The sequence below is a fragment of the Tursiops truncatus genome, chromosome 3 (assembly GCF_011762595.2).
Source record: "Tursiops truncatus isolate mTurTru1 chromosome 3, mTurTru1.mat.Y, whole genome shotgun sequence".
Classification (NCBI taxonomy): Eukaryota; Metazoa; Chordata; class Mammalia; order Artiodactyla; family Delphinidae; genus Tursiops; species Tursiops truncatus.
Window position 1 is genome coordinate 36480731 of NC_047036.1, and position 144179 is coordinate 36624909.

The 144179-nt window shown below is 36.3% G+C and overlaps 1 protein-coding gene across 2 annotated transcripts; it reads right to left on the reverse strand.

Annotated features, from left to right (window-relative positions):
- Window positions 1-26870: 26870 nt before the first annotated feature.
- Window positions 26871-109091, reverse strand: FGF10 (fibroblast growth factor 10). Of its 2 annotated transcripts, XM_073802094.1 has the most exons (4): window positions 108963-109091; window positions 108176-108871; window positions 34004-34107; window positions 26871-29791 (listed from the first exon to the last, which is right to left on the reverse strand). In XM_073802094.1, the coding sequence occupies exons 2-4, from the start codon at window positions 108495-108497 to the stop codon at window positions 29594-29596; spliced, it is 624 nt and encodes a 207-aa protein (XP_073658195.1). In that variant the 5' UTR covers window positions 108498-108871; window positions 108963-109091; the 3' UTR covers window positions 26871-29593. The 2 variants fall into 2 exon arrangements, with proteins under 2 accessions (XP_073658195.1, XP_033708743.1); XM_033852852.2 differs by having other exon boundaries at window positions 108176-109081.
- Window positions 109092-144179: the final 35088 nt, after the last annotated feature.

A 144179-nucleotide genomic window follows, 5' to 3' on the forward strand; every position in this document is an offset into this window, starting at 1 on the left:
ATCTTCAACAAAATACTAGCAAAGAGAATCTGACAGCACATTAAAAGGATCATACACCATGATCAAGTGGGTTTATCCCAGGAATGCAAGGATTCTTCAGTATACGCAAATCAATCAATGTGATACACCATATTAACAAATTGAAGGATAAAAACCATATGATCATCTCAATAGATGCAGAAAAACTTTCGACAAAGTTCAACACTCATTTATGAAAAAAGCCCTCCAGAAAGTAGGCATAGAGGGAACTTACCTCAACATAATAAAGGCCATATATGACAAACCCACGGCCAACAGCATCCTCAATGGTGAAAAACTGAAACCATGTCCACTAAGATCAGGAACAAGACAAGGTTGTCCACTCTCACCACTATTATTCAACATAGTTTTGGAAGTTTTGGAAGCAATCAGAGAAGAAAAAGAAATAAAAGGAATATAAACTGGAAAAGAAGAAGTAAAGCTGTCACTGTTTGCAGATGACATGAAACTATACCTAGAGAATCCTAAAGACTCTACCAGAAAATTACTAGAGCTAATTAATGAATTTGGTAAAGTAGCAGGATACAAAATTAATGAACAGAAATCTCTTGCATTCCTATGCATTAAAAATGAAAAATCTGAAAGAGAAATTAAGGAAATACTCCCATTTGCCATTGCAACAAAAAGAATAAAATACCTAGGAATAAACCTATCTAAGGAGACAAAAGACCTGTATAAAGAAAATTATAAGACACTGATGAAAGAAAGTAAATATGATACAAACAGGTGGAGAGATATACCATGTTCTTGGATTGGAAGAATCAACTTTGTGAAAATGACTCTACTACCCAAAGCAATCTACAAATTCAGTGCAATTCCTATCAAACTAGCAATGCAATTTTTCACAGAACCAGAACAAAAAATTTCACAATTTATATGGAAACACAAAAGACCCCGAACAGCCAAAGCAATCTGGAGAAAGAAAAACAGAGCTGGAGGAATCAGGCTCCCAGAATTCAGACTATACTACAAAGCTACACTAACCAAGACAATATGGTACTGTCACAAAAACAGAAGTATAGATCAGTGGAACAGGATAGAAAGCCCAGAGATAAACCCACGCACATATGGTCACCTTATTTTTGATAAAGGAGGCAAAATATACAATGGAGAAAAGACAGCCTCTTCAATAAGTGGTGTTGGGAAAACAGGACATCTACATGTGAAAAAATGAAATTAGAACACTCCCTAACACCGTACACAAAAATAAATTCAAAATGGATTAAAGACCTAAATGTAAGACCAGGCACTATCAAACTCTTAAAGGAAAACATAGGCAGAACACTCTATGACATAAATCACAGCCAGATCCTTTTGACCCACCTCTTAGAGAAATGGAAATAAACCCAAAAATAAACAAATGGGACCTAATGAAACTTAAAAGCTTTTAAACAGCAAAGGAGACCATAAACAAGACGAAAAGACAATCCTCAGAATGGGAGAAAATATTTGCAAATGAAGCAACTGACAAAGGATTAATCTCCAAAATTTACAAGCAGCTCATGCAGCTCAATATCAAAAAAAATCAAATAATCCAAAAATGGACAGAAGACCTAAATAGACATTTCTCCAAAGAAGATATACAGATTTGCAACAAACACATGAAAGAATGCTCAACATCACTAATCATTAGAGAAATGCAAATCAAAACTACAGTGAGGTATCACCTCATATCAGTCAGAATGGCCATCATCAAAAAATCTACAAACAATAAATGCTGGAGAGGGTGTGGAGGAAAGGGAACCCTCTTCCACTGTTGATGGGAATGTAAATTGGTACAGCCACTATGGAGAACAGTATGGAGGTTCTTTAAGAAACTAAAAATAGAACTGTCATATGACCCAGCAGTCCCACTATGGGCATATACCCTGAGAAAACCGTAATTCAAAAAGAGTCATGGGGGCTTCCCTGGTGGCACAGTGGTTGAGATTCCGCCTGCCGATGCAGGGGACACGGGTTCGTGCCCCGGTCTGGGAAGATACCACATGCCATGGAGCAGGTAGGCCCGTGAGCCATGGCTGCAGAGCCTGCGTATCCGGAGCCTGTGCTCCGCAATGGGAGAGGCCACAACAGTGAGTAGGCCCGCGTACCGCAAAGAGAAAAAAAAAAAGAGTCATGTACCACAATGTTCATTGCAGCTCTGTTTACAATAGCCAGGACATGGAAGCATCCTAAGTGTCCATGGACAGGTGAATGGATAAAGAAGATGTGGCACATATATACAGTAGAATATTACTCAGCCATAAAAATAAATGAAATTGAGTTATGTGTAGTGAGGTGGATGGACCTAGAGTGTGTCATATAGAGTGAAGTAAGTTAGAAAGAGAAAAATACTGTATGCTAACACATATATATGGAATTTAAAAAGAAAACAAAGTGGTTCTGAAGAACCTAGGGGCAGGGCAGGAATAAAGACGCAGATGTAGAGAATGGACTTAAGGACATGGGGAATGGGCAGTGTAAGCTGGGGTGAAGTGAGAGAGTGGCATGGACTTATATGTACTACCAAATGTAAAAGAGATAGCTAGTGGGAAGCAGCCGCATAGCACAGGGAGATCAGCTCGGTGCTTTGTGACCACCTAGGTGGGTGGGATAGGGATGGTGGGAGGGAGACGCAAGAGCGAGGAGATATGGGGATATATGTATATGTATAGCTGATTCACTTTGTTATAAAGCGGAAACTAACACCATTGTAAAGCAATTATACTCCAATAAAGATGTTAAAAAATTTTTTTAATTTTATACTATTGTGTATAAAATAAATAAAATAAGCTACAAGAATGTACTGTAGAACACATGGAATATAACCAATATTTTATAATAATTATAAATGGAATATAACCTTTACAAATTGTGAATCACTATTTTATACACCTGTAACTTACATAATAGTGTGTATCAAATATACCTCAAAAAAACTAATGTGTGTGTATATTTGTGTGACTATATATTACGTTCTTAAATTAATATGAATATATAATATAAAAAATATTATCCTTCAGTAGTGAGGGAAAAATGAAAGCCCCTTCAGTGTCTCAAATTCACAGCCAAGTTTGAGAACAAGTGGTTTACGTAAAATTTGCTTAGATGGCAAGAATATATGGAAGGATTCTTATAAAAAGCCTTAGTCAACAATGTTTAACTTAAATTTGTCCACAGTCCTCTTTACTGCTGACAACTAAAGAAGATTCTGGCCTTGTGAACTCAGTTTTTTCCCTTCCCCTCCCTTTTAGGAGCTACCTACATAGCAGAAAGAGAAAGAGAAGGTAGAAAAGAAGGCTGATCAAGACTTAGAGAATTTCTCTTTACTTTTTTCTTTCTCTCACATTTGCTTCCTTCCTTCCTTCCTTCCTTCCTTCCTCTTCCCTCCCTCCTTCCCTCTCTACCTCCTTCTTTCTTTCCTCCTTTTGTTCTTTCTTTCTTTCCTTCCTTCCTTCCTTACTTCTTTCTTTCTTTCTTTCTTTCTTTCTTTCTTTCTTTCTTTTTCTTTCTTTCTTTCTTTTTCTTTCTTTCTTTCTTTTTCTTTCTCTCTTTCTCTCTCTCTCTCTCTCCCTCTCTCCCTCCCTCCCTCCCTCCCACCCTGCCTCCCTCCCTTCCTTCCTTCCTTCCTCCCTCCTTTTCTTCCTTCCTTCCTTCCTTCCTTCCTTCCTTCCTTCCTTCCTTCCTTCCTTCCTTCCTTCCTTCCTTCCTTCCTTTCTTTCTTAGAAGCTAGCATGAAAGTAGTAGCTGTATATGAGGAAAACTTATGGGCAAGAACAGGAGTTTTCAAATAAGTGTTGCTGTGAAGTACAGTAAGTCCCCTACATACGAACCTTCAAGTTGCAAACTTTCAAAGGTGTTAACATGTGTTCATGTGTCCAGTCACATAAGTTAGTTCTGTTTTAGGAGGCGCTGTTAGTTTTTGAGGCACAAGACCCGAATATAGAATGGTACACGAAGGTTGGAGCAGCACGTGTTCAGAATGCAATCCAGTGCTACCATGTCATCTACGATGAGAAAAAAAGAGCTACTACCCAGACATCACTGGATCATTTTTTCAAGAGGGTAGATAGAATTGAATACAATAAAGAACCAGAACCTGTGCCATCAACGTCAGGAAGGAGTGAAATTGCAGCTTGCCCTCTGTCTCCTATTGCTGATGATCCTTCAGCTCTACCATCTCCCACCTCCTCTCCCTCCTCCAGTCAGTAACTCTTCTTGCCTGTTCACTCGATGCCACCCTCTGTATGCCAGCTGTTGTACTGTACTACCGTACTTTTCACAGTAGTGTACTGTAAGATTAAAAACATTTTCTTTATTTTTGTGTTTGTTTTTTATGTATTATTTGTGTGAAAAGTATTATAAACCTATTACAGTGCAGTACTATATAGGTGATTGTGTTTGTTGGGTACGTAGGCTAACTTTGTTGGGCTTACGAACAAATTGGACTTATGAACATGCTCTTGGAATGGAACGCATTTATATGAAGGGGACTTACTGTGTATCCACTTAATGGTGTTCAAATGATTTAAGACATAAGTTGAGTTACCTTTTACTTATTGCTCTGTGTTCTATCTCTGCTGTAACACTGGACCAGTGGGTTATGGCTCAGTAATTTTATAGTAAAGATATATCTCACAGTAATTCTCACGAGATTTTTCCTAGTTTGTTGAAACCACCACATGCTCATGAAGATTGCCATAATCATGCAGTTGATATGGATGAAAGTTTTGAGTGTGAATTGTGATAGATTCAGGGCTGTCTCTCCTTGGTTTGGCAAGGCCATGGCAAAAACATCTCTTGGAAGGGGCTGCTTCACACCACTTAACATATCATCTGCATCATATTTATTGCCATAATAATTTGACCACAAGAATGTCAATAGATTGCTCAAAGTACTTCTAGAAAATTGAACAGTTTTGAAAAAATATTTATCTCATAAGATGGATTATATTGTCATTTTATCTGCATCCAGTTGTTGTACAAGTTTATCTAAAAGCTAAAAATGTGCCTTGAACTTCAAAGGGTCAAAAATAGAAGAATTTCAGCAACTAGTCATGCATTGTTTCTTTTCTTTCCCTCATTTGTTTGTTTTGATTTTACTTATTTAATGGATAGCTTGTAGTATTATGGAATGCATTGGCCTTGTTTACCCTCAGAGTTTTAAACTTATGTGGTTTTCTCTTTGCTTCTCTTTTGTGGGAGGGGTTGGAGAGACAAAAAGACTGAGCTCATTCCTGGTGATTAAGCTTCTTTTTTGACTTTTTCATTGCTTTAACCATAGAAACAGAAGCCCTAAACAGGAAGCCAAAGCTTTAAGCTAGAGCAGGCTGAGGAGTTGGGTCTCTTAGCAGGAGTGATATACAGTGCTGGAGTGAATCATATTGTCGTCATTGAGCCCTTAATCCAGATGGAAATCCTTTTTCTCATCACTCAGTGTAAGGGGTTGGAGGAATCTGGGAAATTTGGTCATTTGCTCATTTCCTCTGTATAGGATTAAATCATGTTATTGAGATAACAAGTAAACCTTCTAAAAGTGCATAGACACACATACATACATAACCTTATTTAATCTTTAAAATTATATATTTGATATAAACCAAAGAATATATATGTTAAGTAGGTTAATTATGTAGCATAATAAAAAGTACTCAGGTATGAAATCAAAATCAATGAAGGCTCATGTATTCCTCTCCTATCACAATCCCTTACTCTTCCTACAACCACTATCCTGAATATTATCACTACCTTGCTATAAAAAGTAGTTTTTCTACCCTGGATGAATCCCTAAGCCAGCTGAGTTTTATAAAAAACAGTGTTATATATTGTCTTCTAGGGCTTGTTTATTCTATCAATATTGTATTTCTACAATTTATTTGTGGCTTTGTGTGTAGCTATAAAGTCATTCTATATTCTACCGAGTGAGTATAGCATAATTTATTCATTTACCTGTGGATGCTGAAGGGCATTTCAGTTTCTGTTGTTTTGCAATTATAAATAATATTGCTTCCCTGAAGATTCCTGTACATATTTTCTGGAATATATATATGTATTCTGGTGCTCATGTGCAAACATTTCTCTGGGAGTGAAATCACTGTTTTAAGACATAAAAAGTTCCACTTTACAAGGTAGTGCCTAATTATTTTCCCAAAATGCCATAACAAATTTGCTTTCCCATGGATAGTATGTATGAGTTCCTATTGATCCATCCTCATTGCACTCTAGTACTGGATGATATTCGACTTCTTAGGTCTCGCCAATGTAGTGGATATAAAATGGTGTCTCATAGTCTTATTTTAAATTTATGTGATTATTACTGAGAATGTACATTTTCTTTTTTTGTATATTTACATTTATATTCACTATTGTGGGGAATGTCTGTTTTATTTTTGATGATTTTCTTATTGGCCATTTTATCTTATCATTTTATAGTCTTTTATATATTATGGCTGTACTGTTTCTTTGTTAGTTTTGTGGTGCAAGTAACATGTCTCAATTTTACCTGTATCTTTTTTTTACTTTATGTCTTTTGACTAACAGAAATTCTTAATTTCAATGTTATCTTATTAATCGACCTACTTTCTTTGTTAGAATTTTTTTCTTTGTATCTAATTTAATGCATTCTTTCCTACTCAAGGTCATGGGTATTCTACTATGGTTTCTTTAAATTTTAAAGTTTTCCTTTCATATTAGTTTTTAACCCATTAGAAATTAATTTTTATAAATAGCACAAGTAAGAAATAAATTTTGGTTTTCCCATATGGTCTTATCATCAGTGGTCATAGAACTTATATTTTTAAGGGTTCAACATTTCCTCAGGGAGTTATAATCCATTTCTGTCATTTGTCTCATATTCCCATATCCTTATATTTAGGAGTTTGTTTCTCTCCTCTCTATTTATGCTAGTCAATTTGTCTATCCTATGCCAATACCACACTGACTTAATTATTACAGTTTTGCAATAAACATTGATATTTCATGGGGTACAACATATATTTTTATCCTTCTTTAGCAATGCTTTGATTATTCTTTTTTTGTGCACATAAACTTAGAATCAACTTGTCAAATTCCTTGTAAAGTCCTATTACAATTCAGACAAACAACTCCAAAGGTCAGTTTAAGAAATGACATCTTTAAAACATTGAGGATTCTTACCCCAAAAGCTGGTTGTCACATAGCATTTCTGATACAGATGGTATTGGTTTACATGAAATTGTTGACTTCAAATTATGTTTAGTGGAGTGGAATTGATTTAGATATTAAAAGCCTATACCAAGGCTTCCCTGGTGGCGCAGTGGTTGAGAGTCCGCCTGCCGATGCAGGGGACATGGGTTTGTACCCCAGTCAGGGAAGATCCCACATGCCGCGGAGCGGCTAGGCCCGTGAGCCATGGCCGCTGAACCTGCGTGTCCGGAACCTGTGCTCCGCAACGGGAAAGCCCACAAAAGTGAGAGGCCCGCATACCGCAAAACAAACAAACAAACAAACAAAAAACCTATACCAAACATTCAAGGAAGAAATAATGTCAATTCTACACAAGCTCTTCCAGAACACAGAAGAGGAGTGTGAACACTTCTTGATTCATTTTTATGAAGTCAGAATTACCTTTTCAACAAAACCAAAGACCCTATAAGAAAAGAAGACCATAGACTGATATTTCTCATGAACATAGATGCAAAAATCCTCAACAACATATCAAATTAAATTCAACAACTTAAAAAAATATTATGACACCAAGATTGAGTGGGATTTATCCTGGGAATGCAAGGTTAGTTCAACATTCAAAATCATTGTTATCAATATATCAGTTTATTAAAGAAGAAAATCCATATAATTGTGTTTATACAGAAGAAGTATTTGACAAAATTTAACATCCATTTGTGTTAAAACCCTTGATAAAATAGGAATAATTTATTGTTTTCAACCCAGTAGAGAATCAACCAAGAAAATAGGGCTAACATAATACTAATTGCGAAGGACTGAATTCTTTCCCTTTAAGATTGGGAAAGAGGAAAGTATGCTTACTCTCACCATCACTCTAAGGTTGAAATTCACATTTTGTTCTCTGTTTCACATGTATAAATCTTGTTTCCATTCATTCTCTCCCCAATAAGACTAATAGTTCCATGAAACTAGAAAATGGTCATATACTTCTTCCATAGCATTAATACTTGCTAGGAACATGTGTAAAAGCAGAACAAAAATGAAAATTAGTAGCTGGGATAACACAGTAGGTTCTAAATTTGCTGTTCTCAGTCCCATCACTCTATCTTTGTGTCACCTGGATAGATCAAGTTCAGGAAATAGAAAAGGGTTATTTAGGCATATTCTTAAATAGGAGTGGTTGGAGAAACTCTTAAGAGAGAAATGGTTAAAAACCAGACAAAATTAATTAGTGTCAAGTCCACAGTAGGTGTTCAATTGATAGTTCTCCCACAATAGTGGGTTGTCTTAATTATTGGTCATAGGTGGACTGTATTCACCTCATATCACAATGTGAGAGAGGTTACAAGAAAGGTGGCATTTTAAAATTCTGACTAGTGAATGGAATTGATCCAGTGAAATTCCAAAACCTAAAGTGTCCTAATTATTCTACAAGCTACAAGCTATTGAATTTAGCTATATAGCTAAATTCTTTTTTCTCTGGGATCCATAGGTCCAAGTTATGATGGAGTGACTCACAGCTGAGAGATTTTCAAATTCATTTTACAGGCTACTCATCTATGGTAAGAATGTTATCCAATACAAAAACAAAACCAAAAACACAAAATTATTTGCTAATCACCAAAGTTACTTGGTAACTTGAAATAATAAAATTCATGAAATTCTTGACAGAATTAAAACACGGAAGCATAATTTTAAAAATCTTAAAAATCCAAGAAATATTTAAAAGTAATTAAGTTACTTCAATGGAAATTATAATATTATATAACACACAGAAGATTAGGTTTTGTTCAACCAATAAGATTTGCTTCCTTATGTGTATATGTGTGTGTAAATTGTGTGTAAATTGCTATAATTTACACATACAAGGAATATCAAATGAAGTAATGAAACACTTTCTATAACAAGATGTATTGATATAATATGTAAAAGTACAAAGAATATTGTTCCTTCTTCAATAACTATCCCTATTTTCAGATATGAAATAAAATCAATAACTAATTCCATATCTAGCTTTAACTGGTAATGTTCAATAATTTTGGTTGAAATAAAAAATATTCAAAATTTTGAAAAAAAGGCATTTCTTATAGGATGCTAGAATCAGACTAAAAAGATTGCTTCACTAGATTAAATATAATGAAGATATTAAATGGGTTAGTATTTTGAAAAGAGTATATAAGGATAGTCAGTTTGAAGAAACACATCAGCACCTCACATTAAGTACTCAGGGCAAGAGAGAGCTGTATCTTTTGTCTCTGTTTCCTTTCAATGCCCCTTTACTCATGGGATAATACACTGTTTCCAAAATAAGTTATTCACCATGGAAGAAACTCTAGAGGTTAAGGGTGAACCTTGGTGTTCCTGGAACAGGATTGAAACCCTAGTTTTGACTCTTGAATAGAATGGCTAGTGTCTGCAAGGCAACCCCAATAATTACTCGAAGTAACAGGAAACGTCCTCTCCAAGAGTAGGCAGGTGATGAAGTACCAAGAAGTTTCCCATCCCACCTCATGGTCTAGGGGAAGAATTTGAATTTGGGGAGTAGGAGGATGGAAGTGAAACACATTTCTGCCTCCGGTGTACAGAAACGATGCTTCCTTTATGTCTAGAAAAATGTTTAGAGAATAAGGTTGAAATAGTATATACAAACAACACTTTCAAATTGCATATTTCTAACATTAAATTCTATAGATGCAGATGTGTATTAGTGCCTAACTGTATTTTGAGGGGGAAGCAAATGAAAACCAAAACAAATGGCTCACCAAGTAAATTGCTTTGGTTTCATAAGGGCAGTCTTATTTGTATATAAGGAATGATATGGTCATATCTGGATAAGTAAAAATATTTAAACTGGTGCTAGCATTTCTACTGACTCAATTCTTTTATTTTTTTTTCTGGAAATTGCTATTTATTTTCACTACTTTCATTGAAATGGTGAATTAAACACATTTTCTTCTTTATTTAAACCATGTATATTAAATATGGTGAAAAAAACAAATGGGATTTATTCAAATAGTGAATATATATTTATGAAAACAGTCTTCTAGACTATATATATAAAATTTGTAGTGGTAAGAATATAACTGTTCCCAAATGTTAACGTTGTAAAGAACAAACAAAAGATTCTGATGACTACACCATTAATTTTATTTTAAAATATGTCTTTAATAATAAAAATATCTACTGGCTTCTTGGACCCTGTGGATGTTAAAACATCTGAAGATTATTTTTAAAATATAAATTCAAAATAACAGCATCCTACATAATTTTTATGTGATTGAGGAGTAGTGAGGAAAGGTGATAAACTAGAATATGACTGCATGAAAAAGCGAAGGAAGTGATTGCAAGGATCTACCACAGTGGTTTAATGTCAATATTTTAAAAATATTTTTTTTGTTATGTAGAGTCTAAATGGACCCAGAACCTGAAAGATGGGTTGGGGTGGAGGAATTAATAACAGAAAGTACTGCATATTTAAAGACCTGGAGGTGACAAAGTTCATGGCACCTTCAGAAACCTGAAATAAGTTCACTATGGCTAGAACCTATGTTGGATTTAACAGAACATCAGGGGTGATTCCATGTGGATATAGAGCAGGATATTATGACTGATCTATATTCATGATTTATAAACATGTTATCTGTAACTACATATTTCTTAAATAATTAGTAAATCTAATCTTACATTGCCTATCAAAGTTTAAGAAATTTAAGGGCAAGGTAATGTTGTCTGGGCATTTCTATAGTTAGAAGCAAATATTCTTATAGAGCCAGTATAAATGATAAGGAAAAATCAGAGTTAAATAAGAAACATACCGTTCTACTTTGTTTCTACTGAATCAGCTACAACCCTAAAAGATACACAGCAACATTCTCCAAACATTAGTTTGGTTTTCAAAATTCTTGGCTCCCTAGGAAAAATAGATCTTGCTATAACACTACTCACGATTTGATAGAATTCACATAACGCTGTTTGATTCTTCATTTATTCACTAATTTAAGAAATAGTTGTTGAGGACAGACCTTATGCCAAGTATGACCTACAGACATATAAAGTGCTCATCTTTATTAATAATCATGGAAATTATTTTCCATGATTATTAATAAATGGTAACAATGAGATACCATGTCACAGGACCAGGTTACTAAAAATATTTTTTAAAGTTCTCAAAGTTCAAAGTGTTGGTGAGAATGTGTTGTGATGGGAACACTGTGGGAGTATAACTATTACCATACTGTGAAAAACCACTTAAATAGTAAATGTTCATACCCCAGCAGTTCTGCTTTTAGGTGTGTGTATACTAGAAGGTGTGTTTACAGGAGCAAAAGACAGAAACAAGCAAACAAGCAAAACCAAATCCTTTACTACTGGAATAAATAAATAGTGGTACCTTCATAAAACTATGCAACAATGGATATGAATTAACTGCAGCCAACTTATCAACATAGATGAGTTTCAAACCCCAGTTTGGGAAAAAAAGTAACAAAGTACATACAGTTTGGTTCCTTTCACAGAGAGTTCAAAAGTAAGCTTAACTAAACAATAAGTTGCTTGGGCATACATCCATATGTGGTAAAACTATTGTGAAAAATGAGGCCTTGATTATCCCAACATTCCCTTCCCTTAGTATCTTGCTCCTCCTTCCTTTGATGGCACTATTTATTCATTTTGCCTCTCCTCTTTCTTCTCCTCTAATATTCACCTGTTCAAATCTTACCTGTTTGTAATATTCTTTCACCACGATCCTCTTCCAGAATTTACCCAGTCTTTTCTGTAATATGTCTTTATTAAATTATTTGTCACATGATACCTTTTATAAGTTTATCTTCTTGTCTATGATTTCTTTTTTATATTGCTACCATCTCAAAGACAAAGGTCATAAGGCCTTAATTTTTACAGCCTCACAGCCTTTAGCAAAGAATTGAGAATAAATACAAATTCTCACACATGTTTTACTGAATTATATTTTGACTAAAAGTCACTTTATTATAAAACCCTTAAAGAAAGCCTCATAAAGAACTCTTTGATGTGTGTCTTCAAATTTTAAAATATAAAGAGGAGGATTGTTTAGAGGCAAAGGTATGAAAATTAAAATAGTGAAAATGGAATTTAGGAAAAGGATTCACAGTGTGTGTGTGTCTATGCACACGGGCACAACTTGTTAGAGTTAAGCACAGAAATTTGAAATTTTATAAGTAATAAATATATATGTTTCAACATAAAATCATGTGACAATAGAAATATCTCCACGCCTCTATTTTCAAATTATTCTTACCACATAAGAAATATATTTACTTAAAAAGCTTTACTTTTCAAGCTCATTGATAAAACCTTACTTTGAAGAGATTTTTTTTTTAATTTTTTCAGAAACTACATGCTAGTTTACCATGTCAGATTGGATTGCACTGTCATTGTTTTTAACCTTGTAAGGAAACTAAAGCTTGTTCCAGAGAAGTGCAAGTTCTATTTTCTAGTTGTTTGTGATTCTATTAGTAAAGTTATCTTTATTCTGAAATTTTTATAGAAATCTTTTAAAACCATTTGTCCATCTTGTTAGAGTTAGTTTAATTAAAACTAGATAATATAACCTGTAAATCTAATTAATTGGCCACATGCAAATTCCACAGTATGCTAATATTTTAAAAGCAAATACATCACTGTCCACCTTCTTTCTCTGAGGGCACCTCACCTTGTAAGTAAGTGCTCATGACCATTGGACAAAGGGCCTATGGGAAGTCAACAGGGTCTGTGTATGTTAGGTATTAGCAAAGCTTTGTTTCCGTTTTACTTTTTCATTTAAAGATATAATATGCAACACACAGATCATTTTGTGGCTTGTATGCCCACTTTCTAGAGCCTATGAATTAATCTAGTGATTGTCAATGGAGGGTAGGGAGATGAAGAATCGCCAAAGAAACTTTTTCACAATCAACATGTACATACTACTTCTCCACTACCCCTGGTGAGGATCGTGATATTAGATTCTAATGGCCTTTTACCCATATATAAAGAAAAAGAAAGTTCCATAAATGTAAAGACAACTGGCTGTCCAGAATTGAAGGTTATAAACAACAGTAATTCCCCCAGAAGAGTATTCTTTTTGTGTGTTTCTTCAATTCCGTTTTTTTCTTCTCCCACTTCTTAAATCATAGGCTTTCAAAAAAAATTATGTGTAGGCTATAATTCCAATACATGAGAAGAAATATCCATATGAAAAGAGTTGGGAGAAATAATACCAGAAAAGTGAAAGTGCTAGGTCATAGAATTATGAATTTCATTTTTTATGAACTTTTTGTTATTACTTTAAAGCCAGGCTGCCAAGGTCTGATCCCCTCCATCACTTAATTTCTCAGGGCCTCTGTTTCACTATCTCTAAAACAAATGTGTTGAACTAGTTGATCTTTAAAGTATTCCAATGTTAACATTATGTAAGTTGCATGTGTCTGAAAAATTTAGGGGGCAAACTACTTTTTCACTTGAAACAAATACTGGTTAAAAAAAAAACCTTTTAGGTGTTCTTCTCAGAGTTCAAATGATTTTGTGTTTATTGAGCATTTTCCATAATCCAGAATCTGTGCTAGGAGCTTTACATGTATTGTTTCCAATCTTTATAGCAATATTCAAGAAAAAAATTACAATCCCTCTTTTATAATAATTCATAGCTGACACTGAATTCAGCTAATAAGTGACTGAGCTGGGATTTGAATGTACGTATGGCAGACTCTAATGTTTGTATTCTCTCTACTACATTGAGATTGTTGAGGCTAGTTCTTTAATAGACCTGTGAAATAGATTATGAAAACCTATGTATTCTCTTACTTTATCTTGGGTGTGTGTGTTGCGGGGGGGGGGCAATAATGAGAAGAGGCAAAAAATGATAATGATTTTCATCATTGTACAGTATACTCCTATATTACTGAAAGGAATGGAAGATTGTTCTTTCTCAAACTTGGCCACTAAGTTTGGTTTTAGGCTGACCTGCATAACAAGTAACATGAAAAATATTTTCTACAGGTGTTTTTTATTTTCCTGTATCTTTGTAAACTGTTGTGTATGTGTGTGTACACTATCATATATATTTATTCTTGAATGTAATTCCACATAGGTGGCAACAAGTCTGTTGCATATTTCATGCTCATTTAAAAAGAAATCTTACAAGATTTCCATGTATTGTGGAAAGATCGACATCTGTCCCCTATTTAATTAGGTCCATCCTGGTTATGTTAAATGTGTTCTAGCTCCCGTTAAGAAAATTCTCTAAACATACATGAAAAAGAACCTTGTTAAAAATGAATTGTCAGCAAGAAACAGGAGAGATTTAAACAAAGAAATTCCAAGGAAAGCTTAACAGAGAAACATCTCAAACCTGAATGCTTAGACTGAATAAAATTATAGCCCTTCCCCTTCACCTCTCATGACTAATCCACACCAAAATGCAAATGTAACTTGAAACCAATTGTTTTGGAGGCTTCAGAAGTTTGGTTAATTTTTCCTTCCTGTTACTTTTCACTTTGAAACACCTTTTGGCTTCTGGGATCTGACTGGAGCCAGGAGGGGAAATGCCAAAATTCTATGGGGAAGGCTTGTTCTTAGGGTAATTTAGACCTAACTTGAGGAAGTCAACTTTTGCTATAAATTTTATGTTAAAAAACTCTGAAATTTCCAGTGGGTTGAACAAATGCAAAAATTGCAGATAATAAAAGAAAATTTAGATAATAATGCAAAAGTAAGGAATTATCAGACACTTCATGGGGGTGAGGGGTGGTGTTTAAGCTTTAGATCTTGAAGCTTGGACTCTCCCCTTTGTTTTACCATTAATTCAGTTATTGTTTTCAAACTTTTCCTCTAAATGTCCCTACCTTAAATATATGCAGCAGTAAGATCCCTTCATGCCCAATCATTAGGGATATACAAGCCTTCTAAGGGTGTGCAAATACTTTTTTTTCATTCACTCAGCAAATATTTGCTTGCCATCTATGTGCCAGGAGCTAGTCTAAGTTCTGGGTATATAACAGTGGGAAAAAAAGAATCTGACCTGTGTACCTTAAATTCCAGTGGGGATTAAACAAATAAATATATGTTAGATTGTATTAAGTGCCATGCAGAAAAATGAATCTATGTACAAAAATATTTTATATACAGTGGTTGGGAAAGGCCTTTCTGAAAAGTGACCTTTAAGCAGAGACCTGATGGAAATGAGTGAGTGAGCCATGTAGATACCCTAGGGGAAGCGTCCCACAAAGTAGGACTAGAAAGTCTGAAAGTCCTATGTGTTCATGGGTTTGAGAAGCTGTGAAAACAATGTGCTGGGGAGGAGTGAACATGGAGGAGAATGGTAAATGACATGTTCAGGGTATGAGCAGGAAAGAGATACTCAACTTTGAGTCTAGAGTACATGCTTATACAGAAAAGAAACAGTAACCAGCACAGTCACTGAAATTGATGCTGTTCTCCTGTGACTTAGATGCACAATTGAAAGCGCTCTGCTACTTGAGTTTAGAATTTCAGTCTTCCCTTCACCAAATTTGTCAGGACAATTGGCAGGAATGTAATTTAAAAAGAGGAAACCTAAATATACAAGAAGAGGTAGAAAGCTTGTTTAAACAAGAGGAGGAGACAATTGGAAAAAATTAATTCCCCCCTAATTAAGCTATGAATTTTCAACAATTGAATCAAAATCCCAAAATGATGCTTGCAATCCCTCTTTTTCTTCTCTTCCCTTCCCTAACCTCCCTCCCTTGCCCTTCCTCACTTTCTATTTCCTCCCCTTCCAAAAGGTTACATGCTGTATGATTACATTATATAGCATTCTTGAAATAACAGAATTATAGAAATAAAGAACAGATCAGTGGTTGCCAGTTGTTAAGGATGGGGTGTAAGTGAGAAAAAGTGGGCGTGGCTATAAAAGGGCAAGATGAGGGATGTATATGGCAATAAAAATGTTCTCTCATATTGACTCTTTTAATTCCAGTATTCTGGTTGTGATATTTCCTATAGTTTTACAAGATACTACTATTTGGGAAAATTAGGTAAAGGGACACAAGATCTGTGTGTATTATTTTTTTTACAACAGCATGTGAATCTACAAGTATCTGAAAATACAAGTTTACAAATTTAAAATAATGAGCATCGTGATGCTGGAGGACAACCGACACTCTTCCCCTAGCATCTTTCTGTTAAGGCTGTTCTGACACCAAATCTTCTATGGCGTGTTTATCCCTTGGTGCAGTAAAGCAACAGTATCCATAATTTAAATTCACTGGTAATCTCTTAGGCAAGCAAGTTGTGATGTACCCAGCTCAGAGCAGGAAAATCACTCAGAAGAGCCAAAATAGTTTTCAGAGGAGCAAGATAATCTGAAAGTTCATATAGAATAGAAAAGGGCCACAAGGTACCTTGGAACATTTTTGATGAAGAAGAAGTTAAATAGATCTCTGTTTTCCCCTGTTTGCCAAGAGACCAGCAGAACATGAGATTTTTCCATTTCACCAACTCTTCTTCAATACTTAGTGCTATCAGAATTTCAAATTTTTCCTGATTTGATGGGTGTGAAGTGGTCTCTTTTTGTTTTATTTTCTAGAAAATTTTAGGAGTTCTTGATATATTCTGCATACTAATCCTTCTCAATATTATGTGCTGCACATGTTTCTCAATCTGAAAAGTTGAGATTATGTGAAATAGTTTCTATACTATAGATTTTATCTTGTTTAAAATTTTGTTAAAACTTGCCTGAAACTATCTGGCATTATAAACCTTTAATTATTACAACTGTGTGTTGCAGCTGTAGGAATAGACAAAAATTTTAACAGAGAAAACTAATCAAGAAATATTCCCACACATTGAGTTTGATTTATGATTAAAATGGCTGTATGTCCCAGTTTGCATGGGACTATTCCTGGGACTTATGCCTGTTGTCCAAGCATAATTATTAATAATGCACTTTTCAGTTTCAAACACCTTTTGGTTTAGATGGAAAATATATACAGTCATCCTATATATATGAGAGAGGTGGTCCTAGAAGTAAATAGAGAGATCATTGGCTATCCATACTGAAGAGAATAAAATTTTATCCCTATTCAACACTAACAAAAATACATTCCATATGAGTTAAAAATATAAATATGAAAAATCTTCATAACTTTTAGAAATAATTATAAGAGAAAAGCTTTACAACATTAAGATGGGGAAGAATTTCTTTAAAATGACATGAAATTACAAACCACATTAAAAAAAATTATCTTTTGGAAAAACTTTGGAGAGCAACTTGACAATGTGTGCAGAAATTCAAAGATGCTCAAACCCATCTCTAGATACACAATGAAGAGACCTTTTGACCTTGTACACCAAGGGATGTGTATGAGACATTTACTGCGTCAGTGGTCATAAAAATTTAGAAACAACATGTATGTGCAACAGTTTGAGGATGGATAAATTGTGGTATTTTCATAAAATGGAATGCCATGTGGCAATTAAAACAAATGTACCAAGTAAAAATTTGCACAGAATTGTATAGGAGGAGTATCTTTTCCTTTCCTCTCCTAATTGACTCGGTCACTTGTTTTCTACATCTGCATCCCAAGGTTGCTGAAGACAAATGTGCACATCTCATCAAAGATTATTTTTGTGAAAGTGAGAAAAGAGGGACATTGTATACTTTTATATTTTAAGATTTATTAGCAAACTCAGAATTTAAAATAAAGCCTGTGTATAGCATGTTGTATTTTAGCCACCCAATTATATCTTAGATATAACAAAGAACAAGATCTTCAAAAAAATTCAAGGGTGTATATTAGAACTTAAAACACTTCCAAAATTTTTACCCTATCCTATGTTAAACTCATTAAGTAATATAAAAATATAGTAGTTCGTATAATATTTTAGAGCCTCCATAAAAGAAACATTGCACATATAAGGTGATTTAAATATGTACTAAGTTTTCTTGGATCAAACTGTTAGTTGTACCCCATGACTACGTGTAAGACTTGTTTTAATCTAAGTTTATTTTTACATCAAAAGTCTTGTAATCCCTGTATCTATTTCTGACTTTTGGTTATTGAAATATTTCCTCTAATCCATTTAATGAATAAATCCATTAAAATAATATTTACCCTTGTCTCATGGAGGGTTGAGTGTTTCCACTGGGCTTGAGGAGTGTTTCTATTTTTCACCTTTGGTTTCACTACTGGCCACTGTAACTTTACCTCTGTGTTAAAACTGGCTAAAGGAATTTCTGTCCTGAAGCAAATCATTTGCTTCCTGAAATTGGCAATTTGTTGTTGAGGAACCAATCCAAGGAACTCCAAGGTCTGGGTCATAAATAGTATCTAAGGTGAAGGGGAATGGTGGTCTTGTTCTTTGTCAGCTCTAATTTTGCTTCTTCATCTCTGAGCAGAAGATCTGTCTCATATGTCCCCTTATTCCTCCTTTTGCCTCTTTTCATGCCTCACAGATGATAGAGTACTTAATGGCAGGGCGTTGGGGCAGGTATGATGGCAATGAGGTTTTTAGTAGAATACTTAAGGACCTTTTCCCTTCTACTTCATATTTCAGTGAGAATTGGGTTATATTGCTGATACTATGAGTGGTCCTATTTGAGACCTATTTGAATAATTTATTTAAACATGTCTTTCATAGAAATACCATACTTTGCATTTTATTCTGTATTTCTTCAGAGGCATTCAGGGTGTGCTCATCAGAATATAAACTGACAAATACCAACATGCTAAATAACAGTGTGGAGTGCCCTTTGACTTGTGAGAAGCGCTGTACCTCGTTTCTTTGACTGGCTTTTGCTGTGTGGTAATTGTCAGGGAAACATCTGGTTACTGTCACATATTTTAGTATCCGATCTCATTGCATGACATTTTGTTCTGTGACATTTAGTTCCCACTTGGGACTTGGAACTGGAAACCTAAAATTAAGTTTCATTTCCAACATAATAATAGGGAATTGTCCTGGTTAATGATGTTTGAGGTTCCCAGTAATGGAATTTCAACATAGCACATTGGAAAAAATAATAGTAAATTTTTATCCGTGATTTTCTTTACAAAAATACAAATACTTAGACAGGTCCCAGAAACTGTTTGGAGGGGCTACTCTGGAACTTTTCTTAGTCTTGAGAATATTATCCTTTGCTTTTTAGACTCATGATAAATAGAAACAAACTCTCTTAATGTGAAGTTCATATACCTACGTATCTCTCATTTACCCTTTACATGGACATTTTTTATTCCTGTAAGGAAACATTTAGGAATATTCAATTTGAAATGTTTGAGTATACTTTTCTAACTTAGGTTTTCCACAACAGAATTGTGTCTATCAGGCATTCTCTCTGCTGGTTCTTTCATAAAATGGAAAGGAAAGATTTTAGACAAATTTCCATTTTGCCTCTGCTTGATTTTGGCCATTAGCTTAGTGCCCATGTGCCTCTAGTTCATATCCTGGACTAGATGGGAAACCCATTCTTTCCTATGCTGTTGGGTCAAGATAGTCCTAACAACTGCTGCTTCTCTCATCAATTTTTTCCTAGGAAGTGTTGTGTGTCCTTAGGTTTCTCCGTTGGACTTATTAAACTCACATGTTATTTAAGTTAAAACTGATGCAACCATCATTCAGAAGAAGGGGTAGCTGGTTTGCTACAGTATTGTTGAATAGTCTCCACCTTAAAAACAAACAAGCTGCACTTATAGGATGTTTTAGATCTAGTTCCAGAGGAAACAGACTCTGTGGTGGAGATTTGCATGTAGGAAGTTTATTGCAGAGTGCTCTTGGGACATCTTTGAGGGGTGAAGGAAGCAGGGTTAGGCAGAGTAAAAAAAGTTGATCTGGGATGAAGTCTCAACAAATGTTTCAGCTGGTCCCACAGGGCTGACCCCCATTGAATTATTGGTAATTGAGCAAGAGGACAAGGGTTTTATACGTGACAGTGAGCTGTCATTGGATGTGGCTGCCATAGAGGAGGGGCATGCAACTTACTTTCAGCATCTGGGGAATGAGTGCCCAGGTCCTGAGAAGGGTATATGGGCAGTGCACCACCTGATAACTAGGCAGGATTCTAAAAGCTGAATTGTTGTCTTGGAAACAAAGATGATAGGCATATTTCCCCTCATTTCCCAATTTATTTACAAACATATTAAGAATTTAGCAGGAGGTAGGTGGCTGCACAGTGCAGAATACGCAAGATATTTTTATCTGGTTTTTTTTGTGTGTGTGTGCGCTCCCTGTTCCCTGTGTGTTTAATAGCTATCACTTTCACTTTCTATGAAAATGAGGCTTTGTTGGGGGGAAGAAAGCTGAAATATTGCTAAACCATTGCTATATTAAGACATATATAACTTTTCTAGAAACTATCATGCTTATAGTGCGTACCCTTAGTTTCAAGTGAATATTTTAAAACATCAGTCCCTCTTGGTTCTTAAACCAAACTTCCCACAGACAGTGTCATCTCCATAACTGAACTAAGAAAGCTATGTCCGTTTGTAAGTTATCTTGGCCTCCTTTGTTCTGATGCCTCAGAAAGCCCATCTCTCCAGGGGAGAAAATTGAGGTTCAAAATCAAAGTACCTCCTCATGAGCTTGCCTAGGACCCAGTAATCCACAGTGCTGAGAGAAGCATGATTTTAACATACATTGATGGTGTAGTCAATGGTCAGAAAAATGTTTCCTGGGAAGAAAGAAATAATACACAAACTGAGCCTGAAACCTGTGTAATGAAGTAATCTCTTGAGTGAATGTGGAGATTTTCAAAGTCACTTAGACATGATTTTAACACATTAGGAAATGTTTTATAAATATTTACCATCGACCAGCAAGAGGGCAGAAAATCAACATGTACTGAGTACTTACTGCTTGCCGGTCATTATACAAGACTGTTAGCTAATATAGTAACATTCAATCCTTACTACTGTCCCAAGTGTTATGAATTATTATCCAAGCTTTTTGTTCATTCATTGTTATCTTAAAAGAGGTAACTTTTCTATGTTTACACTGCTAGAAAGTGGCAGAGCCAGGTTTAAAAAATAGTCTCTCTGATTGAAAAGTACATGCCATTCCTCCCAAAAGAGTATCTTATAAAGAGAAATGTGTCATTTAAAATAAAACACCTTCATTATCCTTAGAATTACATTTCTGAAAAGAATTGAAAAAAAATTGGGTTGTAAATGGTGTGGATCTGATTTTAAAAATTAATGTTTATTTTTTATTTTGGTAGAGTGCCCATATAATAGAGAGAAGAGTAATTTTGGAATCAGGAGATCTGCATTCATTTCCTGGCAGTGAGCTCTGGGAAAGAAAATGAACTTCAACTTTATCACTTACAAAATTAGGGTGTAAAAGTAGGATGTAAAAGTAGAATTTCAACTAATTTACTGCATTTCATACTGGAGACAAATCTGAACAAATCAGAACTATGTTGTGTCCCAGAACCAATCTGTGATATTTTGAATGTCAGGTACTCCTGTGGTTACATGAAACATTGGTTTAGCATTGGGTTATCCCAGAGTGATTTTATCTCTGTAGCAGACATCTATTTTGTTGAAGGCCTGTTAGCTTTTTGCTTGTTTATTGTACAAAAGAAGATGGAAGTTCAGATGGTAAAGAAAGGAGGATAAAACACTGAACACCGTAGAAATCCTGCATATTATTGGCTTCTCCAGTAAATGATCAGAGAAGGAGAAATAAATGAGGAAAGAAGGGTTGGCAAATGTGACTATAGTTACAAAATGTCCTTGTAGTTTTTTGGTACATAACACAAGCATTCCATTGTTTTATACAACATTGGTTCTGGATGGATTTACTAAAATTTTTGGAGAGGGCACCCGTTTTACCCACCCATCTTGTAGTTGCACACAGTAGGATGACAGGAACCTATTCAATCATGTATTTGGATTCAAAAGTTGACTGCGCAGTTCTCCTGGGAAGATTAAGATTTAAAAAATGGAAGCTAGGGTTACAAATTAGTGTGTGTCCAGGTAACTACCTCTGGTGTAAACAGCTATATATGGGATGAAATGGAAAGTCACTTGGATCAAAACATGCTTGGAAGGAGGTAGGATCTGGGTAAGAGAACAGCTGATTTCTAAGGTAAAGAATATTATTAATAAAAATATAGTCTCCTAATGTTCTACTCTGAAGTGAGCAATATTTATTTTTATATATAAATTTTGATATATTAGCCAATTCTATTTAATAGTCATGTCTCCTTTATAGTCTAATTCCAAATATTTTTGAAATAAATATAATTATTTAGATGTTAACTCATAAAATTGTTATAAATTACCAGGAATTAATGGAGGCTACCATAAATAGGTTTATATTTGTATGTACTAGTTTGATTTTGTTTTTTGTTGTTTCTCTAGTTAACAGAGAAGGTCCACATTTAAAATTATAAGAACTCCCAATAGAATATCTATTCATCACTAAATTTTCTGGCCTACATAGAACTCATCTAAATTGCATATTGAGACTTAAGTCAGATGTATTTATTTGATTTCTGTCATATTTGGGGTCATTGAGAAAACTATAAATTTTTGTAGAAAAGTATGACATGATTCTGGGTATATTACAAAAATCTATGGGTTTATTAAGTAAAGATTTATTAAGCAAAACTGTATATTGGATTTTGTGGTGACATGGCTTAGGAGTTTGTTGAGATTGATTGATATGAAGGTTAGTGTCAAACAATTCTGTTGTATTGACAAGAAAGCCTTATGCTTCCAGATGTGCCAGAGCACCTCCTAAACTTGAGTTCTAAGGGTCTTAAGTTACAGACTCTGTATTAGTTTTCTCGGGCTACCGTAACAAAGTACCACCATCTGGTTGTATTAAGCAACAGAATTTCATTGTCTCACTGTGCTGAACGCTAGAAGTCTGAAATCAAGGTACTGGCAGAGTTGATTCGTTCTGAGCACTATGAGGGAGAATAGCTTCTAGTGACTTGCTGGCAATCATTGGTGTTTCTTGGCTTGTGGACTCATCACCCCAATCTCTGCTTTCATGTTCATATGGTGTTCTCCCTGTGTGCATGACTGTGTTCAAGTTTCCTGTTTTTATTAGGACATTGGTCATATTGGGTTAGATGTTCACCCTAGTCTAGTTGGACCTCATCTCAACTAATCACATCTGCAAGGACCCTATTTCTTAATAAGGCCACATTCTAAGATACTGGGACGTCAAACCTTACTAGGGCCTATGTTTAAATTTTGTTTTAATTTTTTCCCAGTAGTAGGAATGAATAACTTAAATGATTTGGAACCATTAATTTTATCACTAGGGAATATTCATAAGCATGGAGAAAATATAACTTAAAAAAACCCATAGGATTGTGCAACAATAATTTCAGGTACTCAATATTGTCTCCAACAATCTCTACTAATATTACTGTGGAGTCTATACTCATTTGATACAGCTGAAGTAGGTATTAGTTTAAATAAAGCCTATATTTTTCTTGTGACTCTAATAAGGAAATAGATTTGACATAGCTATTTAATGTCACCTGGAGTCAAAAATTAGAAAGAAAGATAAATTCTTGCAGTTGAAATATGGTGATTTGACTATTTCTTAGGAGATCTTGGAGAATGGAATGCAGAACTTTCCTAGGGTAAGATGAGGAGGAAGGATTGCAGATACTGACTTTAAAATACCAGTATTTTTTTTTAAATTTATTTAGTTTATTTATTATTTTTGGCTGCGTTGGGTCTTCGTTGCTTTCTCTGGTTGCGGCAAGCGAGGGCTACTCCTCGCTGCAGTGCGCGGGCCTCTCATTGCGGTAGCCTCTCTTGCTGCAGAACACGGGCTCCAGGCGCGTGGGCTTCAGTAGTTGTGGCTCACGGGCTCTGGAGCTCAGGCTCAGTAGCTGTGGCACACGGGCCTGGTTGCTCCGCGGCATGTGGGATCTTCCCGGACCAGGGCTCAAACCCATGTCCCCTGCACTGGCAGACGGATTCCTAACCACTGCGCCACCAGGGAAGTCCCCAAAATACTAGTATTTTAAAAAAAAATACTACTTAGTTTCATTTGTTTCCTACATGAGGGTAAGCTTGCATTGTAAAATGAATTTTACATCCAATTTTCAATTTATCAGGAAAACAAGTAAGATGTTGTTTGTATCTTTACTTATTTGCAATACCATGTCAGTGTTTCTCTTTCATTTTTCTCAGTTGGAAAGCTCCCTAATAAACAGATATTTTCAATATCATTTTTGTAGATATTGGCTTAAATATTATTGTTTAGCATATTGATAGTGTCATGGAAAAAATGGCAATTGAAAAGTCTGGTGTTTAAGTACCAGACGTTAAAATATTTTTAATGTTGAATTGATAACCCTTAACCCAAATGCCTCCTGTAACCATAAGAAGTAGTCTTTTTTTGATTTATAATACCTCACGAAACACTGATTTTAATTTACTGCTCCTTGAAAGACCTGAGAATATTTGTATTGTCAGCAGCTTAAATTGACCACAGAAATTATCACTAAATAATTTCAAAAATCATGAGATTATTTAGGCATTTAAGATGTGTATAAAGTAATTAAAACCAAACTTTAGGAGGGTTAAGGCCTTACCGTAGTTGGTTATTCTGCAACTGGGGTCACTGCCTAAGTTGTACGAAGGCCTATGCTCAATTTACAGTTGTAATGAGGAACATGGGATGTCTTGATTCTTCATTTGCTGTTCTCATCTTTAGAGGATGCAATTGCCTATATTAAAACATGAACATAGGCTCTTTTGTGGAGGATAATAAAAACATGTAAGGTAATACATGCCACATGCATAGATGGTTGGCATATGGCTTTTCTCTTTGAGTATGGAATTGTTGCCCTTAGCTGCTATCATGGAACAGCCACATGGAAATGTTCATTATTAGTCACTTAGGAATGAGACCAGTTCCTTTGATCTCATTAGTTTGATCATGATTATTCCATTTTAACATGGTGTTTTGTAAAGGTGTTTTCAGTAGATTATTCACTTGCAAGGGCATTTTGTGTTTTATTATTTTCTAATCATCCGAAGAAAAGAGATATTGATGTTATAAAGCTTTTTGTCTCTCATATTGAATATATACAAGACATAGTGAGAGACATAGAGCACATTTTCACTTTTTTATTTTACGATTAAAAAAGAAACAAATGGCATTTGAGTTTCAGATTTTTCTCTTCACGTTGATATATTTGAAACGACTAGTACATACTCTTGGGATAAATGTAAAGAAATACTTATAATGTCATGTTGTGATATAGACTGATATTTAGTATGAGAACCACCTTTTGATTCAGTGCAAACTTGCATTCATCTCAATGACCAGTTTGCAGAATTATAGTGAGCGTGCCTATATTCAGGACCCTATTCTTGGCTTTAATACAAAACAAAATGAATACCATCTCTCCCTTTTAAAAAATGCCTTTAAAAATCTTGATCTCCCTGATTTGAAGAAAAAGATGACGCTTAATTAGAATTAGCAAAAAATGCAAGATTGTCGGTAGTCTCATTTATATAGATGTAGCTAAGAACTGTTGTTGTTTTTACACCTGCCCCGCACCGCCCTTTCCTTGGTACACTGTTATTCACCAGTTCCAGTAGTGTGGGCTGCCAAAATCCCCACGGTGTAGCTCTGGATCATGTAACTGAAGCTTGGCCAACCATAGTGCCCATATGCCTTGTCCTGCTGTTTCCTCTGAAAGTTGGTTTCTTATCCAAACTTGGCCAATAAGAGGCATACCTTGGATATTTCCGTTTTGGAATCTTGAGAAAAGGAGGTATGGGGTTTTGGGCTTTGGAGTTGGAAGAAATGAATTGGAGGCAAGCGGTAGCCAAGCAGATAAAGCCAATCAGAGGTAAGAGTACCGGAGAGGAAGAGGATTTTAGTAGCTTCATGTCTCAGTTCTGGTGGAATTCAGAATTGCCCTTTTCCTTCCAAGATCTTTCCAAAATATGCCTCTTTTTTTCTTACAGCTTAATTTAAGTTTAAAAAGTCCTGTCTGGTGAAATAGACAAGAATCCTTAATCAGCAGAATACTTGTTTGCAGGTGAATGTGTTACTTCTAATGCTCTAGATATCTTCTCTTAAATATTTCATGGCTTCCTACAAATATCTTTATTTAAAGAAAGTTTGGAACAGCTAAAACATTCCCTGATAAGGCAAAGGTAATTTTTATTTTTGCTGAATAATCATAAAACCTGAATTAAGAAACATCCAAATTATTAGAACTGTGCATATTAATAATGATCTATTTAAATAGTGTCCACAACCTTGCTTGGACCCTGGACCCAACTTGCATTATTATGTATTTTTTTCTCTCTACTTTTCAAATCAAACTCATTGGCTTACTCTATCCCCTTGAAATCAGATTTTGCAGCCTCCTGGCTTTCCTCCAAAAGTCTTTCATTGTTTCACAAGCCATCCTTGTTTTTAATTCATCCTTCTTTATCCACTGTGCAAACTAGGTGGACCTGAATACTTAGGAAAAATTGAAAGCATTTGGTTGTTATTAGAGTAGGGATAGCTGACTCACACATGTAAAACATTAAAGAAACCTTACAAATGTTTGAGTGATTTTTTTTTCTGTTGTTGTTGTTTGGGCCTGTGGGGCATTTAACCACATCCTGCCAAGCACACAACACATGAGCTTCTCTCTTTATTACCAGGTATAGTTTTAGGTTAATAAAACAAACAAGGCCAATATTTTCATTTTCTTTTCCCAGCATTTTTATTGATTCATTTAAATGTAACATACTATACACTGTTCAGCCTTTTGGGAGGTAGGAGGAGGGAGGGAATCTATATCTTTATGAGGAGTCTCCTCGAAATCAACACTCAGATGGACAAACATTTGTGGCTGACGCACCTTGACATTGTAGCCAGGGGTCACACTTCCTACAGAGACAGAACTCCCAAAATCATGATTTTCTTTTTAAACATATGACATTTAGGACTGGAGCTGCTTTTCCTTCAGTAGCACAATCCAGCTGCAAAGAGGACCAGAATTCTATCCCAATACCAAGCAAAGATGCCATTTTTGAAAGTGGAGAATCTCATTACTCCTTACCAAATGGTTTCTGTCTTTCTCTCTGTCAATGTGTGTGTTTTGGGGGTGAGTCAGGGGAGAGGTGAAGGAAATGTTTTCTATTTTTGGCTTCTGCAAGCTTTGATACATTTTGCTAGAAGCTGTTTTACTGTTGTGAGTACTATAATGATGACTGTTTACACATAGTCTCTTGGTAATCTAAATGGCTATGTGAAATACGAATCCAGTTTGTGCCCTATTTGCTGTTACCATGGTCATCTAATACTGTATTTGTCTCACCAAACATTTAATTTTGGTTGTGGGTGGTCAATGTTCATGTGTCAGGTGCAATTATTATTTTAAAATAAAACATTAAAGATAATCTAGTTCTCATAGGAATGCATTACATTATAGCTCTCAGACTCAGTTACCAATTAAATTTTAACAGATTCCAACCACAAAATTAAACATTTTTAGAATCCCATTTGTCAAAAAGCAAGTTGAAAGCCAAGTACCATAAAATGCAACTTTAGCCATAAGGCAAAACACTCTGCCTCAAATGCATTTCCTTGGAAATCCCAACTTTTTAAGGAATGAGAAAAATATGACCTTTTATGGGATTACTTTATGGGAAAGTTTCTTAATAAAGCTAATTCTTAAATAACAGATTAACTGGAAGTGCTGGTTAAGCATTGACACAATTAAGTTATTAGAGAGGATCACAAAACACCAGCCTTTCTAGAGGTTAAACTTTAGTAAAAAGACACATTTAGTGAGTCTTTCCTTTGTACCAAAATACTGTGTCCAAACAATAAAAATAAACAGACCTTTTCAAAACAAGAAATATGAAGGTAAAACTGCAGCATCAATATAATCTTATAGTTATCACTTAAAGTATTTAGAGCAAATAGTATTTTTCTACACTTTTAAAAATCACTACAGACACTGCAAATAAGGCTTATGTATTTATTTAGTGGAATACTATGTGATGATGACTGGTACGCTCTTATGTACTGTTTTCTATACCTGCTCTAACAAAATGAATTTCAATAAGGTTACGTTATGGAACCTTCCAAAGCTCTTTAAATTTACAGAAAATAAGTTTTATTGGGTTTTGTAAAGACTAGATCATACAGCTTGAACAGCCTGAACAGGTTGCAGTATATGGTTACACATATACCAGAATATATTTGCTCAGTTTAAGCCCCTTGGCGGGTTGCACTTCATACCAAATTCTTTGATAGTTCCTTTGGGGGAGATTCACTATGTGAGACTTATAGAGTGTTCTTATATATGCAGACAGCCTCTTCATCACTTACCACTGTGATATATGGCCCAAAAATCATTAGTAAATAATGAGGCTAGGCTACTAAAATGTATGTAACAATTAATTTTCCTTCTTTTAATATCTTGGAGACACACTGATGTATTGAAAGAGAAGAATTTGGCCTTCTGGTCTATTTCTTAGGAAAGGAAGCTTTAGGAGTGATGTATGGTTTTAAATGATGGCAAACATCTCTCACTCGAGCCATGCCATAGCACTGTCATATTTATTGTTGATGGTTCTTATGGCAAAAGTGCAGATTAAGTCAACTGATAGCACGTGGGGCACTCACACTCTTTCCCCGATTTTATCTCCTACTCTTGAAGTGTTTGCCAAGTTTTAAAAACACTTTGTCATGAACACGCATGTGGTGTGCTAAAGAAAAAGAACAGGTAAATCAGAGGGCAGCTGATGAGGATACTCTTTAAAACCCCAAAAGATATTTAACATCCTATTAAATAAATAACTTAGAAAGAAATAGAAAGGGGTGAAGGCAGAATGCACAAGCATACCATACTATTTGTTTTGTTAGAACAGTTTTACACTACTGTGTTTATATTTTTTAATCCTATCCAATTCTTCCATGATGCCACGCCCAAAGCTCCTTTGGTTGTGCATATGATATGACCCAAGTGCTTTCCAGTAAATGCTTGCGTGTCTTACTGCTCATTGAATCATTAAGCTTGAATGAGCAATGAAAGTCTTTGATATGAGTTCGTATTCCATAAATAACTTTCCCGAAGATCATTCAACAGACTGTTCCTTGTCCTTTAAGTTCTATCTCAGAGGTTAAAAACAAAAACATAAACAAAAACTTAACCCAAAAACTCAGCCACAATATTGTTCACTTAGGAATAACTTCCATCCCATCTGATCTGCTTATATCTCAATTACAAAGCAGGACACAGAACTAATTAAGAGAACATCATATGTCAGCAGAGAGTACAAAAACCTTCAAAGGCTTCCTTTCTTTCAACCAAGCAGATACTTGCAATGTGTCTTTTCCTTTTGAGCTACTATCTTCACGAAGAACACCAACTTTTACCAACTGGTAAAAGAGCCTTTGGATCCACAAACATTGCCTTCCTCTATGAGTGTACCACCATTGGAAGAAAATGAGCTGAGGTGTTTTTCCTTCGTGTTTTCTGTCCTCTCCTGGGAGCTCCTTTTCCATTCAATGCCACATACATTTGCCTCCCATTGTGCTGCCAGTTAAAGGATGCATAGGTATTGTATCCGTTTTCCTCAATCCTCTCCTTCAGCTTACAGTCATTGTTAAATTCTTTCTGCAAGGGAAAAACAAAATCTTTTATTCCTACGGTGATGAGACTTGATTCTATTTCACACAAACCATCCAGAGAACTCCAGTTCCTGGGTTTTATTTACTGTTGCCATTTGTACATAAGTTGTGCACTTAATACAAAACATCAACAACAGAAGAGTAAAACTCATAAAGACAAAACAGATTCTACATTAGAAGGCATGTGATTTATTTTAATCTATCATCATAACCACATATTGGGCCCCTTTTAAAAAGCTGATGTGCTTTGAACATGACATGTTTAAGTGCCTAGAATGATTGTTAAGAAGCAAGCATTCCAGTAACAATATTCGTGATGAGCCAATGATAGAGAATGTTGTTATAATCCTATTTTTCAGAGTAATAACTGGGGTTCCACGGGAAAAACAGAATTACAGGAAAAAAGTGGGCTTATCAAGTTTGCAAATGTTATCTACCTATAAATCCACAATAAATACACACACAATGATAAGAAAGCAGATTTTAAAGCAAAACCATAATAGTTCTAGATAACCAAGAGGCCCTGGGAGTGAGGGATGTCCCTCTCTTCCAAATACCAGATTTCTCAATTTTGTAAATTATTTACAATTTTCCGTAACTTGGAATTTTGACCAGTTTTACTCTGAGGTTTAGGAATAGTTGAACAGTAGGACATGAGACAACCTTGCTTTGTGAATTTCCATGTCAAAGAAACTATAAATCTGGTGACTAGCACTGCTTATATTGTATAAGCCTGAAGACTTGGGTCCTGGGAAATTCCACTTTACAGACACAGTCCTTTGGCTTTGTTTCAAGTGGCCAAGTTTTTTAAGGGGATCTTTTGTGACAAAGATTGATCACTCATTCATCTTAGAAATCCAGATTCTCACTCTGGAGTTAATAACAAAGAGGAGATACCTCACTAATCTCAAAACTCTGACTTCAGAAATATCCCTTTCCCCTTATACCCAAACTAAAGCAGTTAAAAAGCTAAGGAATTGGGGCTTTTGCTCTTCTGGGTCTACTCTATGCAAATCAAGGGCATTGTAGGCATCTTTCAGCTGAAACTTCTACTAGGCAGTTCAGTTTTTCTCACCTCTGCACTTTTGGAAATTTTGACTAAATTCCCAATTCCTGAATGTGTGTATATTTAAATATCCAGGTTTCTGCAGGCTAGATCCTAATTTTGAACATTATCACAACTGTAATGAGCGGGTATATTTTATGTTAATGTTACCAGTTTAAGCTTTGTTTTCTGGAATTTATTTATCCTCTGTGCTTCTCTTCTATAAAGAATATTTAAATGTAGTGTTCAAGTAACAACTTATTTGGTTGAAAGTAAGAAGAAAAGGTAAATTATTTAAGGTAATGATTTTAAAATAAACATTATGCATTAGAGAAGATTTGAATCCTTAATTTGAGTTTTTTTTCCTATTTATTCATCCTAGTCTGTCTAAAACTATGGTTTTAAAGGAGAGAGTGTTTTTTTACATGAATAATTGTATTTTTTCAATAAAGAAGGCATAATTTAGAGACTACAGAAGGATTGAGGTTATTTTAGCTGATTTTATATTTGAAATGGAGCTATGTATAAAAAAGTAGGAATGGATGCTAAATTATTTTTCCTCCCAAAAATTAATTTATAGAACAATGTCTCTGAAAGTGAATTACACCTGTATCAGACTCCTCCTCTCAGGTATTTTGAATACTTAGACCATTGGTCAAATTTTTGTATCAGAATCTCTGGAGGAGACCTAGGAATCTATTGTTTACAGCATTTAGGTGAATCATAAATATTAAAGTCTAAAAAAAATCTAGACTAGAGCAAGATCTCAAAAGTAGGGTTTTGGTAGTTTAGAAAAAGGTTTTGGATTTCCTCAGAATACCAGGGAAATTTCTTTGGTTTTTAAACCATGCCCTACAAGGGCTTGTCCTCTATACTTCAGTTTTATAATCTATTTACTTAATTCCATCTGTCAGGAGAAAACTCAGTATACAATAGTATACAATAGACACATTGCTCAGAGGGTGAATAATGAAAATCTAAGAGAGATAAGTTTCCCAAAAGGGAATCGAGGAAAATATTCAAGAGACTAGAATATATAGTGTTAGTTTAATCAACCCCTCTGGGTTTTTGCCTAATTGCTATTTTCAAGAAGGCTATGGAATCAATGGAAATTGTCTGAAAAAAAAAAAAAAGATAGGAATTACAAGAGTATGTCACCTGATATACAGAATATATAGGATGTGTACTCATGAATTTTTTTTTTTTTTGGTATACCCTTTAAATGCAAAGTTCCTAGTCCTATTCTGCCCTGAATAGGGCACTGAATTTGAGTAGATTTTTAATTTAATTTTGAACAAGCCATGCTTCTTTACTCTTCCTGGTGGTAATGCAAAATTACAATAACAGTACACTATGGTTAGAGAATGAGCTTCTTTCTGAGACAGGCTGAAAGTAGAATGCATCGGCTATGATGGGCTGAGCTAATTGGAAAGGTAGTTAGGTTAATGCATTGCGCTATTCCATGCTGAAGAAATCATGTGGGACAAGGCAAACCCTGTCCTCTTGAAGTCCACAATCTACTGGGAGAAGACAGTCAACAACAGACACATTATTGAGAGAAATATCTGATAAATGCCACTGTAGATCATTAAAATGGTATGATGTGATAGAAAGCAAATGAGCATCTACATAAGCAATAGAGAATGAAATAATCCATAGGCCTTAGAGCTCAAGAAGAAGCATAGGCACAGTGTGTGAGCTGTGTTGGGATAGAAGAAAAAAGTGGGGGAATGAAGGAAAAGTATTAAATATTTTTATGACAGCTCATTTGAGAGCTATCCATTTTTCTTTGATGTCACCTTTTTAAAGAAATATACTTTATCAATTAAAAATTATTTCAATCTTTTATTGCAATTAAAACTTTTATATTTTCTCTCTCAATCTAAATTTTTATTAGGTTTTACTTTAAAGCATTGGTTTTGACTATGCATCAGTATCTCTTCAAAGAATATGTGCCCGGACCTCTTACTCAGTAATTCTTATATAAGAATTAGGGAGGGAAGGGACCTCGGCATGTTGATTGAAAAGAAAAACAAAAAATGTCTCCAGAGTGGTTATGCTGTGAACTCCCAAATGGAACCACTTTTTTAAATGGTCCATTACTCTTCTAGGCTCATTAGTAGAGCTACCTATAATGGAAAAATTTAACTAAAAATTTTCTGACCCCTTCACCCAAAAAGCATTTATCCTAGTCAAAGAGGCTCACCCAAGGTATGCCTCACTCCCCAGTTATAAGTGGATCTGATATGAATGAAATACAAGGCTATTGTATGTCCAGACCAATGACGGAATCAATTTCCAGTGACTCTCACATTGTGGGTACCATACCAGGAGCATTAGGGAAACCTGGGACCTTGTTAGAAATGCAAAGTCTTACAGATTTAACTGAATCAGAAAATCTGGGAGTGTGTTTTAACAAATCCACTGAGTGATTCTGACACTTACTTAAGTTTGAAAGCTGCTGGCCCGAGGCAGGCACTGCAATCATCCTTATACTAATCAACACAATAAGTTTATTTACACATTTTTAAAGTGATATTCCCTGATACTTGCTATGGAACACAGGGATGTATGTACTCAAAGCGCTGGCTGGGTACCAGCTCCGTAACTGAATTAATCATTATTGTTTAGGTAAATAAAATTCTGGAGTTGATTGAACAGCACAGAAAATGTTGAATTTCCTGATGTGTCTCCCCATTTCAGATTTTAACGGAATACAAAACACCCATGCCCTCGTTTTATCTTCAGCTATAACACATACACACAGAGTATGTGGTTTTCTACTCAATCCAAGATCTTTGTTTTCAATGATTCTTCTCCAAGTTGTCTGCAGTAACCATGACAATCTGACCAGATGCTTCCGTGAGAGTCTGACTGGTTAGCTCAGAGCATTCAGAATATTAGCATTCAGAGCACTGACTGATGAATGCCAGCAACAGTCTGCACGGTAGACTAATGGGTGAACAACAGAGGAGATTACAGAGTTGGAAGAGCTGCCTTGCCAGCCCTTGAAACGCTGGTGACCAGCCCTTTGTGGTTCTATTTACTGGCAATAGAATGATAACAAAACTATTTAATGTCTAGGGGAAACATTGCAAAACTGTGGTAATAATTTACTGAAGTGGATTTTTCAAATAAAAGTAGAATACTTACTGAGCCATAGAGTTTTCCCTTCTTGTTCATGGCTAAATAATAGTTGCTGTTAATGGCTTTGACGGCAACAACTCCAATTTCCACTGAAGTTATCTCCAAGATACCTAAAATATACAATTCAAAAAGGCTAAACTTAAAGAGTCACATAAATTTAGTTGAAAGAAAGAAAAATCAGAAGAAATTATGGTTTATTTTTTGATGCCTCCAAAATCAAAAATTAAAATAATTGTGGGAAAAAAAACCCAACCTTTTCCACTGTGCCTAAAAACATAGCAACAATATGGAAAAAAATAGTAAGTCTTTAAATGAATTCCCTTGCATTTTACTCTGCGCATATAGGGGAAAATATTGTTTTAATTAAAATGCTTCCTTTGCTAACTCTGCATTTTCAACTCCATAAATATTGAAACAGCTCTGCTCATCTTAGCCTAGGTTTCACAAAAACTTATCAGAGCACACATCTGTACTATGGTATTAAATTAAACCTATAGCATATGTCAATAATATGTCAGATTTACTTCAACCTGTAAAAACAGTGGTAAACTGTTTCTTCTTTGTAGGACTTTTAGATAAACTAAATCTCTTGGCTACATTTAACTGATAAATTTATTTTTGGCAAATGTGTTGACATTCTGAAATACTGAGAGACTAATCCCAATATACACATTGTCTTTAAAATAGCAGAATCACTACTCTGGGTTGGGAGAAAATCCATTAGTATTTTTTGAAGTTTTAGTTTCTTGTTTCCTAGAAAGAATGAAAAACTAAGGGAATTAGGAACTGATAGACAAGAGATCTTTTCCCCTAATAGACAAGTTTTGGTTGGTGCATCTAAAGATAATTTTCTCTGAAAAGTTGGTAGGTGAACTATCTACTTAAAATGCCCACCTAGTTTAGGTTAAGGAGACCTCAGGTCCTAAACCTGCTTCTTAGTTTTAAACCCTTGGGAAAGCTTTCTCAGGGCAGAGAAGCAGCACTGTGATTAGCAAAGTTCTGAATCCAGACTGAATTTGAATCCTGGCTTTGCATTTAGTAGTGAATGAACACAGGAGAAGTCACTGAACTGCTTATGTCTCAATTTCATTTGCAAAATGAGCAGCATATTAGTATCCCCCTTCTAGTTTTGTGATGATTAAATGAGATAGTACATATAAAATAATTAGAAATTGCCTAGAGCTTACTGCCTCCTTAATTATTATGAGAGGAAAGTTTTCCTCCAACAGTTATAGAGTTTGAAGCTTCTTCTTCAACAAGCTGTGTAAATCCTGAACAGAACATACAAATTCCCACTGGCTTAGCCTATAAAATCTGAAAGCCAATATATGTTATCATTTATCCTGTACTTACTATCATAAAAAACACCATCCTAAATGTGGTCCACAAATTATGTTTATACTCTTCCTAGAGGGAAAGAGTGTCTTGTTCTTAAGACATGGACACCTTCTTTCCTTTCTTCACAGGTTAACAAGCCATGTCATGGTCAATAGAAATGCTTTCATGCCCCCAAAGCAAAGCTGACATCACTAGAGAGACTTGTGCCAGAACTACATGCCATAGAACATTCTGTTCTTATATTCTACAGGAAGCCTGTGACCTTACACAGCATACCTCCTCATTAATAGATTGAAAGAGATTTCATTTAGCAAGCTTAAACAAGGAAAGATTGTGAAGAGTGAGGGAGACAGTAGCTGTATTTTTTTGTTTCATTGGAGTATAGTTGGTTTACAATGTTGTGTTAGTTTCAGGTATACAGCAAAGTGATTCAGTTATGTGTATGTCTGTGTGTCTGTGTCTGTGTATATGTTCTTTTTCAGATTCTTTTCAGTTATAGGTTATTACAAGATATTGAATCAGTATCTGTATTTTAAACATCCCTTTTCCTTATACTGGTAGTTGCCCTCAAGGTACAAACACATACACACATTTATTTGCTCATTTTAAAAAGTACTTTCTTGTACTTTATTTCTTTAATTCTCCTAACAGTCATCTAAGGAGGTATGATTATTCTCACTTACAGATGACAAAATGGATGATACTGAGGTTTTGTAACTCACAAGGTGATAAAGTGACATAGGTCTATAATGAGGGACCCAACACCTAAGCCTCTTACTTTCAGACTATTTTGCGCTCCATCTCTGACTATTTTGCCTCTCCATCATATCTCCCGCTTCTTTCCCATTTACACAAGGGAATTCTGCTAGAAAACCAACTGACGTAATGACTCATCGAGATAATAGTCTTTAACGAACTAATATGCTTTTCCTCCCAAGGATCTGGCAGGCCACAGAGGATGATGCCTGAGTCTCAGAGAAGGAAATCTAATATACTTTATTTATGTCACAAGCAGAAGATATAGAACAAGGTAGTGATAAAAATCTGGGGCAAAATATTTATACTGCTATTTGCTTTGCCTGCCAAAAAGGCAAGTAAGTACTATCAGTAAATTATAAGGTGTTCCCTATGTATGCTTTTGTAACTGGAAATTGTTAGAATGAAAAAGGTTGATTTCAGCAAAGAATTAAAGATTTTTGAATGTGAACAAGAAGTAGTGGGATTAAGCTATAGTAACAGACTGAGTTGGCAGAAGCAAAAATGTTCTGGTGTAATAAATACTACCGAATCTTTGATTATTTCTGAGAGTGCACTGGACATGGTAGATCATATTTATGCTCAGAAGCCCTTGGGTTTCTTTCTGCTTTGCACAAAATAGGAACACAATATTCAAAGAATTCATCAATCAATTAACCATTTTTCTTACTCTGCAATCAGTTAAAGCTAGCTTGAAAAGGTTCAGTATGCTTCAAAATAGAAAGAGGAAGACCTGGATGATTTAAGTCCTTTTGAGTCCTGAAGATGAACTTTTGGATACACCATATGTCATTAAGTCATAATTGATAATCTCGTGGGTAATGGACAATGACATGTCTTTATTGTAAATATCTGTGAATGTGTGACTTTCTAAGGAACTCAAGTCTAAAGGACTTGCCTATTTTTTCATGAAGAATCTCTCCCATATTCTCTGTTCTTTGGTGAGGATGATCAAGTTTGCCTATAAAAGCATTTTTGGAAAGTATGTTTGTTGTTGGATTAATAACTTATAGTTCTATGGGTGTATAATTTGATGCAAAATTGAATGCCAACTGAAGGAAAGCCTGCCAGGGGAAAGTGAGGAACAAGGCAGGAAGTTGTTAGAAGGCTGGGGAGTTGTCAGTCTCAAGTTATCAGCCATCTTCTACAGACTCTAAGGATTTTGGCAAATATGAAATATTTTATCTAAAAATATATAACTTTTAAAAGAACATATTAGAAAAAGCCAATTTTTAAAGCAAATTCCTTTAATAATAGCAATATATTAACTTTATTTTGAACTGTATTTGAAATCTTAAATAATAAAGTTTGATAATCAATAAAACAAAAGTGATTGTGACAAAAATCAGCTCCTGTTAATTGGCAAATTCTACCGAATGAGGCAGCATCACCATAGTAATGGGGAGGATTTTGCAAACTGATGAACTCCAAATGGAAATAATGTAGACATCACAATTTTCATGTAAATCAGTTATTCTTTTAACTTTAGGGCAAGAGTTATGTTTTGATGAACCACTGAGTTGTCAGTCTGAGGACGTAGCCATTCAAAAGCATTTTTCTCAGTTTATGCCTCTCATCCTTCTCCAGAAGAGAAGCATCTGAACTGTTTTCTCTCCAGCAATTACATTTGACCAAGACTACTCTTTTTGGGCTATGATAATAAACAAGCTATTGGCCTAGACAGTTACTTTCTCCTTAAATACCTTTTCATGCATATAACAGGAGAAAGAAAGTAAAAGTCATTTAAGAAAATGGATATATACAGGGGGGAAGTTAGATGTAAAAAATAAATGCAAAATCCCATTCTGCTCTCCTTGATAAGCAGAACATGAATATATAAATAAATCCTGGAGATTATTTGAGTAAATTAATTCTGCTAGCATGTACCTAGCACCAATGTGCAGGGCTTGTGTTAGCTCTCACGATGGAGGATGAAAAAACAAACGAGACACCATCTTTACCTTCAAGGAGTTTTAAAACTGGGTAGGATAAAGACAGGAATAATTTAAGTAATTACAGCACAGAAAAATATATTAAGTGCTCTATTAGAAATAAAATATGTTGCCATGGCTTTAAGTAGTAAAGAAGTCATCCTGAAGAAGGTGGTTGGTATTTGAGGTGAACCTTTCAGGGGGTAGGATTTTAATAGGTGGGAATTGAAAAGTCGAGGGGAACATTTTAGGTAGAGAAAAGTGAAAGAGTAATGAAAGGCATGGAGGAGGGGAAAGAGCTCAGTGTGTGCCTGAGCCACCGTTGGCTCTCCCCACCGATTGCACTTCGTGGGGGACACTCAGTAAAAGTAAGGGTTCTACTTCATTGAGTAGCAGTGATGCTCTCCCGGGTGAGGAATGTACTTTTTTTTTTTTTAATTTTTAAATTTTATTTATTTGGCTGCATTGGGTCTTCGTTGCTGTGCACGGGCTTTCTCTAGTTGTGGTGAGCGGGGGCTACTCTTCGTTGCGGTGCGCGGGCTTCTCGTTGCGGTGGCTTCTCTTGTTGCGGAGCGTGGGGTCCAGGCATACGGGCTTCAGTAGTTGTGGCTCGTGGGCTCTAGAGCTCAGGCTCAATAGTTGTGGCGCACGGGCTTAGTTGATCCGTGGCATGTGGGATCTTCCTGGAGCAGGGCTGGAACCCGTGTCCCCTGCATTGACAGGCAGATCCTTAACCACTGTGCCACGAGGAAAGTCCTGAGGAATATACTTTTCAAAAAATTTATTGTGAAACTTGGAAGCAGCTCAATAAATGTCAGAGCCTTATGAATTCAGAATCAGTCACATCTTACTTTTGTCTAAACATTTTAACTCAAAATAGATATTAATGCTATATATAGTTTGTTAGTTTTAGTCAATGTGCTGAAACATATCATGACTAGTATAAGATGATACACAAATCCTATCCTCTCTAAGTCTCTTTCTTCCCCATGAATTGTTCAGTGGCCCGAATAGTTCTATTATATACTAATATAGAAAGACCTGTGGAGTGCCTTGGCTTGTCATATTTACACTGTATACCTCCGAGATTATGTGACCATACCCAATAGTGAGGGGCTAAATGGCTCCAAATACGGTATTCAGTTTAGAATCACTGTGGGTCTATCTCATTAATTGTGTATCTTTCTCAAAGAACTGTAGTAATCATAGTGGTCTTTTTAAGAAAATTATTAGAACAGTGCATAGTTCATAATATGTGCTCAATATGTATTTATTGAATGAACAAATGAATCATAAGTGGTCAGTCCAATGACTGGCTGAGGAAAGAAAAACTGGGTGTTCATTAAATAATTTTTTTTTCTTTTGACAGTAATCATCTTTGTAAAATCTTGAGATTAATTAGTAATTCCACATCCAAATTAAAGTTAGAGGAAATGCCAAAATGTGTGCTTCAAACGAAAGTTGATGAATTATAAAATATAAATGCTTATTATTCCTTTTAGGTAAATTATAACAAAGGCAATGATAAGGATTGTTTTACCTATTTAAATACTTTTCTCCAAAGTACTATTCTATTCTCAAAGTACTATACTATTCTAGCAAACACTTGATTTTAAGATTTCAAAAGTATTTTAGAGAAGCATACTTTTTAGTCCACACAAAGGGATTCACTTCCATATAGACTAATTTTCTAGGTAGCTAAAGTTTTTCAGCTCTCAGACTTTATTTATTAAAAAAAATAATAACTTGGCTCCTAAATCTTCAAGTTCACTCATTTCCTTGTTCATATATGGAGATTACTAGTTACAAGTTTGTTTTTCTTGATGACATTAGCACTGATGGCTTTCTCTGCTGTGAAAGTACATTGCTCTCATGAGCTTCTACATTAAACTGCCAAATTAATATGTGATCTTGTTAAAATTGAGTGAAAAATATGAGCAAGGTTTGGAGATTTTCTTTTCTGAGTACAGGACATGAGGCTTTATGCAGAAACCTTAGTATTTCTTTTTGATAGGCTCTCAGTTATATTCTGGAGAGTGGATATCTACACAAGTGTAATGTTAAAATTCTGGGGTAAACATAAAATATATAGCTTTAAGTCTAGAACAAACTGCATTTGTTTCATTATAGACATAAAATTAGATATTTTTATGTCTATGATGAAACACATGTAATTTTTCTTATGTAGTAAAAATTATAACAGCGAATTCGCAAATAACTTAATGGGGCATAATTTTGCTTTATAAACACTAGTGCTGAAAGAATTATACAGAAATTATTTCAGCTGGTAGTTCATTTACACCCTTGAATTTGTTGACAACTTGATTCCATTCATAGTTCTTGAGCATAAAATGCTACTTTACACCTAGAAAGTGTGACAGATTCTAGGTCTGCATGATCATGTCCAGAAAAAATACACAGAGGTTTTCAATAGCTAAATAATTGTCATCATATTAAGTAGAAATATTTCAAATAATGTTTTCACCTCTCTTTAATGTGAAACAGAGCTAAATTCAGTGAGGCCTCAACACATTATGTGAACTGTTGAACTCCCGCACAGCACAAAGGACTTTCCTGAACACTGTGCTAAGAGACTCAGTCAAACTTTACCCTGACTTCCAGCCTCACTAGGCTGTGTCCCTAAAGGTGACTCTAGCCACCATGCTTAAGAAAACACAACGCTGCCAAACTGAATTGTTCCAGCCCCCCTTGCCAAACTATTTTCAGTAATTCTCCATTCCACTCCCTTCTGTAATGTTCCATTTCCACTAGCCTCTTTTTTGTCCCCCCTTTATCACTTCCCCATAATCCCTTTTTATTCCCTCTCTGTTCTCCCTTAAAAACTTCAGTCACCTTTGTCTTAGTTGGAGTTGAGCTCAATTAATACTCTAGTCTCTCTCTCTTACTGCAGTAGTCTAAATAAAATCTGTCTTGTAACCTTTAACAAGCATCTGGTGCTGGATTTTTTTGTTTGTTGGTTGGTTTGACAGTTACGTGAGATTAAAAAAAATCTCACAAGGATTATAGAGTAGAAAACTGTCACCAAAGTCAGGGGTATCATGTGCAAGCAAAATAGTTCACAACTGGTAAGTGAAGAAAAGTATGGCTTTTTGAAAACTGGGAGAGGAAAGCACCTAGCTGAAAGGTAACAACTATGTTAGTATCTCTTAGCTTAAGGGTCCACATGCTTTACACTTGTTTGGGATTGCATATTTGCTTGGAGACCCTAGCTTAACTGTATTGAAAGAATGTCAAAATGTACCTGAGTAATTGCTGTGTTTTGAGAGTAACTGGAACAACAGCAACATTTGTGATATTAATTTTAATTTTGTATCAGCTACTTATTTTCCCACCTCAGTTCTCTCCATCTACACCCCTTCTCCCTCTCCATCCTATCCTATCTCTGTTTCTGTCTCTCTTACACACACACACACACACACACACACACAAACACGATAGGCAGCTAACAACCACACACAAAAACACACACACATTTTTTAAAGGAAATAGCAAAGTCACATTTCATGTGATGAAATTAATAGAGGAGGCACTTAGGTGTAAATGACAGGGAAATTAGTGGAAGCTCTAAAAAGCAGAAGAACTTGGCTTAATAGCTCTCTTTCTTAACTAGCTGTGTGACCTTGGATAAGTCAAGACTCAGAGTCTTGGTTTCCTCATTTGCAAGTTGGGGCTAACTGCCTACAGCTCATAGGATTGCGTAGAGTCTCAGACAGTGGATATTGAATAGATATTTACTGTCTGCTGAGTCAGAATGGCGTCAAGTTAACCAGTCTTCTACACCAGTGGTTCTAAAACTTGATCATGCACCAGAATCATTTGGAAGGCTTGTTTAAACAGATTGCTTGGATTTTTGATTTGGTAGACCTGGGGTAGGGCCAGAGAATTTAAATTTCTAGCAATTTCCTAGGCAGTGCTGATTCTGCTGGTCCAAGGACCACACAGTGTTTTATACACTACATTCAGAGACAGAGCAGGCCTTTGATATAAAAAAGCATTGACAGAAACATGTGCAGAGAAGCAAAACCACAAACGGGAATAGATGCAAATAATGGTAGCAACTTAACATCAAAGTAAAATTGTTAAAGAATGTGGAAAGAAGTACTGGGTTTTTCTTTTGCTTGTTTTTGATAGGCGTGGGATTCAACATCTGCATAACTGAGATAATGTGGATTTGGAATTCGTGTACAAGTATAGTACATTGTTGTCTATAGTCAGTTTTTTGAAGACTTGCAATAAGATTATTATCAGAATCTTTATTTTCTTCTCCTCAGTAAGAGTGTGGACATGCTGGTGGAAATGTAAGTGCCTTCATCTACCCCTAAAGAAGTATTTTATAGGCATTCTCATAGGGCTAATTGTGTTGACACTCTAAGAATTAAATGACTGTATGGCTCCCTTAAAATTATGCCAATGGCCAAGAAATTGCTACAGATCTATAGGGATTCACTTGATCTCCCACCCTCTAGAATAATCTCACTACCTTTAAAGGGAAGATGCCAGAGTGGGCTAATCATTGATCTACATCTGGTCCACCTTGTACTACTATTATAGACTCTGGCTGCCTTTTCAGCATAAGGCAATAGAGCTATTTAGTTTTTCTATCAGCCACAGTTCTTTCAGATATCCTTGACATTCATTTAGAATTGTAGACAGAAACAGGACCTACATTAGCAGATAATCTTTACCATCCCTATATAAGGAGATATATCTTTGCCAATTTGCTACAGTACAGAATGACCTTTTAAATTCTCACCTGGTACTTCAAGTCATAGTATAAGCTCAGTGACTAGCCTGGTCTTATTGATGAATATGGTGGCAAATTCTAAAGCATTTCTCAATTTAAGGCTATATTTTAATTGACCAGTACTGTAATTTAACCATTGTCATTGACCTAACATTAAAAGTGTCAGAAGCAACACAATCTAGAGACTTTATTCCCTAGTTATAAATGAATTTTAAAGTGTGTTAGAGATTCATCTCATTATTGTATTTTTTTTTTTTTTTTTTTGCGATACGCGGGCCTCTCACTGTTGTGGCCTCTCCCGTTGCGGAGCACAGGCTCCGGACGCGCAGGCTCAGCGGCCATGGCTCACGGGCCCAGCCGCTCCGCGGTATGTGGGATCTTCCCGGACCGGGGCACGAACCCGTGTCCCCTGCATCGGCAGGCGGACTCTCAACCACTGCACCACCAGGGAAGCCCTCACTATTGTATTTTTATTACAAATGAAATGTGACTGAGGTCTTCCACGATGATCATTAGTCAATAAATATTTGCAGATGGCCATCTAATGTGGCTCTTCATGACACTGTACTAGATCAATAGATTTAGTAAACGTAATATTTTCTAAGTTTTTTTCCTTACTAGCAGAGTTTTTTTGGTTGTTCATTTAACTTTATTGCACTGTGTCAGGACATAGACAATTACTAATATTGTAACAGTGCTGTGTTTTCAGACATTACTTTTGTGTTCTTGGGGTAGATTCACAATGAGACATAAATTACATGTTTCTAAGAATAAGAATTTATTTGAAATTCTTCAGAATTTTCTATAGTAAGTACTGATGTAACTTTAATTTGAAAAATGAGAAAAATTGTAAGCCTAATTTTGCATGAAATAAAGACCTAGAAAAGCTTGTGTGCCTCTGGAGATAGGAACCCTCGCCCTACTTCCAACTAACAGTAATCCTGGAAAAAGAACACTGGAAATACTTACATGTTTGAATCGTTTGCTGTGACCCAAGATAATTGACATTGGATCCCATTGTACAGTGGAATAAATGGTGAGAAACAGCATAAAACAAAAAGAGAGGCTGAAGATATACTCAGAAATCCCCAGCACAATGCATTTGAATGGTAGGTAATAAGGCCATAATAAGGCAGAAAGTAAATACGGAAAGTATTTCTTCTTGAAAGGTAAAGTTATTTTTGTGTCAGAAAATATATTTATATATAAAGTTATAAAGCTATTTTTCCCCCCATTTCCTTTAGTAAGCAAATTCTTCAAAAAATTCTAAAATGCTGGAATTCCTGATTTCTTGCCTGGGCATCCAGCCACACCCCGCTTCGGCCCTACTCTTATTATGTCTCCAGTATTTAACATTTGGGGAAAAAGCCTGAGGGAATCCTTATGTGGTTTATGTCTCCTCACTGAGCATTGGAGGGAAGGAAATTTTCTTTTTTTCTTTCTTTCTGCTATTCTGTGTAGAAAGGTTGGTCTAAATATCAACCATGTGAAAATAAGGGACAATCACTGCAATCTTATTGCTGCTGGAAAAATCTACAGACAATGCAAAATAATACTAGAGATGTGTTATGTACTAGAAAAAGCCAAACAACTCTCTAAATTAGATCTATTAAGATAAGGAGGCTTTGGTAAGCATATCAATTGTGATATTCCTGTTCCCCACCCCCCAAAATGAGTCATCATAGATTATTTTGAGAAATATTCTTGGTTCAAACAAAACTTCTCATCAGTCTAATTTAAAGCACAGATTTTAAAGCCTCAAAATCAACTAAAATTACAAAATAAGAAAACTTCGTGTCATTTATTTTAGTGAGAAAAGTTCAGGTCATTTAAGGCTTAATGAAAAGCTAGGTCTTACAAATTGTAGAGTCAGAGAAGAGCTTGATGAAATCTAGAGATTGTCTGGTTTATCTCTTTCCCTTCTGTAATAGATGACACCAAGGGACCTAGGGATATCCAGGGACTTATCCAAGCACCTCTAAAAGATTACTTAGAGCCTGAAATAAATAGTTAGTACATGTTCTTTCTACTACAACATGAGCCTCCTATAAACATTTAAAAACTGTTGGCAGCCAGGCAAAAGTTTTCTACTTAATGTTTTATAGCCTAATTTATCTTGCTCATTACACAGAAACAATTCATTCTAGTTGAGCTTGACCACTGTATATTTTATTTATAAAGGAAGAAAAAATTTAAAAGCCAACATAAAGGGTCAGAGGAATTATTTCATGACATATTTTGCTAAATGATCACCAAGTCAATATATTTACTCTAAAGTTATTCTTATAAAATGTCTATCACATTTACTAAAGTTTTAATGAATTTCTTGAATACAACTAAATGTAATATAGATTATCTTTTTTCCTCAGTTTAACAAAAAGCATAATATGGGTCAGTAGAGCACATCTTTTTTTTTTTTTGGAATTTTTGAATTTTATTTTATTTTTTATACAGCAGGTTCTTATTAGTTATCTATTTCATACATATTAGTGTATATATGTCAGTTGTCCCAATCTCCCAATTCATCCCACAGTAGAGCACATCTTGATGTTGGACTTGTAGTAAGAAAAAGTCTTACTTGATGCATTGAAGTGTTCACAATGTTAGCTAAGCATGAACAGCCCTGAGTAGTTTAAAATACTTAATGTAGAACATATATTAGAGTTCAAACTCAAGGCTCACTTTGAACATGTATTTTGTAAATTTATAAAGCTTTTAGCACAATGTGGAATGGTATATAATTAGTTTCTTTACTCTTTCAAAGATTCTTCCCATAGTTACTTGGGTAGTGGATAATTATAATACTAAGATATATAAACACGACTATTTAGTAAGTGTATTTTTATTTGATTATGCAAAAAGATAACTTATTTATATGTACTTGTCAAATTGAAACATTTATTCATTTGCCATATATAGAATTATATATTGCAATAAGGAATTCTGACTTCTGCTGAAAAGGGGAAGTTTAATCAAGATACTCAGGGAACGTCATAGCTCTCTGGACGTTGACCGAAAGGATGTCCTTTTTTGGTCAAACACCAAGGTAGAAGTGATTTTGTCTCCAAAGTTCATGAAAATGCCCTGTCATTTGCCACACAACTGGCAAAGAAAACAGATCTCTTAGGTTGGAGATAGAAGACAGCATCACACATTCATTTCTAGTCACTAGTAAATCACACGGTCAGTATTTTGCAGAGTACACTGGAGGGAATACTTTCTTAGAAATTAATATAAGGGATTTTCCTGGTACTTAAAAAGAGTATTTTGAGACAGCATAAAATTAAAATTAAAACTTAGTGTAGGGCTTCCCTTGTGGCGCAGTGGTTGAGAGTCCGCCTGCCGATGCAGGGGACGCGGGTTCGTGACCCGGTCCGGGAGGGTCCCACATGCCGCGGAGCGGCTGGGCTCGTGGGCCATGGCTGCTGAGCCTGCACGTCTGGAGACTGTGCTCTGCAACGGGAGAGGCCACAACAGTGAGAGGCCCGCGTACCGAAAAAAAAAAATCAATGCTTAAATTGATTTAAAATAGTATACTTTTGAGAAAGAACACACACCCTTTAAGAAAAAACACAATCTATTTGACCCAAGTTTGAAAGGGAAAACTGATGGGTCAGAGAACGTTATATGTAGGTGCTGGTTCCAAATAATCAACAGGACCATATAGGAGAGCTTTAAAAACTGCCGAGAGGCAAATAAGTAGAGTAATATATAATGTGTGTGTGTATAATATATATGTATTTCAGACAAGTGTTATTTCATACTCATCTTGATGCAAGTCTTAGTAAACTGTTATGAATAAAACATGCTGAACATTCAGCATTTGAGAGTAGAAAATAGATTATAACTACTATGTACTTGAGTTCTCCTGCATATAAGACATGCTTTCTGGTATCCAGATTACAGGGGAAAAAACAGAGAGAGGAAACCAAAAACTAAAAGTTAACAGAGAAGAACCACAGAATTAAAATTATTCTACCGACTTGATTTTGTATATCTTGCATTAAAATACATATCCAAACCATGCTAATTGCAAATGGCTCACTGCATTCAATTAAATTTTATTCAAAATTGTTAAAATCTTAAAAAATTTGGAAAAAGTATTCAAAGAAAAGTTATCTTAAACTTCTTTGTAGTATACTTCAGTTCAGCTGGATAAAACTCCATATATTATATTTTGAAGAACTGTTTCCACTTACGTTTATTTGTCAAAATCTGAAAGCATTTCCCCCCAAAAGAAAAATTCTCAATATTATTTAATTCATATACTCAATTGCAAGAAAGTATTTGAATTGATTTGCTCAATTCTGACTTGCTTGTTTTGTCAAATAATTATTAAATTCAACTGAAATAAAATAACTAATTTATAAAATTTATGGTGAGTAAAATTTTAGTGCATGGATCTAAGGTAGAGAAAAACAGAAGCTGAAAAGGACAATACAAATTTGAAAATAATTTGTCAAATTGTCATCAGATTGGCAAAACACATTTAAGTAAAGTGGTTGGTTGGTTTTTTAGCAAGTCAGGTTAATAAATTACTGGAAACATCTATAAAGAAGAATGAGCAACATTCAACAGTTTCATACCATTCAATTTCTATTGTAAATGTTTCTCCTCCCACTAATTCTAGTAGGTCAGAAAAAAATTGTGATTGTAATACAATTGGATTTAGTACAAATGTTGAAATATTTCAGTGTATATCTCAGTGTATTTTTCTTGGGTAAAATTCAAAGTAAACCTTTTTTATTTGTTTTCATGTAAGAATCTTTACAAATAGATGTCAAATATAGTGTCATAATTTAAGAAGGGTATATATTTGATGCCTCCATATTTTACCAAAACAGACTCAGAAATTCAAGACCCATGAGACGACATACATTTCATAGTTACTGTTATTAAATAGATAGATGAATAGAAACATGTACATCTATCTTACATAAGCAAACCGGTGAGAAAAACAATTTTTTAAATTTCAAAAAACTAAAATAAAAATAGACATGCTCTTAAAAAGCTTGAAAAGTTTGATTAAGCTGTGGCAGAACATGGAAATGGAACTCAGGGTTAGAACTCTCTTAAGAAATTTTTACTTATGGATTAGTTACAGCTGTCATGTAGCTGAACTTATTTCTTTATGCATTTTGATACAAGGACTAGGCATATTTTTATGTCAAGGAGAAGTTCAGTATGCAGATGAGAACTATAGTGAAGAAAGAGGAGAGTGCCTTTGGCTGGAGGTAGGAAGAGCCTCAAGTTGCCATTAGTTTATTGCAAGCATGACTCTTCTATTTCTCCAAATGGGCCACATCTGTGCTGTCAGCACCTAGCCCATAGCAGGTACCAAACGTATAATCATGGAACAAATTAGTCATTTATCTGAAGGAACTCATGTGCAAAGTACCAGTTTCAACTTATTTTCCTCTGGAAAGAGGAAAGGAAAGCTCTTCTCCATTGGCAGGTATTTGAGTGTGCCAACTCTACCCAGAGTACTCAGTGGGGTAAAATCAAAAGCCAGTTCATCTTCACCTTCCATGGCAGGAATATAGAGGAATATACCACCCTCTGCACCCCCCATCCTGTCCCAATTTGTCTTCTAACCTCAGCATGGGCTCTATCCTGAGACTGATTCCTCGCATTATTTTATGGATGTACATTCAACTCAGAGTAAAGCACAGGTACCTTAAAGGACTGATTATCAAATGCAACCCTATGAAAATCACATTGACAAATATTTGGTGCTTTCTGTGTATGAAAGCCAGCTACTGAGCATAGAAAGAACCACTGTGACATGTGTGTAATAGGAAGAGAAAGAATAAAATGGAGTCCCAAGCCTAAATTTTTCTGCTCAGTCTTTACCTACTAAATTCTGCTTGCTTCAACCACAGCAAAAGGCAAGAACCACTCTGTTCCCTTTCCTTTCATAGGTGTACAATCATAGCAACCTGTTTTAAAAGGTTAAAAAAAGAAGTCTCCTAGCCACAAAGTCCAGTATCTCAGTCCACAACCTGGATGGTTTTTTGCCTCAGAAACTTAGTCAGGGATGTTAAGGTAATGAGGTCTGCTGCAAATGTCCAAATATAAACAATTGCTTGCTGACTCTAAAACCCTGAGTGTTTTCATTTTGAGTGCTTAACAGCTTTCTGACGTGGTGGGAGATCCTATCTTTATTCTTCTAGCCAACAAAAAGCCTTCTCATCCCTCTTTGCCTTCTCAGTCAACACTTTAAGTCTGGAGAGTTTGACAAAGTCTTTATGTTGAAAGTTAAAAGCTACTGAGGAGAGTACAACCATTTCACGCCCTTCCTCTTTCATCATCATCAGCTCCTCTTTTTATTGTTTCTCTACCATGCCAGTTGACAAAAACAGCCGCTAATAATTATGTTTGCAGTACTAGGCTATGTGATCTAATTGCACAGACTTGTGCCACATGTCTTGTCCAGTTACACAAACTTGATTTCCAGAAAGACAGCTTCAGAGACACTTTCTTAGCTGTCTTCCCACTCACAAACTTCAAGGGATATGCACACTATACTGTTAAATGGCTGTACTTGAAAACTGTTTTCATGTTTTTCTTCTTTCACCTTCATTCAACCCCTCCAAAAATACTGACATTTCTGTAGAGTGAGCAGCGTACTACTCTTTGGAATCTGATAGTTTTCTTTTTTAATTGCCCTTGCTAGCTAACTACTTTGTAAGGTAATCACGTGAAAAGTCAGATATTTTTGACCTTTAAATTGAAGCAAAATATCAACACACTGACTTTTTTGGTAGACAAGATTTTCTGGCAAATTTATTACAGGCAGAAAAAATATATAATCAATTACTTGCTTTGCAAGATACTTTTTCAGATTCTTTACATTTCTCTTATTCCTTACTATAACCTGAAAATCTCACTATGTTAATACATAATTTTAAAAATCTAAGGAAAAAGCCATATAAGGAAAATTATTTCAAGTAGATTTTTACCCAGAATAACTTGACTTATTTGAAGAACTGATATTATTGATGAAGATTTTGCTCTTACTGTTGGCAAATAAGTGCACCAGATTGATTTCTTATGACTTGGACCAAGTCTAGTTTTCATTGTTTGTTGAAGCAGATCTTTTCCTAATTGGCTGACATATTTTGATCCTAGGCTTTTAGCTTGACATCACTGTCTTCTACTTCGACACCACTGATCTAAGCCAGCACCCATTCCACATGATAATCCAAATGAAAAATATCACAAAATGAGCATGTACCCAATATCAGAAACATTTGCTTTGACATTTATGGCTCAGACCTTCTAAGTAGTTCTGGCATGGTCTAAACTAGACCATCTAGTTTCCAACACAAAACAGCTGGTTTAGGTGGCAAAATCTTGTCAAGTTAAAGCACCCAACCCTTAATAATGAATAATTGGCAAGATGTTGTTCCAATTCATCTTTCGTCTCTACTGAATCTGGACAAATGACTGTAAATTTGCGCCAAATTCCTCTTCCTAAAATGGACAGCCTGGCTTCCCACGGAGACATAGCGTTTCAGAGCATTAGTGTCCCCAGGGTATCTGTCAGTACAAAGCTGGTCTAGGATAAGCCACATTAATAGCAGTTTCCTCTTGTCATTCTTAAGCTGTCTTTTTATATTTATGAGCCCATCCATATGAGTTAAATGTTTCACATTTTTTTTTGCTACTTCAATATTTATCTGATACTTTTTCAAAAACTAAGTTTTTTCATCCTTTAGTAAATAGCATTTCAACATTTCCCAAAGTATTGGATTTTTCAAAAGAAAGTTGGCTAAAAGAGCATTATAAACAAGGTGCAAGGAGACACTGGTAGTTGATACTTCTCTTTCTCAACATATGGCTTATGTTACAACTGAGCAGGTTCCCAGCTTTTATCTCTGGGAGCTGTGAAGTTGACTGCTTATAAGGTCTCATTGTCTAATTAATCCTTACTTAAAATTCACCTAAGTAAGTCTAACATGGATAGGAAGTTGGTTTCTGTTACTTGTTCCACCTTTCACCCTACCACACATCTGGGAAATATTCAGTTTAAGATCAGGTCCAAGCCTTTTGGCATTAACTACCCCAAAACATTAAGATATCACCAGCAATTTGCCTCTGCATCAGAAAATTAAAAGCATATTTGAGATAAACATGAGTATGCCACTAATATTACTGGCAATAATTGAGAGCTGTTCTTTTATTATAATGGGAAAAAAGAATGTTCTCAGATAAAATAGGTAAATTAAGTCCAAATGGTAATATTAACCTCCTAAAATAACTGCATATACACTTTTATATGAATGCTAAAAAATAGTTTTTTAAATGCTACTGTTTTTCTTTATTGTTGTACTGTTAATGGTAGAGAAAACACATATCCTATACAAATAGTATATAATTGGTGTATCCCTTAGGAAAATCAAAATTACAATTTAAGTTGTTTAAATTATAGATTATGGATTACTAGCTCAGTTGATCAGACATCATCATTCTTTTGCTAAGATTATTTCCTTTTTAGTTTAAAATGGGAAAATCAAAACCTACTTAGACCCTTTACTTTAGACTCTGCTCCAATCTTAGCAGCTGTGTTTTGCATTTATATTCTTGATAATTAAAGCGAGCTTGTGGGTAACTCATTATAAACAATTTTGATGTAAAATTGTGACAGTTGATTAGGACATCATTTATACACTGCAGCTAAAGGTAACAGGAGAGATGGGTAAATCAGGACTCTGAAAAATTTATTCAGGAGCTAGATTTAAATTTCTTTGTGAAGCTAGAAATCGAGCAAGATTAGATATTCCTTCAGGGAGATCAGCTCCATGCTTTGTGACCACCTAGAGGGGTGGGATAGGGAGGGTAGGAAGGAGATGCCAGAGGGAGGAGATATGGGGATATATGTATATGTATAGCTGATTCACTTTGTTATAAAGCAGAAATTAACACACCATTGTGAAGCAATTATACTCCAATAAAGATGTTAAAAAAAAAAAGATACTCCTTAAAAAATTTATGCTCTTATTGTTGGAGCATTTTTGTTGCTGGGGTCACTCCACCAAAACTTTGCTTCACAATTTTTATCCTGGAACTTTGCTCAAAAACTGGAGCTCTGTCTAAGAAACTGCTTGTATTATATCCATCAACATTCAAATGCTTATGCCTAACTAATTTTATGTGATTTTAGTTTTTATTAAATAATTGCATTGACAAGTTAGAGAAAGAGAAAAGGAAGAGGAAATTGAAAATGTGGCTCTTTGTGCCTTTAATTGGAGATTCAGAAATTCTTCTCATGCGATTTCCATGTTTGGCTCAATGTTTTCTAAAAATGCATTGATATTTAAAGCATTCTTTAAAAGGTCATTTTGAAGACATGTGAGCAAGCTGTACTGAGGGTGTTGTATGTGCAATTAGGGTTCCTTTTTCTGTAAAGCCTTTCCAGATTCTTAGATGAATAAGGATCCACCAGCTCAGTTTTCATTGCCTTCTGTATCTTTTGGTCTGACATAATGTTGATCCCATTTTGCATGCAAAAAACATATGGGGATTGAGAATTAAAAGCAGTTACCGGCCAAGCTATTATAACAGACATAACTAAAGACCACCAAGAGCAGAAATCATGCTAGCATCATGCTGAAAGGAATATGAAACAGTACCATGAATATTATGATTACTTAATACTTAGTGATTGGTTGATATTTACATGTGGAGACTTATGGGACTGGAGCTAGAGACATCTATGCTGTGTTTTGTTTGTTTGTTTGATGTGGGCCATTTTTAAAGTCTTTATTGAATATGTTACAATATTGCTTCTGTTTTACGTTTTGACCCTTTTGGCCCTGAGGCATGTGGGAGCCTAGCTCCCCGACCAGGGATCGAACCCACACCCCCTGCATTGGAAGGTGAAATCTTAACCACTGGACTGCCAGGGATGTCCCTATGCTGTGTTCTGACAGTAATACAACTGAGTATAAATAAGTGAAGGAAAAAAAAAGACAAACGCCTCCGTTGCTATCTCCTCCCTCTAAGGAAACAGCTAACAATATTAAACCCATCATCTGTGTAAAGCACAAGTATGAACTCCATTTTACCATGAATACTACAGAGATTTGTTTAGCATCCTGTTAAAATCTTTTTACTCTTGGTAGGGAGTCTGTTGGTAGTAGTTCCAGCTTTGGCTTGGCAAACTGTGAGCTGTATGAATTTGAAAGGGGCAGTTAACCTCTCAGAGTCTCCTTCCTCATCTGTAAAATAAGGAGGTTGCCCCAGAGGTGATTATCAAAGCCTTTTCCAGCTTTACAATTCTATGATCTATGAACAAGAGCCAACATTACAATTTAGGATTTGGCACCTGATTTTATACTATGCTAGTGCCATGGAACTGCTTATTTCATGAATCTCACATGTTGAATTTCTCTATGTAACCTGGTTTGACTTTGTTGTTTTTCCTTTAAAGGAACTAAGCGTACTATCCCTTTGGCAACTGTGGGTAGTTATAAGAATTTTTAATCATACTTGGGAAATACATGCAGTGCCTAGTGGCGCACATGTCCTACTGCCCTCTAGTGGGTGAAACCATATCTTCCCTAGATTACCTACAAGACTGGCTAAGATAGAGCTGCTCAAGCTTTATTCAAATCACCTGAGGTGGGGTCCCAGTTTCTGCAACTCCCAAGTAATTTCACTGCTGCGGGTCCTAGGACTACACTTTGAGTAGCAAGAATTTAAGTGATTAGTGTTCTTCGGCACATACTTGGTTGAAGTAAGGAAGGAAGCATATTCAGCATGGGCTAAGAAGTATGTTTCTAGCTAGTAGAAGAGGAAGGAGGAGGAGAAAAAGGAGGAGGAAAGAGAAGGACAGGAGGAGAAGAAGAAAAGAGGAGGAGGAAATCAATCCACCAGACTGAAAGGGCTCTTGTGGCAAAGCCACGTTCCTCTTGATCACTAGCCATCTCTAGGAAGTTTCTAAGTCTTAACACGACAGTATATGTGTTTGGACTTACATAGTCTCCTTCTAATATTTTATTATATTTTAGTTAATTAACAGATAGGCCTGCAAAAAAATTAGAACTAGTTGAACCTGTCAGGATTTTACAACTCTATAATTATGTAAAAACACACATTAAAGCCAGTCTAGATAGAAAATATTCACCATATTTGTGTAACTTATTACATAAGTAGGCTGTATTGATGGAACAATGAGTACATACGGCACTGAACTCTTGCATAGTGGGATTTCTTTCCAGAAAGCAGTGGTCTAAGTTTAGCAGCAAAAAACTATCTATCTATGTTCAAAGCACTATCCTAGGTACTCAGGGTATAGAGCTGAACAAGGAGGACAATAGTGGTCATGAGTTCATTTCACAGAAGGGAAGAGAGAAAATGAACATATAACTGTGATAAAAGTTAAAACTTGGGCTTCTCTGGTGGCGCAGTGGTTGAGAGTCCGCCTGCCGATGCAGTGGACACGGGTTCGTGCCCCGGTCCGGGAAGATCCCACATGCCGTAGAGCGGCTGGGCCCGTGAGCCATGGCCGCTGAGCCTGCGCGTCCGGAGCCTGTGCTCCGCAACGGGAGAGGCCACAATGGTGAGAGGCCCGCGTACCACAAAAAAAAAAAAAAAAAAAAAAAAAAAAAGTTAAAACTTATAGCTCCAGTTTATAGGTATCCCTATGTACTTGACCCTATGCTTAGAACACTGTTGTCATTAACATTGATGGCTGCATTATACGTCCCATTACATACATATGGAAGCTAAAATTGAAAGAGCTCAGCGTTAAGGTCCAAACTCTTATATGACATCAAATGTGCAGGCTCTTAAGCACTAAATGATGTTGCATTTCATTGGTTTTCAAAATGTTAACTAACAAACTCCCTCTGTGTGATTTGATTTCCATATTCTCAACAGCTGCCTCTTTAGTCTGTTAGCAATGGAAGGAGATAATGCTGAGGCTGCCAGTTTGAATAATAAAGGACGTGTGTTGGATCCCACTATCTCTGTGTTTGTATTCTATGTGTTGGGCATGTTATTGTAGGAAGAGGGAGGAGCTGGCAGGAGGAGGGAAGGCAGAGCCTGACACTCTCATCTGTATTTTAGATCTGGTCTCCCACTCCATCAGAGCTTTCCTTCTCTTACACCAAGTCTTCTGGGCCTCGCTTTTTTTTTTTTCGGAAACAAATGGTCACCTGGTGCAAAGGTGAGTCTCATCTCTCTTGCTCCTACAACTAGGAAGGGCAACACTTCCGTTCAATAATAGTAAATGTTACTTCCAATTTTTCTTACCAGTATTCTGCTTTCAGTAAACCTCAGTTGCTTGAAACTTTGTGATGCCCTAAATCATTTTTCTGAATGAGGATATAAATGCCTTATCACTTTAGTCTTTGCATCTTCTCCCATTTTACCTTATTATCCCTGCATTCTAGAGGGAGAATCTAATTGAAAAATACTACTTCCCTGGCCCTTTCCTCAACTGTGTTTGGAATATTTCTAGGCCACCTCTACAAAAGTTTCTTGAAACCCAGAAAGAACATAAGTTTTCTCCCAATTCACTAAAAAGAAATGCCTGTCACTGCCTCACCCCAACTACGAAGGGGAATATGGCCACTTCATACAAGAAGAACTGAATTCAGAAATGCTTTAGAAGCTTATCAATACACATGTTATTAGAGGTCATATTAAAGAATGTCAATAATTTGGATTAGGCAGAATGACAGAATGGTTAAATGAATTACTTGGCTTTATACAACTGGTGGTTAGCCCAGCTGAAATTCCAATGCAAGTTTTTTCAATCCCAGCCAAATGTCTTTCCACTAGCTCTAGAAAAAAGGTACTCTGCAAGGTAGTTACCATCTGAGGTGGTAATGCCTGGCAAACAGGAGTGCTGATGCCTGGTATTGCTTAGTTGGTTGGAAAATAAAGATACTGGTCATAAACAAACCCAGGGAAAGCTCAGTGGAAATTGATCATAAACGCTGGGGAGTAAATCATAAGTGACCATGAGAAAAATCCCCATAACAAGACCTTTTCTTTCTCTCTCCTAATCATTCTCACTTGCACATTCCTCCTGTTAATGCTGTAAGATTTTTAATAATATAATATTGTATTTGGTTTAATTTAATCCCTTCTACATAGTGCCAGACTCAGAATTTAACTTCAACGTAAAGAATGGTGAATAATAGCATGGGGATAAGTTAAAAATCTAAATAGCTTGTATTTTTCTAACCATAAGTTATAAGAACTTATGCCTACAGGTGGGAATATGTAGATCACAACATGACAAGGATATTCATAACAATGGTCACTCACCAGGAGACACTCATGCATCTTAATGATGAGAGGAAATGGCCTACTCCACTTTCTCTTAAGCAAGTGCTATTTGATTGGAAAAGTCTCCAGATTTCTTTTTCGTATCAAGAAATTTTGATAGTTTTGATAATTGAAAAGCTTCCATTTTGGCTGTATCTCCAATCCTGTTCATATCTAGTGTTCTACTTGGTACATATCTTAGCATATAATAAAAACTCACTTTTTATATTAAGGACACTTCATCAAAATAAAAGAAAATTTAAACAAAAGTCTTCTTGGGAATTCTACTGGGAAGAAAAATTTAGATTTTATGATCCCAAAGCTACAGGCCACATACAACTAAATTTATTCAGTGATTTACATCTTGAACATCCTTAATGGAGATCAATGAAGTTCTATTTAGGTCACTATTTTAATTCATTTTGTTATACAAGCTAATCATAGAAAACAAGTCCTCTATACAAATTCACATGGTAGTTAAGTTATATGCTTAGACTATTCTTGTATGTTTAGCTGTAATTTACTGTTTTCTTCCCTATTGACTATACATATCAGAAGAGTACAAGTTGTGAAAATGGAAAAAAAAAATTCTGTAAACAAACTCTAGAGAATATTCTATATTACATATGCATACCCATTTTAAGAACTCATATAACTATTCATATTCTTGAATATTAAAAGCATCAGAATATAATTAATAAATGTTAATAATGATAATGACTTCAACACCAAAGGTGACCCTCAAACATCCTTAGAACCTATATTCTTCATTACCTGATTCAAACTGAGAAAAGGGTCTACTTTCAATGAGATAAAATACCACCATTACTACCACTACTATTGTAAAACAATTTCTCCAAGCCTAAAAATGGCTCTAGGAACCAGTGGTTATACTTGTGAAAGTTATTAAATATTCTAAAACAGGTAAACCCATGCTGTATTAATAATTCCAATTTATTTTGCCAAAAAGCATACCTCTGACACTGAAATATGCTAAAGATAGTACAAAGAAAGCTACCATTGAATCCTAAATAAACTACTAATTAGTTGATTTCAATAGCACAATATAGGAAGATGCCTTTATGATCAAGTGAGATTTATCCAGCAATTCAAACATAGTTTGATATTAGGTAAACTACACCCATTGACAGAACTAGTATTTAACATTAACCAAGAAGTTCAGGTCAATGCAATACAGCAAAATTAGACAAAGATTAGAAGAATATGTATCGAAAAGAGTAAGCAACACTGTTATTACCTTTGAGTGATAGGATTAGCTAACTTAAATGGCAAAATAATCTACTGGAAACCTTAATATTTCTTTACTTTGGATCATTATAGGATATTTAAAATTAATAGCTTTTTTAAAATACGCCAACCAGTATTAGAAAAGAAAATGAAAATAATCCCCTTGTAAAATCATGAGAAAAAAAGCAATAAATAATCATAAGAGAAATATGCAGCACTTATAAGAAGAAACATAAAATTTTGAGAGATATAGAAGAAAGATGAGTATAAAGAGATAAAATATTGTAAACATTTCAGTTTTTCATTTATTATGTGCTTAATACAATTTCAATCACAATTTCAACATTTTAATTTGGCAAAGTGGTCTTATACTTCATTGGGAAAAATAAATAGTTAAAAATAGTCAAATTTTCCTTTAAAATATGTAATTTTGAGAACATTTTACTCTCAGGTAATAAAATATATTTTATAGATACAATAATTTAATCAATGTGAGAAAAGTACAGTGAGATTGATGGATGGAATAAATGGCTCAGACACTAATTATCCTATGTATAAAAATTTCCTCCAAGCAGAGGATGAGTGGACTTCCATTCAGAAACTTGACATGACCTTTTGACACTCTTCTATTTGTTCAAGAAGATGTCAGTTCTATCCTAACTCTTCAAATTGTTAATCCTTGTTCTGCCCTCAGCTGGCTGCATTCATTAGTGGCCCCCCTGAGGTTGAATATTCTTGAATTCATGCCTACTCAATATCTTTCAAAAGCTTGTATAAGAGTGTCAGTAATTATGAGGGATATGCAATACATTCTTAGGAATATTTTTAAAACTATACTTGAATTAAATTCATCAGAAAACTAAAGCCATGGGCTGGAAAGTAGCAGGTTAATACAACGGAAATTTTAGTGTTGTTCTGTTTGTTATAAAGATATAGTAAAAAATATATTTCACCATAGTACATAGTGTTCTTCTTTATGGTTTCACTGGGCAGAAAATTCGTGATTTTTAAGAGCATTAGTTTTTTATATCTGTGAATTCTGAATCCCATAACACACTAAACTTGCCTTTTCTCCCTAACTTTTTGAAAACCTAAGGGGCACTATTTATGGCCTATTCTTTGCATAGGTATAACATCTGAAGGCAGAAAATTTGTGTTAACTCATTCTTGACTCTATCTACAATTTCAATTATTATTTTTTCTTTGCTTCATTTTACTTATTTTACCTTTGTTTTATCCTTTATACATTTCCTTAAGTAATTTGGAACTAGACACAGTGTAAATAAATGATAAATAATAACAGTATGTCAAATATAGTTTACAATTAACATAGCATAAAAATTAGAAATAGAGTCATTATAGAGTGCTGGATAATTACCTATTTGGGCAAAAAGGGGAGTTATTGGATCCTTTTCTCAAATCAATAATAAACTCCTAGTTAATGAAAACATTACCTATGAAAAACAATACCATAATATGATCAGAAGTAAAAATATAGGGAAGTAGTCTAATCTCAGGGTATGAAAAACATAAAACACATTGACAAACTCTCAAAGTGAAAATTATGGATTTGAATATTTAAAAAGTTAATGATTCTGTACATCAAAATACATAATAAAAAGAAAAGATTTAAAAACAAGAGAATATTCTCTACCACAAATTTGACAAGGGAACTAACCTAAGTCTTTAAGAGCTCACAAAAATTGATAAAAAAAAGATAAACTAAAACTCAAGAGAAAATTGAGCAAATAACATAAATATATAATTCAAAAGAAGAAAAATACAGGTTTTAAGCATATAAAATATTTAGTCCTCTAGTTAGTAAAATAAATCCAGATTAAAACAAGGTAAAATATTTTGCTTATCAAATTAGCTAAGATGAAAAAAATATAATAGCCAGTGTTGGTATTGGTTTGGTGAATTGCCGATAGGCCTGTAAACTGGAACTTTTTTTTTTTTGCGGTATGTGGGCCTCTCACTGTTGTGGCCTCTCTCGTTGTGGAGCACAGGCTCCGGACGCGCAGGCTCAGCGTCCATGGCTCACGGGCCCAGCCACTCCGCGGCTTGTGGGATCTTCCCGGACCGGGGCACGAACCCGTGTCCACTGCATCGGCAGGCGGACTCTCAACCACTGTGCCACCAGGGAAGCCCTGGAACATTTTTATAGCAATTAAGCACTTGCTAGAATAGCCTTCAAACTGTTATGCCCTTAACCAAATAATTTCAGTTTTAGAAATCTATGCCGAAGAAATGGTTACAATTGCCAAAACCAAATTTATGTATTAAATGTACATTGGAATTATTACAGAATACTGACAAACAGAAAACAATCTAAATGTCCAACTAAAAGTGTTAGATAAATCATTCTTCTAACTTATGATTACATATTTTATTTCCACTAGCAATCATAGAAAATGTTAGAAATAACATTATTTAATGATTTGAGGAATTGCTAATAATGTAAGCTTTAAACATGGCACTGTATGATCACAATTCCATAAAAACGACAATTCGACATATATAGTTATATATCAGAAAGGAGGAAGATAATCTAAAATAACAGTGATTATTTCTGAGTGTTGGCTTTATTGGTGATTTTTATTTTTCTTTATAATCTTCTGTATTTTCTACAACCAGTGTTTAGAACCTTTTTCCCAAGCATAGAATTGACTTTCGGAAAAGATGACTTAACAAAGTTGAGTGATACTAAAAGAAACAGAAATTATGAAGTTCCATGTAGACCTCACAGAGTCCCTGCAGTGACAGGAGCTCCTGTCTGCCATTTAGAGGAGATAAATGCTATATCTCCATAGGAAGATGGGGCACAGATAATTCAGATTGACAAAAGCATCTGTCCAGCATACTTAGCTTCCTAAGGCTTTGATGTGTTTAAAAGATCAGCAAAGCTTTCCCTTTGCCTTCCCTCACTACAGCACAAGTTCAAAGAAACATTTATTATGAAGAGGCTGAATTGTAACAGAAGCTTCTCTCTAGCTTTGAATTACAATGTAAAGTTTATCTATAACTTTATATCAGAAATGCCCCAACAGCTGAGTTAAAGTACTCTATTAATTTTCATTAGTGGTTTCTGATTTATATGTTCTGTTTCAAGTATCAAAGACAAATAATAGAGACATTTTATTGTTCTTCAGTGAGGAATGCAAGAAGATAACAGAGAATGTAGAAAAGCAAGCTATATTTAGGTTGAGATTGTCTAACCATCTACTTAATAATAAATTTAAAGCATGTTAAGAATGTCAATTAGAATTTGGATAGCTGTTCACGTAAAGCCAAATCAATGAATCTAATTTTCTGTTCTTTTAGGGCCAAGTATATTTAATTTTAAAAAGCCCCTTTCTGTTTACTATTTTCTTTTCTAAAAGTGACCAAAGAAAACAATGAATATGACTTAAATATGGTATTTTTGAAAATTCCCAAAATATCTAAAGTCTCAAAACAGATTAAAATCCAAGCACAAAGAACATTTAAAAAATCTGATTATTTTTATTTGAAGCCTGTATATCTAAGGTTCTAAATGTCATAAAGTGATGGTCAGAATAGATAAATCATTTTAGAATTCAGTAATCCAAGTAAATGTAGATTAACCCACCCCTCAAATATGTTACACATAATTTAAGTAGGGTTTAACTTTTAAATGTACAAATGATTCTGCCCTTAAAATATATTAAAGAAATGTGAGGTTGGGGAAGATAGAAAAACAAAACACAGAATAAAAATTTAGTATAAAGCCTTCTATTATGGAAATTATCTTTTTTTTATACAAATGGCTTGTGCTCTGCTCTAGCAAGAGAATTTTCCATGTCGTGTATTTGCAAATTATCTAAAATGCAGTGATAACCTCCTATCAACACTCTATATGTGAAACTGTAACCTATTCGGCCCATGCTGAGAAATTCCACTTATTTCTTCCTTTTTCACTTTTGAAATTCTTTGAAAGGTGTCCTCTTATCTGAAAGGTCTCCTCTGGCCATTTGACCCCTATCTTTAATATCTTGCTTTCTGCTCTTTGTTCTTCAGCGCCTCACTTTCTCACTTTTGACTGCATTCTCCCCCTCTTACAGACTCCTTATTATTTTGAACAAAGGACACCACTTCAGGCCATCTGCCCCCATCCTTTTTACTCTCCTATCAACACCCACATTTTGCCTCTGAAGACTCAGGTCTCCACTCTTACACACCTCTTTAAAATAAGGTACAACCTTGCTCATTTCCCTTAACTTTACAGGTCTTTCTCTACTATTTGGTTAAGAGGACAGAAAATGGTAAGAAACCAGAATTCATGGGAGACTGGGAGTGAGAGATTTTAGAATGCAGTCATATCTTTGCCCCACTCACCAACTGCTGGTCTTGCCAAAGTGACCATGAAATTTTCCACTTCACACACATCTACCACTTTGGACAGTTAAGGAGGAGTGGCAATAAAGATGAGAAGGATATATTAAAAATGACATGAGCAGTTGAGACCAAAAGAGTAGGTGCAGGGAGAAAGCAGAACTATGCACCAACACAGAACTGGAAGGTGAAATGAGAGTGGCCCAAAGAACAGGAATGACATGCCTTAGATTTGCCTCTTTTCCAATTTCCTCAAGGATTGCCTGAGAGTTATCAACTTGAGTGAGAGTCATTAACCTTTGAAATCTACCCTCTACCCATACAGTTCTCATCTTTTAGGTTTTTGGTAATCCCCTTTAACTCTTTAAAAAACACACCCCACTGACATAATATTAAAATATTATGAAACAGTAAAATATTGAAAGTTTAAGAACATGGCATATACAGGCATTAAGACAAGGAGCGTTAACCCCAGGACACAGTTAAATGTTTGTTTCTTTATCATGATGGCTATAGGTATTATCTTTTGTCAAAGAGATAGTTTTTCTTTTCGTTATTCCAACAATAGTAATATATAGATTGCTAGCCTGTAGTGTTCACTTTATGACTGGAGAGTGTTACCAAACATGAAATTCATTTGGGCTCCAATGGAATAGCTGTCCTATTTCTAGGATTTTGGATCTACCACCTTGAATAAATTCAGAAATACAGAAAAGAAAATAGAAGTAGGATTTTATGTATTCTCCCTTACCCAAAAAGGAAAAAAAAAAAGACATGGAAGTCAAAGGTAGAATCAGCCCAGGAAGAAGAAAATGCACTTCTCTCTATATATCCTAGAAGTTAACACGAGAACCATCCAAATGGGTTTATACGATGATCTGAAATATATCGTCTATGTAATATGAGAAAAATTTATTCTAATCAGTTCTTCCTTTGTTCTTATCTTTCAGCATCTCTGGGGTCTGTCTGATATATAAGGTTCCAGAGTAAAAGTTTGCACATGAGTTCTAGGTGAAATAAATGGCAGTAAATGTTTGTTAATATAATAACTATTATAATATAATGTTTTATAACGGAATTTACTTTTTTCCTATTTATATTGTACAGATTCATTGAACATGTGTTCTTGGAAATTTAATATATGTAATAAATACTGGGCTAGATAAAAATTGGTTGGATTTAGCTCTTAAGGAATTTTTAGAAAGAAGAATTAAAAAAATAGAACTACATCACTCAATTCTACTTCATTTTTAGAAAGAAGAATTAAAAAAATAGAACATCACTCAATTCTACTTCATTAGGTTATGGATCTGATTTACTGAATAAGTGAAAGACCAACAACATAGTCCATTATTTTACATATCCAGGTAGGTATATTAGTTATAGATAGATAGTCTCAGCTACTCATCATTAGAAAACAATGACACAACATTTATCAGAGTTTACAAGTAAGTGAGTTATTTTAAAACTCAAGACATTGGACGAAACAATGAAAGTCCTATAATGTCCACATTATAGACCACCCCCACTCTAAGGGAGTCATCTTGGAAGGGATTTTACACATTATTTGAAGACCTAAATCAACTAGGGAACCGTTAGTGTTGCTCAGTACAGTCAGCATCATGGTGGATCGGTTCCAGGAACTGTTGTAGATACTGGAATCTGTGGATGATCAAGTCCCATAGTTGGCCCTGACAGTTGGCTGGAACTGACTGTCCTGCTGTTATAGGACCCAAATGTAAGAACAGAAACATATGTGAATATGAGCTGTAGTGACTGGGGTGAAATCATGAGACAGTGGATTGAGCACAGAATTTAAAACCAGATAGACCTGTCTGCCTTCTATTATTATTTTGGGTGATATTAAACAACCCTACTTCATAAGGTTTATATAAGAGAATAAATTTTTTAATGCATGGAAAATGTTCAACAAATAATGGATATTCTTATTTCTATATTCTAACTGATCCAAAAGACTTTGCAAAAATACCTTTGGTGATGACGAAGGCAGAGCTGGGAAGGCAGCATTGTCTAACATAAGCTTTAAAAACTAGGCATGTTGGGCTTCCCTGATGGCGCAGTGGTTGAGAGTCCGCCTGCCGATGCAGGGGACACGGGTTCGTGCTCCGGTCCGCGAAGATCCCACATGCCGCGGAGCGGCTAGGCCCGTGAGCGATGGCCGCTGAGCCTGCGCGTCCGGAGCCTGTGCTCCGCAACGGGAGAGGCCACAACAGTGAGAGGCCCGCGCACCGAAAAAAAAAAAAAAAAAAAACTAGACATGTATTCCTTAATAACCCCATTATACCTTTAATATTTGTGAATTTAATCCCATTTGGAAGTTAGTGAACTTATACTTTCAGTGGATACCACCTCTTGTTAGCTATTCCTTAGTTAACTGTCTCCTCTATAAAGTTATATTATTTTAGTCTTAAATTTGATATTCATAAGCATCACAGACAAATCAATGACCACGTGTGAAGTACCACATATATATTATTTACTACAGGATACAAGGAAGTGGAAGTCACACTCTAGCATCTAGATCTTACTTTTAATTAAGCCACTCAAATTCACTGGACCCTGTATTAGGCACATTCTATCAAGGGGCAAAAGAATGTTTGAAAAGTTAATAAATATTAGATACAGATGTCCATATGTAATATATATGATGCCAAGTAAATTGCATAAAGAAGAACTTCAACAGGAGTTCAAGAGAACAAGGATTTTGGATTAGGAAGGTTATGGAAGGTTTTATGGGAAAAACAGAATCCATTATTCAGAGTATTTACTGACTGCCAGCTTTAGGTCAAGCACTCTAGTAAAACACAGGCAGAAGGAGGGAGGCAAGGGACCCTTACGGTAAAGGAAATGAAAATATGATGAAATTCTTTATAACCTCGCCCATGTTAAAGTTCATCTACATTTTAAACAAATCAATTACATACTTTGAGATATTTCACGAATTTTAGGTTGGGGAATGTTTCTCCTTAGAGGAGTTCAGTGATGTCTGCAGACTGAATGACATCACTTTTTACTCTCCAAGAGTAAAAATGCTGCTGCGTGCAGACAGATCAAGGCAAGGCTATGACCAAGGAATCATAGAGGTGGAAAGATATAAATCCAGACATAGGACCAAGAGGACAAGCTAAGTTGGACGGTCAGAAATCTGGACAGAGAGCAAAGGGACATCTAAAGAGAACAATGAGAGAGGTGAGCATGACAACACAGAACAGGTATCACGTCTGAGGATGAGGCAAGCTGCTTTCTCAGCCTAAGTACTTCAATGCATTCCATTGCCATAGTCCAGTTTTGAGGCGTAACCAAACTTCATCCCTGCATGGTGATAAATTCAGGTAGATAATGACACCATGTCCAATTAAAGACTAACCATTAGCAGAATAGCATTTGGAAAAATTGTACTTCACACTAGGTTTGCTATAAAACCAAAGGATATATGATTTGAAAATTTTTAAAATATTAAATGAATGGTTTTTTCCCCTAAATTTAGAACACCGTAAAAATGACAGATTTAAGCTGAGTGATATCTTGGGTAAAAGTTCATTTTTTTCTTTTTAACAAAATTAGGGTTTTATAGTTTTGTTTTGTTTTTTAAGCAACTCCCTGACTGATTTCTTCCTGGGACAGATATTTTGTATTTTCAATACTTAGGATTGAGAGATTACAAATTTTCTTTTAAGATGACTTTCTTTGAAACATTTGCTAATAATAACAGTAAGTTTCAGCATTGTTCTAATTGTATGGTATGTGCTGGGTCAGTGGTTTTTAGGGGTCAGTAGAGGAAAGGAAGTGTTTGGACTTTCAAAGGATTTCATTTGAAAAGTAACTTTTTGAATTTGGATAAAAGCACTCATATATTCCCAGTAACTTTCCGGATTCAGGCTACAGTAGTAGATACAATTATTTGTTGGCTTCTTTTCATATTGTATATAGACCTCCCTCCAATCTGCGTGCCTAAAGGATCTCAGTTATTATGATCAATGGTCCCTTTGCTCATTGTCTGTAACCTGAATAAGCATCGTATCTAATGAGTATACACTATTTCTCAAAAATTGTGGGAATTTTGTAGTGATACAATTGATTTTAAAGCATTTTGTAGTGATGAAATTTATTTTAAAGCACACCTACTAGCCTTCCATCATTAGGTAGTTATAAGATTTCATATGGGAGTCTAAAAATATATTAACCTTAAACAGAGTCTGCAAATGTTAAAAGGTTGTGAATTACAGTATATTATTTGATTGTAGAAAAATATTAAATGATAGAATGAGAAAATTTGATTTGAGAATACTCTGGGGAAAAATAAGCAAAGTTAAACTGAACTAAGATTATAGTGCCTGAGAATATCAGATTTCAACCAGATTTTTTTTAGTCTTCTGTTTATAAGAATATTAATACATTAAAATTTTGCATTATCAAAAATTTTGCATTATCTTTGAACATCTGTTCATCTTAGCTCAAGCAAATGACCATTACCATCATCAATATCTGCCCCAGTACAGGGTCATTCTCTACAGTTTGTCTGGGTATTGCTAATCTTCAAACATTCCTTTGACCTCAAGCTTTTCTCCAATTTTTCTCCATTTTTTTCTCCCCTTCTCAGCAAAGCATAAGTTGTCTACATATACCCATTTTTCACTTTTCATTCTCTTCCTCAGCTCAGTGAAACTGGGCTTCATCTTGGCACCCTTTCATCAGGCACCAACAAATTCCATGCTGCTAAGTTCCGGTGGTCTCTTCTAGTCTTACCCCAACTCCCGTGGCATTTGAGATCACTGTTCTTCCACACTTCTAGAAACAATTTTCACACTTGCCTTCTGAGAATTCGCTCTTTGGATTTTTCTCCCATCTCTTTGGTACTCTTTCTAAGTCATTCTTCTATCTTCTCCCCTTACTCTACTGAATATGGAGATAATTGGGTTGACTTTGGACTCAGACCCAGCCAGGTATTCTATGCTGTCTCCACAAGTATCTCTCAGTTTCATGACTTTAAATTCCGTACATATGATGATGATGCCCAAACATACATCTCCAGCCCTGACTTCTTTCCTAAGCTCATAAACCTTTAACTACTTGCCAGCTGCTCTTAAATTTTAATAGTGATCTTAATATCTCCAAAATTAAACAACTGATTTTTCCTCCCAAAGCTGTTCGTTGCCCCCGCAGATTTCTTCATCTCAGTACAAAGCAGTATCATTCACTCTTTCTCTCATCTCTTCACCTCCCACCCCCATTTACTGTCAAACACAAAGATTTGTTTGTTCTGCCTCCAAATTGTGTCTGGACCCTACTACTTCTCTACAGTGCTGTTGTTAGTGCAATCCAAAGCACTAACATTTTTTTCTACCACCATAATGTTTTCATTTTCCCTCCAACTATCTCTTGTCCACAAATAAAGTGATTATAAAAAAGAACAAAACATAAATCCCATGATGTCATTCATATATATTCATTCATTCATTGGCTTCCTATTAAGTTAGAATAATTGTCAGACTCCCTAGTATGGGCCTCAGGAACCACAATCTACTTTTTAAACTTCACCCACCATTTTCTCCTTCACACACCATTCTCCAGCCCCTCTGGCTTTCTCTCTCTTTCTTGAAAATATTGATTTCATTCTTCAGGACTCTTGCACTTGTGTCCTCTGCCTGAGCTTTATTTCCCCTGATTTTGACATGGCTGACTCTATCCCATCATTCGGGTTTCAGTACAAGTATCATTTCCTCATAGATAAATACGTTTATATAAAGAATCTATCTTAAAGTAGCTCTATCCTGAATTTCTGCAGTGAAAGAAATGTTTGATAATCTGTGTTGTCCAATATGTAATTATTGAGCACTTAACATGGGGCTAGTGATAATCAGAAACTGAATAATTTAATTTTCATTAATTAAATTAATCTAAATTAAAATAGCTACTTGTGGTTAGCAGCCACCATATTGATTAGTGCAGTTCTAACACAGCACTTCATTCTATTTTTAAAAAATATAATTTAAAATCATAGTATTATTTTAAAATTTGTTGATATACTTTTGAAAAAACATTTTTCTTCTCTACAGTATAAGCTTCATAGAACAGGAACATTTTTGTCTGTTTGTTTCTATGTGCTCAGAACCCAGAAGAGGGCCCTGCACATAGTAGGTACTCAATAAATATTTGCAGAAAAAATAGATAAATGAAAGAATGGATGAACCCATCCCCTCTGTTTCTGGCTGAAGTCAGGCCTGTGTTGTAGTATCTTTAGTTCAGACTATTGATAATAGTTTCCTCCCTGGATGACCTCATCCTACTTCTGCCTCACTCAAATCTCTCCTTCATGTCACTAAGTGATGATTTTGAGTTACTTCTGTGATCAAGTGACACACTCCTGCTTAAAACACTTTGGTGTAGGTCACTATCATGAGCATCCCTTAATGATATGGTGACTTCTGCATAGATGGCTCTCCCCACCTCTCATCTTACACTCAAGCAATACTGAGGTACTAGCAGTTTTCACACATCTTAGGCTGGTGGGAACAACCCTTCTTCTTCATGTTTGGCAAATCCTCACGTATCCTTCAAAAACCCAAAGAAATGTTTTGTATGATGATTCACCCACGGCAAATCTTCCTTCTCTTGCTGAGAATAGCCCCTTTGTGTGTATGTGTACATTTAATACCTTATTCATACTTTGATGGCTACATGGATATATTGTACTTGGTTTCAGGGACTTTGGTTTACTTTTATAACCTTAGCACAGAGCAAAATTCTAGCTGTAGCACTTAGTAAGTGCTCCATTGATAGTTGTTAATTAAATGCAGCTCATGTCCTTATAGCAGGGTTCCATTGTACTGATGGATGGGACTCAGTGGGTCTGGCTCAAGGCTTTTATTTTTCCTGCAGAAAAGTAATTATTTTCTTCCATTTTTACTACATAGAACAATTGTTTTTAGTGTCTGAGTAATATGATTTTTATTTATGTTGGGGCCATATTATATTTTTATTGAATTTAGAAGGTAAATATAGGAGTCTTCCATACAACCATTCTACAATATGTCATTTTTCTTAAGACTGTCAGATTTTGGTGTAAAATGTGTATAGATCCTGTCAAAGTGAAAATATTTTACAACTATGAGGATAGTTAGAAGATCTCAAGGATTCTACTTGCCTTCTAGCTGTACCATGGATGAGGTGGTTAGTAAGGCATAGCTAGTCTTGCAACATTTCTTTAAGGAAATGTGTGAACTATTCCAAAGAGTTGTGCATTTAAAGGTGGGCCAGAAGTGACCTATTAATTTTCTTATATGAAACCACTGATGATAGTAGGATGAAATATTCTATAAGTATTAAACAAAGCTAATGCTAATAAAATGTACTAATGGAATAATCCTACCACAACAGGAGCAGAACTAGAGACAGAAAAAAGGACACTGTTTTATTCTAGCCGGGCAGCTAACAAAACACTACAGACCAGATGGCATATAAACAGCAGAAATTTGTTGCTCACAGTTCTGGAAGCTGGATATCTGAGATCAGGGTGCTAGTGTGGTCGGATGAGGGCCCTCTTTCCAGGTCACAAACTTCTCATGTCCAAACAGCGCACAAGGAGCTAGGGAGTTTCTTAGGATCTCTTCTATAAGAGCACTAATCACGTTTATGAGGGTGCCACCCTCATGACCCAATCACCTCCCAAAGACCCCACCTACTAATACCATCACCTTAGGGGCTTAGGATTTCAACATATGAATTTTGAGGAGATACATTCAGACCATAGCAAGCACTTAACATGGGATCTGTACTTCATAATAATTCTGACACTAACTATGCATATTTGTTTTTGCCCTATCCTCTAAATTGTAAAGAAAATTCAGCACAAATTTCTCTCACTCCTGTCCCAGATAAGGCGGAACCTGTCATCCTTCCTGTTATCTCTGGAGGTTATTAGGAGTAGGTTGCAGATTTAGTAAATAAAAATACAGAATGCTTAATTAAATTTGAATTTCAGATAAACAATGAATGACGTTTTTTAGTGTAAACATATCCCATGCAATATTTAAGACACATTACCTATGGCTCTAAATTCTTGTCTGCACTAAACTCTCAATCTTATGTGCCCACTAAAAGTTCAACCACACTTTCCATGAATCTTCTCTTCTTTATGCTCACACTGCCTGTGTGAGCTGTTTCACACTGTGAAACAGGGCTTCTTTTCTGTAATGTTCCTCTAACTCATTCAAGGCATTTGTGTATATAGTGGGCTTCACCTAACATTTACATTTGAAACTAGGGAGAGGATACAGGTCATAGCGGTTTAAATAATTTAAGATTAAATAAAAGATGTGTTTATTTTCTAGCATACTTTAATCACACTCCCTACCCCCTTCCTACTTTTCACTATGACCAGTTGCTCACTACCCACTTGTCTCCACAGTCCTTTGTCTCCTATTTTGTTTCGCCTCCTCTTTAATTTCTTCAACCTTCTCTCCTGTCTTGCTACTCAGCCCAGTAGCGATTTCTAAGTTCACATGCAATGCAATTTTGCCATCTTATCTTCTTCACCATCACTTTATAGATCACGTCTTCATGGCCTTACTTTTTTAACAAATAGCAGTTCTTCCCTAAGAGATATCATACACACACACACACACACACACACACACACACACACACACACACACACACGCGCACACACACGCACTCACGCAACTTTGGCAAAAATCACTTTATTTCCCTTGCTGGAATGTAGTCTCTTTAGTTTGAAATCAAATTAGACTTGGCCTAGGTATATATGTCATACCAGTTTGACTCATACTAGGTTTTGAAAATAGTTTAATATTCTAATTTTACTCTGGTTAAACATCTTGAGAAAAAACTGAAAAGCTGTTTGGGAATATGTGTTGGTAACTTTAAAAATTTGAATACTCTTTGACCTAAAAAGTTGGCTTCTACGAAATCATTTGAAGACAGTGAAGCTGTGGCTAAGAGCATCGTGTTTTGAATCATACGGACAATCCTTGTTTTGTCATCTACTAGCTATGGAAAATCTAAGTCATGTTTAGAGAGATTGGGATAACAAGAATATTAAACTAATAAGATTATTTTGAATATTTTAACTATTGACATATATATTTCCTAAATATATATCTAATAAATATATATTATATGTAAATGGGTAAACTATGATATAGATATGTCAGGATCTTATAGGAGTCTTAAACTAATATTTATGAATATTTTTAATAATATGAAAAAGTGTCCAAGAAGAAACAAAGTTATAACCAGGATAAAATATAGTATGTACAGTATGATATCCACTAGGAATAGCTGCATAAAATAGAATTATATAATCATAGACACAGAGAAAGGAATGAAAGGAAATTGACCAAAATAAAACAGCAGTCACCTCTGGGTAGTGAAATTATGAGGAATTATTATTTTAATACCTCCTTATCTTATATATTTCTAACAATGGACATGCAATAATAATAGCAATAAGAAAATCATATATGTGTATATATAAACACAAGCATAACACATACATATGTAACATGAGTATATATAATATATATGCTCTTAAATTTTATATAAGAAATATATTCAGTTTAAAATCATCAATAATAATTTTTGAAAGATTATTTTTATTCTATCCATGGTTCATTACTTGAAAAAAAATCAGTATCTATGTTTAGCAAATAGCTCATTAAATAACTATAGTAATTCTTGGTTTTGATTCATGTTTTAGATGGCAGTGCAGTTATATATATTTTTTTTTTAGGAGAATGTTTTTAGTAGCTTACATGTTGAGAAAACTTGTTTATATTTGCATCATTAGGTAGCTTAGAAAATAATGCTAAATGAACACTGTTATATGAATTACATTGCCCCTAAGAATTTCAAAAGTACTCAAGTAAATATTGAAATTAATATTGAAAATTAATCTTCTCAGATCAGATTGCTTACTCTGGTTGTTAAATTAATAAAAAATAAGCTAATTCAATTTAGCCCATGTTGAAATTTGAATTCTCTTGGATTTTAAGTACTCCTATTCTCTCTATCTTGAGAGAAGATAATCCATGATATGAGTTTCTTATTTACTGACTCCAAATACACTAATCAGCTGCACAAGGCATGCTTTAAAGACATGACAGTGTCTATGAATATCCTTACATAAAAGACTGGCTTAAATTATCATCCAATGATGATAGAGACAGAGACATGGATAACAGATAAAATGAGAGACAGAGAGATGGATAACAGATAAAATGAGTTAGGGATTTGTTCTTATATTTGTAATGCTTGGAGGCTATGCTCAATGAAAGACAGTCTCTGATTTATTCCATTTGATATGATCTAACTTGTTTTTAAAGTTAAGTGGTTTTCCAAATGTTTAAAAACAAAAATCTTTGAAGAATTGAGAACTATAATTAAAATTTGAATTAGAGAATCACAAATACTGTGTGCACTTAATTAAAGATATACATGCTACAATGTGTGCTTCCCTTGTGAAAACCAGAAGTATGTAATTTACAGGCCAGCTCATCACTGGAATCTCATCTTCTCGAGGAAAGACGGCTTCCAGGTTACCACTGGCTAAATTTCTATACCATTTCTATTGATATTTTGCTACTACCAATAGTTTGGCATTTTGCAGATACTAGACTGACTCGTGTAAATTTCCATTTTTATACATGAGATTTGGAGGAATGTAGTCAATAATACATGATTCAACCTAACAATCTGTGCCAAAAGATGCACGATGGGTGTATTCCTTCAAATTAAAACACACACACCATTCACACATATACATAATCTAGAGTTAAATATTTATTGATTTATGTCTTTTTTTTTCTTTAAGGTGTGAATTTTCCAACAAGTAGGATACTGTGTTTTAATATTAATTCAGTGGTAAAAATTTAGAAGCTAGTGGATATTTGTAGAATCAATCAATTATTTTATTACTGATTCCATCTCAGGCTAAGGAGGGCCAAAACTTATAGTCCATGTAAGAAGAGCACATTTGGGGTACACTGACATGTGGGACGGTAACTGTCATTCAGCCCTGGCCACAACATTGGGCTTGATGAACAAAAAGAACACCATGCTACTGACCCACTTAGCAGGTGAGGGCTTTGGCTTTTAGGAGCTTTTCTGAAGTTTCTGATGCACAAGTGCAGGATGTGTTGGAATCTACTGTCAGAACTCAAGGGTTCAGTAAAAGAACTACTTGTATACAGTGCAGAACCTGCCACAGAGGAAACTCATGCCTGACACTCCATGCCCCCATGCAGCAACAATGCAGAGGTGGCATGGCCCTTACCTGGGCCAGGGTACAAGCCAGGCTCTTCGGTTTTGGAAACAAAGTATCAACTGTAGGAACTCTACCTGACTCCTACCAAGCTCCTATCAGAACTTTGATTGAGATAACTGAGTTTTGAAATCGGTAGTCTGAAATCCAAGAGTATCTGTCAAGGTATTCTAAGACCCATCCCTGCATTAATTCAGATCACCAGGAGCATATGATTTGGACATTACCCAGGAAAGCTCTAGGTTCTGTAATTATGGGAACCTAGGCCAGTTGATCCCTCTGTGACTACTTTTCCTCATCCGTAAAATAGGGATGTTAATAGTATCTAACACAAGAATTTTTCTCAGGTTCAAATGAGTTAATGTATAGTATGTGCTCAATAAATGCTTGCATAAGTTGTTTTGTTACTATTAAAAATAAATTCTCAGACTTCTTACAAGAATGGATATGAGAAACTTTCTTAGCAAAAATGTTTTGGAGTTAAAAAAAATTTCCCTTAATATGACGTAGTGCCATGTGTAGGTAGAATGAAACCACATAACCTCAGTGTTTTCATTTTTCTCATGGAGATAATACTAACTCACCTCATAGAGATCTTGTGACGATTATAAATTAGATTATGTGGATAAAGTATCTAGAACAGTGTCTGGTCAATAGTCTTTTCTCGGTTAACATTAGTTTCCATATCTGTAATCCATCCTCCCTCTTCAGTATCCACAAAAGAATCCAATGCCAAGAAATATTTTTATTGTCCAGATAACCTCTCTGTTATTGTTGTTGTGGTAGTGGTTGTTTGTTTTTGCTCTGTTCGTTTTACTTTGGCTTTTTGTTGAGAACTATAGGCTTTGTTCTGTGTTTTCTTTTTTCTTTACATTTTAATAAGTTTAGAGCTAAATGTTATGCTCAGTAGCAAGCCCAAACATAGTTTCTATTAAAACTATTGCAACTAAAGCCCTTATTATATATTCTTATTTCCTTATTTTAATGGTTTTGTTTACATTTGTATTTTATTTTAAATTGCCTCAAATCCTTTGGTAATTAGGTAGAAATAATAAAAGAAATCCTGAGGGTACTTTTCAAATATCATAATGAGAGCTTCTCAGATACCTTCTAAATTGGAAGACTCTGTTCGTAAAATTGGATGTATCTGGAAAATTTTTCTTTGGCAGAAGAAGCTGTGGGGTAAGGAATTTGTGGAGCCTCTACAATCTCATCCTATTAGCTTTAGGATTAAGTGAACTGTCTTCTAAGTCATCATTGGGGGAGGAAACAGTAATTTATCATGAAGGAAAAGGCTCTTATTTTCCTTGCTAGAATGCAGCTGAGCTTGAAAGGGTGCTTGTAGTTTATCCAGCTAACTCATACGTTGCCATTTCTAAAATGAAATGAAATTGTAACAAATGCACTTATTCCATAAATAATTTGAGGATTTTTCCCTCTATCTTTGACTCTCATACTAGAGCAGTACAGCTAAGTAATAAAATAAAGAATAAAATAAGATGGTGAATAACAAGCTATAACTCTCTGGGATTCTTAGTTTAGGTGGATTAGAGTATGTTAGATCTACATTATTTATTAAATGTTAGAAAGTTCCCTTTTCTTAGGGGAATACAAAAAAAAAGAAAGAAAGAAACAGACTGCTTAACAAAGAACATACAAGATTCTTAAATTGCATCTCTAGCGACATTTAAATCTTTTCAAGTAAAACTCGTAATGGGTGACATGTTAAAATGTCTGTGTTCTCAGTTCTTACATGTTTTTGTCTAGCATGCATATTACCTTAATATTGTAATGAATGGCATTTCTCAGAATGGCTGAGGAAGGTACACTTTTAATTAGAACTGCTTATTAAATATAAATTTAATATAATCTGTACTATATTATATTTAATATATCTTCCTTGACCCCAACTACCTCATGCTAAAGGGCAATTACATTGACTTTTATAAGTCAAATAATTCATTTGCTCTTAAGTCTAATTGTATCTGAAGACCTTAAGAGCCCTCAAATTTTGTTCATTGTCCTTGCAGAGCTGTAAACATCACCCAATGGGTGGATGTATCTAAACTTTTCATTCCTTTCAGAAGGTATCCAAGTAGACCCCAGTCTTCATATAATATTAAAATCTCTAACAGTGGTAGCATGTTTGGTTATAGCACCAGGTTGTGTATGGGAATCTGTTGCATTAGAAAAGTTATATGCAGCTGGTGTTTTAATACTAAATCTGTGATGGATAAAACCCAGGGCTACTGGTTTGGCTACTGCCTGCCCTGAGTCACACTATCTCCTCTCCAAAACACATGTAACACATTAACAATCTGATAATTAGTGCACATTCCTGCCTGCTCCTTAAAACCTCACTCCCAGATGCAGCTTCGGTCGGATCTTGTTTTTATTAGCTTTCATGATTCACTACTGTTGTAATACTAGTTCCCTTTTCCATTCATTAGGCTTTCTATCTGGCTAGGCAGTGTTGATGTAAACTCAGGTCTTAAAAAGGCAATGACTTCATCTTCTTTGCACGTACCCAGTCTCTAAATTATGTGTCCATATAGTGTGGAACTATGGTCTCAATGGCATGAAAAGGAAAATAGGACTTACAAGAACATTTATTTCACTTGTATTTAGAGTTGGAAAAATGGTGTAGGGAAGGACACAGTTGATTCAAGAAGAACAGCCATTGTCTCCTGGACTCTTCAGCATGTGTAAAGCCTCATCCTACCAAAACACTCTCATGTATGTGGCCCCAACCTAATATTACAAATGATCTTCTATGGGGACATTTATAGAAAAGTCAAAGTATATTCGCTTTCTACATGGGATAATAATGTATTTGTTGTAGACATAATAAAAGATTGAACAGAAAGAGAAAACAGCTTACAAGGATCTGACATGAACAGAATCAAGTAGAACAGGAAACTTGCTGAGGACTCAAAAGTGTGGGATATTCTGGTATATATTTACAATCTACATTAAAATGGTACCATTTACTAAGACAGAGAGAACTAACAAGCATCTCAGATTCCTGAGCTCAAAACAAAGAATGACTTATTAGGTATTAGTGCACAAAGGTATCATAAAAACAAGGAGAGTGCAATGGCCCATATTTTTCTGCAATACTTTAGCAACACTAAAATGATAACAGTAAGTACAACATAGCATAGAAGAGAAAACTTCTTATATATGACTCCGTGTGGCTATTTTGAGATTAAGGTGTGTTTATATTTAAGGCATCATGATTCTGTTTTCCTAATCTGAATTTTATAAGTAGGATAAATTGAGATAAATTATCTTAATGGTACTTTGGGCCAAATATGCAAAGCACATCACTGCTTTTCCCAAGAGGCTTGAACCACTAATGCTTTAACAAGGAAATGCTGATCATACAACTCTCAGTGTCAGAAAAGGGTGGGAGGTGAAGCTGTTACAATCTCCCTTAGGAAATCAATGATTGGAATCTAAGGATTTAATTTCATCTCCGTTCCCTAACTTTTACCAACTCCTTTCTGACTCAGAGTCCATAGGTCAGCCAACAGGGACAATAAAGAATATTTTTTGCCAACTTCATTTTAACAAATTTGAGAATCAAAATCAATTAGATAGATGAGCATCAGCAATTCAGTTGAGATTGGCTAATTTCTCCCACTGAAAAGGAATGCTTCTCATGGGCAACATCTAGGTAAGAGATCTCACCGTCTATTATCAATAAAAAGTTGAGTATGTTTCAGTTTATTGAAAAATCAACTCTCTTTGTCCCCTTTGGGGGAGAGAATTAGACCCAAATTCAACTCAGATTTAAGTCTAAAGTAATTTTATTAGCTGATCTACCAAACACTTTATTACACTATGCATTCAGTGTCGTAAACATGATTTTTGGCAATCTCTTACTTTAGCTCAAGAACTGAGTTGGAAAACACTGGACAACATTTGGATAATGACAATCTCATCTTGTCTTCTTTGGAGAGTAATAATGTAAACAAAATGAGATCTTCACTGGCAGCCAAATGCAGTGGAGCTTGTGTCTGTTCCTTTTCTAATATCAATGTCTCAGGGATATTTTCGGAGCATGTTTCTGGAGACAGAAATGTTCCATGTCTTTATCCAGTAAGGGGATCTTATATGGCATTATCAACTGTTTCTCAGTCAGACTCTTCTAGTGAAAAGAATTTCTCAAGAAAATCATTAATATATCTGCTATTTTTAAAAGCAGTTCTAAAGTTCTCTGATACTTTAATGGAGGGAGTGTCCATGAAAAGGTGTCCAGGATGGTTTTAGTTGTTAGGAAGGGCAAGAGAGCCTTATCAAACTGATGCAATATTACTCAACTGCTACTCTGAAGAAGCAAGAATGAGGTGAGAGAGAAAAGAATTACACACTTCAGACTAACCGGGTGACCTTATAACCCTTTCTCTGCAATATACTTTGCTTTCAAAAATCTAATGTTTCACTTCTTCCTGCTCCAACTGCCAAAACTTTTAGAAAAAGGATTGTTACAAAGAAAAAAATGTATGTGCGTGTAGGTGAGGGATGGCATTTAGATCACTAACACTTATCTGTAATTTCCTAAGATTTTATGAAAAAACAAACATTCTGATGCAATTTGGAAACATGATGAGTTATTTTGGCTGGACAACAACAAATCTCTTGAGTTGGAGTAATTGGATGTTAGACCTGAAAGGGGCCATAGACGTAATCTACTTCAACCTCCTCATTTTACAGCTGAGGAAACCTGAACCTCAAAAGACCAAGTAATTGCATAGTCACACAGCTCGCCAGTGCTGGGATAGGGCAAAAACTTCTACATCTTGTCATCTGTGTGTGTTTCTTTTCTCACTAGTTTACAGATGTAAAAATTGATCTATATGTGAATTCTAAAAGTGAACTTGATATCAGAGAAGTGGATGAAATTAAAAATTTCCAGTTGCAATTTTGTTTAAAGCGTACCAGGTAACACAGATCAAGTCATTTAACCGTCTAACAGCCCTATGAGAGAGATACTATTAGTATCCTATTTTACTGAAAGATAACATGCACCTGAGGTTCAGTAACGTGCCTGAGGTCACGTACCTCATTAAGGTGAAGCCAGGATTCAAACTCAACATCAAATCCAGTGTCCTTGCTCTTAATCTTATGGTATTTCACCTCTCTTTATACGGTGCTTAAGTAGCTTAATGACAAAGATGCCAATTGGGGGCAAAATTCTCCTGCTTTCTCAACGTCTTGGGGAATATAGGTTTCTGTTTATAGCTAAGTACAGTCTCTTTTTCCTCACAAGCTACCCAATTTTTTTTTTTTTTTCTGCCATGGAGGTTCCTAGGAAGACCTGTAGGAATTATATATTTCCCTCTATTGCCTTCAGAACTTATCATACCCACCAAATTATAAGATAATGAAACAGAGGCCATGTGAGGAAAAGTGGAACTGGTGTACCCCAGAGGCTGAGTGACTTCAAAAACAGGAGGCTTGATGGAAGACAGTTGTATTTCCAGGTCAAATTAGACTATTGGGTCCCCAGGTTTTTTTTTTGTTTTTTTGTTTTTTTACCCTTCCTTTGTTTAAGAACTGAAAGAGTGTTACAGATAAGAGGATTGTGACTCATTGAGAATTAGGAGGCTTCTACATGCAGAAATTCCGATAGATAAGGCAGAACATACTCAAGGGAGAAGATCTTTAACTTATGCTTGTTGGCTAACTTCTTTATAAAACTCCTGCAGGTAAGGAAGGCTCTTAGCACTACGCTATGTACTTTCAAGTTTTGGGTCAATACTGGAATTCTTTCCCTGTGGTGCGTTGAACTGCTGTCCTGGGGCACATAATCTGAAATTAACAACTGTTCCTTGAGATAGAGAATTTATATTCAAGGTTTTGATCCTCTTGGCTCTTCATTATTTGGCTTAATAAAGCATACATTAAGCAAACAGAAAGGCTATTGGAGTCAGAAGCTCTGAAAAACAAAAGGACATTATAGAACACAGACAGCTAGCTGCTTTCTTGCTCTGCTAATAAAGGACTCCCTCCAGATTGTTTATTTAGTGAGCACAGAGTGTCAACTGATGTGAATTGTCCTGGAAACTTTCAGATGTAATTAACCTCAGTAGCCTCATAATGCAGTTTCACCTATAATCCACAGCCCAGTCTGTACCCCAGAAGAATCTCACAGCTAACTCACCCCAGGATTGCAACATTTCATGAAGAATTTGTGATTAAAGCCAGACATATAGACAGTAAGAAACCATGTGGTGCATATTATCTCCACACATCAATTTTAATGGTACATGCTCTACCCATGACAACACTAAAAGTTAGTACATTGTATCTTAAATTGATGTATCTATTTTTAAAGCCATGAAAAATGGAAATTATATAATGAATAGATTTAGCTCCCCAAAATAGAAAATTTCAGAATGATATTCTCTAAGAACAACTCTGTTTTTGCATACATTTGTTTTTCGTGTGAGGCAATACACACAACCCCAAACGTCCAAACCTCAGGGCGCACAAAGGCTCAAGCCTTTCACCAGTTGATTATATGCAGTCTTATTATACCCCAATGAGAGCCTCCTACTAAGATTTGAAATCTTGTAAAGGTCGGGGGTTGGGGACAGGGTACCATCTTACACTGCTTTTGAACCATCCACAGTATCTTGCAGAGTGCTTATATCTAGTTTATGTGCTAGTAGTCTTGAGATTTTTCTCCCTGCTATTAGGTATGCTCTGAACCTGCACATTTTTACATAAAGGATCTTGCAAGGAAAAATTATATTGAAATGCATTGGCAAGATAGTATTAAAAATCAGATGCATATTCAATGACATATGATATTCTGGATCTCCTAGGGAAAATAATCCTTAATTATTCTACGTGGCATTGTGCAGCCTTCTAAGGAAATCACAAAACCTTCCACATTACCTGGGAGAGGGGAATTCCATAGTCGATAAGCCTCTTTTGGGGCAGTCCTGCAGACTGAATCAAAGCGAGGGTGTTGTTCATTGGACTTTTCGGTAGAGACCTATCCAACAGCACATGGAATCATTTGCATATGGCAGATACTCTTTAATGGTGGGTTACTTTGCCCCTTGGTTCCCAAGGTAGCTTGTGCTGGCTAAGTAATGGTGGTCTAATTTGACTAGACTGGAAAACCTAACTCCATCTTGAAAATTTGTGATCTATGTTTAAACCTGTGGTTGTTTAGAAAGTGCCACATTCCTGGACTGAACCCCCTTCTTGGGATACCTGTACCCTTTTAGGAACCCTAAGAGTTTCCCCTTTCAAATCATCCCAATCCTCACAGTCCAGAAAACCACAAAAAGGCTTTGCACTGACAAGTGTTCATTTGATGCTTTGGCTCATAGTGACATATAAAACTTCATGGGATGATGTTTGTCAAGACACATGTGGAGAATTTTGAAGTCCAAATGTTACAATTCATTGTTCCACTATAAAATGACGTTATCTTAATCACATAAGGATCATCTTTAAAACAGATTCCACTTAATTGTTTAAAATACTCCATCAAGAAGTTTTGAAGGGTAAACATTTAGTGTGTTGATTGAACTTTCCTACTTAACCTTACATTTGAGTTTCTCTAATGGCTCTTGATATGCCCGTTTAGCTTTGCCTGCCAATCTCCCACACTCTCTTCCCTGTGGCAACCATTCATTCTCCTACAAGCGTCTGTCCTTGAACCCTGCGCATACTGGCCACATTTCTCATTTAGGCCATGGCCACCACCTTGTGTTCCTTGCCATCTCAGACACTTGCCTAGATTGCATATTTCCTTCAAAGAGCATCTCTCAAGTGTCTGCCTCTATGGCTTCTTCATGCCTGCCTCTCTATTGATTTTATATACTATCCCTTTTGTACTCAGTAATTAGGAATTTTTATAGGTACTTATTACATGACCAACTTCAATCTTATAAACTAGATTGAAGACTCAAGCTTGGGGGCTGGAATATTATGCCTGTTTATGTTATGCCTGCAATCATTACTATCACTGCCATTAAAAGTAGCAAGACACCTCTAGCAACCCTATCACCAATTGACTGATTGTCAAAGCATATTAAGGGTATGACTTTCTCTAGAAAATATACTGTCTTAATGATATTTCAAGATTTGGGTCTTCTAAGGAGGCCTGGTGCTGATGAAAACATAGGTGAATTCCTAATTTTTGTCTAGTTTAAACTTCCAACTTTTTCTGAATAAATGTCCTCCTAGTTATCTCAGTGGCCCAATATAGAACACAAACCCACGTGCCCCGAAATATCTATATTAAAAGGTATTCTGTGGGCTTACAAGCAATAATAAAAATTTTAAATGGAAAGACTTGCCTTGCAGAGGCAACTCTGTGTCAAGATTATTCTTCAGTGTTGAAATCTTGACTGGAATGATGACAATCAGAGTTTGCTAGTTCAGCTAAAAACAGCTTCTGCTGTCCCACAGAAGCTCTATGGGCCTTCTTAGCTCGTAGTTTATTGCTTTCTGAGTTCAAAATTTTTTTTTAATTTGGAGAAATAACAGCTGAGATTTTTCAGACACTCACAAGAGACTTCTATTTTAATACTGCGGCATTTGAAGGCCACTCAAGGGGTCCACCCAACCCTATCCTCCCCAGAGGCAGTGTCATAGATTTGAGAATCTGACAGTCTCCAAGAACTACTGGGTGCATGGAGATGACCCATAGTGTTAATGAGGAGAGTGAAGCCTGGTGCATCACTCTGAAAACCCAATGAAGAGTAGAGTTCCACTCCAGATGACTGTTCATCAAATAAGAATTTGGAAGGGGTCAAAGCATCTGGAATTATCTCTCCAGATAATAGCTCTGTTTAGGAGCTGAGCCAGGGAGGAGAGAGAAGTCTGTCTTGCACAGTCTGGCAAGACTTAGAAATGCTGGGCTTCTACAGATTCTTTGTGCCTTACAAACTCATTATTATGTAGCACTTAATAAATCTGCATTTGATATTTTCTGTAAGTTTACTTGAAAATTTTCACCGATTTTGGTTTGTCTGCTCAGCAGTTTTGTAATTCCCATTTCCGAAGCACCTAGATACTATTTCTCATTCCCTTTCATCTGCATTTGCAAAAAGTGTCTCAAGTATACCTCCACACAAAGCCACCTCCTAGCACTCTCTCAGTTGCTCCCTTTACCAGAAAGGTGATCTGTATTTATTTTGTCCAAACAAATCCTATGCTTTTATACCTTCTGCTTCCATTTCTTTTAGGTCCCTTGAGAACACTATAATCTCTAAAAAATCTTACTAAATCAGATAACACACACAGAAGAAGGACAGTATTCCATAGTGGTTGGGGTCATGCAGATGCGGCTTGACATCGTGGCCCTGCTCCTCACTGTCCTCATCAGCTTTCACAAGTGATCCTTTAATTCTTCTGAAAAATGGGAAAATATCAACTGTTCCATGTTTGTTTGTTTGTTTGTTTGTTTGTTTTTGCGGTACGCGGGCCTGTCACTGTTGCGGCCTCTCCCGTTGCAGAGCACAGGCTCCGGACGCGCAGGTTCAGTGGCCATGGCTCACGGGCCCAGCCGCTCCACGGCACGTGGGATCTTCCCGGACCGGGGCACGAACCCGTGTCCCCTGCATCGGCAGGCGGACTCTCAACCGCTGCGCCACCAGGGAAGCCCTGTTCCATGTATTTTTGATAGAATTAACCTAGACATATGTAGAGTTCCTGTTACCCAGCATACAGCATAGCAGCTATTCTTATATTTCCTCATATTTGATAACACTAATATTATTCACAGTAACCGATCCTGTAAACATTTTGTCATATCCTCTGTCCTACATAGAGATACCAGAGTATCAATGGATGCTATGTGCTAGAGGATAAATATTGATAATATGTAAGGAATTTAAAATTTTCCTAAATATGACGAATTATTTCAATCCTATCTGCCCTTATATGTGCTATTCTCCCTCCATTTACAATGCCTCTAATATCTTGGAGATATTCTATATATGCTTTATCCTCTGCTGAAGAGATTCTCCCTGGAGAAACTTGAATTGACATTACTCATTTCTGAGTGTTCCCGCCCAAAACACTCTGAGGCAAAGTTAACTCTTCCCTCCTTTTGTGCCTCCACTGCACTGTTCTTTCGCACGAACAGTATTATACGATTATGTGTTTATGTGTCTATTCCTGGTTCTAGACTGAGTTCCATGTGGGAGACAGCAGTGACTAATTTTGTGGTCCCCAAAATATTTCACAGGACTTGGAATTTAATAGGTAGTCAATAAACGTTTGTTGAATAATGAATGTACTCCTGAATAAGTGTGCTCTGTGACTTTTCCAATTGTTCATGACAATATCAATTTTCCTGGACTTCATTTTGGGGAAAAACAACAGATGAATGTAATTTACCTAAAAATTACATGTTATAAAAAAACATGTAATTTTGTTTCACTTGCCTCAGATCTCTAAATGCCCATCATTTAATGCACTATTAATACAGTTTTAACTTGCAATACAAAAGATAATGGCTCTTCAAGTGAAAACTTGCATTAAAATAACTGGTGTATCTCAGTTAAACATAATTCTCATTTAATAGCTAATTGTGAATGTCATCAGGACACTTAGATAAGTAGAAGTAATGAAATGGGTATTTAACCTTTCATAAGGATGTAAATTATTACTTACAGTGAACCAGCAAGACTTAGCCGTTAGGCATTTTTGAAATCAATAGCAAGTTAAAAAATATAGACTGGAAGCTTTTAAAGACATCTCAGGTAAAGCTTGACCACACTCTAAATTTTCTGTGAGAACCTTGGACCAAGCACATTTCACAGAGCTTGGACTTTCACACCAATGATCTTATACTCCCAAGGAGCACCAAAAAAAGATGTTTGTTGAAAAGTGAAAAATGAACATAAAGGGTTTGTGACTTTCCAATGAGGTTATTGACAATATCTTTCCAATGAGGTTATTGACAGTATCTTTCTTCATTGATTAATGAGACCCTCTTTAAAATATAAAGGAAGTAATTTTTGGCAATCTGGTATTCGTTCTTTGTAATTAGAAAACTTATTATTAACTTAGAAGGTAGAGTGTCACTGACTACATATTCACTTGAAATCACTCATAATTTATATACCCTTGTGGTCTATGGGAAATCTTAACTATTCTTTTTGCTTTCATTAGCTATTTTCTAGGTCACCCCGGATAAATTTTTCCTTCATAGTTTGTCTCTTCAGCTCTTTCATATGCCCCCACTTACACAAGTAAGATAGCCCTGGATCACATAGTAATGAGGCAACAAATTATCAACTGGTAATAAACACAACTTCTTTATATTTCAATTGAGTTGTAGAATTCACTCTACATGTCAGAAACTGATAGCTTCAGAGAGTACTGCAAAAAGGAAAGAACACTTCAGGGCTCAAATCTTGGCTACACACTGAGACCTTGGCTTTGGAGCCTAAGAGACTTCCAAACTCATCTGAGTTACATCTTCTTCTTTTGTAGTTTAAGAAAACAAAAAAAAAACTTTTAGGAAAAAAAAAATTTTTACTGTGACTCTTTCTAAAGTACAGATGGAAAATTAGGATGGGAGGCTAAAAGCTTTAGAAGTATTAAGGGAAGATACTAGATTATATCCTCTGTGAGTGGACAGGCACTCATTATTAAAAGATGACAACGCAACAATCCTATAAATATTAATAGAAAGATACACATCTTATATTGGGGGAATTTCATGATATCTAACAGTAATTGAATACAGTTATTCTCCAAATAGGATCAGATTGTCAGTCTCCTAGCCCACGGACTATGACGATGACAATTTCTGGTTGTCACAAGTGGGAAAGGACTATCACTAGCATCCAACGGGAAGAGGTAGTGGATATATTGCTAAACATCCTACAACTCATCGGGCAGCCTTGCACAGCAAAGAATTATCCAACCCAAAATGTCAGAAGTGCTGTGGCTAGGAAACCCTATTCCAGGAGAAATATAATAGTACAGTGGAAAGATTATTAATTAGTAACCAAAGGAAGAGAATTCTAGATTAAGTGCAATAGGATTAGTTTTTTCACATATATAATGAAGATATTACCACCTACCCTGCCTAATTCAAAGAGCTATTGTGAAAACCAAATAAGATCATATATATGAAAGAGTCCTGTAAAACAAGTAAAGTATCTGAGTGAATTCAGCCACAATATAACTCCTTTTGATTCAAGGAAATCAAGATAGAAATGTGGCAAAATAATCTTTGTGGATGGTTTTCCATGGATGGTTTTTACATTGAAAATGTAAAGTTGCAGGATACAAAACCAACATACAAAAATAAGTTGCATTTCTATACACTATCAACCAACTATCTGAAAAAGAAATAAAATGATCCCATTAACAATAGTATCAAAAACAATAAAATGCTTAAGAATAAATTTAACCAAGGAGATGATAGACCTGTACACCGACAATGATAAAACATTAATGAAAGAATTGAAGATACAAATAAATGGAAAATGTAAAGATTTTAAGTAGGTCATTATAAAGATATTAAGTAGGTTACTCAGTTATTTCTCATGCTCACTGAGAAACCAAGACATAATGAGCTAAAATTAGAGAACCAGAGCTTTAAGATAAAAGTTTAATATACATCCAGATATTATATCCAAACACTAGAATTGGCTATTAATGAGTGTTGTAGATTCTCCAATTATGATGATTATTGTCAAATACCAGTATGGGCGTGATATGTCTAAAATGACATAGAGTGGGTTCTGTGGAGGGAGAGTGGAGGTGATGTAAATGGCCTCTGAAAGCTCCTTCCATACCTCCAACCTCCACTCAGACTTTATACCCCAAGATTAGCTGTCAGCAGGCTCGAGCAGATTGTCCTGTAGGATTCCAGACATTGCCACATTAAGGAGCTCTTCAATCAATTGCCTCCTTTTCGCCTCTTCATGTTCCTTTCCTGGTGGTCAATCCAGTTCTCAAATAATTGGCCAAAAGAAAAAGCTCTCTTCTCGTTATTGTCTTCCTTTCTTCATAAATCATGATTCTGTAACGTTATTTTAAAAATACATTTGGAAGGAAACTCAAAACCTTCTTTTTGCACCTCCCCCTTCTTTCTCCATGAAATTCCCACTCCTCTGAGCCATGACTAACATGTACAGCATGCTTGCAATGAAAATTGTTTTTTCCCCCTAAATGTCCTAACTCCAGATTTTTATTCTTATGACTCTAAGCCTTGATTAAGACATATGTTAAAAGTAAAACTCTGTTTCATCCTAGGAAGTTTTCATCCCATTCCTAGGTTCCTTCCTTTGTCACTAGGTACTTGATAGGAAGGTCTAAACTTACTAAACGTTGCAGATAATTTCAGCATGGAGAACCACAAACAGATAATGCTATTAAAGCGGAAAAATACACAAGGTTAGAAGGGGGAAATTAACTACAGATATAATTAGCCAAAAATGTGTGGGTTGTGTGTATCTGGGCAATAAGAGAGAACATTTGACTGTCCCTCCAAAGTACAGAAATAAATGAGAAATGTTAAAAATAATATAGCTTGGGCATAATTGCCCACAGTTGGACAATTTCTGGATGCACAGAATCAATATAAAGTCTTTCCCTCCCTCCTATTACTATTATAGCAATCATCTTTGATTTGATCCTTTTGAAAACTGCTCTTCTATCACTCCGACCATAATATTTCTAGATTTTAGCCAATCTACGGTAAAAGTTCACTCTCACACCTCTGTAACAATTGTTTCCTATTTTGTACTACTTTATTTTTTTCCTCCCTCCCCCTAATGGAAGCCAATTAGGATAATGAGGGCAAAAGGTTACATATACATCTGGTTCCCTCATTTAACATCTTGGCTTATCTTTTATGCTTTGTTGAGAACAATAGAGAGAAGTGGGCAGAAACACCTCCTTGTACATATTTTCAATGCCCCCCCCCCCAAGAAAAGGATTCTACATTTTGTACATATGTGACATCTGAAATAACTCAGACGTGGCAACATTAAGGAAATCATTGCTTCTTAGTTTCATGTTTAATTGTCAGAGCCAGGAAAGAAGGAGGTGAAGAAAGAAGGCAGGACTTGCATGGGCTGACACTCTTTGAGGGACCGAGCTGGAGCAGGCATGGCTTTCGTTATATTTAAGTGAATTAGTCTGTTTCCTTTAAACAGGAGAGATTAACAAGCCACCAAGGGCCTGCTGTGGGATTTTGACACTTTTAGTGGCTTGTGACATATGATTTGTGAATATCAATTCACCTTCAAAAGCAGAAAGCAAATCTACCATTAGCATGAGGTATGTCAGAAGCTGATTTTTGGTTAGTTTGGTTGAAATTCATTAGTATAAGATGAGAAAATAAATATTTTCTTTGATTCAATATTTGGATCGTTTTTAAGTTCTCCTCTGAGCTTAAAAAATGGCTACATGTAGATGTAGGAGTTTAATATGGATGACTTTCTTTGATAAGGAGAATACTTCAAGTCTTGAACTTGGAAACTATTGAGACCTTAAGTAAAAGGGAAAAGATCAGCAATTCCAAGTAAACTTGTCTTAATATTTTGCTTTCTTAGTGAAAGAGTATGTCTTTGGGCAGTTTGGCATCCAGACAACTATTTCCCTAACTGCAAGAAAACAGAATAAATATTTTCTTTTCATATGTGATTAGATTAAAAGTATCATCTTTGATATTAAATGAATGATATAAAGAATTTTAAGCTGAAAGAATTGATAGAAAAATGAACTCATACTATAAAATTTATTTTTGAAACATTTCCAGTTTGTCATTCTTTAAAAAGGCTACTACTGGAAAGGTTCATATATTTTTTGATCTGTTTCTTATTTTAGTCATTGTGAAGACAAAAGTGATCGGGGCCAGATTTTTTCAGCTGCAGGTACAAATCTGTAGATGGCAAGAAGAGATATTCTTTGGTCTTTGTGTAGACAAAGTTGAGTCAAGAAGCATAGAATACTATATAAGGCTCCTCCAGCTATAAAACTTAATTTGCTGATGTACCACAATGCCGTTTGCCTCTGCTTGACTAAAGGATTTCAAATTGGACTAGTTACAGGTTGTGTCTTATTGAAGGGTGCAGTATTATGGTGTTTAAGTGTATGTGCACTAGAGCAGCTCTACTATGGTTCAAATCCTAGTTCCACCACTTATTAAGTACAATACTTCAGTGAAGTTACTCAGTCTCTTAGTGGCTTCAGATTTTCCCATCTGTAAATTGGGATGACACTAGTATCCATACCCTAGGGTTGCTTGAAGATTAAATGAATACACGTGTGAAGTATTTAAGACTGGCTATTCAGTATCATTAGCTGTTATTATTATTTTATCTCATTCTAAAAACAGCTGAAACAATGTCTAAAACCATGGAGCTTGATATCAGTAGTTGAGAATATTCACCCAGTTTGCATCAATCATTCAATGCTGACTAATAAAATCCCTGTTACCTTAAAAACAAAACAAAACAAAAACCCCTGTATCTGTTTATTCAATGGATTCTGCTGATGTCCAAAATGATTTTTTAAAAAAAGCACAATGTCGGATGAAGAACCCATATGTTAATTAAAACTGAACTACCTCACAACATTTTCCATGATCAACATAGAAAAACAAAAAATGTTTATGTAGTCAGTCCAAGAGATTTTAGAATATTACTGAATGCTTCATTTATTTTTAATGTAAAATAAGAATAAAATTAATAATAAACTTATTCCAAGTTCTAATTTTTCTTTCTAGTATTTGGCTCTGCTCCATCAAACAATTTCACTGTTACTAGTTGAAAACATTGTTAGTTCCATTAAAGTGTTAGTCACTGAATAAGGACATGGGACAGTAAGAAGGTCTAGAACAAGGAGCTTTTATTCTATAATCATTGTCACCAGAAAAGAAAATAATATGGCAATTGATGGTGAATAAAATCAGCAGTGTTCAGTTTCAGATTCTTTAATAGTTGAAATAATTTGATGCCTTCTTTGGAGCACAAAACATTAGGGCAAAAACGCCTTGGGCCAATTGCTTCATATAGCACGACAGGATATAACAAATAATTTCAAACCCCAGGAAGCCTTTTTGGATTGTGAAAAGCCCAACCACACTAGTTTAGGTTGCTCAGTACAATAATCATCTCAGACTAATAAATTATGGCCGGTGTCAGTGGTTACACACTGCTAAGCTCAGCTGAACATATGCTGATTAATCTTATTAAATGATTTTGAAGGCTTCAGTACAAAGAAAAAATATATAAAAAGAAAAAAAAATACACAGAGGAAAAAAAAGATGCCTCCAAGGGTGTGCTAAGTGTTTTCAATTTTATTAACATTTCCAGATCCATATTCCCTGTGAGTTAGCAGTAGACATTCCATTTACATTCCATATGGACTGTAAATCTGGTCCAAGGTGTCTTTTGTAAGTATAAAGAAATGTCACTGACACCTGGAGGAAACCTATAGTTTGCATACTCTGGAACATCCAAGGTGGACATAGTCACAGCTTTTACTGTAGTGCCAGTCTCAGTCATATGAAGAGAGGGTCATACACAGGAACTGAAACAAAGGTACTTTCCACAGCTGAAAGAAAAAATTCCTCACGATAAAGAGAAATTCCTCCCAAGAACGCATAAGACATTAAGGAGCTGTGTAAGTTTGAAAGATCATTCCCGAGGAAACGATAGAATCTCACCAGTATTCCTTTTTCACTTTTTCAGCTTTGGAAGCTGTACTACAAACTCAAGTGATTACTTTGAAGGCTAGGTTTCTGCCAACACGCTTAGGATTAGAGGCGCTTATGAACAAATTCCTGTGGCTTAAGAAAAAAAACAAGTGAGAAGGATCCCTGAATCTCTAAAAGTTTTTTTACGTAATTGTCATTTGGTGTAGCACCCCCAGCTCTTCCTCATATATAGTAGTGGCAGAGTATACTGACATGGTGAGAACACAGCCAGTTTTAGACAGGTACCGTCTCTTCTTGCCCATCACCCCAGATGTAGCATACACACAACTCATACACCTACTGTAGTGAGCTGAAAACTGACTAATCTCAGATTTATCAGAAAATCTTCCACCAACCAAGGGGTATTTAACTTTAGCATATGTCTTAACTTTAAAAATTACTTTCTCTTTACAGAATATACTGTCGCTTTCTTCTTTCGCAGAATATGTGCAAAAATGGAATATGTCCATGAAATTCATTCTGCCAAATTTTTCAGATTATCCCAAACTCAAAACACCTTTGGCCTTTCATTCCTCACCACTACACTTAACTTAGTGTCACCCTTAATTTTATTGTTTCTTAGAGGTTCATTGGCATTAAGAATTGCTTGGGGTGTTTAATAAAGTTCAGATTCCTGTGTGTCCCCTCTTATCCGTCTCCTCTTCCCTTGTGCAGTACTTCTGGAATAGGACTCCTAATGTGCTTTTTTTTTTTTTTTTTGCGGTACGCGGGCCTCTCGCCGCTGTGGCCTCTCCCGTTGCGGAGCACAGGCTCCGGACGCACAGGCTCACTGGCCGTGGCTCACGGGCCCAGCCGCTCCGTGGCATGTGGGATCTTCCCGAACCGGGGCACGAACCCGTGTCCCCTGCATCGGCAGGCGGACTCAACCACTGCGCCACCAGGGAAGCCCCTAATGTGCATTTTGAGCAAGCACCTGGTTCGTTCTCATCATGTGGTCCATAGGCCCAACTTTGCAAACTACCTAGCATTACCTATTATTATTAGCTGTTTCAAATCTGGCCTCTCCTTTTGCCTCAAATCTCTTTTCTAATGACTTATTAAAATGAATCTTATTTTAATTAAGAGAAATGGGTAGGGGACTTCCCTGGTGGTCCAGTGGTAAAGAATCTGCCTTACAATGCAGGGGCTGTGGGTTCGATCCCTGGTCAGGGAACTAAGGTCCCACATGCAGCGGGGCAACTAAGCCCGTGCGCCACACCTACTGAGCCCAAGTGCCTCAACAAGAGAGCCTGCGTGCCGCGAACTACAGAGCCCATGCCCCCTGGAGCCTGCACGCCACAACTAGAGAGGGAAAACCCACATGCCATAACTAGAGAGAAGCCCGTGCGCCACAACGAAACATCCCGCGTGCCGCAATGAAAGATCCCACATGCCTCAATGAAGATCCCATGTGCCGCAACTAAGACTCGACGCAGCCAAAAAATTAAATAAATAAATAAATAGATCTTTAAAGAAAAAAAAGAGAAATGGGTAGGGGCTGGATCTCAAACCATAACTCGCAACTGTCTCTCTGTCCATTCTACTGCTAAGAAAGTTTCAGAAGCCTGCTGTAGATCTGTATGTACCTATATTATTTGCCAGGTTTCAGAGACTATAAGTACGACCAGGGGTGGTAGGATTGATCCTCCCCGTTAGCATGCTCACTGTGCTCGAGAAAGTCCTGGATCAGATCTTATACCCAGTTTTCATGTACCAGAGCCCTATTCCTAATTGCACTCACCTTTCCCATCTCACCACCATTACTTCTCTTCTCAAAATTACTATAACCCCAGTACTCAGTTAACAATGAGTGTTAAGGATAAAAAGGAGTACGCTCCATAACACTCTAAATTAGGAGGTGCCACTGTCAGCCTCAGCTTAGAAAAAGCCCCATTACCCTAAGACATGACAATAAAACATTCATCTATTGTCTACCACTTCATAGCTTCTATTACTGTGAGAGAAATTAATTTTCTGGAAGAGGAAATGCCAGTTTTAGAATCCTGCTTTTCCAGGCCTTACCTTAAAATTTCAAGATACAGAAACAGTCATGATAATAAACTTTAGGAGGGTTATACTAGTATGGAAACATTTTGAGATGTGAGAGGCTTAAACATGGGATGTTGCATGAATTCTACCCATAGTGAAAGAGGATAGGTGATGCAGGGTATTGTTTCAATGAGAGCACAAGTATAGTAACTTCAACATATTTAAACATGAAATATTTCAGAAAGTACCACTTGCTTACATTTTAATTATACTAATTATCCATTTATAAAATAGATCTTTTATCATCCTTAACTGTAAGTTGGAAAGGTTCCCATGGTTTAGCATACATCTTCAGGACAGTGACTCTTGGACAAGTGAAGAGGAAGAGAACAAATATTCTTTAACCCAGATTGAATTTACAACCCAATGGAAAAACAGACCACCTTTATAGCTAGGTTCTATGTCAAACAATCAGAGCTCTTCCTTTGGTCCTGTAGTGCCCAGCAGTCAAAGTACTAGGTGCAAATAGACTATATTTTTAGAACAATGTTTTACAGATATATAGTCATTTAAACTTGTCATCAATTTAGATTCAACTAAAATATGGGGTTCCATTATGAGCCTAGTACTTTTCTAGATATTTTTAGATAAATTATTTTAATCTTCATTGGTCAGATGAAGAATCAGAAGCTCTGAGACCTATCTCAGTCACACAAGTAGTAAGTGGTGGATAAAGTGTTAGAACTTAAGTCTATTTGATTTAAGAAATCAAGAAAGCACTAAGAAAGCTTAGTGCTTTCTATTATAAGATACTGTTTTTGTCAAATCACCATTAATTTGGGCCACATAAATCTGTCATAGGTTACTGTATTATTTTCCTAGGGCTACTGTAACAAATTAACACAAAGTTGGTGGCTTAAAACAACAGAAAGGTATTCTCTCACAGTTCTGGGAGCCAGAAATCCATTATCAGTTTCATCGGGCTGAAATCAAGATGTTGGTGGAGTCATATTCCCTCTGAAGGCTCTCTCAGAGAGAAACTCTTCCTTGCCTCTTCAAGGAAGGCACATTTCTTGAGGCACATTTCTTGGCTCATGGCCTTTCCTCTATGTTCACAGGCAAGGGTATAGTATCTTCAGATCTCTCTCTGCTTCCATCATCAAATCACCCTCTACCTTCTGTATGTCAAATCTCCCTTTGCTTCTATCTTATGAAGACATTTGTGATGGTATTTAGGGTTCACTTGGATAATCCAGGATAATCTCAATCTCTTCATCTCAAGATTTTTAATCTAATCATATCTGCAAAACTTTACTACATAAGATAACATTCACACATTTCAGTGATTAGGACCTGATATCTTTGTTTTTGTTTGTTTTTTAAATTTTTATTTTATATTAGAGTATAGTTGATTAACAATGTGTTAGTTTCAGGTGTACAACAAAGTGATTCAGTTATACATTTTCATGTATCTATTCTTTTTCAGATTCTTTTCCCAATTAGGTAGTTACACAATACTGAGCAGAGTTCCCTGTGCTATACAGTAGATCCTTGTCGGTTATCCATTTTAAATATAGCAGTGTGTACATGTCAATCCCAAACTCCCTAACTATTCCTCCCCCTTCCCACACCCTTCCCCCTGGTAACCATAAATTTGTTCTCTAAGTCTGTGAGTCTGTTTCTGTTTTATAAGTAAGTTCATTTGTATCATTTTTTTGTTTTTTATATTCTGCATATAAGTGATATCATACGATATTTCTCTTTCTCTGTCTGACTTACTTCACTCAGTATGACAGTCTCTAGAGGACCTGATATCTTTGAATGGTCGTTATTCAGCATACTACAGTCCACCTTCTGGACCGCCAAAATTTATATCCGTTCCATACATAAAGTATGTTCACTCCACCCCAACATCCCCCCAAATTTCCACACATCATAGTATGAATTTCAGTCCAAAATCTCATTTAAATATCATGAGCTCAAAAATCCCAAGTCTCATCACCTAACCTAAATTAAGTATGGGTGAAACTCTAGGTATGATCCATATTGGGGCAAAAGTCCTCTATATCTCTGGATCTGTAAAACTTGAAAATAAAGTATCTATTCCCAAAATACAACAGTGGGAAATGCATAGTACTAGTGTTACAGACATCCCCATTACAAAAAAGGGAAAGGGAAAAATGAAGGAAGAAAAGGGTCACCAGTCCCAACTAATTTCAAAAGCCAGCAGGACAAATTCCATTAGGTTTCAAGACCTGGGATTAGTCCTTTGTGGCTGGAGGGTCCTGCTTCTGCATCTGTGGTTCTGCCTTCTCTGCCCAAGGATCTGCCCTCACCATGACCCTTCCTTTACTTGAAAGCTAGTATGTGTTTGCAGCTGAATGGTTTTGTCAGCCTGTTTCCTGCTTGTAGAATTTGGGGAGTCTGACAGTTTTCCTTCATTTTGTCCTATCTCAGTTTCTTTCAGTCCAAGCAGGCAGTGTTTCTGCTGATATAATGTTCTCAAAAACTTTGTGGGTCTCCTGTGTATATCACAGGCATTCATATCAGTAGACAAGATGGTGCTCCCCAGATCTTTGATAATTTCTATTTCTTGCTTCTGTTGAGATGGCTGAGGGAACCCGTCAGTCACACGCACTAGCATAAGCTGTTCAGTCACACCATTGGCCTTTTCTTTAGAGCATACTTTCTGAATAATGAATCTTTTAATTTAGCATCTTTTGCAGTCTGGATAAGTTGAGAAGTTCCCAGTCAAGTGTTGGTTCCATTTTACTTAACAGTTCTTTCTTCACTTTATCTCTTTCCTCTCACGTTTTACTGTAAGCAGCAAGAAGAAACCAGACTGCACCTTCAACACTTTCCTTAGAAACTTCCTCATTTATATTTCCAAGTTCACCACTTACTGCTTTCCACACAATTATAAGACACAGTTCACCTAAGTATCTGCCACTGTATAACATGAATTTCCTTTCCTCCAGTTTCTAGTAACGTGCTCCCTATTTCACCTATCTCTCACCAGCAGCATTTTTAATATTTCTATTTCTACCAACATTCTCTCTATGAAGATACAGGTATTCTCTAAGATGACGCAGGCTTTCTCTACTGTGCTCTTCACTTCCTTCCAAGCCTCACCAAAGGGCCTTTAATATCTATATTTCTCCCAAAAGTACATTTAAGACAATCTAGGCTTTTTCTATCATGTGCTTCAAAATACTTCCTGCCCATACTCATTACCTAGTTCCAAAGTCATTTCCACAGTTTTAGGTATATGCTATAGCAGCACCCCACTCTGAGGTATCAAAACCTGTGCTGGTTTCCTGTGTCTGCTGTAACAAATTATCACAAATTTGGTGTCTTAAAACAATAGAAATTTATTCCTTCACAGTTCTGGAGGCTGGAAGCCTAATATTAGTTTCACTGGGCCCAATTCAAGGTAGCAGTAGGGCCAAGCTCCCTCCATAGGCTCTAGGGAGAAAATCTGGTTTCCTCCTCTTCCAGCTTCTATAGCCACATTCCTTGGCTCTTGGCTCCTTCGTCTTCACAGCCAGAGCTTTGCATCTTTATGTCTCTCTTTGTCTGCTTCCATCATCAAAGTGCCTTCTGCTATCTAATCACCCTGTGGGTCTAATCTCCCTGTCTCTCTTTTATAATAAGAACAAGTGATAGCATTTAGGACTGACCTTGATAATGCAGGATGATTTCCTCATCTCAAGATCCTTAACTTTATTACATCTGCAAAAATTTTATCATATAAATGTCACATTCACATACTCTGGGGATTAGGACCTGATATCTTTGGGTGACTGTTTTTCAGCATACTATAGTTATTATCTCCTAAAATAGGTATGCTCCTAGAAACCAGTCCTTAACCTTGGAAACGATTGAACAAAAATATTTTAATAATTGTATTTGTTTTAATATACTCATTTCATAGATTAAGTTTCTGAGGCCAAGATAAAGTAAATGATGTGCCTGATTGCACAGCAAATGTTTTGACACAACCAAGCCATGAACCGTATCTCTTTACTCCCACTCTTTTGCAGTATGTTCTTCTCTAAATGAATCACCAAGAATTGCTCATTTCTTAATTGTCACCAAATTACCCCAGAACCCAAATACAACTCTGAAGCTATAAATAACTATCCCACAGTCGGCATCAATTTTAAAAGAGAGTAAATTCATCATGTATCTCTACTGAACAGTCAATAGTAACCTGAGGCAAATAGGAGGAATATGGGAAACAACCCATTTCAAGGATCACACAAACTTTCATTCGGAAGTTTGTATGAATGCAAGTATTTAGCATTTAGTTAAGTAATGAGGCCTGATTTATCTTCTAAGTTCTCAGAATTGTAGAACTTAGAACTCAATGGAATTTTAAAAGATAATTTACTTCAACCGCATTTTTCAGGTGGGTAATATGTTAATCACGCTTTCCAGACCAGGTGACGAGACCAAAAAAAGTCTTAAGTGTCTTGGCTCCAGGACACGGGGTTAAAAAGAGAAATTTATCTAATAAACATATAGAGAGGACGCATTATATTCCAGACAGTATATTAAGGGCTGGCAGGCAAAGGTTGGTGTGATGCATACAGTGTTCACCCTCAACAAGCTTTCTGTGTATGAGGAAACTAGGTGGGTAAATTAATCAAGTGTGAGATTGTGTTAAAATACTAGATACTGAGTGTTGGGTTCGGTGGAGTCAGTAGAGTGGTCAGGAGGGTTTCCTAGAGATGACATCTAACTGAGACCTGAAAGAAAGGGGACAAGGGGCAGGAACATCACTCCAGCCAGACCTAGGAGTGTGTGCAAAGGCTGCATGTGAAGGAACAAGGTATGTTCGGGAGCTAAAATCAACTCAGTATGTCTGTGATGGGGAGTATAGTAAGAAAGGAGGTGGGGGTGAGGGCTTTACATGACATGCAAAGAGATGAAGTTATTATTTTGAGGGTACTGGGAAGAAACTGAAGTATTTCATAGAGAACTGGCTTGTGTAGATTTGTGCCTTACACAAATCAGAATGGCTAAGACTAGGGTGATTTTGTAATGCGGTACTTTGAGAGTGAATAGGCTGCTACTGATAACATGCCAGAACAAGAGGCGCATCTGAGACTGCTCCAGGCAAACCGGGATGGAAGGTCACCCTAGCCAGGGCTGTCCTAGGTTTGAATTCTGCCTCACTTATGGTAACTATATAACTTCAGTCTGGCACCATAACTTTTAGACTCAGTCTTCTCATCTAAAGATAATATGGGGGTAACAGTGACTCTTTTACCCATTTCACAGAATTTTTCTACAATCCAACTGATGAAAACATTAGAATTCTTTATAAACTAAAGTAAGGTGGTATATGATATCACTTTTCTGTTTAATTTTTTATTATCTTATGACTTAGGGGTCTTTTCAGAAAATGGGATTATTAAAAACAACACAGTAGTCACAGCATAAAACAGTAATAAGAGCTAACATTTTTGAGCTCTTAAAATGTGACAGGCCCTATATTGAGAAATTTACATTTATAGTCTCATTTGTAAATTTACAAACTCATCCTTCTAACAGTGATCAGGTAGGTGATATTATTATCCTCACTTAACAGTTGCACAGATCAAGTCCCTGGGAGTCCTTTGTCCAAGGCCACACAACTATGCAGTTTTAGAACCCAGATTCTACATCAAGAAGTTTGTCTGCAAAGCTCACGGTCTTAATAGTGGATGCAGTTGCATATATGCTGTCAGCAGCCTGCTCCCTTAAAAGACTTAAGTATACTCTTTCACAAGAAAAAGAGCCGTAGTCGATTTTTTTTTTCCCTAATCACCTAAACGAAGTAAATCTGAGACAATTTAGAATGGCAATGACAAGAAAAAATATACAGGTGGAGCAAGTAATATTGATGCCTCAGTAGTTCCCTTTGGGAATCTGCTGTGAAGTTGTAAAACCCCTTCCCAGGGATATGTGTAAGTTAAGAACTTCTGCAGGAGGAGCTATTTTAAAATTTTAAGTAGTGATCATTTAGCAAATCAGGAATGCTAAAGATGAAGCCATTTGGTATAGATCACAGGAACTACTTTTTCATGTCCCTAGTATGAAAGTAGTTCTGGGTTTTTTGTCAGATCAAGCTACAGTTTTAATATTTTTAGGTTATGTCAATTATACTGTAATTTATACCCTTTTCAAATATCTCTCTGCCTTCTCTTTTTTCCTTACTTCAAAAAGTAAAGCAAATATAAAATAGAGAAGGCCGATTTTAAATGCAAACTATATAAGTGTAATATTTTAGCAGAGAACTTAAGTCCTCAAATCTAAGTATATTTACATACTTCCCTCTCACGTGATGACACATTCTAGTGTATTTTGCTTTGTATTTCATAAGATACCCACCAATTTGTAAATTCTGCTCCACCCCAGTGGCCTGCCTGTTGTTTCCTGAAAACTTCATGTAAGGTTCTGTGCCTTCTTTTAGAATATTCTTACTCCTTTCTTCTTATCTAATTCTATCTGGAGTCCCTTATCCTCAGTGTGATACTCCCCTTGTCATTCATCCCTCCCTCAGTTACAGGTTGCTGTTTACTTAAATTCCACCCTGCTTCTTTGGAATTTAGTATAAACTGCCTTATATTACCTTCCAGCCGCCTGGGAAGATCTGTCTCTATCTCTAGATTGCAAACCCTTTGAGGGTATGGGCCAAAAAGCTCACAGTCATGGGATGAGAAACAAGTTTAACTACAGAATATCCTGAAAGCTGAGCATCTGTGATAATCCTGGTTCAAAACCATATCATAACTTGAAATATAAGATTTATTTTGAAATATTTAAAAATTGAGTCACTTTTATTTTTTCCTTTCATGCAGTAATCTGTCTTCTTCTAGTCTTCATGGTTACCTGTTTTGTCCTTATTTTGTTGTTGTTTTTCTTTCTTTTGTTCTTTTTTATTGTTCTGTCCTTGAACACATTTGTTACCTTCTATTATTTATTTTTAGTTCTTCACTCTCTCCTCATCTTCAATTTTCAAATGTCTGCTACTAGTCTCTTAATGAAACTCTATGCTTCCCCCAAACTTCAGAACATTATGGATACTACAATTCCAAACCTTAAATTATTTCAGGTGTTCTAATATTTCTGTTTTTTAAAAAATGTCAAGTGCATTCCTCATTCCTTCTTTTTTCTAATAGTTTTAGTTTCCACTTCATCAAGTAATCTGCTGGTTGCTTTCCTGATACTTTCCCTTGAAATAAGAGAAGCATCACATTTACTTTTCCCTTATATAATACCCATCTGATGAGAGCACCGTTAAGCTACTACAAACACTAACTTCAACTTCTCCAAACTTCTCACCAAACCCCAGGCTCAGTGTGCCTTTTCTGTACTTCTTGGAGGACGTACCAAACTCTCCCCATGCTGTTCCCTTCCTCCTACCTCCCATCTTCAGAAGGCTTCTCTAGCCTAGAATACTTCCCAACTGTTTTCTGTTAGAGTGCCCTGCTTGTTTTCCATACAGTTACCCCAATTTTTCATCACATATCTCTTTATTTGTTTGTTTGTTTTTGATATTGTCTGTAGAGTGAAGCTCTGAGAGAGCAAAACCAGCATCTTTGTTCAGCATGTATTTAAGTGTCAGACAGTATCTGACACAAAGCAGGCACTTAGTATATTTCTGTTGAATGAATAAATGATCTCATTTAATCTCTACCATGTAGAAAAGAGAGATAGGTATTGTTAATATCCTTGTTTTACTGATGACAACTTGCCCAAGTGATACACTATTGTCTGGCAGTTTGGAGCCTCAAATGCACCCACTTCTGTGTCTACAAAGCTTACTTTTGATCCAGGCCCATAATTGTAATCACTTTTAATCAAAGCCCACACTTTTAACCCCTCTACCCTTCTGCCTCTTTAGCAGGAACTCAGATTTAGCCTTCCTTGCTCTGATACCGTGGCTGCGATTACTTCTGTGGGATTCCTTTTAGATCACAGGTTCTCATTTCAGTTAATTTAACATCCAGTTGAATGCCAGGGATTGGGTTATATTTCCCTCACACCTTTCTTGTCATGTCAGCCCTTTTGCAGCGCTACTCATTAGCTTGATCTCCTTCCTGAGAGTTCAAAACCCTTGTCTTCATCACTCCAGCAAAGCATCTCCTCCTCCTTTCACAGTCTATGTCTAAATGCTCTATGGCCTTTTCTGCTTTTCCTCTGGCTTCTAACATTCTAATTATATGTTCTTTACCATCTCTCTTGCTTCAGCTTTAAAGCATTTATGTAGTTTCATTCGCCAACTTTTTATACCATAATCTGATTAATATCCCTAGCACTTTTTCTCTTCATCTTTGTGGAATCACATCCTTCTATAGAGACATTCCAAAAAATGCCCTAGAAATCTGGCTTACTACATTGCTAATTACTGTTATTAATAACATTGTAAATATATCTCACTTCAGATCATAAATAGTATAAAAATTAGTGTCATGTTTCCTCATGTTGCAGAATATTAATTTTTCTTTTAATAATTCTATCAATAAATCAAAGCTATCCCTATAGATAGATGGAAATCCATCTGTCTATATCTGTATCGATCTATCTATATAATTTGAAACAAACTGTAAAAAGAAGCTTGGCTTTTAATTATTATTACAGTAACAAACCAATCTAACATACGTAAATAGTCAGATTCTGCATATAATAAAAATAAATCTAATTCAGCAATCAGTGCCAAAAGGTTCTTTCTTGAGAGAAGTATGTGAATACACATTTTAACTCCTGTCAGTGTCTCAGTGTTTTCTAATAAAGCTATGTGCATTTCTATATTTGGTCAACCTGAAATACACATGCATGTACGTTTTACATTTTTCCCCTTTGATAACCAGTATTAAAATGAGAACATTCGTTTCATTTTAAAGAGCTACAGTTGGCAGGGGTGTACAGAGAAGCTTTATAATCTAAGTGAGGTTCTGGAAGTTGGAAATATTAAAGACCTCCAAATTAGTGTTCATCTTTTTGAAGTAAACGATGACTTCAAAAAGAAGCAAAATAATTATTTGATTTCCTAAATCATCTTCACTTTCTTTCTCTTATAGGAGTCTAGACAAATGCCAAAAGGTCAGAAAATTGACAAAGTAATTAGTAAGTGTTGCATATACTGAAACAATTTTTAGAAGAAAGGTGAAATGAATGTGTAGGGAGAGTTACTGGGAACAGAATATTTAACCTGAAGGGAAAATGCAGATTGATGGTTTAGTAACTAGACAATCAGCGTCCATTCTCAGAAGGTGCTTATTCGTGGTTTGCCCAGTTCACGAAAGGCAAAGCTTTAAGAAATTGGCCTGAGTGCTGGGATAATGGGACTTCACTGGAGATTCAAAATGAGAAGAGGCACCTGGTGGAGTATGTTGAATTTGCATTGCTGAAGACTTTTTTGCATAGAATATAAACTACATGTTTTGGTTGTTGATGTGCCCAAGTGATACATCCAAAAACAGCTAGGCTACTGGTTCTAAATGTAACATGGGATGCTAAGGAATGATAATGGATGACTTTCTCTTGTTTAAGTGGTATGTAAGGGGTTTAGACATGAGGGAAAAGGAAAAAAAAAAAAAAAAGAAAAGAAAAGGAGGAGAAAATAATGAAGTGGTGAAGGGGTGATAAAATATCAGGGATTCACAATGCCTCAGATGGCTGCTATTTCAGACGTATAACTGCCTCAAGATAGAACTATTAGAAAGCAGCTGATGGGTCTTGAATTGTAGATTCTATGAATATGTCAAGTTATCCTCAAACAGGGGCAGTGCCTCAAAAAAGGTTAAGGATGAGCTAACACATATGTTTATCAGTAAAACATGTTAACATAAGGTCCTTGAAAGAAAAGAATAATGATGATAGGAAATAATAATTATTATGGAAAAATGCCTGTTTAAAAGAATTCTTAATTTGCAATTAGGATTAATTAATTAGAAGTATTAAAGTTAATAATATTTTTAAAGTTCTTAATTTTGCTCTTTAGAATTAAGTTCCAGTTAACCCCTGCTATTCATAATTAAGTTATCACTGTAGTGAAATTATTAGGTTATATTTAGTTGACGGTTACGTGAAGTTGGGGATATATTGACTTAATATTTTACCTCATCTGTTATGGTTAATTAAATGATTCATTAATATCTTAATGTCATTGCTCATTGTAGGAAGCATGCCAAACATTTGAAACTTCCTCATTAATGATAACACACATACTGACAGATTAGATATAGGTAAAGGTAGACAGGTTTAGGCTGAAGAATTATTAGGTGAAGTATAAAATGAGGCAATACTTTACTGCCAGCACCATGAATCTATCAAATGGTAATTGGATGCACGTGTTAGCAGCAGTAAAAAGTCACTGTCCAGTTGTCCATCTTACATGGGAATCTACTCTGAGTGTCACCTTTGATTTATTGTTCCAATTAGGACATAGCGTTCAAAGAAAGAATACAACTGACCTGATTTAAAAGCAAGGAAATCTTTAAGGTCATTATTTTGTGGGTGACCCAGCTCCCTTTTAGATATCTTGAAATTTTCTATTTGTGCAAAATCTGTACTAAATAAATACTTGGTTTTAAACTAATTCTGTAAAACATTGACACATTTTATTCATTAATTCGGTACCAGAGTGTCACTGGTGGCTTCCCAAGGTGCAGGTATATTTTCTTACACTAATTTTATAAGGCACATTTCTAGGTTATCACTTGTTATACCGACTGACCAGCACAGGTAGAGGTAATAGGCACTGAAAGAACAAGTCCCAATTATGAAAAGTAAATATTTTTAATCTGCAAAGCCAAGTAACAAACACCATTTGTCAAATGGCAAAGGTAAATGATCTTAAAACATTGCAATATATCAATACATGAAAAATTAAGATACTTCTGCATAAAAAGCTTGAGACAAAATGAGTTTCATTACTCTGCTAGATTGTAATAAAACTGTATTAAAATTATCATAAATCTTATGCCCAATTTTACTGGAAAATTAAAGGAGAACTTTAATTTCTGGGAGGGAAATGCTAATGTTTTACTTACACTAAGCAAACATCAACTATTAATGCTGACAAATGTTGGAACAGTAATACTAAAAACGTCATCTGAATTACTCTTCATTGCAAAGTTCACAGAATTAATGTTAAGATAGATTAAAATCACTTTGAACTAATACGCATGTATTATTCTTCCTTCTGAAGCATAATAAAGAAATATCATTTGTACTGCAATTTTGGATAAGTGTACAGACATTTAAGGCTTAGGAAAGATGGAGATATTCATAGGCAGCTCATAAATGTGAGGAACATTAGCTCCATTTCAAATGAGCCGTCAACTTTTTTCCAACATTTTGGCTTGTGGAAAGTCAGACGTTTGGATAATAAATGGGGTTTGCCTCTGAACATTAAGGTAATTGTGTAGGAATTTAAAGTGCTCATTCCGGTTCTACCATAAGTTCATTAAAAAATGAAGAAATGAACTGGAGTAAGGCTTTTCGCTCTAAACTGGGTAGTAAAATTGTAGAGGAAAAGTGCATGCAGTGGAGTTTCCTTCATTGTATAAGGCACAATTCTTCTTCTTTTAAGCTCTGTGCTTAAACATCATTTTGAAAACACCTGTTTTTAAAGAATGGTGCATGCCTTTCGGTAATAGATTACTAAAATACTCAAGACCTAGAGATTGGTGTCTCTGAATTCTCATACTCCAGTATTGGCATGTGATTTCTGCCAACTGTTTTCTTGAGTTTCTTGTAGTAGACGGTTATAAATCAGGTTTATAAAGAGGAAACTCTCTGTAATTGTGCATTTTTAATGGATTTATGATAAATCCATCAAAGTGGAGGGTCCATATGGTAGGAATGCAGTAAAGGTAACAGGACAGTGTCATGTAAACATTAAATAGTGCCTTCCACCTTCATAAATCCTCGATCCTCATGATTTAATGCTGCCAGTTATAAATTATGCAACCAAACTCTAGAAACAACCACAACTTAAATAAGACACCAGTGGAAGCCATAAGTTTTATATAGGTTTTTCTTCCCAGAAAACTGTTGTATATTTATTAGGAGATAATATTCAAGTCCTTATTTTCCTCAAAAATTATTTTCTTATTTAACTTCCTAAAATAAGCTCTAGTCCTGATTAAAAAGTAATAATGTAAACCTTATTTACAAGACAATAATCAGTCATTTCTATGTGGTGGAATACCTTTTTGATTTGCGGAGTCATTTTAAAGCTTCAGGTCTCTAAGATTTGCTCCTTTTAGAGTCATACATCAGAAGTTTCTTCAGCAGCCCAATTTCACACTTGTACTTACAATCAAATTGTTTTATTACATGTGGGAACAATTAAACATTTGGCCCTCAGCTGTAAACAATTACTATATACAATCATATTCATGGATTTTTCTTAGTCATGTATTCCTAACGCCTTCTGTGAGATGGATGTATGTGTACATTGTGTGTCCATGAGCAGTTATATTCTCAAATGTAATATCAAAAGAGAGATTTCACCCAGAGAATGCACTAACATTGTCTGATAACATGCAGACACCTGCAATACTAACTTTAACATACTCACTCTTTTCCACTGTCATTTTACTGCTCTTCCAATTTCCTTCTGATGAACAGTTGGTGTGCATAGCAAAAAGGCAATTAAGGATCTGGATAATTTGGTTTTTAGAGTTTTGTGGTGTCTACTTCTGATATATCGACAGCAATGTTGTCAGTAGTAGCGAGGTAGAAGAAATAAGTAATGATAAAACCAAATCGACTTGGGCTTTAATCTGGCTGTCAATTTCTAGTTGAATGACCTTGGGTAATTTACTTTTTTTCAGGGTTAGTTTTCATATTTGAAAAATGTGGATAGTCCTATCTAAATCACAGAACTATTATGAGTGTTAAATGAGATATATATTTAAAGAAATAGGGCTCATACTGCATACTCAGTGCACACTGATTTCTCTAATGTCTCACATACTCCTTTCCTGAAAAGACTCATAAGCACTGTGGCTTTCCATTTTGAGAGTATCTATCCTTGACTCTCTCAAGTTTAGGGATACATTTTCTTTTCACTAGACTCCCCTTTTCTATAAGTGACAATCAGGGGAGTAGCCCACAGCTGTTTTACTCACATCCAGAAATAAGTCCACTGGTTCCAGTTGCACGGGTACCTAACAGCTGTATCCAGCCTTTCTAGTAGGCCAGAACTGGAGACGAGTGGTAATGTTTCAAGGGCAAAGCTCGAGATGTAAAGAATGATATAACAAACCTAAATGAGCCCGAGCATATCTAGTGACAGATATGCCACAGCTATTCTAAATTATTCAAGCTTTCTCAGACTTCTAGCAGGAGAAACATAATTCATCACTGCTCCCTTTATTCTACTCTCATATAATGGCAAAGGAGCAAACAAAAAATACCCCACCCCTAAAAATTTATAATAATCACTCAAAATGGAGAAGAGTTTCTCTAGCACATGTAATATTTTTAGAACCATCCAATTTCTGGGAACCAACTTTGGAGGTAGAAGTTAAAAATGATTTTTCAGTGCTCAAGGGTGATTTCCTTACTTCTCTTTTGTTAGCATTTTGCTGGCAAAAAGCCAGTAAAACAGTTGTTTAATTACCCAGGACCATCACAAACATGTAACCTCTTAGATAAGCTGTTACTGTATTTTAGCAGCAGTAATGCTAGGGTCAAAAGTAACAAAGAAAATTAAGCTTCAAATAAGCAAACCTTAAAAGAACAGCTTTGTGTATTGAGAATAATTAATAACTTGTTTAGGAAAATGTCACTGAAATGTGGTTTTTGGACAAGGAACTGACACTCTTCAGAGGTTAGATACCCTAATATTTAACAGGCTACCATTTGGTGGGCTGGCTGGCTGGTTACCCTGTAGGCATAGCAAAAGTTTGTTCTCATGTAATTATGCAACATTTAGACAATATCTTAATGATACCATGTAGTTCAGCTGAATCAGTCCAGCTGGAAACTGTAGCAGCATTCTGATTACCCAGCCACATGTGAAATGAAAGCTGTTTCAACCTCTACTATTCACTTGCTATGTCTTGATACAGATGGTCTTGGAAAACCTAAATTATTTATGGTTTGACATTATTTAACATAGCAAGCTCCACCCCCTTTCATTTTCAACCATTGATTAGGATTGCATTACTATATGATATTATAATTTTAACAGGGACTATTAGTTATCATCACATGGAAGACGTATTAGTATATTTTAAACAGGATGAAAATTTTCCACACTTGTTTTTACACGATAAAAATCATATACTTTTCTCTTTGCAGATAATTCTTACTGTAAAAAGATATTTTAATGTGTACACTGGAAACCATTTGCTAAATGGTTAATCACACAGTGATCATTATTTTAGAAAACGGTAATTTAAGTTGCATAAATAAACTACTATAGATTGCTCCTTACATCACATCATAAAGACACTTAAAATACAGCAATAGCAAAGTCAAGTTAGTGTAAAAAAAAATTTGCTCAAGGTTAACACTCTGAAATTTTATTATATTTCTTTGAGTTATTTCCATGAACTAAAAATACAAAGAATTTCAGTCCCTGTGAATTTTTTTTTTTTTTTTATCTCCCAGCTCACTCTTCAGTAAGTGTTTGGGCCACTTCTTCCCCATCATCCTACCTGGATGATATCACAACTTTTGTGTTTTAGAAGTGAATAAAAGTATTAAAATTTTAAATTAATAACCATAACATCTATACATCATATCTAATAAATTCAGGTAACAAGTTACTTTGGAGCAAAAAAAAAAAAAATGACATTACTTCAGCCACTTCTTATGAATAAGAATGGAAAAAATATAGGTAATGGACTATAGGTACATCTCTGGTAGTAAACATCAAATGGAATACTTTAAAACACTTACACAAATCTTTTTTATTACTTGTAAACATATTGTTAATTTTAGTAAATGGAAATAGCATCTGAGGAGGAACAGAAGTTAATGTTGAAGGTATGTGAGTCCCCAAGTAAGAAATATGTCTTATTTCTTGTAAATCTTTATTTTAAAAAGATAATGCTAAGTTCTTCTTAACTGTCTTTCCCATTAATACCAGATACTTTCTGGGCTAAGGAATCATGAAGTATATGACTCATGTATTTAAGTTAGCTAGCAAATATATGCTTGGAATTCCCAAACAACTGACACAAAAAAATCCTTTGAAAAGGTGACTTGGAACCACCTTTGAGATAATGCTAAATGGTCATTAAAGATGTTTAAATGTTATTGTCTTCAGTGTGCCATTACATAGCCTCAGGGATCCTTTCAAATTGCAATCAATAGAGGATGAATAAGTCTCACCACTTGAAAGTAAGCAGGAAAGGAAGCCAACAGAGTAATCTGGCTTTGCTGGACTGATTCAGGAAGAGACACAATGTTCACTCCTCCTCTTCTGGTTCTCCCTCCCCCTACCCAACCCACATCCCTGCAAGAAAGAAAGAAGAGAAAGAGCTAAAGAAGGAAAGAGGGAGGGAGAAAGGAAAAAGGCAAGAAATCCAAGGATGGAGCATAATTTGTACTGAGGTGAAAACCTCATCCTATGGGATAAACCAACACCATGGAAACAGACTTATGACTTTTACTTTGAAAATAAAAGAATGACAATGAAATTTGTGTGAGGTCTGTGTGACTCCAGTCCCAGATGTTTACAGTGCTGTAGTACTATGGCTCTGCAATATGAGAGGTTTGAGAAGAAACGAGTACAACAGGACACCACAAAGCAGCGCATATGCTATTGACAATGCAGACATGAGCATCATGTTACCAAGAGAGAAGGCAGGCAGAAGACAAATAGCAGCGGTGGTGCCTGAAAAGCTAACTTCATGGACTGCAATCACTCAAACCAACATGAGGGACCAAAAAAAAAATCAAAACCAGAAAAATGCTTTTGCTCCTATCTAGAGGGGTGGTAGGGTAAAGGGATGGGGGTGGGGGAGAGTGAAATTGACTTTTCTTTCTTAAATAAAGTTCCCATAAAGTCCCTATAATTGACAGCGGATAATTATTTTCAGCTTGAGGAAACTGTCCTGAAACTCTTAATAAGATTGCCAGCCAAAAGAACAAAATGTGTTTACTTGAGCCATTTCCAGAAGGGAGGGAAAGGAGACCTTGGGGTGAGGTGGGGAAAGGCGATGGAGACAGAGAGGGGCATCTATGCACTGCAACAACTCTTGGGCGCCCTGCGTGGTCCCGCGAGTGACAAGCCAGAGAGACGGGGCGGGCAGGGTGGCAAAGAGCCTGGGTGGGGGGTGGGAGGGAGCGCGCTACGGGGAGGGGGTTAGGCGGCGCAATGTATACACCCGGGGGGGGGGGGTGATTTAGTGTGAAAGTATTCCACTTAATCATTTTACAGGAGTTGGGGACGTAAATATTTAGCTGGCCACATCTGGAACAGATTCCCCCCCCCCCCTCCGTGGGGTGGGGTGGATAATTGGAAGGAGGGGAGCGCGCATTTGTTACTTACTATACGGGCAGTTCTCCTTCTTGGTACCGCTGACCTTCCCGTTCTCAATCTTGAGAAAGTACTTGGTGAAAGAGAAGAGCTTTCTCCAGCGGACATCTCCTTGGAGGTGATTGTAGCTCCGCACATGCCTCCCCGCACTGGAAGGAGAGGAGAAGGACGAGGAAGAAGAGGAGTTGGTGGCCTCTGGTGACACCATGCCCTGACCAAGGGCTTGGCAGGTGACAGGGACGGAAGACACTAAGAACAGCAACAAGAAGCAGCAGCAGCAGCCGGGCAGGTGGGGAAAGGCTGAGGCACAATGTGTCAGTATCCATTTCCACATTGTACTGAAACTCTCGGCACTGGAAATTGTCTCATCAGAAGGAACATACTGGAACGGTAAGACCTGGTGCGAGGCAAGGAGACAGCTGGAGGTGGCGGCCGCTGGTTAGCTCCCTCTGGGCTCGGATCTGGCCAGAAGTGAAAGCACCAACATCCATAACTCCTCGGAAGGGCCGGCTGCCTCTTCTCGCTCCTTTCTCGGATCCGCTGCCGCGCGCCCCTCGGTCTCCCGGTGAATGTGGACGTGGGTGGCCGCAGTAGCAGGAGCTGGTGGTGGCCGTCGTGGTGTGGGTAACCCTCGATCTTCGCTCCCCCGGGAGTTACTTTGTTCTCTTCTTCACTCCTTTCTTCACCATGTTAGATGCAGAAAAAGGTCTGAAAAACAGATGACAGCACGGTGAACAAAACCCAAAGGGGCTGGGGTGGGAGGCTGGGGGAGGTATCTGCGCCCTTCTGCGGTTGGCACCTTCTGGTCCCTCTCCGCACAGCCCCAGCTTGCTGGCCAGTTCTAAAAGTGAGTCCCTTTGAGTTGTCAGAACTGGAGTCAGCTGCCCGGTCGCCGTTGTTCTCTTCCCCCTCTTGCTTTCTCTTTTTGGTGGTGCCTGTTGATTTGAAGCCTCCAGAAAGTCACTTCTTGTTTGGAGGGGATGGCGGTTGGTGTTTTGTTTGGCCCTATTTCCCTCCCCCCGCCGCCCCCCTTCCTTTGGAAAGCCCGCTTGTAAACAGGTTGAAGCCTGGAGTCTAAATGTCACTGATTCTAAGCCAGAGGTGGGCTCTGCCTCTGCTGGCCAAACCTCATTTGCAGGGGTGGAGAAGCGGGGGGCGGGCGGGGGGAAAGGGGGTCAAACGGCGGTGGGACATCTGAAACCCTCGGCTGCTGGGAACGCCGAGGAGAGGGAGGGGAGGGGGCAGGGAGTGGGGAGAGCAGGGGAGCCAGGAGAAGGGAGCGCGATGCCTCTGCCTGGAGCTCGGGGGCTGCGGGTCCTTTCCTCGCCACCCGGGCCGCCGCAGCCTGCAGCCTCCGCCAGCGCCTCCAGCTTGGGCTAATTGCTGCGAAAGCGTCCTTGTGCTCGCAGCGCTGGTCACCGGAGCGAGCAGTATCCTCACGCTTTCCGAGTTTTGCTGTCTTCCAGTCTGAACCAATCCCCTCTGGGGAGCCCCTTTCTCACTTGTTTTCCAGTATAGGATTTTTTATTTATTTTTTCCTTTTGGCAGTGAAGTACTTGAGAGCCACCTGGAGCCTGGGGTTTGGCTGACTTTTTTTTCCCCCCTCGCTCGCAGAAGCAGGGGAGGGCTGAGGGAGAAAACAGAAGATGCTGAGGATAAACCCTCCAAGGCAGTAGATTATAAACTGGTGGGAACGAGCAAAGAAAAGGAAGACATAATTAGCTTCCTTTCCTCCTCTTCTGCCAGCTTCCAAGGAGGTCTCTGCTTTAATGAATCACTGATTTCTCGCTTCCTTTGCTGAAGTAAAAAGTTCACACTTTGGCCCTCTCTGACTTTTAAGCTCAGGGAGATTTATCACCACCCCTAAAAGTCGCCTCTCTCGGCGCAAATGAAATCTGGGACCGAAATGACCGATTTCTGATAGCTAACAAGGGTCGTTTACAGAATAACGCGTGCACTTCAAAGCGAACTCACTTTATTGAGATTGTGAAGATTTAACCATACGATTTTGCCGAATATTCTGCTGGTTCCTAGGCAATTTCCTTTGCACTTTGCCATCAAGAGGTATTTTCTTTCTTCTGTCTTCAAATTTTAATGTTTAAAGGGCTCTATTTTATAAAATAACTGTACCACCAGTCTCCCTCTCTTTTTCACATTCACCACCCTGAAACTCCTTCATTGCTAATAAACTTGCTCATGTCTCAGGTACAGACAGAATCAAGTCCCTGGCTAGGCAGCCTTTGCCAAGGATTAAGAGGCACAAAGAAGGAGATACTGTGATAATCCGTTCCAATCTTAGTAAGAATTCCTAGAGAGTCTCTTTAAGAATTACTCTAAACTAGGGACAGCCTGACTGGAAGAAGTGACTGAAGATGTATTGGTATAAAGTATTTATGTTCTGTAAGGCAGTTGGACCTTTGTGTTATGTTGAAGCATGTGAAATTGCCAGTATTTTATGGTTTTTGACCTTCAAAAGTGGCAGTTTCATATGGTTCAACCTAATTTTTAGGCAGCTATCCTAAGAGGGTGAATCACTTCAAGGTGAACTTGGGAGTTTGACCTCTGCAACTGTAATTCGGAGGGAACTAATCAGGCGAGCTTGTGTATATGCTACAAACCAGAGTCCCTGCAACGTGCATTTGGTCTCAGTCTTCATTGAACAGGAGAAAAGACAAAGAAATTAAAAAATCTACCTTTGGAAATGGGCTTTAGGAATATTGCCTAATTATGTTGTTTGGTGACTTGAAAAATGACTTTACACCGTGCTCTTATAGTTTCCTGTGCATTCAGAGCCTTTGAAACAGAACATTTTAATACTAGAATCAGGATTTTAACTGCATTATTTATAAACCATTGCAATGCTTATTCAGAAGACTTTGACAATGTGGTACACACAGTAGATTTTTATATTCAATGTAATTAGCTCTGATTTCTGTAGCTATTAATTGGAGAGTTAAGCAAATAAAGAGTATATGTCAAACAAGTCTGGTTCTTTCATTAAAGCATGGATATTTAAAAATAAACTCACAGTGCTAATTTCAATTTTCTAGTTCACTGTTTTATACCTGAGCTGAAAAATGCCTAAAAAAGAGTGTAGTGTTTCTAAGGAAATAGCTTCAGCCCAGTTGTTCAGCTGAATCCAAATGTTTGAATTGACAAGTAATTAAACCTACATATTTTTTTGAAAATAAAAATATGTTTGATGAAACCGTACAATAAAAATCCTGCCATGAAAAGTTACAAAACACATGAAGTTATTATTTTGAGGTTTCTCTGCACTGGGCACCAACAGTATTGGTGCCAGCTTGAGATCCTTTCAATTCTTTTAACTCACGATAGACAACCCCCCACCCCAAACCTCGAAAGTAGTCTCTCTGTCTCTCTCTGTCTCTGTCTCTCTCTCTCACACATACACACTCTCTCGTCTCTCTTTCACACACACACACATCTACCAACTTTCTTCTCCAGTAGAAGAAGCTGTTCAGACATTTAAGTGAGAGGTTTTGTGTTTTTATTCTGTCCTAAATGGGAAAAATACATCTTTAAAACTTCCATATTAAAATCTGCTTGCGGCAGGTGCAGTGTTTAAAAGTTCTAGAGCCCTTTCGCCTCTCTTCTGTACAGCGTGATGACAGGAAGGGCATTTACAAAACAGCCCAAAGGAAAAGCTGACATAGCTTTTTAGATTATATCTCATTCTTCTTTCTCTTTTCTGTACAGCCTTTCTTTTATAGCACAGTTGAATCCCTAAATACTCCACTGCTTTGCATTGTTAGGTCACCTCTTAGGTTAGCCCGAGAAAGCCTGAGAAAAGTTCCACAGGAAAGATGCACTATTTAACGGAATTCAATCTCTCCCAATAGATTTGAATCACTAACATAAATGTATGAATGTAGATTATATCTCTGTAATGAGGCCTGAATCATTCTCAGTTACTTCAAAGGACTGAAATTCTACCTTCCTTTTTTAGCAGCAATAATCAGGTCTTAATGGATTCCTTTATTAATTGTTTCTCTGCAACGATTGAAAAGGACAGTACAAGCTTCAGATTAGAATGGTACCTACTAATTCTAAAAGGCAGTTTTTCTCTTCTTTCCAACCTCTGGAAGGCATGCTTTATTTCTATGCCCTAAACATATCCAGTAATGTTAGGCTAAATCTTTACTGGGGGAAATAGATGTGGCCTTTTGTTAAACACGATGTCTTGAGAAATTATTGAGGCTTTTAAAAGCAAGACTGTGGCAGCAGCCATCGAAGAATCCTAAAACGTGGTTATTTGACCTCAGAGAAGCAGTTTGTGTATTTGCTTCCAGATCTTTCAGTAGCTATTCTGTTGAAGCAGTTGGATTCTTTATGTTGCCTGGCACTATCTGTGGTTCACTTACAAGATGTGTGTTCTATTATGTGCGATGTTATTGGCAGTGTCAGTAAGCTGCTTTAAATAATACTAAGTCAGGTCAAAAGTCAGCCAGGCTGTTCTACAAAGTAGACATGTGCAGGCCTCATTTTTGAAGTGTGCAGTGCAGCCTTTATGAGTACGTACTCCAGCTCGTTTTTTCTTTGGGATACGGAAGATGCCAGTTTTAAAGCTTTGTTGGGGCTTGTGGTCTTACTAGGATGCCGCTAGAGGTGATGCTAATAGTCATAATATCTGGGGGAAAATAAAATAGTGATATCTTATTGGTTTTTAACTAGGGGTTTCAAATGAAAGGACAAGAGGTCTTACCTCATGGAGAGTAGTGTAATACTGCAGAGCCAATGGGACTCTTAGCAATAATTGAATCTAACTCATTCGTTTCATAGGTGAATGAACAACTGATGCCCAAGTCACTCAGTGGTAGAACAGAGTTTGGAACTCAGGTACTAGGTTATGGGCTATTGTCCTAATTTTTTGGTAACACCTGTCTTGTCTATTTTCTCTTTTCCCCTCTCTGCTCCTCTTCTCCTTATCATTGACCACTCATCACTCTAATGTCGGAGATGCCAGCGGGGAAATGATAAAAAGGGTTAGGAGGCTTTCCTTATGGAAAACCAATATTTCTTTGTTACAGTAGATTAGCCAGAGAAAAGTAATAGAATAGTTTAGTGTTGAATTATTAAGTACCAGTTGACTAGCCAAATAAATATTGAGATTTATGTGGCAAAGGGGGCTATTTTATCAAAGCCTGTGAAATGAACACAATTGGAAAGCAATGTATATAACATATTTCCAGAATATTCAAGGATTTTTTAAAATATATAATCTGAATTTATAAGTTATCCTCCAGAAAATTTATGGCCACTTCTAGAAAAGTAGATTTATAATTTGATTCTTCTTTCTGTATTCTACTATTAAGTTTCCGTAAAGCAGTATGATATTTCAGAGCCTAAGTATTGGCTTAACCAATGTTTTTCAAAGTTTGAAACTAATGTAAATTTCCTATTCCCTAGCTTTCAGACAGACTTAATGATCTCTTATTGAGAAGGAAAAATGGTCAAGATGGTGAAAAGGACCTTTTGAAGGAAAATATATTCTATATAAGGATGTTTAAATCATATAATAAATCACCAAAAATTCCTGGAAACTGAACTCTGCATCTTGGCACCAAACACAACAAACATATTTCCACAAAGCTGCTGTTTGTCTCCTTCCAGCTGATGGTAAACAGAACCTTCCCTTGACAAAGCTGTGAAGTCTCTGAAGAGTTCTGTTTGTTTTCTGTGTTCTCAGCTGTCCCTTTGTCGAAATGTGCCTCCTTTCACTTCAAGCTCTCTAGGTTTCTTAGTCATATATCCTAGATCAAAATTTTAAGCATTTTGATCTCAGTCATTTATGTTTGTGAATTAATTGGCAGGTCATAGCGTTTTCTTTAAAGTTGCAATGCTTTATAACAACAGACATTTGTAGTATCTTCATTTCTCCATCCATTCACTGATTGGTTTTTATTCAACTAATGTTTATTGATACCTATGGTGTGCTAGCTGGGCATTGTACATTTTTCAGGATTTTACCAATAAATGAGAGCAATTTACCTTGCAAAGAGCATGAATGAATGAATGAATGAACAAATGAATGATTTTAGGCACTTTATTATTGATGGAAAAAACAGGGTTATCTTAGGACTCAGACAGCAAATGGAGAGATTGAGAAGAGAAAGAAGAGCCCCTGAAATTTCTTTCTGGTTGTTCTACTCCTTACAGGAAGAGCTGAAGGAAACCCTGAACTCTGTTCTCAGCTTCATGAAGGAGCAAGACTCGATCTTTGGCGGCTTTATGGCCCTGGCACAACCCCTACAGTTTCTCCTGCACTCTGGGGATTTTGGCTATGTCCTTCCTGCTAACTGAATCTGACTCGGTTTTTTTCCTTCTATTCTCAGACTCCTGGATGCACATTTTGTGTTTTCTAGCTCTAGAAATATGTTAATTATTTCCCACTAAGAGTTCCCTAATCTATCTGCTGCTGTGTGCTTCCCATTAAAACATACATATCATCAAATATAATTTGACCTAACATCCGTTCTCCCTATTTGACAAATTTTTCTCTGATAAATAGACTTTGACAAAGATTTATTATCAATGAATTAGTATTCATAGAATATTACAAATTAGTATTAACAGAAATATTATTGTTTTGGAGGAATGCAATATGCACGGTGCTGGTTTTTCTTGGGTTGGTCCCCAGACCGATTTTCTGCCCTTTTCTGCTCAGCTCTGTTCTGACATCTCTGCATCACCAGTGTCCCTTGGACGGATGGATGACTTGCAGTTGGTTTTGGCAGTGGGAGAATGGGATCTTCAGAAGATTAGAGAACTTCTGGGTATTTCTTCCTCTCCTCCTCTTTGTTTCAGTGTCACTTTTCTAGGAGTGGCTGTGTCCCTCCAGATCCTCTCCTCCAGGGCTCCAGCTACCACTGGAGTTCCTACAATATTTCCTCCCCTCAGCCCTGAAGTGCAAGGAGTGGTAACAGTTCCTCTCTATTGCTAATCTGCATCATCCTTTGCTCTTTCCTTTCACATACATACACCTCTATAACTAGTAATTTTGTTCAAGTCTCTTCACATGAAGCAATGAGGGTAAATTTTGTGTCCTAGTCAGGACACCAACTACGGTATATATATTCTGATAACCAGCGTATAATAATATACATTTTGTATATATGCAAAACTCCACAGGGGAGTGTAATTTAATACACAGTACCTTGGGGAGCATCTAGTGCTTGCTTGACGTGCTATATTCCTTGAGCTGTACGAAAGATAACGACACATGTCATTTGCCCTCAAGAAGTGTAGAATCTAGTATTAAGTTTTGATTGATTATCGTGGAAGTTTTTTGATTTGGTGAATGATTTTGAAGTACAAAATTAAAGAGTAGAACATTTTGGTTACCAAATGTGCAATAGAACACTTTTACATAAATAAATTTAGAAAAGGAATTCAGTAAAGTAGAAATTGTGTTCATAAAAAGGATATGTATTTGTGGAAAGCTATAAAAAGCTCTATATTAAAATTAGCTTTCTTCTTTTTAGTTTGGTATGAAAATTTAACTGTTTCCTAATTTAAATCTTTACTAATCTTTAAAAATCATTAATTTTTTGTGAGTAAATTTGTTGTACTAACTGACCTTTGCTTATTGTTTAGTAAAGAAAGGAAGGAGGGGAATTAACAGTATTATTTTCTGGCCTACTTTGTTTTTATATAAAAACAAATCTTTAAGAACAGAGATGTAGGCAGGCTTGAAATATACAGTTGGGCATAAAAGCTGGTTATGGTACCAAAACTCCCCAAATTAAATACATATACAGATAATTTTGTGAGCTGACCACCTTTCAGACAATTCCACAAATTTGACAGAAGTATAATTTGTTATAGAAATCAATATAGCCTAGAATATATGGAGCGCAGATCAAGGATTTCACTTTTATCCTCTCACTTTATCACCCTGAACAATGATAAAGCTTTATAGCTGGAAAAGACTTTTAACTTCCTTAGTTCTTTATAGGTGAAAAAAGAAGAAGAGAAAAGGCCTGGGAAGATGAAGCAAGCTGTTCAGGATGACAGTGATGAGCCAGTACGTATGCACTAAAATAGCAAATTGCAAGAATTTCAGCTTTCACATACTTAATGGATGTAATCTCCTTGCAAGAACAACAGTGGCCCCTGCTGAGGCTGTGGGACAGGGAGGGAGAAAAGGAACATTTCAGAATCTCCAGGGCATTTAGCATGCTGTTTGGAGAATTCTCAGGGTTTATTCCAATGCGTGCCTTTAGAAGAGCGAGTCCCTGTGGTTAACATATGAAGTTACCCCCGAATTAGGAGAGCATCTACATAAATCCTAGCTAAGGGGTAAAGAGATTGCTCTTGGAATAATAGTTCAAAATATGTCATTTTAAAATTAATCAAGAATCTATAAGGGCTTCTTCTTGTCCCTGCCATTCTGGCTTTTATGTTCCTATTTCAGTTATCAGTGGAGGTTTGGATAATTTGGTTTGATATATTTAAATTTTATGGGCAGAGAGAAAAAGGACTTAGAAATATTTCTTTGGCTAACTTGTGAGAAAGAAATATTATTTTGTCTTTAACCAAAATTATACTCATTTGTGCATGGATTAGGGTATGCTCTTCCTACTTTATAGCATTACATTTTCTGGATTTATGTATTTATCTCGTATTGGTTTTACCTATATTTGCCATGGTTAAAAAATAGGAAAATATATATGAGAAATATTTTAATCTCATATTTTCTGCAATTAGAAACTTAATTGTGGGAAATCGCCTTACCCATTCCCTCATTCCTATCAATAAACACACACACACACACACACACACACACACACACACACACACACACACACACACCTTTAAGCACTTCTTGTTAGCTATCTAGTTTTGTTTTGAATTATTGAAAAATAAAGCCTGTCAGATCATTTAGAATTGATTGAAAAATAATTTTTTTAACTCCAAAGCTTGAATTAGGAAGATGGCCAAAAATTACAGTGGCTCATTTTCATTATTTTCTCTTTTATTCCAGTTTTATTGAGAAATAATTGACACGCATCTCTGTATAAATTTAAGATATACAGCATGATGATTTGATCTACATATATTGTGAAATGATTGCCACAACAGGTTTAGTTAACATCCATCATATCATATAGATAAAACAAAAAGAAAAGAAAAAGAAAAAAAATTTCTCCTTGGGATGAGAACTCTTAGGATCTACTCTCTTATCAACTTCCCTGTATATTATACAGTGTTAGCTATAGTCATCATGTTGTGCATTACATCCCTACTACTTATTTATTTTGTAAACCTTTTGACCACCTTCCTCCAAATACATAAACAACTTTTGCACTAGTTCAATATTTACCTATAACAAATTTTTGTTATTTATACAAATTAGTACTGGATGCTCTCTGTTTTAGAGGTCAACTTCTAGATTGACAGAAATAAAACTAGCAAAAGAATTACTTAGTGGAACAGAGAAAGTAGTCTATTGTAATTGGAAGGCAACTATGAACATTTGGTTTATCAAAGAAAGTTAAATGTTACAGTAATAGAAACTGTAGACAAACTGTGAGTTCTTTGTCATCAATGAATAAGATAGCGGAGGAAGTAGAAAGGAGTATTGACCTTAGAAGTACACGCTGAAGTCCAGGGAGGTGGAGTAACCTGCCCAAATGGCAGGATTCCCACACAATCCTGTGAATAGAAAAACACTGGGTACACAGATTGAGTACTTTGAACCTCAGAAATGCCAGTTAGCAAAGTTTGGGGGTATCTGTTGGGAAGATCCAGTGGGTAACAGCAGTGGTACTTTGTAATGATGTCTTTTTGTAGTTTTCTTTTTTAGATACCTCATTTTATTATTTCTTCCAGAAAGTTCAGGGTTCTGAATGTAGGCTCAAATGAAAGCATGTCCTCTTCTTCTTTATTCCTTTTCTAAATGCAGACATTTGTTCTGCACAACTGCTTCTTCTGCTTCATTATTGATATTGCAGCAGTAACGGTAAAGAGAGCCTTTTCCCATAACTTGGGGGATGTGCTTTATGTGTTAAGTTGCCCTTCTCCTTTCATCCCTTGGGGGCAGAGACCTGACTTCTGAGCTAATTTTGTGCCAAGACAAAAAATAATTTGGTTATCTTGCTTAGGAATTGAAGGCTGATGGCTGCACATAGATTCTACATAATTAGTGGAGAAAAAAAATTTCAAACTATTTGAGGACATTCCCAGTGAGCAACTGGAACTTCCTTTGGTGAGGATTCTTAACACAAGACCCCAATCTGACCATTAAAACCTGAGGCATGATGCCAAATCATTTTTTCAGAGAACAAAGGGGGCCATGGGGGTAAAAAATCCCTATTTACTCACTGCTTAAGAATTAGAATTTAGGTAACAAACTGCTGTCATTTTCAACTTTGCTTTTGTATTTTGAGTTTGTCAGATGAATTTTTGTTAATGTACTTTTAAATTAAGTAAAACTTTAAATTAGAACAAACATGGAACACCTAAGGACAGGATCTCCCATTATCAAAATGCAAAATAAAATTGACTGTGATGTTAAAAAAATTTATAACTAAGCAAAGCCAGTGAGAAAAAGTGACTAGTTTATGTTTTGGTAAATAAGCAAGGGAAATGAAATACAGACAGCAAGGAAGCCACATATTTGGTAAAGACAGAAACCTCAGATTTTTTTTAATAAAGCAATTTTCAGATTTAGCAACATAAAGTATAATTAGTTTTGGTACGTAAGAACATTTTATTGATAAACACTACCCTTTTAGGCCTACTGAAAATACACAAGGCTATATCCACATGACAGCAGATAGATGTTTTAGGAAGAAATTAACTGCTGTATAAAGTTTTGGGAGCCAGTTTCGTTTACATCATTTTTTGTCTTGAAGATATTTGCTTCTGTCACTTGGAAGGAATCCATTTTTTCCTGTTTGAATTGTCTTTATCACCAAGTAGATTTTCCAAAGCGATTCTGCTGAGTGACTATTAGGGAAAATTGGAAATCTGTGCCTGACATTATGTTGGTAGGTGGAGAAAGAAAAAGCTCTGTACCCTCTAACTTCCATCAGGAAAGAGCAGGATCTGGAAGTAAATTACTATTAAGAAGGGATGAAGGGAAGGTGAAATATTTTGTCACACAGGCTGTTCCCTCCTAGGGCCCAGTGGTGGGGGATGGAGAGAGCCCAGCCACTCTGCTCACATGCAAATGGAGGGGGTTCTGATCCAGATCCCTGCCTTTCATCAAAGCAGCTGTAAGACCAAGAGCCTGAGACTTGGCACTTCCCTCTTTTGGTGGAGAGAAGTAGACGAGGCACTGTTCTCAATTCTAAGGGTGTGTAAGGTTCAGTGGAGGAGGCTGGAAGCTTAGGTAGGAGCATGACAGGAGGGAGTGGTTGCTCCTTTGGTGCACATTTTTTAAAAGCAAAACCACTTTAAGAACCCTAACATAAGTCATCACTCTTGTAATGTTTTAGTTTCAGCACTGTTGTATGGATATTATCAAAGTTAGTAACAGTGACATGCTTTTGTTTAAATGGGAGAGAATCTTTTATAGAATGAGAAAGTAATGTGTTTGAAACTGGGCAATACATGGAAACTCAAATCAGTCTTTGCCTCAGCAGATGTTGTGTATGCTACGTGCTGTTGAATATTATTTTGGGTTTATTTTCTGACAGAGGTGTATTTCTTGGAACTGTCTCTTATAGGAAAATATGCAGTTTCTCAGCCTTCACTTTCTATACTTTCACATTGCTGGAGACTGCCCAAGTCTGTCCAGATGCAAGTTAGATGTAGAATGGCAAATGCTTGTTAATCTGTGTTTTAATTATCTCTTCTAATAGTATCTTCTACAGTTGTTCATGTGGGGGGAAAGAATAACTCAGAATATTTGTCAGGCTTTTGTATGTTATTATGTTTATAAGTGTAATCATTGTAATTATTACATTTGCAGGTGAATAGGAAAAGAGGGAAGGGCACTAGCCCTGGAAGTTAGGAAATCTAGATTATATTTCTAGTTCTAACACTAGTAATTTTGAGGCCTAGCATTAATATTTAGGTAAAAGAGTAGATACCCTTTGGTTCTAAAATTCTCTAACATGTGAGACCCAGAATAATGAAGGATGTATTTTACCAGTACTGCATATGGCACTAGTAGGAACAAATAGCATTTAACATTGAGAGTCTGATCTTGTCACTTGAATTATTTGTGGAATAATGGAATGATAGAACTGAATGCCCATTTACTATCATACTCTATTTTCATTTTTCTCCCTACAGTTGCACAGGAGGCAACTACGGTGCAGAAAGGAAAAATTACTTGCCCAAGATTATCCAGCTAATTAGTGACAGAACCTGTAGAAGCTGTGTGCCCCAACTTTCCAATATTCTTTTCTCTATACCCATCTTTTGAAGCAAATGGAATGTAAAATTTTTGTTTTTAGCAAGATAATAAGTCATAGAGTGAGAACTGTAGTGAGTAAATGCAAATATAGATAAAGGGGAACTCTGACTAAATGGATTTTTTCAAAAAATCTTATGCAAGTTACTATAAAAAAGACTTTGGCATAAATCTGGCTACGTAGGATGGAAAGGGGTTGGAAGTCAAGTCCATGGTACTTGATGAAAGATAAGAAATCAAGAGTAACCATAGGTGACCCTGATGGGACAAGACAATTATGATTACTTATTTACAATTATATTTTACAGTCCTCAATGATACTGAAATAGTCTGCAGTTGAACGTTCTCAGCCAATAGGAATTAATTGAAAAGAAATTATCAAAAAACTACATGAATGAGCAGAAAAATGATGAATTATTTTTTAATTTTTTTTTTATTTTTTAACATCTTTATTGGAGTATAATTGCTTTACAATGGTTTGTTAGTTTCTGCTTCATAACAAAGTGAATCAGTTATACATAAACATAGGTTCCCACATCTCTTCCCTCTTGCGTCTCCCTCCCTCCCACCCCTCCCTATCCCACCCCTCTAGGTGGTCACAAAGCACCGAGCTGATCTCCCTGTGCTATGCGGCTGCTTCCCACTAGCTATCTATTTTACATTTGGTAGTGTATATATGTCCATGCCACTCCCACACTTTGTCCCAGCTTACGCTTCTCCCTCCCCATGTTTTCAAGTCCATTGTCTAGCAGGTCTGTGTCTTTCTTCCCGTCTTACCCCTAGGCTCTTCATGACCTTTTTTTTTTTTCTTAGATTCCGTATATACGTGTTAGCATACGATATTTGTTTTTCTCTTTCTGACTTACTTCACTCTGTATGACAGACTCTAGGTCCATCCACCTCACTACAAATAACTCAATTTCGTTTCCTTTTATGACTGAGTAATATTCCATTGTATATATGTGCCACATCTCCTTTATCCATTCATCTGGTGATGGACACTTAGGTTGCTTCCATCTCCTGGGTATTGTAAATAGAGCTGCAATGAACATTGTGGTACATGACTCTTTTTGAATTATGGTTTTCTCAGGGTATATGCCCAGTAGTGGGATTGCTGGGTCATATGGTAGTTTTATTTGTAGTTTTTTAAGGAACATCCATACTGTTCTCCATAGTGGCTGTATCAATTTACATTCCCACCAGCAGTGCAAGAGTGTTTCCTTTTCTCCATATTCTCTCCAGCATTTGTTGTTTCTAGATTTTTTGATGATGGCCATTCTGACCGGTGTGAGATGATATCTCATTGTAGTTTTGATTTGCATTTCTTTAATGATTAATGATGTTGACAATTCTTTCATGTGTTTGTTGCCAATCTGTATATCTCCTTTGGAGAAATGTCTATTTAGGTATTCTGCCCATTTTTGGATTGGGTTGTTTGTTATTTTGTTATTGAGCTGCATGAGCTGCTTGTAAATTTTGCAGATTAATCCTTGGTCAGTTGCTTCATTTGCAAATATTTTCTCCCATTCTAAGGCTTGTCTTTTCATCTTGTTTATGGTTTCCTTTGCTGTGCAAAAGCTTTGAAGTTTCTTTAGGTCCCATTTGTTTATTTTTGTTTTTATTTCCATTTCTCTAGGAGGTGGTTCAAAAAGGATCTTGCTGTGATTTATGTCACAGCGTGTTCTGCCTATGTTTTCCTCTAAGAATTTGATAGTTTCTGGCCCTACATTTAGGTCTTTATTCCATTTTGAGCTTATTTTTGTGTATGGTGTTAGGGAGTGTTCTAATCTCATACTTTTATATGTACCTGTCCAGTTTTCCCAGCACCACTTATTGAAGAGGTTGTCCTTTCTCCACTGTATATTCCTGCCTCCTTTATCAAAGATAAGGTGACCATATGTGTGTGGGTTTATCTCTGGACTTTCTATCCTGTTCCATTGATCTATCATTCTGTTTTTGTGCCACTACCATACTGTCTTGATTACTGTAGCTTTGTAGTATAGTCTGAAGTCAGGGAGCCTGATTCCTCCAGCTCCGTTTTTCTTTCTCAGGATTGCTTTGGCTATTCGGGGTCTTTTGTGTTTCTATACAAATTGTGAAATTTTTTGTTCTAGTTCTGTGAAAAATGCCAGTGGTACTTTGATAGGGATTGCATTGAATCTGTAGATTGCTTTGGGTAGTAGAGTCATTTTCACAATGTTGATTCTTCCAATCCAAGAACATGGTATATCTCTCCATCTATTTGTATCATCTTTAATTTCTTTCAGCAGTGTCTTATAATTTTCTGCATACAGGTCTTTTGTCTCCTTAGTTAGGTTTATTCCTAGATATTTTATTCTTTTTGTTGCAATAGTAAATGGGAGTGTTTTCTTAATTTCACTTTCAGACTTTTTGTCATCTGTGTATAGGAATGCAAGTGATTTCTGTGCATTAATTTTGTATCCTGCTACTTTACCAAATTCATTGATTAGCTCTAGTAGTTTTCTGGTAGCATATTTGGGATTCTCTATGTATAGTATCATGTCATCTGCAAATAGTGACAGCTTTACTTCTACTTTTCTGATTTGTATTCCTTTTATTTCTTTTTCTTCTCTGTTAGCTGTGGCTAAAACTTCCAAAACTATGTTGAATAAGAGTGGTGAGAGTGGGCAACCTTGTCTTGTTCCTGATCTTAGTGGAAATGCTTTCAGTTTTTCACCAGTGAGGACGATGTTGGCTGTGGGTTTGTCATATATGGCCTTTATTATGTTGAGGAAAGTTCCATCTATGCCTACTTTCTGCAGGGTTTTTTATCATAAATGGTGTTGAATTTTGTCAAAAGCTTTCTCTGCATCTACTGAGATGACCATATCGTTTTTCTCCTTCAATTTGTTAATATGGTGTATCACATTGTTTGATTTGCATATATTGAAGAATCCTTGCATTCCTGGAATAAACCCCAATTGATCATGGTGTATGATCCTTTTAATGTGCTGTTGGATTCTGTTTGCTAGTGTTTTGTTGAGGATTTTTGCATCTATGTTCATCAGTGATATTGGCCTGTGGTTTTCTTTCTTTGTGACATCTTTGTCTGGTTTTGGTATCAGGGTGATGGTGGCCTCATAGAATGAGTTTGAGAGTGTTCCTTCCTCTGCTATATTTTGGAAGAGTTTGAGAAGGATAGGTGTTAGCTCTTCTCTAAATGTTTGATAGAATTCGCCTGTGAAGCCATCTGGTCCTGGGCTTTTGTTTGTTGGAAGATTTTTAATCACAGTTTCAATTTCAGTGCTTGTGATTGGTCTGTTCATATTTTCTATTTCTTCCTGGTTCAGTCTTGGCAGGTTGTGCATTTCTAAGAATTTGTCCACTTCTTCCAGGTTGTCCATTTTATTGGCATAGAGTTGCTTGTAGTAATCTCTCATGATCTTTTGTATTTCTGCAGTGCCAGTTGTTACTTCTTCTTTTTCATTTCTAATTTATTGATTTGAGTCATCTCCCTTTTTTTCTTGATGAATCTGGCTAATGGTTTATCAATTTTGTTTATCTTCTCAAAGAACCAGCTTCTAGTTTTATTGATCTTTGCTATCGTTTCCTTCATTTGTTTTTCATTTATTTCTGATCTGATCTTTATGATTTCTTTCCTTCTGCTAACTTTGGGGTTTTTTTGTTCTACTTTCTCTAATTGCTTTAGGTGCAAGGTTAGGTTGTTTATTTGAGATATTTCCTGTTCTCTTAAGATAGGATTGTATTGCTATAAACTTCCCTCTTAGAACTGCTTTTGCTGCGTCCCACAGGTTTTTATGAACTCTTTCATCAGGTGATTTCTAGGAATTTACCCCAAGAAAGTAGTCCTTGGGCTTCCCTGTCATCTGTGGAAAGGTGACTTACGTTTAGTACCTATCTCACTTTTGCACTAACTGGACTTCAACCTTGCATATTTTGGTCCTGTCTCCTCTAGGATACTTCTTTAAACACAGAAGTTTGCTTTTATCATCACTTTGTGGGTTTTGTTTTTAATATGCTTTTGTTTTGCTTTATTTATTTTGAGAAAACTTAGACTTTTTATAAAATCTTCGTCTAACGATTTCTCTTTATCCATATATTTTCTCAGTATGATTCTATACTACTCTGTGTACTTTCCCCTTAGAATGCTCTCCTTATTTCTTATATATCCATGCTTAGGGGGTTCATACATTGAATTCTTAATCAACACTAATCTCACTTCCATTTAAGTGGTTCTTCCATTAGCTGGAAATAAAACTGATTTTCACTTTATGAATTTCCCAATCCCATTTTCATAAAATTATCTAGTAATTAATTTTAACAGCACCACAGTGCACAATTCTGGGGTCCATCATTCCTGTGTTAGTCTATGTGAAAAATGTCTCCTGGTATTTTGCAATGCATTCACAATGCTGAGATTTATGTAGCAGACACTACCGGCTGCCAAACCAAGAACTATTGCCAGGCTTTCTCTTTGTGACATAGTTGCTAATTTATTTGGTAAATCCACCCTCCTCTTCAGGACCATATAACTCTCTATATACTATTGTTTTTGTTGGTGATTGGTTTTAGGATGGGCATGTAACATAGTTCTGGAATAAGGGAAGACTTCTGGCAACCTTACTGATAAATAAAGAGATGCCTTTTTTCATATGCCAGCCATTGTCTTATGTAGATGAGGTCTCTGGAACAATGGCAGTTTGTGTCTATGAAGGGAGGTGTAGACTACAGTAAGCAGCCATCTGCAGTGACTGAAACTCTGATGAAACCACAGGCTTTCTAGTCTGAAACACCAAAATACAGAGTGATGACCTTAACCATTGGAAAGTGAAGGCAGTTCTGGAAAGTGAAGAGTCAGAGAATTGTAGTCCCAAGTTTTCTTTACAAGCTCTGCATAATTACCTGGCTAACCACTGAAACATGCATGTGTGGAACAAACCCTAGCTGAAGATAAAATAACTGAGCTGAGATCTGAGCTACTGAAGAATTTGTACTTTGAATCCAATCAAATTAATTAGCCAGAGAAATATAATAGATCCACAGCATATCATTTCCAATGTCTAATATATAACCCCAAATCACTCAACATATGAAAAATCAGGAAAATATGACCCTTTCTCAAGAGAAAGGACAATTAGCAGATACCAATACCAAGATAACCCAAATGTTGAAATTAGCGTAGAAGGACTTTAAGGAGTTACTCAATGAGGCAAATTAAGGTAAAGAAAAATATGCTCACAATGACTAAAAAGGTAAGAAATCAAATCATAGAGGTAAAAACATTCAAAAGGAAAAACAAATAGAAATTCTGGAGCTGAAAAATACAGCATCCTCAATAAAAATGTCACTTAATAATATAATGGATATTTCAAGGAAAATAATCAGTGAGACTCAACTGGGTGAAAGCAATTATCTAAAGAATATAGAGAAAAAGATTTTAAAAACATAAAAGAGACTCTGGGGCTTATAGAATAATGTTATTAGTTCTAATATATGTGTAATTGGTACCCCTAAGGAGAGAAAAGAGAAAATATGGCAGGAAGAAGGAGGAGGCAGAAAAGGAGGAGGGAGAAATAGTGGCTGAAATTGTGAAAGACAAAAATTTATAGATTCACAGCAGCTCAGTGACTTATATGAAAAATATCCCTAGATCTCTTAAGTAGATTGAATTATTATAGAAAATTTTATCATGCAATAAACTGCAGGCCCAGAGGGTTTCACTGATAAATTCTAAGAAACATTAATGAAGAAATAACCCAATATTACGCTAAACATTTCATGAAAAAGGGGAAAAATTTCTCCCGAATTATGATGAGACTAGTAGAAAGTCTGACTAAGGCACTGCAAGGGAAAAAAAAGAAGAAAGAAACTAATGAACAATATCCCTTTTGAATATAGATGAAGTATATATGCTAATAATGAAGTATTAGCATAACAAACATTAACATAAAAAGCACATTAAATCTTGACTAAGCAGTTTATCTTAGGAATGTCCATTTTAACATTTAAAATCTATTTTATTAACTATATTAACAAATTACTATATTAACAAAATAAAAATTATTTCAATAAATGCAGAGAAAGCATTAGAGAAAATTCATCACCAATTTATGATAAACATTCCCAGCAAACTAAGAATAAAAGGGGATTTCCTTAATCTGATAGAGGACACATGTAAAAATATACAGCTAATATCATACACATTGGCAAAATATTGAACATTTTCTCCCAAATATTGGAAACAAGGCAAAAATACTCACAGTCACCCTTTGTATTCAACATTGATTAGAAGTCCTAGTCATTGGAATAAGACAAGAAATAAAAATGTTAAGATGTAAAGATCAGATAGGAAGAAATAAAATTGCCTTTAATTCACAGATGATATGATTATTTGTATAGAATATCCTAAGGAATCTACAAAAAATACCAGATATAATAGTTAAATTTGAGAGTGATGCAGGATACAAGCCTGATAGGGAAAAAAACACAAACAACAGAAAAAAACAACCTATTGTACTTTTACATACTAGCAGTAAATAGTTGGAAAATAAAATATTAAAAAACTGCATTTGCAATCATGTCACAATACACATAATACTTAAGGATGAATTAAACAGTAAATGTATGAGATCTCTGCACTGAAAACAACAAAACATTCTTGAGAGAAATTAAGAAGAGCTATATAAAGAGATACCCCATGTTCATGAATTGGAAGATTTAGTTTTTGTTTGTTTTTTTTTTTGCAGTGCACGGGCCTCTCACTGCTGTGGCCTCTCCCATTGTGGAGCACAGGCTCCAGACGTGCAGGCTCAGTGGCCATGGCTCACGGGCCTAGCTGCTCCGTGGCATGTGAGATCTTCCCGGACCAGGGCACGAACCCGTGTCCGCTGCATCGGCAGGTGGACTCTCAACCACTGTGCCACCAGGGAAGCCCAGGACTCAGTATTTTTTAAGATGTTAATTCTCCCAAAATTGATGTATAGATTCAGTGCAATCCCAACCATAATCTTAGCAGATTTATTTGTAAAATCTACAAATGATTCTGAAATGTATATAGCAATGCAAAACAATTTAAAATACTTAAGGCACTCTTCAAGAAGAACAAAATTGGATGATTTAAAGTCTTACTATAATTCTGCATATCAGGACAGCATGGGACAGAGAAAAAGACTGATAATGGAACAGAAAAGAAATCTCAGAAATAGACCCATATTTGTATGGTGATTTGATTTTCAGCAAAGTGACTTAAGCAATCCAGTGGTAAAGGAAAATATTTTCAACAAAGCATGTAATAGCTGGGTATCCAGATTAAAAATAAAAAGAAACTTAGTTGAGATTGAGGGTTTGGAAACCAGCATGTAAGCTGTTTAGAAGTTACCACTCCATCCTAACAACAAGTAGAAAGCTGAACAAACTGAAAAATCAACAATTCTTCTTAGATCTGTTAAGAGATTCCGAGGTCACAGTCCAAACCACTACCCCAAATATTGAAGAGACAGACAGGTAGATTGAGAGTCACAATTTATGGAAGCAGAAATCCATCAGCAGAAATCTCCACAGGAAGAAGTGCCAGGGTAGAAAAATGTAAACAGTAATTGGCAAGTTGCTGGATGATCAGTGTGTATGACTTTGAGAGTTAAAAACTCCATGAGGACCCAGTCATAGGAGTGTTCCCACACTTCTGGAAGGAGTTTTACTTCCAGAAGCTCTACCATATCCTCAGAGTAAATTTTGAAGAAAAATCTTATGCTTCTGCAAGGGGAGGAAAAAGGAACCATTTTGAAATATGCCAGAGCATTCTGGTCTTCTTAATGAGGACTTCTCAGGAAAAACTATTTTATCAGAGCCTAACCTTCTGGGTTTTATCAGAACCTAATCTACCCAGGGGAAAGGAAATATCCAACTCTGGCCAGCTCTAGCCTTCCAGGTAGGAGAAGGGAAATACCCAAATCAATTTTCCTATAGCCATTCTGTCCCACCTAAGGTCAGGGGGATGTAGAATTTAGAAGTAATGATGAAACTCACCGTACAGCAGATAGATTCACCAAAAAGCTGAGACATAATCATAGAATGCTTCTTCTCCCCTCCACACACAGAGGGAACTTCCAAATTTTGATAAAGAACAATTACCAAAAACCTATAGCTAACATCGTTCTTAATGATCAGAAACTTGAAGTTTTCTCATTAAGATCAGGAACAAGGGAAGAATGTCCCCTGTTACCTGCTGCTTTTCAACATTGTACTATCAGTCCTAGCTAGTATAATAAGACAAATAAAATAAAATAAAATACATACAGATTAGGAAGGAAGAAATAAAACTGTCTTTGTTTGCAGATGACAATTGTCTATGTAGAAAATCTGAAGAAAAAAAATCAATGACAACAAAAAACACCTCATGGAGATTATAAACATTTATAGCAAGGTTGCAGGATAAAAGATTAATATACAAAAGTCAATTGCTTTCCCATATACCAGTAATGAACAAGTGAAATTTGAAATTAAAAGCACATTTATATAAGCATCCCCCAAATAAAATACTTAGCTATAAGTCTAACAAAATATGTACAACATCTATGTGAGGAAATCTACAAAATGATGGTGAATGAAATCAAAGAAAAACAATAAATGGAGAAATATTCCATGTTCATGGATAGAAAGACTCAACATTGTCAAGATGGCAGTTTCCCCCACTTGATCTACAGATTCCATGCAAGTTCAATCAAAATCTGAGCAAGGCTATTTTTTGGTTACTAACAAGTAGTTGTAAACTTTATATTTATATAAAGAGGCAAAAGACCCAGAAGAGCCAACACAATATTGAAGGATAAAACAAAGTTGGAGGACTGACACTACCTGACTTCAAGAATTTTTATAAAGCTACCAGTAATCAAGACAGTGTAGTATTGGTGAGTGAATAGATAATATATCAGTGGAACAACCCAGAAATAGACCCACATAAAATAAATATAGTCAACTAATCTTTGACAAATAAGCAAAGACAGTAAAATGGAGCAAAGATAGTCTTTTTAACAAATGGTGCTGGAATAGCTGGACAGCCACATGCAAAAAAGTTAATCTAGATATAGACCTCACACCTTCCCCCAAATTAACTCAAAATGAATCATAGACCTAAATGTAAAACACAAAACTATAAAACTCCTAGAAGATAACATAGGAGGAAACAGATGACCTTGGGTATCACAATGACTTTTTAGAAACAACACCAAAGGCATGATCCATGAAAATAAACTATAGATAAGCTGGACTTCATGAAAATTATAAACTTCTGCTCTGCAAAAGACAATGTCAAGAGAATGAGTAGGTAAGTACAGACTTCGCAAAAATATTTGCAAAAGACATATGATTAAGTACTGTTATACAAAATATACAAAGAACTCTTAAAACTCAACAATAAGAACATAAAAAATCTGTTTTAAAAATGGGCAAAAGACTTTAACAGACACTTCACCAAAGAAGATATAACAGAGAGCAAGTAAAATATAAAGAGTTGTTCAATATCATATGTTACTACTACATTGCAAATTAAAATCCAGAATGCTAACAATACCAAATGCTGATGAGGATGTGAAGCAATAGGAACTCTCATTCGTTGCTGATAGGCACGCAAAATGATACAGCCACTTTGGGAGACAGTTTGGCAGTGTCTAACAAAACTGACCATATTCTTAACATATAATCCAGCAGTCATGTTCCTTAGTATTTACTCAAATCAGTTGAAAACTCATGTCCACACAAAAACCTGCTCATGGTTGTTTATGGCAGCTTTGTTCATAACTACCAAAACTTTGGAGCAACCAAGATATACTGCAGTAGTAAGTGGATAAATATACTGTGGTACATCTAGACAGTGGAATATTATTCATCACTAAAAAGAAATGATCTAAATGAAGCCATGAAAAAACATGGAAGAACCTTAAATGCATATTACTAAGTGAAAGAAGCCAATCCAAAATGGCTACATACTGTATGATTCCAACTATATGACACCTTGGAAAAGGCAAAACTATGGAGACAGTAAAAAAATTAGTGGTAACCAGGCTTTAGGGGGAGGGAGAGATGAATAGGCAGAGCACAGAGGGTATTTATGGTAGTACTGTACAATACTGTAATGGTGGGCATATGTCATACATTTGTCAGATGCCATAGAATGTACAACACCAAGAGGGAGCCCTAATGTTAGCTGTGAAGTGTGGGTGATAATAATGTGTCAATGTAGATTCATGGATTGTAATAAAAGTACTCTGGTGCAAGATATTGATAGTAGGAGGAGGTTATGTGTATGTGGGGTTGTAAAATGGAATTATTGAGAAATACAGACTCATGCATTCAGTCTTTTGATCCCTCACTCAGTCACCAAAAATGGGCCTTGGTCCTGGAATTCTTCCTTACCAACCGGTAAAGGGCCCACACAGCCCGTGCAGGGCTTACAGCTTTGTGTGGAACTATCTTTCCCTTTCAGGAGCAATGAGCGTTCCTTTATTCTGCTTAAGCATAGGAGTCAGTTGCCCTCAGGTATTCCCCCAACTTTCAGTATTTCATATTCCACAGGAAGGGGTCAGGGTTTCTTCCACCAAGGCTAGAGAAGGATGTGAGCAAGCAAATTGTTCTACCAGGAGAGACCTGTTGGCTATGGGATACCCACACCAAATATTGAAACTGATCTTGCTCTGTCTCTTCTCTATTTAAATAAAGTATCATTCTATCCAGTGCTTGGCTGTATTGTGTTTCCCTTGGTGACTGATACAAAGATGCAATGGGCGGAAGTGTTTGCAGTCTTGCCCTGTGATTGGTAATTGGTGGTACGGAGTACTTTGACCAACAGGAACTGTCTGTACTTTCTGCTCAATTTTGCTGTGAACCTAAAACTGCTCTAAAAAATAAAATGTATCACTTTAAAAAAGCAGCTTAATCTCTACCTCACCTTACACACAATAATTAATTGAAGATGGATTATTGACCTAAATGCAAAAGCTTAAATCATCAAACTTTTAGAAACAATATATAAGAATTTTCTCATTATGTGTGTATAAGCAAAAGGCAAAAAAGTTTCTAAGGTTAAGAAACAAGTTTCTAAGGTTAAAGCAGTAACTATAAAATTGACACATTATACTTTATCAAAAGTTAAAAATTATGCTTATTGAAATACAATTAAGGAAATGAATAGTCAAACCACAGATGGGAAGAAAATATACACAAACGTATGTCTGACAAAGAAGTGGTGTCTAGGATATACAAAGAAAATCTGTAACTCAATAAGCAGAAAAGGAAACAGCACAATTAAAAATCAGCAAAATATTCTAATAGACATTTTACCAAACAAGATATACGAAAGGACAGTAAGCACATGAAAAGGTGTTCAACATCGTCAGGCATCAGTAAGATAAAAATTAAACCTGATTTCTGAAATTTACTGTGAAATGTATCAAAAATAGGATAGCTGATTGGCTGGATGGAATGAGGAAAGAGATGGAGACATGTGATAAAGCAAGTAAAGTAAAATATTAGTGGTCAAATGTAGGTGATGAGTACTGAATGTTTACTGCAAAATTCTTGCCACTTTGTTGTATGTTAAAATTTTTCATAATGAAACCTTGGAAAATGTAAGGACCAAAAAATGCAATGATAAGAATTGAACATAAAAAATCATTTTCATTCAATTATAAGATATCCAAAGTGATCTGGAATACGTAAATTATACATTTTATTTAAATGTGATAAATGCTATAAAAGAATAAAGTAGGAAAGAATATAGGGATTGGGATGTGAAAGGTGATTAACAATTTTAAATAGGGTTGTTATAGAATTCATTCTATATTCACTTTATCTGTCTTAAGTTAAAAAGAATTACTCTTGCTATGTGTTGAGAATAGATTGTAAGGTAACAAAGGTAAAATAGACCATTTTGGCAGATAGGGCCATGATCTGGAAAAATAAATAATAGCTTGGACCAAAAGTTGTAATATTAAAGGTAGTGAGTGAGAAGTGGTTATATCCTGTATACATATTAAACTATAATCAACCTGATTTGCTGATTTATTGTATGTGTAGCATGAAAGAAAGAGAATAGTCAAGGATGGGGCTAAGTTTTTTGTCTTGAGCAAATGCAAAAGTTGAGGAGAGGGAGAAAGAGCGGAGCATTGCTAGAGTAACAATGTCCTTGAGTAGGACATGAGATTCAGTGCATGAACAGAGAGATCAGATTTAGAGAGGAGAATGAATACATCATTTATAATGGGAGGGAGGACATGGTATATGATACAGATCCTGGCCAGTTGTAAATCTTAAATCTCTTTGAAGCAGTTTGTGAAGGTTCACCTCTGATTGCTTCTATTTTCTCAGTAAAATGGGAGGAAAGGTCATCAACTGAATTTCTTTTTAACTTTTAATATTAGAAATCAGCTTATGGGCTTCGCTGGTGGCACAGTGGTTAAGAATCTGCCTGCCAATGAAGGGGACACAGGTTTGAGCCCTGGTCCGGGAAGATCCCACATGCTGCGGAGCAACTAAGCCCGTGCACCACAAGTACTGAGCCTCTGCTGTAGAGCCCATGAGCCACAACTACTGAAGCCTGCGTGCCTAGAGCCCATGCTCCGCAACGAGAAGCCACTGCAATGAGAAGACCGCGCATTGCAACGAAGAGTAGCCCCAGCTCACCGCAACTAGAGAAAGCCTGCGCGCAGCAATGAAGACCCAAAGCAGCCAAAAATAAATAAAATAAATAAATTTATAATTAAAAAAACCCACCAGTGACACTAAAAGAACTCAAAACCTCCACACTGTTTAAAAAAAAAAAAAAAAAAGAAATCAACATACTCTTTGACCCAGAAATCCCACTTTTAGGTATCTATTTACAGAAATAAAACACTGGCCTATAACGACAACACATGTACAAAATATTTTAGTGTAGTATTATTTATAGAAACATCTTTAATGTTAATCATTCATAGAAAAATAATTTAATACATTCTGGGTTATCCACGTTACTGAATATTTTCTCTTGGTCTGGTGCGATGCAAGGGTATGAAAGGCAGCTTTCTCGCCCTGGAACAGGATAACTCAAGTATAGCCTATAGGGGCAGGGTCTTTGCTGAAACTGCATTCCTTTTGCTCTGGACACGCAGGCTCAGCGGCCATGGCTCACCGGCCCAGCCGCTCCGCGGCATGTAGGATCTTCCCGGACCAGGGCACGAACCCGTGTCTTCTGCATCGGCAGGCAGACTCTCAACCACTGCGCCACCAGGGAAGCCCTGAAACTGCATTCTTGCTTGGCTTTTCTCCTCCGTGTCCTGCTTCTCCCACTCCCTTACTGGTTTTCCTGGGAGTACTTTCTTCATAAATCACTTGAACATGTATTCTTGTAGCTGTGTCTATTTCAAGGAAATTTGATCTAAGAAAGATATACTCAAAAAATATGCTTTTAAATTCTCACCCTGTCATAATCAAATCTTCACTCTTTAGTCTTCTGTCTTGATAGCCAACAACTAATTAAACTGTTCCAAAATGGGCTTGATGACTTCGGGTTCTTTGAAGTTTCTCAGATTTTATATAAATTTGCTTTTAATAATTGATTGTTGTCCAGCAGTGACTTCAGTGTTTAAAATTCAAAGCTCTATTTGAAAATGGAGGCAATAAAGCATATGTTTAGGAAGAGCCAAGTCTATCAGCTTTTTTTTAAATGAAGTTACATTTGTTACCACTTATTTCACATTCCTAGAAATCTTCTCTGGTAGAATTAATTTCTATACTAGATAATTTTTAAAGCCAATTTGCTTGCTGTCTGCTATGTCTTAGGTCCTTTAAATATACTGATTTGTCCACCTTATACCCCACCTAGAACAAGGATAGCCAAAGGCATTAATCCTGGTCATTACCTCCCAGCTCCTAGTTCTGTCCTGTTGTCTCCTGGTGTAGCCCTGCCTGGATTCTTGGCTGTCTTAGCTTTGACTATCAGGCTTTTTTGGTTTGACAGCACATTTGGACACATTTCTGCAAATTGACCCTTGGCATCTCTTCTTGGAACACAAGTGGTATTTGGACTCTGGTGCCGTGCACCACAGATGCAAGCAAAGGCACTTCTACCTTCTGAGGCGGCCCCTCAAACTCCAGCCAGCTGGGCCAGGCCTGTCTACGCTGTCCTTCAAGAGGAGGATTGGAGAGTTGCTGCTTGTTGACTTTCCCAAATGTCATTGCTTAACCAGTGTTCTGAAGACTGAGTTTCATGAACCTTGGACTGTTGCCTATGGTTATAATTCTAAAATATATTATCCTTATTTTCAGCCTTATTTTTAGTTGTTTGTTTCCTGAATCTTGAAAACACCTATAATCTATTTACATTTGTTCTAATCTTCTGATCTTGATTTTAAGAGAAAATCTAATATCTAAGATCTATAAAGCCCCCAAGAGTTACTTTTGAGTTCTAAGATGTACTTTTAAATTTTTAGTGAAAAAGGCTTTGTAATCAATTCTCTGAAGATTACCGAGAAGACAATAGTTAGCACCTACCGTAAGGTAGTTTGCAGTCTATATAAAGAATATTATATCTGGTTTATAAAGTGACAAGTCATTTTCTTTTTCTGAGCCTCAGAGCTATACATATTTGATGAATAAATGATTTCTTCTCAGTCTTTTTTCAAATTTTTACCTCTCACCTGGAATTCTTTCTTCAGCCCCTATGCCTACATAAGTTCCAGTTAATATTCAGGTTCATCTCAAATTTCTAGCAAAGATTCCAGAAAAGTTGGAGTTGAGGTATAAGGTAGAACTGGCAGGTATTTTTTAGCAACACGATTATCAGAACACATGTATTTGCTCCAAGTGATTTTTTTTTTTGGAGGGTTGAGAAGTTTCCTTGGGGAGTGGAAAACTGTACTTCATCCAAAATATTAAACATACAGGTATAATTAATGGTTCATTAGAAAGCTCCAAAAGCCAAGGTACACGGAGAACCTTGAACCCTTGCAAACGTTTTTAGATTCAGCAGCAGGCACTGAAGAGCAGAATGGAATGGCGGTTCTCAGTTTGGTGTGGTGCTCAGTCCTAAAACCAGTCCCAATCTAACTACCCTAGAAGCATGTGTACAGCCTGAGGACATGAAGGGCTGCTTTTGCGGATTGGAAGAGCTATTCCACCACCTTCTGAAACACTATGAGCTGTGGCAGGCATAGTCAATTATCCTTCAAAATTTCATGAGTTGTTACTGGAAAGTGACGTCTAGCATAACGTTTCCCAGCTCTCCATGTCTTTAGGTATTAGCATGTGACTGAGTTCTATCCCACTGCATATGATAGGAAGTGATAGTGCTACCTCCAGGCCTGGCTCATAAAACTTCCTGTGGTGCTCCTCTGTGTTCTGTTCTCTCTCCTGCCACCTATAATGGGCTTCCCAGGAAACTTTGCAAGCCACGTGCTGAAGGTGGCAGAGCCTTCATCAGTCTGGGTCCCTGAAAGACTGTATGGGAGATGGATGTCCTGCCAAGCTGTTGTCCCATCTAGTACTGTCACATGATCAGAAAACACGCTTCTATTGTTTTGAGCCTTTTACAATGTTGAATCTACTTGGTATAATTGTGAGTTTACTCTTACTAGTACAAATGCCCAACCCATCCTGCTGTGGAACCCCATCTCTTCCAATTGACCTTAATATAGTGGGATGGAACTGCAAAGGCTGTTGACATATTGCAGTACTGTTAGGGTTGAGAGCGTTAATGTTGGAAATGAAAAGGTAAGGATATGCACCTTTCTGAGATTAGACGTTTATGTGAGATAATCAGCAGTGATGGTGAATGTAGAGCTTGGAGTAGCAGCGAACAGTGGGGAGTTACAACTCAAACTGATGTTGGAGCGTATAGAAGACCCTTCTTATTGCCATAGCAGTGGAGAGGGTCAAAGCATTTGAGTTCCCGAATGAGCAGATGGGATGTTGGAAATAGCAATATCCAAGCACTAATATTAATGCGACCTAAGATCTGTCGTAGCTTGGTATCATGCTGTCCTATAATCAGGCACAAAGCAGGCATTCATGTCCAAGGAACTTGGAAAAGGCTGGTGTGGGTGGAACATGGTATATAAATGCTGGTCAATATAAAATCGCAAATGTTGCTGGGACCAGATCAGTAAAGACCGTAAGTCATGGTGAGGATATTGAGTTTTATTCTAAAGAAAATGAAAGTTTTAAGCAGAGCAGTGAAATGATCTGAGAGTAAAGTAAGCAGTTAGGGGTCTATTGCCAAAAATAAAACAAGAAATGATGGTGACCTGAAATGGTAGTAGTAGAGATGCTGAGAAGTGGATGAACTTGAGGAATGTGTTAGAGGTAGACTCAGTAGGATTTATCGTGCTGGTTAAAGGAAAGGGGGAAGTCTAGGATTCCTCTGAATTTCCTGCATTGTAGCTGGGTGGACAGATGACTGGGGATGGATCAGGTGTAGGACAGAAAATCAAGTTGTCTTTGACATGTATTTTCCGAATTGTCTCCCAGCAGAACACAATGATGTTATCATCACACCTGTGCTGTCTTTACAGAGAAGGTTTAGTCTTATGATAGCCTGTATCTATTAACTCCATTTAAGTTTGTTCACGCATTTAACTCAAGAGGAAAGATAGATGCAATACACAAACACACACACACACACACACACACACACACTATTGATTCTGTTCCCCTTGAGAAACTTTACTACCATACATAGCTACAGATGAGGTGGCTGTCTGTATCTCCAACCTCAGCTAACTATCTAACAAATTAATGTGCAACTGCAGATGGTGTAGGGAAAACTCCCACTGGCATTTGAAAAACAGCTCAGTGAATTGGCTGTATCGTAAATACGTAAATTACCAGCCCATTCCTGTAAGAATTAACATCTCAGCAGAAAAACATAAATATTCTCCATGTGATACAATAAAATTTATTTATTAGATCTCAAATCTATCACTGAGACCAGAGTGTTCTCAACTTTGGCAGACATTAGCATCATCTAGGGAACTTTTAGAAGACACCATTCTCTGATCCCTACCCTGGACGAATTGATCCAGATTTCTGGAGGAGGGGCCTAGGAACATGTAGTTCTGTTTTGCTTTCACTCATGCAGTGACTCTAATGTGCAGCCAGTCTTTAGAACCATGGATTTAGACTAAAAGTTGTGACATGGTAGTCATTAGGCTTAACCAAGCCTGTTAACCTGTCTTGCTGAGCTAGCTCTGCGTTTTTTTTTTTTTTAATTTATTTATTTATGGCTGTGTTGGGTCTTGGTTTCTGTGCGAGGGCTTTCTTTAGTTGCGGCGAGCGGGGGCCACTCTTCATCGCGGTGCGTGGGCCTCTCACTATCACGGCCTCTCTTGTTGCGGAGCACAGGCTCCAGACGCGCAAGCTCAGTAGTTGTGGCTCACGGGCCTAGTTGCTCCGCGGCATGTGGGATCTTCCCGAACCAGGGCTCGAACCCGTGTCCCCTGCATTGGCAGGCAGACTCTCAGCCACAGCACCACCAGGGAAGCCCTAGCTCTGCGTTTTTAAAAAATAATAATTTGAATGCTTTGCAGTATGTATCTATTTTGCAGTTCACCATAGGTCCTGCTCCTCTCTGTACCTCGCACCTGCCGGTTTACAAATTTACCTTCCATGTCTCTGATGGCTTTTGAGTTCACGATCCTCGAAATCAAGACCAAAAATTATATCATTCACAAATAAATGTCTCAGTTGAAATTTACTAAAATATAAAGGATTGCAAGATAATTTAAAGTAATTGTTTAGCATGCTTACATTAATACCCTAAAGATCTTGGTTTTCCGATGATGATACAGGAGGAGGGGATGAATCCTGTTCTAAAACAGGATTGTGTTGGCTATTAGTTTACTCCCTGTTTATTATATAATATTTTATTATTGTCTAATAAAAAATACATTTTTGTTAGGAATGTGTGGTTAAAAATCTTTCTTAGTGTTTAAAGAGACTCAGAGGTGACATTGATAAGACGGCTTAACAAAAAAGATGTAAAATCTGGGGTAGTTACAAATCTCACAGCTTTGCCATTTGACCATTCTTTGCCATTTTGGCAATAAAATCTATCCAAAAACCTGAGAAAATTCAAAACTGAATTAATGACAGCTTTTATCTGGACTTCCCAGGCAGTCCAGCGGTTAAGACTCTGCCTTCCAGTGCAGGGGGTGTTGGGTTGATCACTGGTCCGGGAACTAAGATCCCACATGCTGTGCGGTGCAGACAAAAAAAAAAAAAAAAGATAGCTTTTAGCTGAACATTGTTCACAGAAGTTTTAGTTATATAGCGTTTCCCTAAATCAGGTTGGAACCTGTCATTAACAACATTTATCCATAGTACTGCTTTATATCTATAAAGCAACAAATTATATTATAATGATAGTTAGTAGGGGCTGTAGTTAGTGGTTTGGTCATTATTTGTGATGATATGAAAAGAGTTTCTCAAATTTTAAAAACCTATTTTGACACCAAGTTCAAAATTATCTATTGTATAATGAGTTAAATCCTATTACTTATACTGCATTTTAATTAATGGGGAAGGGCCACATAAAATGCTCTTTGTTTAGAAAAACTTAAGACTTTGGTGGGCTCAGTGTAGCTGACCCCAGTCAATGGCCAGAGCTTTGGTTTAATTTTCTAATGGTATCAAATAAAAGTCGAGGCTATAGTTCTTGATATCAGTTCTTTTCCTAGATCTAATGTTGGCAAAATAATCTGTTGCATTTCATTTCAAACTAAAAGCATGTGGGGGATTCCTGGACAATTCATTTTATGCAGTTGCTCGTTTATCCATATAGAATGAATCTTTGAAATTCTGAATCATTTTGTTTAGTCTCTTCATTCAATTAATAGCTATTTGCTTTGGTAATCAGTGCCTCCCTTCCATGCTTAAATATCTCGTGAGCATTATCATCAAGTTTTGGAGCTTTAATATTGTCTTGGCCCTGACAGCTATAATAATCTTTTCAAAACAAAGGAAATAAATAATTCATAAACTGGAAAATAGGCCCCTGGATAATTGAGTTCATAACATATTTGAATAGATATTAGGAATCAACAGACCACATTCTGTTTTAAAGTCTCATTGTGGTACATAGATATTAATGTACACTGTATGACTCAGAGACCAAGACACAGTTATTTAAACTTAGAAGTATAACCTTTCCAAGAAAGGATATTTTCCCCCTACTGAGATTCTTCTGAGTTTGGCTCTAAAACTAATTGGGAATTTATCTGTTTAATCATGATGCATATTAATTAACAAATTCTCTGAATTTTTATTAGGATTCAAATGGATAATTGAAGCATCATGATATGGTATCTTCTGTCTAGCATTATTTAAAATGTATGCAATATGTTTGGGATTAAGAAAAAGATTCTAAAGTACAGTTATATATTCTATTTTCCTTTAAATTGCAAATTATTTTAAAAGTATATAAATAAAAACTGATCATTAAAATTCAAATGAATACATCTTTTCATCACGTTGCAAATTATTACTAATTAGCTCAAAAAACTTTATTTACATAATGTGACTGTATATTGGTTGTCCTTTTTCATCAAGCAGAATACTTATTCCAAAAAAAAAAAAGGCATTTGAAGAGCAAAGAACTCTAATATCATTCATGTAGAGGATATTTAATAAGTATGACAAGCAATTTTCCAATGTCACCATCCTTTGCCAGAAACCAAGAGTTTCCAAGAACGAGGTGTTCCCAATTATAAGATGATATGCTAAGATATAAAGGAATAAAGCTGGTAATGACTCTTTCTCATTTCTAGATTTTGGCTTTACTTTTTATTATATTATTATCTTTATTATTTCCATGTGTAAATTATAATAATAACACTAATTTGTTTAATTATTTCTCAATTAGGATGAAATGGGAAGAATCTCAAGGCTGATCAGAATGTCTTATAAAATTTATATAAAAAATATATTGTCTGTATTCAACTCATAAGAATTTTCATTCACTTTTCTGGGAATCCGACAGAACATCTGTATTTTTTTTTTTTAATTTTTTTAATTTTTTGCAGTACGCAGACCTCTCACTGCTGTGGCCTCTCCCGTTGTGGAGCACAGGCTCCGGACGCACAGACTCAGCGGCCATGGCTCACGGGCCCAGCCGCTCCGCGGCATGTGGGATCTTCCCACACCGGGGCACGAACCTGTGTCCCTTGCATTGGCAGGCGGACTCTCAACCACTGCGCCACCAGGGAAGTCCCATCTGTATTTTTTAAATCTTTCACAGCCAAGATTGAGAGCCATTGGATTAGATTATCTAGAGTATGGACAATGAAAAAGAGGGAAGATACAGTTACATAAAAAATGAAAATTTTATTAGCTGAAAAATACTTTTAAAAGTTGATTACATATGTTTACATATTCAAGAGATAATACTATGAGAAACAAATTAAAGGGTAAGTGAGGTAAGCCAAGGTGGCCAGTTGAGTGTCGCTCACTACCCCTGGATTCCAGGAAGCAGCAAGGAGGAAATTGAACATTGGTTTCCGGCAGATTTGGAATATGATCTCATTAGAAATGTGAAATGTGTATTTCTATGGCAAGAAAGCCCAACAAAAATAGTCTTATATCTTTAACCGTTACTCAAGACTATTCAGGAGGGTGATTTTGGCAGTATGTTGGGAGAGAGATTTTAGAACTGTATACAACAACATCAGATTAATGCTGCTAAGCAGAGTTTTATGCTAATTACAGTTATTAACATAACTCTGTTCTAAGAGAACCTGAGAAATATTGCATATATAGAAAGAATATTAACTAGCTTAGTATACTAGATATTTTAAGCCATAACATACACTAAACATTTAATCTGGGTCTGTTACTCTGGATCTATTCAAGCAGTTGATGACAGGGAGTTCTAATATAACTGTTAAACAGCCAATGTTGTATAAAACATGCTATTCTGTGTTAAGCAGATCTGGACTGTTTAACAGATCCAGAATGAATGGATCATTCTCCATTTTCAATTGATATAGTCTGATTAAAAGCAGCTGAGACAGTGATATCACAATAGTCTTTTAGAATAAAAGGGAAAAATTGGGGGGATGAGGCAGCACAGTTAAACAGAGTTAAACTATTATAATCAACATTCTGGAGAGGATTTTGAAGAAGCAGGTTGGGTGAGGGAATAAACAATCAAACATAGAGAGGAGATATTGCTTTTCAAGGAAACTTCTTAGGCTAGGCTCTTCCAGAAGGGATGATGTTTCTTTAAAAACCAGAGTAGTCTATCCAGCACAAGACCAGGCTTCTAACAAGAGTGACCAGAAGGACAAAAAGCTCACTGGAAAAAGACCCAGCTATAAAAAATGCTGCTGCTAATGATGATGATGATGATAATGATGATGGAGGATAACATTTACTTTGTGCTAGGCATTATTCCAAGCTCTTTACCTATATTAACTCATTGAACCTTCATAACAGCACTATGGCATTAGGCACATTATTATCCCCGTTTTACAGAAAAAAAACCTGAGACATTATTTCATTATTTTATTCATTAAATGAATATTAAGAATGTATAAGCGAGGGCTTCCCTGGTGGTGCAGTGGTTGAGAGTCCGCCTGCCGATGCAGGGGACATGGGTTCGTGCCCTGGTCCGGGAAGATCCCACATGCCGTGGAGTGGCTGGGCCCGTGAGCCATGGCTGCTGGGCCTGCGCGTCCGGAGCCTGTGCTCCACAACGGGAGAGGCCACAACAGTGAGAGGCCCGCGTATCGCAAAAAAACAAAACAAAACAAAAACAACAATGTATGAGGGAACAGAAAAACATTCTGATGAGAAGTTAACTAAAAAAGATAGAAAAGATGGTGACACTCCTATTTACATTTCATTTTGTCCTAAAATTTGATTCATTCAATGAATAATTGAGTAGCTAATGTATACCAGAATCCAATCACGCAAGAGGTACACGATTCAGATATGGTTCCTAAAATTCCTGGGATTTATGATATTTTTAGGAAGACATGTAATTTCACAAATAATTAATATTTGTTCACTTTTTTCATTGCTAAATTGAGTCTCAAAAGATCAGGAAGAGTCACCAGCCTAGGAGATCAGCGGTTTGCTTAATATTTAGAAAATTGTCAGGTGTATGGTTCTTAGTGTCAGTGAATTAAAGAATTCTGTTTGATGTTTTGACACTGTGAATTGTTTTTTAAAATTATTTTTTTAATTTTTATTTATTATTTATATTTGGTTGCATTGGGCCTTTGTTGCTGAGCGTGGGCTTTCTCTAGTTGCGGCGAACGGGGGCACTCCTTGTTGCGGTGCACGGGCCTCTCACTGCGATGGCTTCTCCCGTTGTGCAGAATGGGCTCCGGGCGCGTGGGCTTCAGCAATGGTGGCATGTGGGCTCAGCAGTTGTAGCTCGCGGACTCTAGAGCGCAGGCTCAGTAGTTGTGGTGCACAGGCCCTGTTGCTCCGCAGCATGTGGGATCCTCTTGGACCAGGGCTCAAACCCGTGTCCACTGCATTGGCAGGTGGATTCCCAACCACTGCGCCACCAGGGAAGCCCAATATTTACTTTTAATGTAATAATTTGTTAAGACTCCATATGAAACCCAAGTGTAATGCCATGCTTGCAGCCAATAGCAACAACTCATCCCTAATGGCCTCGAAGTAGAGAAGGACAAAGTATAGAAAACACTTAAAAGCTGTTTTAGGGTTTATCCCGAAACACACACACATATGCACATGATAGGATCGGTCATAACATCTTTGAGTCTAGCAAGATTTTAAAAAAACAAACTTTTATTTGTGCTTTTTTTTTTTAAATTTCTTAACATCTTTAGAGTATAACTGCTTTACAATGGTGTGTCATTTTCTGCTTTATAACAAAGTGAATCAGTTATACATATACATATGTCCCCATATCTCTTCCCTCTTGCATCTCCCTCCCTCCCACCCTCCCTATCCCTCCCCTCTAGGTGATCACAAACCACCGAGCTGATCTCCCTGTGCTATGCGGCTGCTTCCCACTAGCTATCTGTTTTACGTTTGGTAGTGTATATATGTCCATGCCACTCTCTCACTTTGTCGCAGCTTACACTTACCCTCCCTGTATCCACAAATCCATTCTCTAGTAGGTCTGCATCTTTATTCCCATCTTGCCTCTAGGTTCTTCTGACCATTTTTTTTTTTAGATTCCATATATATGTGTTAGCATACAGTATTTGTTTTTCTCTTTCTGACTTCCTTCACTCTGTAAGACAGTCTCTAGATCGATCCACCTCACTTTGAAAAACTCAGTTTCATTCCTTTTTATGGCTGATTAATATTCTATTGTATATATGTGCCACATCTTCTTTATCCATTCATCTGGTGATGGACACAGGTTGCTTCCATCTCCTGGCTATTGTAAATAGGGCTGCAATGAACATTTTGGTACATGTCTCTATTTGAATTATGGTTTTCTCAGGGTATATGCTCAGTAGTGGGATTGCTGGGTCATATGGTAGTTCTATTTTTAGTTTTTTAAGGAACCTGCATACTGTTCTCCATAGTGGCTGTACCAATTTACATTGCCACCAAAAGTGCAAGAGGGTTCCCTTTTCTACACACCCTCTCCAGCATTTATTGTTTGTAGATTTCTTGACGATGGCTATTCTG

Coding starts and splice junctions, on each gene's coding strand:
- FGF10 (XM_073802094.1), bottom strand. CDS start 108,497: ATGTGGAAATGGATACTGACACATTGTGCCTCAGCCTTTCCCCACCTG. Junction 34,108..108,175: donor GAAGGAGAACTGCCCGTATA/GTAAGTAACAAA, acceptor TGTATATTTTAG/GTATCTTGGAGATAACTTCA. Junction 29,792..34,003: donor AGGGAAAACTCTATGGCTCA/GTAAGTATTCTA, acceptor TTTCCCTTGCAG/AAAGAATTTAACAATGACTG.